Source organism: Macrotis lagotis, chromosome 1 (assembly GCF_037893015.1).
Source record: "Macrotis lagotis isolate mMagLag1 chromosome 1, bilby.v1.9.chrom.fasta, whole genome shotgun sequence".
Classification (NCBI taxonomy): Eukaryota; Metazoa; Chordata; class Mammalia; order Peramelemorphia; family Peramelidae; genus Macrotis; species Macrotis lagotis.
The window spans coordinates 793,951,290-794,083,407 of record NC_133658.1 but is presented as its reverse complement, the minus strand read 5'-3'; the positions used below and the strand labels follow the sequence as shown (position 1 = coordinate 794,083,407).

The 132,118-nt window shown below is 38.6% G+C and overlaps 1 long non-coding RNA gene across 1 annotated transcript; it reads right to left on the bottom strand.

The window, feature by feature from the left end:
- Positions 1 to 46,444: 46,444 nt before the first annotated feature.
- LOC141488468 (uncharacterized) lies at positions 46,445 to 107,788 on the bottom strand. The gene is made up of 3 exons (XR_012468699.1): positions 107,669 to 107,788; positions 104,844 to 104,970; positions 46,445 to 46,518 (listed from the first exon to the last, which is right to left on the bottom strand). It is a non-coding gene; the product is annotated as an uncharacterized LOC141488468 (long non-coding RNA).
- Positions 107,789 to 132,118: the final 24,330 nt, after the last annotated feature.

Sequence of the window (132,118 nt, the reverse complement as noted above, 5' to 3'; positions counted from 1 at the left end):
TGTTAGGGAACTTTATACAGACATCCACTGGGAACTCTTGATATAGCTACCAGAATTAAAGCAATTAGTCCTTGTTGACTTACCTTAATGATAATTTCATCCTTCAACAAGTGAAGGAACCAATGAGGGAAATTTTTATTCTGGATCTGATTCTCAAGTTTTCCCAGAATAGTTAGGCCACTGAGTCTCCTTGCCATGAACAAACTGTTTCTGGCTTGAAAATTATGTTAGCCTTATGAAAAAAATTACCATTCTATCTTAGAACTTCTGATAGAGAAGAGTATAACAAGAATATAGTTTTATATACACCCTAGTTTTAGAGAGATTAAATTTCAAGTGATTCAGAAAGAGTTATGAAGCTAAGGACTAAAATTCTAGAGAAATAATCATCAGCCCAAGGAATAAGAAGCACCTAAGAATGACACTGTGAAAACACAAAGGAGAACAATGATAATATAGTTAAAAAAAAAAGGTTGAAATTGTCTAAGGATTCTGATATGGATACAGATGGACAATATCAATTATGAGAGACAGAGAGAGAGACATATAGAGACAGACAGACAGATGGACAGAGATAGAGAGAAAGAAACAGACAGAGAGTCAGAGAGAGAGACAGAGACAGAGAGACAGAGAGAGAGGAGGAGGGGGTGGAGAGAGAGAGAAAGAGTGAGAGAGAAAAGAGTGGAAGTAATGGAAACAGAATAGAAAACTCTTGGAAAAATAGTGTCAGTGCAGAAATTCAGAATGAGCTAAAGCTGCTGAGGAAAAGTTCAGGATAATGAAACGTTAAAATTCTACTGGGAGAATAGGAAGGTCAAATAAAGGATAAAGCCCTGCTTGGGGTGGATGAAATGAAGGCAGAGAATAACAGCAAAACATAGCTGCATGATTCTTATTATATTTCTATTTTCTTTTCAAAGGAGTATGCCTTTTGTACTATGAAGTATAGAAAAATATGACTATTAGGTAGATGATAACTAAAATAAGTAAAGAGATAATAGGAAAGCAGGTAACTTAACTTGAGGTCAGAAAATCAAATCCAAAAGAGCTCTATCTTCAGGAACAGAAAACTGTAGAATGTAATTAATTGTTTAGCCATTGTCATTGTTATTTGAATCTGCACTAAAGTCAGAAGAATGAATTTTCAAACTCCTCTCCAAAGACAAGCTTGATCATTATAATTAAGCATTATTAATTTTCATTTCTTTTTTTCCTTTCTATTTACAGTGTTGTTCTGATTGTGTATTTGTTTCCTATTTGTTTTTGCCTCATGCTGCATCAATTCATAAATTTTTTCCATGCTTCTCTAAATTCTTTATAGTCATAATTTCTTTAAGTAGAATAGTATTTCATTACATATATGTGTCACAATTTATCTAGCCATCTCTAATCTATGAATGATTATGAAAGAGCTTTTTTTACTTCATTTTTTAAATTACAATTTTAATTTAGGCCATTTAACATTAAGAGAAAAAAATGCAGCCCTTACACTGACCATTTATTATCCTTGTATTTCACTGTATAACTAATCCAACTTCTTTTACACTCCAATGATATGATTTATTCTAGTATTTGCATATAAATATGTTGGAAATTATTGGATATAAGGAATTGGAAATAGGTTATGTGTTATTTATGCATGCATTTTTTCTTGGTTTGGGGGTCACCTGAAATTTGGATTCCATGGAGATTATGAGAGTCAATGATTCATAGCTATATAGTATCACTAGAAGAATATCTATGGCTTAAAAAATAAAGAGATGGCATTTTTTTCAGGGAGGAACTATGAAATTACCCAAATGCAATCTGATGTACTCTTCTATCAATTCTGAGTCAAATTCATTGTCCACTTGCTGGACTCGTTCATGATATATGTAGTGGTATGTCAGCTCTACAGGTTATTCATTCAGTTGCATATTATATTCTAAAATCTAGGGGATAAGTATTCTTTATCCACTTGCTTTTTCCTGTGTGGATAGTTAGAGTAGGTTGAACTCTTTTGAATGATTATGAATCTCACTCAGAGATCTCACTGGAACTTGATGCAATCATTAAACAGGTCTTCTGCAAGAAGACTATCTCCTCATAAAAAGAGTCCCTTTGGACTTACTTCACATTATACATTCTCCATAAATATAAATAGAATGTTAGTTCCTTGAGTACAAATATAATTTCCCTTTTTTGTTTCCGTATAAACAATCCTGGTGCAGTTAGATGGTGTAATGGATGGAGTGCTAACCCGGAGTCAGGAAAACCTGAGTTCAAATCCGTCCTCAGACACTTACTAGCTGTGAAACCATGGGCAAGTTACTTAACCCTGTTTGTCTCAATTTCCTCATCTGTAAAATAATCTGGGGGGAAAAAATAACAAGCATCTTTGCCAGCAATCCCAAATGGGGTCCCAAAGATACAACCAAAATGCTTCAAACTTGTCAAATTACCTGAAATATATAGGCCTTTATTTAATGGCAGTGTGAAACACTTTTGGTGAGCCTATATCTCCTTATTTCATGTCTCACTTAATATTAATGGTAAGACAATGAAGCAAGTATGATACATTTACATGAGATCAACACATGCATGTCTGCTGTGGAAAATGATTTGTGAAAGCCTACCAATTCCCTTCCCATATTTGTTGATAATGACAATATTGAAATATTGATAATACTTCATACTATCAAGATATTCTTAATACAGGTCTAAATTATTCCCATAACTATTCTTGAGAGGTTGAAATTAGGCCTATGGTTCAGTAGTTTTTGAGATATTCTTATAGGAATAATAATAATAGCTGTTCTTCAATTTTAAAGACCACATCAAATTAATAGTGGCATGACTTATACATTTTATTTATTATCATGAGGGGTATGTTGTGCAATGACATCTTTTTAGTTGCCTTTACCAGAACCATTTCATCCATGGCATGATTTGATAGGAAACAGAACTTTTGATGATGGTTTAGATGCTTCAAGAATCCTTGGCCTTTGAGTATGATATTTTCTACCGCATCAGTGACGCACTTCACTGCTCCAACAAAGCCAGGCAAAGCACCAGGATGTAATATCTGGTGACAAAATATCGACTCATAGAACATCTGAGGCACCATAATATTTCAGGTTTCAACAACACATTTAATCTAGATCTGTCCCTCTTTACAGCTTCTTTTTGAGTGTTATCTTTCTGTATATTGTAAGCTCCTTGAAGGTGGGAACTGTCTTTATTGTAATCCCTGCACACCCGGTACATAATGAACACTTTGTGTTTATTGAATTGGCCTGATTATAATTGTTCTTTGTTATGAAACATCATGGACCCTATCACATATAGACTCACTCACATACCTCAATTCAAGTATATATTACAATTTAATACCTCAAATTCAAGACTTTTTGAGAAGCGGGCAACATCAACTTAAAATTGCAGATCATGAATTTCTACTGAAATGTTCCTTTTCCTAGGTCAGCCAGAAGACAAACTAATTCCAAGCAAAATGCTTTACTTAAATAGTAATGAAGAAAATAAGTAACAAAAAGGACTCTTTCACCCAACATGAGGAAACTCTCCCACAGGTTAACATACTACCAATAAGAGATGGGGATACATATAGGAAACACACAAGGTCAGAGAACTCATATGGCATATAAATAGGCAGTCAAGGCAACTCATCTCTCTTTTGAAATACCTCTCCAACTCTGATGAAGCTACTTATGCTCCAAAGAGCTGATGATATCCTCTGATGAGATCTTCAGGTTTCAGGCTACTTTCTCCAGTGACTTTCTCTTTTCTGCTCTCTGTTGAGCCATAGATATAGTTACTAAGGATTTCATTCCTTTTAGAACATAACCTTAAAGATCAATTTTAGCCACTTCATGATTCCTGACCCTCATCCATTTGTACCTAGCCAAAATCCTGAGTCTTATTTAAGTCTGTCTTTTGGGTTGATTTTTCTCTGTCACTATGCAGGTGCTCTCATTTTTTAGTTATGGACAGAAAAATCCTTTGATCTCCCTTCATACCCTTGGGTACTAACTTAGGCCCCTTCAAGTCATCACAAGAACTTCACTGAATAAAACTATAAATGAGCCACGTGAAATTTGGTGAAAAGATTCCTTTCAATCTCTATCATTCCTCTGGTCTCTAGGCTAGGCCAAACTAATCATCTTAGGACCAAGACCAAAGAAGCTTAATAAAACTTAGTTTCTCTCATTCCCAAATAACCACAATGCTGCATTGTTGAGCTAATGACCTTTGTCCTACCTTCAGAAATCAAATTTATGTATTTCTATACTTCTGCTTCCCTGTACAACACATCAGGAACTGTAATGTTAGCATCAAAATATAATGGCTTTACTGTCATTTATAGAGAAGATAATTATAGAAATCTTGAAAGATCTTTCCAATTTTTCACTATTTTCTGCCTTCCAATTTCATCCTTTCAGGGTTGCCTATATTAATTTGCTCACTCACATCAAGCTTTATTTTTATAAACTCATTTTTTTCCAACCATTGCTTCTCATTTCTATGAGGTGATATCTTTCTTATCCTCCTCCATAGAGTTTTGCAGATCATAAAATGGTATTGCCCTTGGCTATCATGTCTCTGCTTGATAAGAAGATCAGGTGTTTGCTGGTTCAGGGGGTCTTCCTTTTCACTGGAGCAATCATATTCTCTCAGTTAAACTTGCAAAGGAAATTATGATAATCTGTGTGGAGGTCTTTTCCTTTATCCATTTCTTTCTTCTTTTGTCACAATAGCATGCTTAACTACGTTAGGCTGGAGCTACTTGTATTGTGGGCCAGATATTAATTTCATTTTTGTTCCTCTAATTTGGTCTTGATTTTGATCTTTGCCCTAACAAATTGATAGTCTCTTTACACAGCAACTTCCCATGTTGATGACCAGTAATTTTCTGTCTGTTAATATACAACCAATTATATGTAGTATTATTTAGGGCTTTCCAGGTTCTATGTTTCATTTTGAAGAAAGTATTTGTGATATGAATGAGGTCCCTGTGTAGTTTGCAGATCTATGAGAGCTTTCATTTCTTAAACCTAAGTTATATTTTCCAATGTATTTTCGCTGACCTCCCTAAGCTCACTTTTGCATTATCTAAATATAAAAACATACATGGGATTCTTCATAGAATTTATTTTGTCACCCTCTGCAAACAATCTACAATTACCTTTAGGATGAACCATCCTTCTGTGTTACTACAACTTCTAGTTCTGTGACTCAGTTTCCCCAGTAATATGTTAACTAGTTAATCATTTAACAAAAAAAATTTTATTTGACGTACCAGGAGTTGTTAGTGATTATAGAGAACCTAAAGATTGTGTGATTCGTAGTACTCTTTTTCCTCTTTTCTACCCTTTTACCACCATGACTACTGAAGTGGCAAAATGTATCCTAGGACCAAAGGCTACTTTGAATTTTCATTTCCTTGATCCTTGTATTGCCATAGCCAAAGAATTTAACCTTTAGTGACTAGACTCCTAATAATGGGTTTCACTGTCTTCAGTTAATCAGAAACATTGTGCTTTGGGGTCTATAACAGAGTCTTTCCAATAAGTTAGAAGTCAACAGATATCATACTCCACTGGTATAGTCTTTGTGATCTCAGGCTCACCTTCATACCAAAATTGTACATCAGAATGGGACTTCTGTGGAAGAATTAAATCAGATTAGACAAAAATAAGTTCCCTGAGGGAAGGCACCTTTATTATTTTTGCTCTTTTTTGATTCTCTAGTACTTATTAACACAGTGCTTGGAACACAGTAGGTGCTTAATAAATGTTTATTGATTGGGTGACTGAACAACCTAATATGCATCAGACTCTATGCTAGATGCCAAGGGAGATTCAAAGATAAATAAAATCTTGCTTGCCCTCAAGGAAGTTATAATCAATTGGAGGAGTTAATATAGGTACACAATTGTTCTAATACAAAAGACATACTAAGAACACAAGAAATTTTTTAAAAATTCTATGTTAATTTCAAGAAAAGGAACCTCACTTCTAGCTGAATGAATCAGAGAAGACTTTAAGGAAAAGGCACTAATGTGTACAGATAGATAAAGGACTATTGCCTCCAAAGGTCTCTAGGACAGTTCCTTTAAAAAAGACTTCCCTGGCTTTTGCCACTTTCTTGGGTAATTTTTTTTCTGCCAAAAAATAGAGGCAAAGAATGGAGGGAGGGAAGAGAAATGGTTTCTCCTTGAAAGATTATTTCATTTCTTCCCTTGATTTGCAGTTCTCCTCCCCACAGTGTCCATTTCAGTACAACACATGCTTTGTCAGCTTTTTAAAAGGCACAGCCTATTTTTACTACACGGAGAGGGAATCTTGGGTACAAACTGTATGAACTTTACATTAGGTAGACATACACAGTCTCATGTTTCTCAGATAACATTAGAGCTAAAACATTTTGATCAGTTTTGGCCTCTCATCATTTCAACCCTCCCAGGGAGGATGGCTCCTCATGTCATCTGAGCCTTCCTTCATCCTACTGCCATTCCTGGTCCAAGGCCGAGCTATTTCTCTCAGTTCCCATTTGTCCCTGAAAAAGCAGGGTTCTCTTCTATTTGACTTCAGGTCAACATGACTGTCCTTGTGGCCAACTGAACCTCAACTCATCAGTATCACCTGGATGCTGCTCACAGAAATTTCCTGAGTTAGTCTCTTCTGTTACTCACACACAGTTTGCTTCTAGCCTTTCATGGCTGAGTTCTTCCATCCATGCTTTTAATATGTTTCTCCTGAGTGGATTACTCTAGCCCCTTGGATTTTGATTAGCCTATTATGGGTTCTCTTGCAGACTATTATCTTCTTCTCTAAAAGCCTTTCTACTTTTCTTCACATTCCTGCCCTTTAGCATCACCTTGAGGATTCCAGTCTCCCAACTTGCATCTCTATACCTCTCTTTGAGAATCATCTGCCCATGCTCTCCTTTTTGTGCCATTGTCTCTTTTTAAATAGTATTAGCTTAAAACAATAGCTTATCTATAATTCAATTACAATTCAGTTCCTCTGGTCTCATCCAATCTGGTGGAAGTAGAATGATTCCTCATGAATCCTAACAAATACACATCCCTATTTTTTTTTAATTTAAAGAATGGAAGAGAGGAAGACAATCACATATGACAAAGAAAAAGCAAAATATAGATACAGAACTGAAAGGCTAAATGTCAATTAACCTCAAATACACATTATCTTTGAATATACTTTGGGGGAAAAGTACATTTACTTTGTGGAAATTGGGAAAGGAAAGAGACTTGGGAATTTTTACTCCATTTATATAGCTTTAATTATAAATTTATATATACATTTTGTGCATATATTCATTTATAATTTTTTTTCATTTATATAGTTCTAAAGCTTACAAAGCACTTTACATATTTATCTCCATTGTGTTTATTACACTGGATTGGATTGTACTAGATTGCCCTGGACTGAAAGAAGGAATTTATTACAACAGATAACAATAGTTATTCAGTTAATAGAGCTGGACTTAAAGAGTCAAGAGTATGAATCATATCTCAGATATTTATTTAGCTGTGTGACCTCAGGCAAGTCATTTAATGCCTCTGGGCCTCAGTTTCTTCTCAAAAAAATGAAGAAGTTGGATTTAGTGACTTCTAAGGTCCTTCCAGGTTAATTCTATGATCCTAATGAAAGGGGGAGGCCATTCTGCAAATAAGTAAATGGTGTGAGCAAAGATAATAGAATTGTGTAATCTCACAACAATTCTCTAAGGTACTGTACATAGTATTATTTCCATTTTACAGATGATAACACTCCCAAAAGCTAATTATCTTCCCATTGTTATCCAGCTACCTTAAGTCAGTGTTGGGGTTTCAATGCAGTCCTTCATAAGGCTAAGGCCCGAACTGCACTCTGGCAGAAGCTGACACTCTAGTCTACCCTCTGATACAAAAGAGGTTAAAACACAGGAAATCATTAGAGAATAATTAAGTGTGGAACTAAATGGTAAATTGTGGATCTCTCCCCCTTACCTAGACTCACAAAAACAAAATTTCTTTTGACTCTTTCCATCCCCTGGTATCTAACATTTAAATGTTTGCCCAGGCTTGCAATTTGGCTTCCGTGATATCTCTTGTCCAGGGCAGTGAATATTGCAGGTGATGAACTGAATTGAATCAAATTGAGTTGAATGACTCACTGTAAGTAGAATAGAAGAGGAAAATAGCATGAGACTTTGTGGGTTGATTCAATTCCCCCATAGAAAGTTTCATGGGGGAATTGAATAAAATGGGAGATAAGCCTTAGAGGACAATCTAAGCATGGGAAAGCTATGAGTAAAATCTCAGAGATGAAAATGACCATGGAATGTGTGGGACTGGAAGAAAGAAGACCTACTTGTTTAGAACAGAGGGTGAATGCTGGAAATATTAAAGTAAGTTAAACAGGTAAGGTGTGGCCAGATTGAAGAGGGAATTCAAGGGGATGCTAAACTGAGAAGTGTAAAATGAGGAACCATTGCAGATTTTGGAGCAGGGATGAGATGATGATAGTAATGTTTCCATAATTATCTTCTGCAGGTATGCAAAATCTCTTGGGGAGAGTAGGAAGGAGAGGAAGCAGGAAGAATAGTTAAGAGACTAAATTATTAATCTGCATATCCAGGAGTAAAGTTCTAGTCTAGGGTAGTCATAGAAAGAAGAGAAAGGGGAGAATTTGTGAAGCTTCTTGAAGAAAGAAATCACATGAATGAGTAAGGAAAGAGTCCAAGGTGATTCCCAGGTTTCTAACTGAAGTCCCTAATAGGAACATGAAGCCATTAAGAGAAATGAGATAACCAACTTTGGTGAGAAGATAATGAGATTGGTCTTAGATATATTGAGTTTTCCATCAGGGTAGGTCTTAAAGGTAGAGAACAGAATTACCTAGAGAAGAGGTTGTGCATAGGGATCAGTGAGTATTACAGGGATATGGCAGGCATAGTTGGGGATATCAAAGGTAAGCATGGAAAGAGAGGGTAAAGGAAGAATCCCATGTGGCTGGGGACCCAGGAGCCTGGGAAAATAAGCATTCCTCTCTTTTCTGTAGATCAATCTGGTCAGCTGGAACTCACTAGGGAAGCCTCCCCTTTCCTCCTGCCAACTTCCCCTTTCCACCTGGCACCAAAGGGTCTAGCCTCAAAGTCCCAGTTATGAAAGCTGTGCCAGTATGCTAATTGCTGTGCCTGACCTCCCCCTTAGATAACAAGGGAATTGCTCCCCCTAATTAGCCTAGCCATCCACAGACCAGCAAAGCCAAATGTTTATTATTACTGTAAATTCTGACATATGCTGCAGAAAGATGTTGGATAAATAAGACTTCAGAGGCATGGACTGTTTAAATAATGAATACCCACTGGTGTGGGTGATTGGAGGTGTGTGGAGGGGGCCCACAATAGGGAGAGAACAAGAGAGATATTAGCTATGCAGGATTTCCAGGGCAAGATGTGGTAGGAGAAAAGCAGAACTGGTCATTCTGTGGGATGGTAGAGGGGAGGAGTGACCAGAACACAAAGGATGTTGGGGTGACCTGAGTCTGCCTACTGGAATCTCGCTTACTCTGAACTCCTTTCTGCTCTCCATTCCCTTAAAACAAAAGAATCCTGTGGGATAATATCAAGTGAGTTTGTGGAGGCTTTGTCTAATACCCTCATTTTATGGATGAAGAAACTGAGGATATTAGTATGATTGGATAATTTGCCTAAATATACACAGGTAAAAAGCAGCACAATTTAGATTTGAATCCTGATCCAGTCACTATATCAGACTCTACCCTTTTCTTTCTTTCTTTCTTTCTTCCTTCCTTCCTTCTTCCCTCCTTCTTTTCTTCTTTCTTTCTTCCTTTCTCTTTCTTTTTCTTTCTTTGCTCTCTTTTTCTCTCTCTCCTCTCTCTTTTCTTTCCTTTCTTTCTCTCCTCTTTCTTTTTTTCCTTTTTACTTTCTTTCCTTCCTTCCTTTCCTTTTTTTTTGGTGGCATTTGGGTTAAGCAACTTACCCAGGATCACACAGTTAGTGAGTATCAGAGGTCACATTTGAACTCAGCTCTTTCTAACTCTATTCACTACACCACCTAGCTGTCTGCTTTTCAACAGCTGCTTTTCTCATCGAGTTTTTATAGCATTCCTAAGACATTTTGATAAGATGGGAAAATTCTTCTTCTCTTTCTTCCTTCCTAGGTTTCCCTTATTCATTGTACATGCTATGAAATAGGATTGCCACCCTCATTAGGAAGGTCACCATGTGAGAGGCAGGGGAAGCTCCAAACAAAAGGCTGGGTATACTGAGAGCTTACTAAGTCCCAAGTCTGATGGCAGATTGACTGTCCAAGCCCTCCCAAGGGTCCCTTTGGAGGAAGGCCTAGTAATACAAAGCTGGCATCCTAGAGGGACTAGGAGACCCACTGTATACCCCAAAAATGTCTCCCTGAGGCTTGGCTGGAGGTAGAACTGAAGATATTACCCCAGTAGAACTCAGAGGATGAAGTTTCCTTAGGATTAGAGATGATTGGCCATATCAGCAGTGAAGCTGATAAGCAAGCCCATTAAGAATCTCATTTTCTTAGAGACATCATTACTGTCCCAGTGGACTTTGCAGAGGGAAGTTCTTTATCCCTCCTCTCCCTGGTAGCTCATCCTTTCCTCATCCTTTTCTCATGCAGATCTCCTGCTGCTAGGCTTTTTTGCCTTATTACTCTCCTGGCTCATCATAGCTGGTTTTAGACCATTCCCTTGTCTACTCAGATTCTAGACCTTAGGATCTTCTAGTCCAACTACCTCATTTTATAGATGAGATAAATGACAGGTGAAATAACTTGCTCACCTTCAAACCAGGCCTCAAACTCCAGATGTGGAGTAGTTTCTACTAATGAAATTATAACATCATTTGGACTAATGGCTTGTATCCAGCCTTACAAACCCCTGGCTTCCCCATGTGGTTCTAGGGCATCTCTAGCATCCCTACCTGTATATAACAACTCTTGCCTCCCCTCAAACCCTCCCAACGCATACAGATCAAGTGTCTAGGCTTAAGAGCTTAGCATAGACCCTCTGGCATCCTCAGATCTCAGGCTGAATCATTCCACTCCAACCCCTCCTTGCTGGAGCACCAGCTCCCTTGAAATTTTTATTTCATTATTTCCCTCCACCCCCTTCTCATTCTGAGGAACTTTCAAATGTCATTCTTTCTTTAGTTTTTCACCTCCGAGGAGGGTTCCTTTTCTTTGCCTGTGCTCCCTCGGGCAGACTCTATCGGTGAAAGGTTTTTTTATTTTTTTTTCTTTCTTCCAAGCACGGTGACCTTTTCCTCTTCTCCGTAGGACAAAGCTGGGCCTGGCATGTTCCTAACGGGAATTGGCTCCAAAAGTGCCAGTAATTGCTCCGTCCTTATTATTGAAACCTTCGGAGCTGGCCTTACCGACCATGCCCCTCCTCCCTTCCCTTCACCCTTCTCTTAGGCCCTGCTTGGAATTGGGCGCAGATGGGTTGCTAACGAGGCGACCAATTAATAGCCACTTAATAACAAAGAAAGGACGGTAGGGGCGGAGGATGTTTTTCCCCAGGCCTGAATCAGCCCACTTTGTTTTCCTTCTTGGGAATCTGGCCCCCATAGTGGAGTCCCTGATGGCTCTGCCTTTTATGCCTGGCTCACCCTGGTTGGTTCACAGGATTCTGCCAGACCCAACTTGGGCTTCAGGAAAGTTGGAGTCTACAGAATAGAGAAAAGAAGAACGTGTGTGTTTACGTGTGTGTGTGTGTGTGTGTGTGTGTGTGTGTGTGTGTGTGTGTGTGTGTGTGTGTGTGTTTGAGGGGTGGGGGCTTGACAAGAGCCTAAGGTGGCTTTCTCCCCAGGAAACTTTAAAGCAAAAAAGACCCAGCTAAATGGCATAGCATATAAAGCATTGGATTTGGAATTAGCAAAACCTGAGATTGAATCCTGCCTCAGATACTTAGCTGTGTATCCTTAAATAGATTACTACTGAAGCTTTTTCCTATGCCTTTGTTTCTCATTTGCCAAATGAGGGAATTGGATTTGAGATTCTTTAAGGTCCCTTTCTTTAGACACTTAGAAACAGTGTGACCCTGGATAAGTCATTCAACCCTCTTTGTCTCAGTTTCCTCATCTGTAAAATGAACTAGAAAAGGAAATGAAAAAAATACTCCAGTATTTTTGCTAAGATTATCTCAAGTGGATTCACAAAGAGTCAGGATGGCTAAAAACAACTAAAGTTCTCTTTCTAGCTGATTCTGTTCTACATAGGAGACCTCAAAAGCAGTTGGGTGGCACAGTAGATAGAACACCAGCCCCAGAGTCAGGAAGACCTGAGTTCAAATTCCACCTCAGACAATTAACACTTACTAGTTGTATGACCTTGGATAAGTCAATTAACCCTGATTGCCTTGTTTCCAGTGCTATCTCCAGTCATCTTGATTCATATCTAGCCACTGGACCCAAATGACTCCAGAACAGAAAGTGAGGCTGGTGACTTAGCACAGCACCCCTTACTTAAATCCAATTCATTTGCTTTTCAAGCATCACCTCCCTGATGTAATGAATGAAAGGCAAACATCTTCATCTGATCTAAAGCCAGTCCCTTCACTATTCTAGCCTCAGTTTCCTTATCTGGAAAATGGGGGTAGAGGGTGGGGAAGAAGATGGTGATGATGGATGATTTCTAAGTTCTTTTTCAACTATCAATTCTTTGATCCCTATCTTGAAGGACTTGACTTGTGGGACCAAAATCTAACTCAGAAGTCAGAGAAGGGATAAGATGGGCTCTGGAGGGCCCAAACTGGGAAAGTTTACCATACTAGAAGCACCCTAAGAGATCATTCTATGACACTTTCTTTCTACACTATGCTAATTTAGCTCTTTAATAGCAATTGGAATGTTTGATGGCTGTTATCTATTCAGCTAGACTATAAGATCATGGAGGGCAGAGATATTGTTTTGGGTGCTTCTTAAAGCCCAGTACTATGGGTACTCCACATGTACTTCAGTAAACAATTCCATTTCACTGCCATTTGTAAAGTACCTTCTGTGGGCAAAGCACTGGATCAGATTTTGGAACTCCCTCTTCTCACTGCCTCTCTGACTCTAACTCTGTCACTGTTCTCTCTCTCTGCCTCTCTCTCTCTCTCTCTCTCTCTCTCTCTCTCTCTCTCCCTCTCTCTCACACACATACTCTCTCCCATTCACTCTGCAAAATTTACAAAAGTAAAACACAAAAATCACTTTTTCTCAAAGAATTTATATTCTACTTGCTAATTAACAAAAGGGGTTGTCATACAGCATGCAGATAATAGGATCACAGGATTTGGAGCAGGAAGGAGATTTAAGGACTCTTAGCTTCTTATTTTTCAGAAGAAGAAACAGAGGTCCTGAGAGGTGAAAGGCATGTATAAGATCACCAGGTCTTCCTCACTCCACATCCTGCATGTTTTCTATCTTGTCCCAAATGCTGTGAAAGGTCATATTATCCTTTCCCTATGCTCTTTCTCCCTGCTGCCCCTCTCCAAGTTGTTTGTGTAGCTTGAGATTCCAGTGGTATCGAGAAGGGGACTATCTTTCTCCACCTTTCACCCCCTTGATAAGAGGACAGATTAAAAAAACCAATGAAGTTGCTAAGGTAGTCAGGCTTAGAGGCTAGGTTCTCTAAACTGCCATTCCAAGGCCACTCAACTCAGGTGGGCAGAACCCGAAAGAAGCTTGTGTCTCGCCTCATTTCACCAGGTGTGATTTCCAATGAGACACTGCTCCACTGGGGACTAATGACACAGGGAGAGCTGAACAGGAAGGTTGTCAGCCTATCATTATTGCCTGGAAATGGTTTTTTGCTAGGGACTCCCACTTCCACCACCTCATACCCACCTGGCATTTTAGGAAGCCTGGAGCCTCAGTTTGGGAAGGAGCCCAAAGGGTCTCATTCCCAGCCTTACTCTACTCCTCAGGTCATGTTCAGTCTTGTGGAAAGGTTGGAGTTTCCCTCTGAAGTCTGGGATTTCCCTCTTGGAGGCAAGAAGAAAGAACAAAACACAGGAAGGGAATGCTCGGGGGTCATGGGGAGTAGTAGCAGGAGGTCTCTCACCCTCCAGGGCTTATGGAAGAGAAAGAGCAGCAGTGACAGAGGTTTACTCAACCTTTGAAGACTTCACTATGTTTGGACAGAAGTGTGTGAATAATATTCATTTAGATTGGCGTCTGAGCACACTGCTGAAAGGAAAATGCCATTTTGTCACAGGCATGATGAAGAGAAAGCAGCCCAGGGAGACAGGGGCTGAATATCTTGGGAAAACTGTTAGATAGTGGTTGCTTCTGTTCATTTTCCTCTCACTTCAACTTTGTAATTTGACCATCCTGTCTCAGAGTTGGTGCCTGGTGTGCCTGCTCCTCTGGAATGTAGACAGAATAAAACCAATCCTTGACCAGGACCTGAGATCCAATTCTTTCCCTGTCACTGACTTGCTGGGTGTCCTTGCATAAGTCACAACATGGTGGAATAGAAAAACACTAGATTTATAATTATTTTTAACTTATTTTAAAATTTTATTTATTTTATTCTGAACTTAAGAAATAAAACAAGCATTTCCATAATAGACCAGAATAAAAAAAGATTGCAAATGAAACTGCATATCTATTATGTATAACTTGCTATACCTTTAAAATATATAATAGATATAATTTTTTCCTCTTTTTTCTTCCCTTCCTCCCCATTAGAGATGGCTACCATTAGACATAAATTTGTATGTATGTATGTATATACATATACATATACATTCAAAATCATTCTAAGCATATATATATATATATATACATATATATATATATATATATATTAATTCATTCTATACATAGTTCCACTTATCAGTTCTTCCTCTGGTTGCAGATTTAAAGGATCTTGATTTAATCCTAAATCTGCTACTTAACTATCTATGTAACCTTAATAAATTCTATTTGAAGGAATGGGAAAAAGAAATTGTACCCCGGATGAATGACTGAGTCACCTATGAACTATGATCATGTAGGGATGAGTACCATGTTTTACCTGTGCAGGGTATATTTGTCTATAAAGATTTGCCTAAGACTTGGCTTGCAGAGAGGATTTAATAAGTAACTCTAGAGTCTCCTCTGCCTACCCATCTCCAAGGAAAACTTTGATTTCTTGCCAGCAGGGGAAGCATGAAGTTGCAGCTAGAGACTGACCACTCTGCTGTTAAATTATGTCTATCCCTTAAATATTGCTAATCTAGGAAAGATGGCTTCTAGGTTTAAATTGAGCTCCTCATTGTTAACCCTTAATAGAAAAGTAATCTACCAAGTTATATTTCGAACCCTTGGCTCCTTTACCACCAAATTACAATTCTACAATGAACATACATAACAAATAGCAAATAAACCTATTTCTCTCAGTCAATAGCAAGTGGAAATCAGAGAATGCATATAGACGAGAATAGATCAGAAAATACACAGAATGAAAAAGCTCTCCTTCTGGCATTGAAATAATTCAACTCAATAGAAGGGGAGTGGGAGATTGTGTGTGTGTGTGTGTGTGTGTGTGTGTGTGTGTGTGTGAGAGAGAGAGAGAGAGAGAGAGAGAGAGAGAGAGAGAGAGAGAGAAGGAAGTCCCAAATCTCACTCAGAAGGGAAAATTCTTAATGTCTTTAGAGTAGTAAGTTGGTGAGAGGGACATAACTAAGATGCTAACTCGACAGGTCAGCTTCTTCCTAGAATTATTCTATACCATCAGGGAACCTTTTCTTTTGAAACTGAAAGCCAGAAGATCTGGATCTCTCTCTCCCCACATACTCTTGACAATTCTACCCTTAATCAGATATTGAAGAATCAGTCTTCATCAATAAGGAGAGTCTTCTAAGTCACAATCATAACATGATGGAACTAAATGCTCATGCCCCTGTTTAAAAATACTCTTAACCTACTAGACATTTCTGAACCTATTAAAGAGGCTCCTACTATACAACATTGGTTCTTAAACTGGAGTCTCTGAGCTTGCTTTTTTTTATTTTTATATATATTGATGACTGCATTTTTAATATAACTGGTTTTCTTTATAATTCCATGTATTGTAATTTATACATCTGAAACCATCATTCTGAGTAGGGGTTCATAGACTTCATGAAATTTCCAAAGAGGATTGATTATAATACAAAAAAATAAGATTAAGAACCCCTATTTAAGAACAGCTAGGGGGCAGCTAGGTGGCATAGTGGATAAAGCACCGGCCTTGGAGTCAAGAGTACCTGGGTTCAAATCCGGTCTCAGACACTTAATAATTACCTAGCTGTGTGGCCTTGAGCAAGCCACTTAACCCCATTTGCCTTGCAAAAAAAAAAAACCTAAAAAAAAAGAACGGCTAGGAGGCAGAGCCAAGATGACTGCAGGAGAAGAGCCTTTCTTGGGTGCTCTCTCTAAAATATTTCAAACATCTTAAAATTAGGACTCTAACTAAATTTTTGAGAGACAGAACCCACAGAAAGATCCAGTGAGGCAATTCTCCAGCCCAAGGTAATCTGGAAAATAGTGAAAAAAACTCTGTTCCATGGGATTGGAGGAGTGGCTTCACCAGAGCCAAGGAAGTTCAGCCTCCCAAAACCAGTCCCAGGATGCCTGGGAGCAGTGGCTCCTGACAGAAGAAGCAGTTTCCTGACCTGCACCCCAGGGAGCACCAAACACAACTTGTAAGATCAACAAGGAGACCTCTACCAGAGCAAGCACAAAGCCTAGACCCTCAGCACGGTCGCAGCATTCAGCACAGTCACTCCAGGAAATGAAGAAGGCCAATGGAGTCGCCCAGCAGGAGCTTCCAGGCAGCTGCGCCCTGAGTGTTCAGCCCACAGAAGGTAAGGGAGTGGAGAGAGACTGCCGAGGTCTGTCCTCTGTCCTTGGAATAGGACTCTGGGACTCTGACCACATTCAGATCCTGGTCACAGTCTAGGCCCCATATAAAGCAGGGACCCTCCCCGCTAAGCCTGGTGGCAAAGGGGTAAGTTTGTGGTCATTCAAAGACCAGGAGAGTAGTCAGAGCCTCACACACTAAGGTCCTTGTGGGAGTGTCCCAATAATACTCAAAAGCTCAGGAAGCTCCCCCAAACTAGGCATAGGCTGGGGAAATGAGTAAACAGAGAAAAAAAGGAACCTGACCATAGACAATTACTTTGGTCCAATGGAGGACCTGAAGATGAGAAAATCTAAATTTCTGCATCTAAAGACTCCAAGAAATATAGAAGTTGGGCTCAGGCAATGACAAAGCTCAAAAAAGATTTTGAAAATCAAGTAAGGGAGATAGAAGAAAAATTGGGAAAAGATATGAGAGAGATGCAGGAAAAGCATGAAAACGAAGTCAGCAGCTTAGTCAAGGAGATCAAAAAAAATGCTGAAGAAAATAACATGTTAAAAACCAGCTTAGGTCAAATGGATAAAACAGTTCAAAAAGTTATTGAGGAGAAGAATGCTTTAAAAAGCAGAATTAGTCAGATAGAAAAGGAGATTGGAAAGCTCTCTGAGGAAAATAAATCCTTCAGATGTAGAATGGAGCTAAAGGAAGCTGATGATTTTACAAGGAAGCAAGACACAATAGTTCAACACCAAAAGAATGAAAAATTAGAAGAAACTGTGAAATATCTCATTGAAAAAAAACAACTGATCTGGAAAACAGATTCAAGAAAGATTATTTTAAAATTATTGGGCTACCTGAAAGTCATGATCAGGAAAAGAGTCTTGACCTCATTTTTAAAGAATTCCTACAGGAAAATTGCCCTGATATCCTAGAAGCAGAAGGTAAAAATAGAAATTGAGAGAATCCACTGATCTCCCCTGGAAAGAGATCAAAAAAAAAAAACAACCCTCAGGAATATTATAGCCAAGTTCCAGAACTCCCAAGTCAAAGAGAAAACATTACAAGCAGCTAGAAGGACACAATTCAAATATTGTGGAGCTGCACTCAGGATCACACAGGACTTAGCAGCAACTACATTAAGGGCTTGTAGGGCTTGGAATATAATATTCCAGAAGGCAAAAAGGGCTTGGAATGCAACCGAGAATCAACTACCCAGCAAAACTGAACATCCTCTTCCAGGGGAAAAGATGGACTTTCAATGAACAAGGGAATTTCAAATGTTCCTGTTGAAACAACCAGAGCTGAACAGAAAGCTTGACCTTCAAATACAGGACTCAGGTGAAGCATAGAGAATGGAGAAGGAGAAGGGTAAGTTATGAGGGACTTAATGATGATGAACTGCATGTATTCCTTCATGGAAAGATGGTACTGATAATACTCATATGAACCTTCTCATTTAATAGAGCAGGTAGAAAGAGCTTTTACAGATGAAGCACAGGAGAGAGTTAAATTTGAAGATATAGTGTAAAAATGGAGTCAGTGGGTGAAAGGGAAATGTACTGGGAGTAAGAGAAAGGAGAGGTAGACTAGGCTAAGATAATTCATATAAAATATATTTCATGTAGCTTTTGTGATGATATGGAAGGGGGGAAGGCAAGGAGCAATGAGGGAACCTTCATTCTCATCAGAAATGGCTCAGAGAGGAAACAGCACACACCCTCAATAGGGTATAGACATCTAGAGGAAAAAGGAGAGAAGGGGGATGGGGGGTTCTTTTTACTTTTTTGCATGGTGCTGGGATTGGGTGGCCTGTCCAGGCTCATGGGGCCAGGTGATTGCTGGGTCTCTGGGGTGGGATGTGGGCTTGGGGTCTCTTGGTCCCAGGGCTGGTGCTCTGTCTGCTTCACCATTCAGCTGCCCCACAGTACATTTTTGAAGAGGGACAAAGTGAAATGAAAGAGAAAATGTAATAGATGTTTTGAGGAGAAATGGATGGAGGGAGTTACAATCAGCAACAGCAACTGTGGAAAAATATAGAAGTAACTTCTATGATTGACTTATGATAAAGAACATGATCCACCCGAGACAGAGTTGATGGTATCAGAACACAGACTGAAACACATCTTTTTCTCTTTCTTTTACTTTATTTCTCATGAGGTTTTATTTTTATGGGGTAGGGATATTATGTTTACCCTTAAAACAAGAATATTTTAGTAATGTGTAAATAAAAAAATAAATAAAATCTTAAAAAAAATCAGCTAGGTGGCACAGTGGATAGAGTATCAGCCCTGGAGTCAGGAGACTCTGAGTTCAAATCCAGTCTCAGACAGTTCATAATTACCTAGCTGTATGACCCTGGGCAAGTCATTTAATTCCCCATTGCCTTGCAAACCTCCCCTAAATAAAGAACCCCTATTTATCAAACTATATGATGGATAATATGAAATAGTAGATAGAGCAGAGAATTAACAGTCCTGGGTTCAAATTCTCCATTATACCCTTAATTAGCTATGTGATCCTGTACAAATTAGTTTCCTTATGTGCAAAATAAAAAGTTGTACCCAGTGACTTCAAAGTCCCTCCCCCACCTCGAAATTCATAGTTCTATGATTCTCTTAAATGCCCTGTATGCTCCTCATAGACCAGAATGTGCAGCCAATACCATCTTTACCCACTCAATCAATCAAAATGCCCAAAAGTCTCAAGGCAAATACAATTATCTCTTCCACATGCTTAGGATTAGGGGCATAGCACTTCCACCATCTGGAAAATCCACATAAAATTGTTTGGCCCTCACCTCCTAGAAGAAGTTTGAATTTTGATAGCATTAATAGATAAATATGTTGATATTATACATTACTACTTGTATATTTTATGCATTTCTGATTTTCTAAACTTTTTTCTGTATTGTCTGGTGACTTAGCAAATCATCTGCAGGTTCTATAAAACTCCCCCGAAATTTCTATTTAACTTCTTATGCCAACCCATCATCTACTGAAGCCATGATGGAGAAAGTTGTGATGTGGAAGGGATAACTGTAGTTCTTGAAGGCAGAGGGGGGACACTAATATCTTCTAAGTTGAGCCCCTCTCTTGGATATAAAATCAGAGACTGAGCTGTATGCTGTGCTTCTCTGTTTAAAGATGTGGACCCATATATCAACAGCCAACTACACATAACAAAGAGATGTGCCTGCTGGGAACTCAAGCTCAAGATGCCTAGGGACTAAAGGCAACTTTTGATCCTACTGAAATAGGTCAATCATTTCATTTACCCCAGCAATATCTGCCCATATCCCTGGAAAAAACAAGTATACCAAAGTGTTAATGTTGTGTTCTCCTGTTGTTAGCAGCTTAGACCTTGAAGTTTGGAGGCACCTCTACCCCCTTTCACCTTGGCAAAGCTGGGCATATGGCATTTTCCTCTCAGGGGTGTGTACACAGATGTCAACCTGTTTCCCATATGCTGCAAGCTGGCCTCTCGTCACTCTAAAGCAACATTGGTTCTCTCTGCTCCTTCATTTCTTCATCTGTAAAATGAAGGGGGTGGATTTGATGACCTTTAAGATCTCATCTAGTCTAAACTCTATGATTTTATCCTATGACTGTGATGTTACCCATTTATGACATGCCCTTTTCCTGCCGCACAGGGCTGGTGAGACAGGGATTCAAAGACTTTGAGCTCTCTTCAGTAAAGGCTGCCTATCTATCAGGGATTCAGACTAACACTGTTCTCCTGTTAGCAGGAGTTGGCATCTTGCTGCCACATTGTGGTATGGCAAGTGGATAGTGAGCTAACCTCAGGATCACAAACACCAGAGTTCAAAACCCACTCCTGTCAGTCAGTCAACAAACATAGATGGTGGGGATTCTTTAGTTGCCACTCCTTAGCAGTAAGTAAAAGGAAAAAATGGGATCAATAGCATTGGGGTTTAATTTCTATAACAGGTCCCAGGGACCATAGAAAGATTTTGAAATCATCTAGCCTCTCCCAATTTAGGCCCAGTGAGAGGATGTCCCTAACTAAATTCTTGACTGCCAAGATCATGGAGAAAAAAAAATATCTTCAGATAATAAGACAAAAAATTGCCAAGAAACCAGATCACCGAATAGAATTCCCAGGAGTTCAGGTTTGTCCTTCCCCTTCCTTCCTTTCTCCCTTCCTCTCTCTCTCTCTCCAATTTTCCTTCCCTCCATCTCCTTCCTTCCTTCCTTCCTTCCTTCCTTCCTTCCTTCCTTCCTTCCTCACTCCCTCCTCCCTCCCTTCCTATCTCCCTATTTGCTTCTTTCTTTTTTCCTTTCTCTCTCTTTTCCTCCCTTCCTTGCTCTCACTCCTTCCTTCCTGCCTCCCTCTCTCTCTTCCTTCCCCTTCCTCTCCCCTTTTTCCTTCCCTTCCTCTCATTTCTTCCTTTCTTTTTTCTTCCTCCTTTCCTCCCTCCCTTTCTTTCTTCTTTCCTTCCTTCTTACCTTCCTTCCTACCTCCCTATCTCCCTTCTTGCCTTTCTTCTTTCCTGCTTTCTCTCTCCCTCCTCTCTTATTCTTCCCTCCCTCCCTCTCTTCCTTCCTTTCTCCCTCCCTCTCTTCCTTCTTTCCTCCCTTTCTCTCTTCCTTCTTTCCTTCCTCCCTCCTTCTCCCTCCCATCCTTCCTTCCTCTCTCCCTTTCAATCTTCCGACCTCCATTCCTTCTCTACCTCTTCCCTTCTCTTCCTCCTCCCTTCTTCCCTCCTTCCCTCCTTCTCTCTTTTCCTCCTTCCTTACTTCCCTCTCTCCTTCCATTCCTTCCTTCCTCCTTCCTTCTCTTCTTCTCTCTCCTTCCTTTTTTCATTCCCCATCTCCCTCCCTCCCTCCTTCCTGCCTGCCTGTGTGTTTGCTTTTTTTCCTTGTCTTCCTTCTTCCTCCAGCAAATGGGAATAGCAGGTCACATGTATTTCAGAATGATAGAATGTCATAAATAGGAAGAATCTTAGATATCTACTTTAACCCTTATTTTCCAGAGGAAAAGACAAAAATCCAAAGACTTAAAGTGCTTAAGATCACACAAGTTTATATCAGAGGAGTCAAGATTTGAACCAGGTCCTCTAACTATGAAGCACTTTTCTCACAACAATATTATAAGGTGGTTGTGCAAGTCTAACCCCATCTTACAGATGAATTGACTGAGAAACAGAAAAGTGAAGGGACTCTCCCCCCAGTCAAATGTGTGCTGAGTATCATTACTGGATTTGAAACTTCAATATAAAGGCTTTTGTATTTTCTGGAATACAGTTTGTCTCAAAAAGCATAGAAAGTGCAGGTTGGCCCAAAGGTTTGCTCCTCCATCCTGGCCCTATTATCCTTTGAGAAAATCTGATATCTTTACCTAACACACAACTTACATTTGGGATATATCTCCAAGGAAGCTGATTCCTAAGAGTTTGCCTAGTTTTCTAGTTATTTTAGCCAAAGTGGAATAAGCCCCTGGGGGCTGCATGGCTTCCTTCACCCATTACCCCCAGTGTGATAACTTAATTATCAGAACATATTGCGGCCTCTCCCTCTTTCCCCTTGCCTTTTCTCCCCCTTCTGCCCACTGCTCTTCCTCTCTTCCTTCAAAAGGGCTGGCAGAAATTGTCAGGGAGTTGATCAGATTTATTCAATTTGGATTTAACAGACCTGGGACTTCTATTTCTCCTTCAGGTTCATAAGGTTTTTGATTCCATTTACAGGTTTATTCATTTATCAGATATTCGTTTCAATTCACTTTAAACATCAAGAGCAGAGAGATGAGTTCAGGGGAGACGTGGATCATTTCTAACGCACATTCATTGAGAGCCACGTGGTTCCCAGCAGCAAGGCTGGGCTGGGGAGAATGTTAAAGGGATAGAACACTGAGAAAATGCAAATATGACTAGACTAAGGGGCTGCTTTACTGGTGGGGTGAGCAAAGGTCAATTTTGGGGGGGGCACTCATGGGAAGCCCCTGTCTAAGGGTCATTGCCATTTCCTAACTAGAGAAGACTGTTTTTCTTGCTCATGAGTATACCTGCAATGAATATCCTTTTGGCTAAAATAGGACTAATAAGTGAGAAACTCTGGACTTTACTGATCTAACAACCCTGAGGAAAGAAATTTCTTTTATTCTTTTCCTATCGTAACATCTGATATTGTCAGAAAAACAAAAGCATCTTGGTCTTGGAATGGACTTCCACAACCACCTAGATGCAAGGTCATCTCAACCCTCTTGCCTTTAGTGTTCTCCCCCACTGACCTTCCTTCCTCCTATCTCAGATATTGTTCCTAGTCCATTTAAGGTAGTCCAATGGACCCCTACACTGTTCTAACTATCATATTGCCCTCCCATTTCTTAGGACACCAGAGTCACCATTCTCTGAAAAGTGACCTTCAAGTCTATCTTCAGCCTTCTCTTCTAGAAGAAAAATGATCCCAATTCCTTTCCCCATCTAAGGAGATCTCCCTTTATAAATCAAAGCAATCATTGTTTCAATAGATAAGGAAGCTAAAAGGAGTTATCCAAAGTCACAAGTCACTAAATGACAGTGGACCAAGTCAGTCTCATAGATCAAGAGCTGAAAGAAACCACAGTGGTCATCTAGCCCAAAGACCTTATTTTTTGCCAACAAGAAAATTTCCCAAGAAAGTAAAATGACTTGCTCAAGGTCACAAAGACAGTAAATAGTAGAGATGGGATCTGCACACAGGCTCTTTGATTCTCCCCTCTGTACCATGCTTCAGGACCAGAACCAAAATCCAAACTGATGTCCTCTGACCCCAGATTCTCTTCCTGCTCTCTTCAGTGTTCCTCTTTGCTTTCTCTTATTGTATGTCCCCCAACTGAACAATGCTCACTGATGATGTAGTATGTGATCTGATCAGGAAAAAATCTGAGATCTTCCCACAATTTCACCCCAAACTTTGCCATATTCTTCATCCTACACTTTGGTTCTGAGAAATACTGGGTGACATTCATAATCATTCTCATTGGTGTCAGGATCAGGTGTCTGGTGTCAGCAAGCAGGCATCAGAAATTTATCAGGAGAAAAGATTTCTCAGGAAGACCTCACCCTGTCCCAGAGCATCCTTGTTTCAGAACAGGTCATGGAACCTGGGTGAATACAAATTGTGGGGGTAACTGGGGGCCAGATCCCTGCTAAGCTGTCTTAGAGGCTCCATTATCATTCTAGCTCCTCTGCCAGCTGTTGGCGGGCTGTCGATTTTTACCTTACATGGAAGGGGGGGCCTGAGGCTTGGGGAAGCTCAGATTTTTTGACAAGGTGACATGAACAGAGAGACAATAGCTACATCACTTTCCCCACTAATCTCAACTCTCACTCTCTCTGTTCTCTCTCTCTCTCTCTCTCTCTCTCTCTCTCTCTCTCTCTCTCTCTCTCTCTCTCTCTCCAGCTCTCCCTCTCTCCTATATTCTTTCTTTCTCTTTCATTCTGTTGCTTTTTCCTCCCTCCCTTCCTTCCTTCCTTGCTTCCTTCTCTCTTTCCTCCCTCCCTTTCTTCTTGGTCTTTCTCTTTCTGTCTCTTTCTTTCTGCTTCTGTTAGTCTGTCTCCACCTCCCTCTTTCCACCTCCTTCCCCAACCTAATGTGTTTTCCCCTAGAAGAGGAAATCAGTTAGGCCCTCTATCCCACCTCATATTACTTAGAGAAACTTAAATAACTCTTAGAATATACAGCAATATCCTATGCTCAGGTGACAAAACTGAGAAAAGTCAACACTGTCCCTTGCAACATCTCTCCTAACATCTTCTTTAACCATGCCAAGTTTTGATTTACTTATCTAGAAAGCCAAGGTTAAAACTCCCTCTCAATCCTCCCTGTCTATCTTTGAGCTGAGGAAGGAAGAGGGATGGAAAGAGTTGCTGTCTTGAGTGTAATGACCTCCTGGAAAGAACATGGATCAAAGGTCACCAAACATAAGAGCTCCAAAGAACCCTGTGACTCCACCCTCTCACTCCATAGATGAAAAAATTGAGATCCTGACTTTTTTCCCCCTCAGATCTTTTAGGGTAGTCTCTCCTGTTCAGCAAGACCTTCACAGAAACAGTATATATGAAACACTAATAGCTGCCCAAGTGTAATGAACCTACTATGAAATAAGAGAGCAATAACAAACACTTTCCAGCTATCCCTTCAATAACTCCTACCCAGGAAATGAAAAGAGGATTGAAGTCCAGATATATCTTGTGTTTTCATCCAGTTCCACTGAGGACAAAAGAAGAAGAAATACAGCAAAACAAGAGGAGGTTAGACCTTAGGAAGAATTTCTCATGTGACTCCAACTGCAATGTGTAAAGTATAGTAAAAAGAGTGTCAGGAATTCTGGATCTATCACAAACTATCTTACTTTGGACAATTAATTTAACTTCTCTGGGTTTCAGCTTCTTCATCTGAAAAAAAATAGATATAATACCTATGAGAGTCATAGATTTAGAGGTAAGTAACTTCAGGGGCCATCTGTTACAACTCTTACATTTCAGATGAGGAAACTGAGGTCTAGGGAAGTTAAGTAACTTATTCAATGATATACAGGTAGGAGGAAGCAGAGATGAGATTCAAACCCCCCTTCCCAAGTTCCATGTACTTGATTGGGTCAAGTAATTGAAAATAAAGTCCTTCCAAAAGTATGTGATTCTGCGATCATAGAAGTTATTATTATTGTTTAATTAATTAATGCTTAATTAATTATGTCTGACTCTTCATGAACACATTTAGGACTTTCTTGCCAAAGATACTGCAGTAGTTTTTCTTTGCCTTCTCATTTGACAAATAAGGAAACTGAGGCAAACTGGGGCTCCTAGCTCGTAAGTATCTGAGGCTGGATTTGAACAAAGGAAGATAAGTCTTCCTGACCTCAAACTCAGTTCTATCTATCCACTGTGACACCTGTCATAGAAGTTATTAATATCTAATTGACTACTGAGAGAGATAGACAGGATGCCTAGGGATTTTCAAGAGCAAGAGATACACATTCCAGGGACCCCATTCGCTAGACCTAGGTAAAGCGGGGGAAAGGCCAGTCTGGAGATAAGAAAATGGATAGATTGACTTGTGGAAAATAGCAGTATCCTAGGAGACTATCACTTTTAAAAAAAGTGAGATTAGTTGTTTTGTTGATGATGACAACTATATATAACAATGGATAAAGTACTGAACTTAAAGACAGAAAGGTCTGCGTTCAAATCATTCAACAAATACTCATTAGTTGTATGACTCTGGGCAAGTCAGTCAACTTCTCCAAGTCTCACCTTCTTCATCTGCAAAATGGTGATGATAATAACACTTAACTTGTTTTTGTTGTTTGTCCTGCATTTTTGAAGAGCTCCAATGGCAACACAGATGATGTCTTGACTTTCCTCTGGACTGGATTTAAGTGAATTTAAATTGCACTAAATCATCAGCCTCACTTTCTCTTCCTGAGTCATCCAAGTCCAATGGCAAGACAAAAGTCAAGACAACTGGTGATAGCACAAGACAAAGTGGTTGACCTTGGCATTTTCCATGTCTGCCCAAGTTCTAAGTGCACCACAGAACGTGCTTCAGTCACATTGGAACAAATAATTCTCATCCACCTATTCTGAGGTAGACTCTGTCTACTTATATTAGTGGGTTGTTGTGAGGAGCATATGAAGGAAGATAATATGGGTAAAGTGCTTTGCAAACCTTCAAATGCTATTTGAATGTTAGTTATTATCATTATTATTATTATTATTATTAAAGAAAGTTCAAATTCCTAAATGATGAAGTCACACTCCTATGTTTTCTTGAGAGAAAATTTCCTCAGGGTTCCCTTGATGAAGAGTCCTGTACCCTCTTTGGGAGTCACATTTCCCCTGTTCTGTACAGTGAAATTTTCAGATGGAGACTAAGGATCAGATAGAGGTTTGAAAAAAACTCTTGTGCAGAGGCCCATAGTCTCCCTCTTGGGCAGGAGGTACATACTCTAAAATGTCTAGTTACTTGGGTGCCTTTATATATGCACTAACTCAGAGAGAAATACCCTTGAACTATGACTAGATGAGCAACAGAATGTTCCCACTCCTGAAAGAGTTCTTGACTATCAGTCAAGTTATCTGACTCTAGGTTTTACCAGTCTTCAGTAACTGAATTGGAAACTTTGGGCAAATTGCATAACCCCTCTGGGATTCAGTTTCCTCATCTATAAAATGAGAAGTTTAGACTAGAGAATCTCTAAGATTCCTTCCAAATCTAGAATGTTATGATTCTATCAGTCCTGATGTACCACCATCATGGATTCCTTCCTTAGGATGAAATAATACTTTATTTTCCTATTCTCTTTTTGGATAATAAAAGTATTCTCATGGGAAGGGTACACATGACAGTATCTGAGGAAACCCTGGTGCAGTATAAACATCCTGAGTGAGACATTAAGAGAGAAAAAGAAGAACAAGAACAAGAATGAGGGTATGGCTAGGTGGCTTAGTGGATAAAGCACTGGCCTTGGAGTCAGGAGTACCTGAGTTCAAATCCAGTTTCAGACAGCTAATAATTATCTAGCTGTGTGGCCTTGGGCAAACCACTTAACCCCATTTGCCTTGCAAAAACCTAAAAAAACAAGAACAAGAATGAGAACAAAAACAAGAAGCGGAAGAAAAAGGAGAAGGAGAAAGAGGAGGGGGAAAAAGGAGAGGAGGAGGAGGAGGAAGAAGAGGAAGAAGAAGGAGGAGGAGAAGGGGAGAAGAAGAAAAAGAAAGAAGGAGAAAGAGGAGGAAGAGGAGGAGGAGGAGGAAGAGGAGGAGGAGGAGAAAACCATATTTAGGTCAGAGACAGGTTTTAATGACAACAATATCACCACATTTCTGACTCTGTACTAGCTTTAAGTAGATGTGTGGCCCCTGAGAAACCTGTCCACAAGGCTGCAGGAGTTGAGTAGAATATAAAGTATTTCATCAAAAAAAAGCCTGCAAACTCTGAACATGTCATTCTCTCTAATCCATCTCAACCTACTTAACTGTATTTAGTAGGAGGAGAAGAGTAGACAGAGGTTTAACTTGAAGATTGGGAAGTTATGCCAGGATATTATTAGCAATGTCATTAGAAGTCTATATTGCTATAGATTCTATAGCACTTTCTAGTGAAATACCCCCCCATAACAATCCTATGAGATATGATATTTAGTGAACATAGCACTATCCCCATTTTACAGAGAGGTTAAATAAAATAGTTTGATTCATATAGCTGGTAAATTCAAATGTCATAATCTGAACTGAGTCTAGAGACCCCCAAGTTCAATATATTTTCTACTATATCAAATGGCCCTTCACTGTCCCTCCCTCCCCTTCTGAAAGAGCAATAAAGTTTAGAGTGGAGGAAGGGAAATCCAGTTTCAGGGGAAACCTTATAGGGAAGGGACCCCCAGGGCAGGGTCAGTTCCAAGGAACCAAGCCATTGGAGTGCCTGGCTCCGGCTATCAGACACTGTCACAGCGGGGCACTGCAAATGACTTTATAGTTATTGTTCCTCAAATTGGACACCCCCTTGGAGCTCCCATAATATGAGATGAAACAGCCTGCAGGAGGCTGCAGGGAAATGGAACACTGATGGAGGGGACTTTTTTATTTTTTTCCCCTGTAGGAGAAATGTGCCAGACACCACTCCCCCTGCCTCCTCCTCATCTCTCCCCCTTCCCCACCTTCCCTAATCTCCAGTTCTGTCTCAGATTTTACAAGTGTTGTTATTTAGAAAGGTTCAGGAGGACTCAGGAATTGAAATAAACCACCGCCCCCCAAACATCTGCCCCTATAATTAAAGAGGGAGGATCTTGCATTTTTAAGGGGGAAGGTAATGGGGAATTTGGGGTGTTTGTGACTAGGTGGGTATGTGTATATTATTACATTTATTTAACAAGCATGAACTAGGATCTTATGATGTGCAAGGTATTGCTCCGGGACATATCTATCTGTATCTGTATAAGTGCCTGTCTGCATGTATGTTAAATATGTCCATTATCTCCTTTCTGTTATATATAGTTTTTTATGCATCATCTGGATTGAACTCATTCAAGCATGGTTGTTCATGTGTGTATCCTGTGTCTGCATTTATGCATGTCAATCTGTGTGGATCCCTGTAAATATTGCATACCTATATGATCACAGAGATATTTATCAGGAGCCATCTATGTTCAAGGTGCTGTCCTAAAACAGGTAAGTGTTTGCATGTATATGCAAGTTTTATGCATTTGTGCCAGCAGTCCATGTGGGTAGCATGGGCATATGTGTGTAGATGTATTGTTTGTAGGTATTATGCAAGCTACTATTTGTATATGTGTCTGTATATTGTTATATACCCAAGTATATTGTTATATATGCAAGTCATAACATAACATGTAAGTTATACATGCACATGCTACATGTGTGCCTGTGTGTGTGTGTGTGTGTGTGTGTGTGTATGCACAGAAAAGAGAGCAAGTCTTCCCAGGGCAGTCTGGGCTCAGCCTCGCATCTCTATACTTTACTATTTCAGCATGGCCAAAACCTGATCATCTCTACCAGCTGGAGCTATAATTTGCTGTCACTTGGCATCCCAGAGCTCCCATGCAAGTGTGGGGATCCATCAGAGGAGAGGTGTCTTGAAAAGGGATGGAGAGAGCAGGAAATGGAGACAGTGTAGGGTAACAGCAGAGCAAACAAACCAGAACCTTTCAGACAAGGAGAGATGGAGTAACACAAGGTAAGTGAGTAAGTAGTGGGAGGGCTGGCTCTGAAAGGAGGCTAGCCCCTGGGAAAAGGGAGTCAAGGAACAAGAAAGCAGAAGCTCTTCCCCACAGCTCTGCAGGGATGAACAAGATATTTCTATTACATTCTGAGCAATGCAGGAGCCCACCCCACTTTACATTTCATAAAACAGTTAACCTTTTAGAAAAGTTCTCCAGGGCCGGGGTGGGCGGAGGGATTCCTTAGAGTAAATGTCTGGATTTGACTGTGCTGAGCTTCAAATTCATAGTCTCATTAATTCATGGTCCTCACAGAGCTCCTGTGAAGAGTACATATTAGGAAGTGGAGGGGGAAAGAACCTAATAGAAATGGGAGAATGAGGTCCCAAATCTAGACAAATATGATATAATGTTAGTAAAGGCATAGGGAAACAGGAGTTTTCAGACATTTAGGCACCACCTCCTTCTCAGGATCATAGACTGAGGTCCAACCTCAGTCTGGGAAGCTGGTGCTAGTGAGTGGATGAATAAGTAGAAAACAGTCCATTATTAATGCCATTCAGTGAATGACCCCTGTGTACAGAATCGTTTATGATTTATCGTAGAGTCATAAAAGGCCAGGAATGGAAGTGATAATAAAAGGTCATCTCATTTATCGCCCTGTATCCTGGCAGATCCACACCTAAATAATACAACATTTGATAATCACCCTGTCTTGGAAAGCTGCCCCCAGAAAAAGGAGGGAGCAATGAGTCTTTCTGTCACCTATCCATCAATGCCAGGAAGTTCTTATAATTTCTCATGATTTGTGATTGTGATTGCAAAGGAAAACATCAATTTACTGTTTATGATTTAATACTAATGGAATAGCAGAAATGTACAAAGTGTAAAGCACCAGGATATATTTGCCATCCTTTCCATTTTCACTTAATTCAGGTCTAGGTGCATGACCTTCTTTTCCAAGTTGTCTGTATAATTTTATTTAGAACAATATACAAATTTAAGAAAATGGGGGGACTGTATCTGAGATTTCATTGATATAGAGAGTAACTGATGAATAAACTCCTCTTAGCAATGTGGGTCAGCATTATATACACATAATTCACATATATACATATGTGTGTATGAATACACATACACATAAAACATATACACACACACACACACACTTACATAGTAATAGAGAATAGAGAAGTATCTGATATACCAAGGGTCTAAGTGATTTGTCCAAAGTCAAAGTCATTTCTCACACTGAGGTCTTCTTGACTCAGAAGTCAGTTCTCCATCCTCTATCCTTCATTGTCTCTCAGTATCAAAAGGAAGAAGAATAGGCATTAGGGTTAAAGTCAAGCAAAACCAAACAAGAAAAATGATGAGACCCTCATATAGACAACTGTAGGTTGTTACATAGCCTTATATAAACTAAGTACCCAATAAATCTATATTGAAGAAATGAAATGACTAGGTTTCTTATTGATTATCAAGAATGGTTACCCATATGCATATCTGCCATGGTTATGTTAAAAATAATGAGACAGAAAAACGGACTGGGTGACTTTTGAAGTTTCCTTTGAATATAGTGATATTTTAGGAGGTCTTGAGGAAGCAAGTCCCATGGTAAATTGACATAGTGGAAGACGGTTGCCTCTGAAGTCATTGTTTCTTGTTCAAATCTTAGCTTTCCTATCTGTGATTTTGATCAAATCCTTTTTCTTTTCTAGGTTTTACTGATCTCATTTTAAAATGAGGGACTTGAATTCAATAATCCCTAAAAGCCATTCAAGCTCTAGATCTGGGATCTCCAACAAATTCTCATAAAGGGAAGAAACATAACTAATGGCTATTGGGTCTGTGGAAAGACCTTTTATGAGACATTAAAACCTGATTCTGGCCTCTGCAATGCTTTAATAAGGTCATTCTAACCTTAGACAAGTCACTTACCCTCTTCTCATCTCAGTTTCCTCATCTGTAAAAACAAGTCAGTAGACTGGATAATTTCTAAGATCTCTTCTAGTTCTGTTATCCCATGATTCTAGGAACTTCTCTGCTGACATCACATCTCTGAACACCTGCCTACCTTTCCACGTTGGGAGCAGAATGCTTTGTCAATGGGGAATTGACATAGAGATACACAAGGAAGGGGCTGTCGTTATCCCGACCCTTCAGAAAGAGGTTGAAGTGAACCAAGATTCCAGATCCCAAGACGACTGACTCCAATGACAATCGATGACATCTCCCGGAAACAGAATGGGGAGGGAGAGGGAGGTTGCTCTAAATCACGTGCGGATTACAGTCGTTCTGTTTGCCTTTTCCGCTGCAGATCCGATGATTTAAATTAGGTCTCGATTCTTGTTTAAATTATAGTTTACTGTTCTGCACCCCGCTCAGAAGTGAATTACCTTAAGCAGCGGTATTAATAACATGGTTATAATTAAGCCTCATTACTGCAGGCAGTTTGCTGAAACAAATTGCTTCTTCATTATTATTATAGCACCTTTGGTAAAAAGACATTTCCCCAGAATGCGACCTTGATGCTTTATATAGTAAAAGGGGAGATGTGATAGAGATGTAAGGATGAATTAGCATCTTTTGCCTTCTCTATCCGGCTCATTAAAAGGAAAAGAACGCAAGTCAAAACCAAGCAGCCTTGATGGCAATTTTAATCTGTACGAAATGGATAATGAATAGGTTTGAACTTTCTGCGACATTTTTGTAATGGTGTTTTATTTATATGATGCTACTATTCGAATAAATAAATAAATAAAGAACTATACAGGAGAGACAAGCAAAGCCAGGGAGGTTCCCACAGACAACCAATAGTTCCGAAACCTCGTCTTGTTATCATCAATTGGTTTGAGAATTTCCGGCTCAGAGCCAGTTACACTGGAGATCCATCTGTTTATTCTAATTCTGCTATCATACCTGGGCCTTCAGGACTAAAGAAAGAGAGCATAGAAGGTAAAAGAAATGACCTAGAAATGGAACATATCAAGTTAAAAATGTGTGTAAAACGCTATGAGTCTATTCAGCCCTGTAAACACATATGGTTTTTTTTTTGAGCCTTTGGTCATACTTCTGGTGCCTGCTTTGACCTTGTCCCCCATTTTTCCACTCCCATCCATGCTCCTTAACAAACAGGCTGAGAAACTTGGTCTGGAGAGGAAAAGAGAGCAGAGGTGGAGCCGAAGGCCATTGTCTTGGTCATTTCCTGTTCTAATTCTTAATTACTCTTTATGACCATAATTAAGACTCTTAAAACTAATTTTGTTTGGTAATTTACTTTTCTTTTTATTAGATGTGGAGATTAAACTGTGCTTTTCCTATTGTGCTAGCATTTTCCTAGAAAGAGGGAAATCTGGGGACACACACAAAGCATCCCTCCCAGTGGCAGGAGACCTATGGGAGTACTGTTGTATGCTGAGTCCCATTTCTCCTATGAGATGACCTGGGATTCTCACTGGCGAAGGGAGTCCTAGCCGGGCCCCTCACTGTCTCCCTCTTTTCCATTTTGTACCTCACTCCTGACAGGGGCTAATCCATCTCTCCTGACTTTATCTCCAGCTAGAGACACACAAACCAGGGCAGGCAGCAGTGCCATAAAGACTCTCTTTATTGGCATGCCATGTTTCTGTCACACACGCTGCCCCCAACAGAAAACGCTGGCATAATCAGTGGAATAAATCCTCCTCCATGAGCGTGCATCACATTCACGAGGGCACATGTCCTGTGAGTTCAGGGGTAGATAGGCCTTCCTTGCCCTCATCCACAAGACAAACATCGACCAGCTACAATTAGTTAACTCTGTACTTGTCCCCTTTGCCCACTACAAGATCTAAGGACAATAAGTAATCTTAATGCAGTTTATCCTATTGCAAGAAGACTTTTGGGACAGCATATATAGCCCTTTAAGCAAAGAACTTTATTTATAGCATCAAAGTCAAATCATGTTATCTATTCCCTAGACAGCAAGGCCAGAGACAGTGAATCCCGAAGAAAATTCAAGATGATTGCTGACGACCTGGTAGCCTCAAACCCTTTCAGGTTCCCTGATTTTCCTCCAACTCTTCTCTTTGATTTTTCTTTCTTTCTACAGGAAAGCAGCATCTGTATTGCATAAAGGGCAATTGCTCAGCCTTAAGGAAGCCCTGGGAAAGGTCAGTCACCTAGCCAAGAATTTTTTCATCACTCAAAAAATCTCCTAGGAATTACTGGACCTATTTGAACAGGCCTCCAGACCCTGACCCCTAGATCCCTCTGAAATTCTGATGCCCTGGTCAGGCCAGCACCCTAATAAGAATGAAGTATATGCATAGCTCAATGACCAAGGAAAATGTTGGCCTCTGGTCATTCACCTGGCATATATTGATGCTCAGCAAGGGTCAGTGCCACAGTATATGGAATGGAATTTCCTAGGTGCCTCACAGTTCAGCCATAAAGTACAGAATCTATATGTGTGGAGTAGAGTCTACTTAGTAAAGTTGTAAACTAGAGAAACTTTATACTTAGGAAACAGAAATCACCAAATCTGGGTCTATTTTGCCCTATTCTTTGAAATGTGGGTTCTTCTTATTTACAGTACCTAAAAAGCCAGGCACATTCCAGTTCTTCTCAGTAGCCAGGTTTGTATTTTTATCATTCACAAATTTGTCCTAACCTTTTTTGAATCCACTTATATTTCCTAGCCAGTACCACCTCCTGGGGTAATGAGTTCCATAAGCTTATTGCCTGCTGTGTGAAGGGATATTTCCTTTTATTAGTCCCAAACTAACTTTGTTCATATTTCAAAAGCCCCTTTCTCCCACCTCTGTCAAGTGTTTCAAGATTCTACATCATTCATAGATATAATATATGAAAGAGAGAGAGAGATGAAGGAGAGAGATAAGGGATAGATAGATAGGTGGATGATGGATGGATGAATAGACAAAGACAGATAAGGTAGATGAGGTAGATACATAGACAAATATATGGATAGTTGAATGGATAGATAGCTAAATGAAACAGAGAGACAGATATAAGGTAGATATTAGATAGATAAGGTAAATATATAGGCAGATAGATGATAGACAGACATAGATAAGATTATGATGATGTTTGTCCTTCATTCTCAAAGAAGACCATAATATCAGGGAAGTGATGCCATGACAAGCACATGAATGAGATTTGAGTAAGGGAGTGCTGTGCTAAGTCACCAGTCTCTCCTCTAGAGCCATCTAGAAAGAGGGAAATCTGGGTACACACACAAAGCATCCCTCCCCGTGGCAGGAGACCTATGGGAGCACTGTTGCATGCTGAGTCCCATTTCTCCTATGAGATGACCTGGGATTCTCATTGGAGGAGGGAGTCCTAACCGGGCCCCTCACTGTCTTCCTGGTCCAGTGGACAGATATGAATTGGAATGACTGGAGATGGTCCTGGATATGAGGTAATCAGGGTTAAGTGACTTACCCAAGGTTTCATTGTTAGTCAGTGACAAGTGTCTGAGGCTGAACTCAACCTCCCATCCTCCTGACTCCATCTATTGAGCAACCCAGATGCCATAAAATAGATAGATGAAGTAGATAGATAGATGATAGATAGAAAGATGAGGTAGACAAAGAGACAGATAGAGATCTCCCACCTCTAAATAGTCTCATTGATCTATTCTAGACATCTATATCCATTAAATCCTTCTTAAAGAATAGACAAGAGTACCTATATGTGGAGGGTAGACACTACTAGTAAAGTTGTAACAGTCTCTTTTGCTGGGAGCAAAAACAGTTGGACGGAGGATGGTGGTAGCACAGAAGATGATTGTGTGACTCTGAATGAGTTACTTATCCCTGCCTGTCTCAGTTTCCTCTGTGAGGTGGAAAAGGAAATGGTAAAAACAACTCCATTATCTTTGCCAAAGAAAATCCCTAAATGGGGACACAGGGAGTCAGATACAACTGAAATAACCAAACAACAAGAAAAAGAGAAGGAGTTAGTACACTAAGGCAAAGCCCTGGATATCCTGTCCTAGTTATAGATTAGTGACAAGATCTAGACTTGAGTAGTACTTTTGTAACTAATGGTCATGTCTCTGTCTCCATTAAGCCAGCCGTAAAAACAGAACTGATTAAGCAGTGGCTAAGAAACCTTGCGTTAGTCCGTCTGAATCCAGAATACAATTCTGGACTAGCAGAAGGACTTTTGTGAAAGGGAGGATATTATCCATCTCACCTCCATCCGCTTCAACCCCTTGTTCCCCACCACCAATGTGTTAGGCACTTTGCTAAGTCCTTTACAAATGTATTGTTATTTAGGTCATTTCAGTTGCAACCCCATTTGGGAAAGATACTGAAGTGGTTTGCCATTTACTTCTCCATCTCATTTTACATATGAGGAAACTGAGGCAAATAGGTTAAGTGACTTGCTCAGGATCACACAGCTAGTTAGAGTCTGAGGCTGAATCAGGTCTTCCTGGTTCCCAACCCAGAGCTCTCTTCACTGTTAGCTATCTACCTTTATATTCTAGTATAAAGGAACATAGATTTAAGATCTAGAAAGGATTTGAGGCCATCTGGTCCAAACTACTCATTTCATGGAAAAGGAAAATAAGAGTCAGAAAGATCTTGTCCAAAGTCACATAAAATAAGTGACCTTACTGAGATTTGAACCCAAATTCTCTGACTTCGTGTGAAATACTCCTTCTACAGAACCAAACTGCTTTATAATCTGGCAAGACTATTATAGGCTGCTCCTCCTCACACACATCCACTTCCCATCTCTAAGTCTTTGTGCTGGCTGTCCCCTCAGGACCAGAATTTTCTCTTACCTTCCCTCTCCCTGGCTTCCATCAAGATTTAGCTAAAGTTCTACCTGGTCCCACCAGCTGCTAGAGTCTTCCTCTCTAAGGTAACTTTCCATCTGTTCTATATTGTACCTTTAAGGTACTTACTTATACTAAATTAAGTTTATATTAACTTACTTATATCAAATTATATTAAGTATATAATTAAATCATTAAGAATAGGGACTGTTTTCACTTTTTCTTTATGTTCCAGCATTTTGCAGTGTCTGTCACATAGCAAGTGTTTAACAAATGATTATTTGTGCAAAACTAGTGCAACCAAGATTAGAAGGAAAGTAAAAAACTGGGAAACAGTTTTCTAGTCAGTATTTCTGATTAAGGCCTCATTTCTAAAATATATAGATAAATGAGTCAAATTCATAAGAATATAAGTCATTACCCAATAGATCAAAGGTCAAAGGATAAGAATAGGCAGCTTTCAGATGAAGAAATTAAACTATAATCAAATGAAAAAAGCTCTAAATCCTATTGATTAGAGAAATGCAAATTAAAATAACTCTTTAGTACTACCTCACACATCAAACTGGCTAATATAACAGAAAAGGAAAATGATGTGGAAAACTGTAACCCTAATGCATTGATGCTGGAGTTGTAAACTGATCCAACTATTCCGGAAAACAATTTGGAACTATGCTCAAAAGGCTATAGAATCCTGTATACCCTTTGGTACAGCTATACTCCTACTATGTTTGTATCCCAAAGAGATAATAAAAAAGAGGGAAGGAGACACATATATAAAAATATTTACAGCAACTCTTTTTGTAGATGCAAAGAATTTAAATTTGAGGGGATGCCATCAGTTAGGTAATGCCTGGACATGTTATAGTATATAAACATGATGAAATACTATTGTTCTATTAGAAATGATGACCAAGTGGGACTTCAGAAAATCCTGAAAAGACTTAGATGAAGTGAGGCTATATGAAGTGAACAAAACCAGCAGAACATTGTATACATTACCAGCAACATTGTATGATGATCAACCATGAAAAAAATAGCTTTTCTCAGGAATACAGCAGCCAGAACTAATTCTGAAAGACCCATGATAAAAAATGCCTAGCACTCTATCCAAAGTGTCACCTTGCTTCCCTCTTATACTTGTACAGTTTCTCTGTACACTCAAGTGTACAAATCTACATTTATGCATATTAAATTTTATCTTAATCCATTCCATCTAACATACTAGCCCATTGAGATCTTTTGGGATTCTGATTCCAACATCAATACATCAACTCCCCTAGTCTGGTATCATTTGTATATTTGGGGGGGGGGGTCCAGGGAGAACAATTGATCAATTTATTTCTCCCTGACTCAAATGGATCATAGAGGGGTTGTGTAACCCCCTGTGTCAATAGATTGAACAAATTGCTAAGAAGGCGTTTTCCTTTTTAATCCTATTCAGAGATATGAGGTTCTTCTTTGTTGGAATGTGGAAGGTAGTCTGTCATTGGTTATCAAAAGACTGATTATAGCCTACAAGCCTTAAAAAGTCCATGTGGCATTAGAATCAAGGCAGGATCAATTTGTGGGTTGTAATTCCTGTCAGGGTAAAGAAGATCTCACCTTTAGGGAGAGGACTGTTCATTGCTTTGCCTATTCTAAAGGGCATGAGACAGAGGGAATTATTTTTCCATTCATATTTGCCCTGGTGCTTTATATCAGTTACATAACTAATAGGAGACATCATATCCATCAGGCAATAGAAACAGTCAGAATACAGTGACTACAATGTACCTAGGCTACAGAAAGACAGCCAACCATTGAATCAAGAGATAATAAAACTTGGTAGTTGATGGTTGTACTACACAATCCAGTTGAATGACTCCCCAAGCAGAGATATTACAGTTGGGAGAAAGATCAAGGGGGAATCACTTTGAGAAGAGAAATGTCAAAGTGGTCTTTGAGTGATGGAGGTAAGAGTTACCTAGACATGTGTGCTCAGTGTAAATGTTAAGTCTTTCCACTGATGCTTAGTGACAGTGTGCCCCAACCAAAATGACCAGAAAGGACAATGAAGAATGTTGGAAGAGATATGGAAAATCTGGGACACTAATGCATTGTTGGTAGAGCTGTAAACTGATTCAACCTTTCTGGAGAGCAATTAGGAATTATGCCCAAAGGGCAATAAAAATGTGCATACCCTTTGATCCAGAAATACCACTACTGAGTCTATACACTGAAGAGATCAAGAAAAAGGGTAAAAACATCACTTGCACAAAGATATTCATAACAATTCGGTTTGAGGTGAAAAAGAATTGGAAATTGAGGGGATGTCCATCAATTGGGGAATGGCTAAATAGAACATTATTGTTCTATTAGAAACCAGAAGGGATGTGATTTTAGGAAAACTTGGAAAAATTTTCATGAATTGATCCTGAGCGAGATGAGCAGAACCAAAAGAACACTGTACAACCTAGCAACAACATGGGATGATGATCAACTTTAATGGATTTGCTCATTCTATCAGTTCAATAGCCAGGGATAATTTTAGGATATCTAAGATGAAGAATACCATCTGTATCCAGAGAAAGAACTGTGGAGTTTAAACAAAGACCAAAGATTATTACCTTCAATTTTTTAAAGACGTTATCTTATGTACTGCATAATTTTGCTATGTCTAATATTTTATTTCTTCCTCAAGGATATGCATTTTCTCCCAACACATTCAATTTTGATCAGTGCATAGCATGGGATCAATGTACAGATTATCAGATTGCTTTCTGTGGAGGAGGATGGAAGGAAGAGTGGGGGGTGGGGAAATTGTAAAATTCAAAACCTTGCAAGAAGAATGATTGGTAGAAACTACTATTGTATATAATTGGAAAACAAAATATTTATATAATAAGAAAAAATAAGGCATAGAGGGACTGTGACTTGCAATTAAAAAAAAGTGCGCTCCAGGTTAATGGGGGAGATGCTTAGAAACTAATCTTTTAACTGTGTCATCTTTAAAAAAAAAAGCTTTTGCTTCCTGTGAAGTGTGTCTACTGGCTGACTGTGAAAGGTGAGAACACCAGTAGGGGTCTGTAGGCTGTAGTTTTAGAAGTAAAGCTCTAAAAAATACCTAAAATCTAAGGAAGTTGCTACCTCACTGGGGACCCAATTTCCCACTGCCAGTACAATGTGGATGAGAGAGATGCGCCATGTATTTTTCATAAGTATACTATCTATTTTTCTATTCAAGTCAGTAGCAAAAGCATTCATTAAGTTGCACAGGGCCAAGCTCAGAATTCTGGAGCATGTCATTCAGGATGTCCTTCCAACTGAAATCAACCCATTAATAACTATTTTTTGGACTAGGGATAGTTTTGAATGGTTCATATATCATACACTCCCAACTCCATTCCTCCTCCATTGTTGAATTATTGCTTATTTTCTAAGTCCAAATCAAATGCCATTTCTTCAGGGAATCCTCTTTGCTTTCCTCTGTCAATAGCAACATTTTCCTTCTCAAACCACACATAGAACTTTGTTTTGCAGTTCTTTAATGAACTTAATTATGTAATATTTTATACAATCAATAATTATATATATAAAATCATAATAACTATATAATATATACTATAATATTGTTATTCTCCTAAACAGTAAACTCTATGAAAGAATCAAGTCTTATATAAACTTGCTGTCTCCCTTAGTACTTGGCATAACTTAGAAACTGAGCACAGAAAGGATGTAATAAACATCCAATTTAACTGAATTGAATTTTTCCTAATATCTCTCTAAAGCTAGGCTGACCTTTTTAACCACAGCAACATATAGGGCCCACATTGTTAGGGAGATAGACTCCCTGCTTCCAGATGTCCTTCCTCATCCTCTCCAGCAGAGTGTAGACCCTACTACTCACTGAGAAGTACCTCTCATCTCACCCCTCAAGCCCTACTAACAGGACATTTTGATTTCTGGAAGGCAGTCATTGTGTATTTGCTACAGGGCCCAGGTGGCCTTTGAGGTAAAAAGCCACCAAGCCAAGGGCTGAACTTTCCCCAGACCCTTCAGCCTCTTGTCATTTCATTTCTTCCTGAAGAAGCCCATTGTCAGTTTTCTGAATGACTGAGCTTAGCTGGCAATTAAATCACTGTCTCCAAAGGTTACCAGGGAGAAGATGCTTCTCTCCATTGTTCAATGGAGAGAGAGGTCACACTGAGTTATACCTAACCTTTCCCCAGGGAGGTTAACCCCTTGAGGCTTGGGCAGGGCACAGTAATGGGCCTCTCCTTTCCTTATAGACCTAATAAAGTAAGTCACTGATTATTAATGTCTAGACATATGATCAATCAGAAGTAGGGAATCTGTTCCAGAGACATCAAGGTCAAAAACAAGGATATTTGGGATTAGAGATGGGGTGGATCAAGGAAATTGGAGTCGACTTTTGTTTAGCCACTGATTGTCCAAATGAAGGACAATCCTGTGCAATTCTCTACCTGAGAAGCAGTAAATCAAATCTTGAACTTGAGTCTTATTCCATATTTGGGATGTCTCCTAGAATTACTTCATCTACTACCATCCCAGGGCAGTTATGAGCTCATCCTGGGCTCTGGGTTGTTTGGTGCTGTCATAAGTTTGGATTGGTTTTTTTTTTCCTGGTTTGTTTTGTTTTAATTATTAGATTCATCCCAGAGATTCATGATACCCTGATACTCAAAGCATTAAAATAAGCCACATTTAATTTGTACTAAATGGCACTAAATTGTCAACCCTGAACAAGTAACAATTTATATTCAAGGGCACAAGGATAGTTACAAGTTAGAAGATCTCCTCTTAAAATAACCATCTCTCCTCACATCCCAGACCTCAGCTTTTCTCAATAGCAGCAGGGGGAAAACCATGCAGTGGTTTTCTTTTCAGCTCTTCATATTAAATTTTCAGGTGTTTCAGATAATCACCTTGAGGGACTGGTTGAAAATAACCTTTCTGCTCTCTAAGACAATCAGCTAAGGAAGTGCTTATCAATGGTGCCGCCTCCTTTTAAAGATAATCACTAAATGGGACTGACCACTTTCATTCTAGAATTATGAGATTGCTCTTCTCAGTAAGAACCCAGATGGAGATATTTGTTAAAATATTTATTTTCATTATCCTAACTTTTCTAATTCAATAATGGTATTTCATACACACAAATGTATGTAATTTTCCTTTTGTTTAAGTGACACCTCCATAGCTGAGCAATTTAAGAGTGAGCTATGTCCCTCGCTCATCTCACTCACAGCAAGAAAAAAATAAAAATACCTGTGGTTTCTTGGTTTGTCTTAGTAAAGAGATCTTTCTTTGCTTTCTGTTAAACTAGTATAAATCTGAAGTAGAAGGGGAAAAAAAGCAAACTGATAATTCCTCTTGTTTAGAGACATATCTTACGGGCAGGAACAAATGGAGCTCTATCCCCTGCTAAATATTATACTAAATGAATTTTTGTATACCCCTTTGAATATACTTTATTATTTGCTCTACTTCAGCCTGAACTATGTTAATATATGAATAAGACTACATAAATACATAAGTGTTTCTTTGTACTCTCGTCAGAAATATTCAAGTGACTCGGTGGTGAACTTGGATTTCTAAGAATGATTTGGTCTCCACTCGCTTCTTGTTTGATAAAAGTTATGAGCCAATATATCAAATATCCTCTAAAAAGTCTCCCTCTCACTCCTCCCTACTTGAATTTCAGATAGAGATTGCTTTTCTCTCTTTCAGATCAGGAACAAGAATTGCTATAAAGTAAATTTTACTTTATAGCCTCTGATTCTGGAGTTCCATGTTGAAAGCTAATGGGACCCTCATAGTCTTCATGAGAAAGCAAGACTCCTCTCTGTACTACTGGAAGAACCACAGTCCCATCCTGAAACTTTTATGAATGTCAAAGACCTACCTCTCAACTGTTTGTACTTACAATAGTAGTGATCAATACTGGACTAAAGCCCAGGACCATCTTGGAGCTCATTTTTTATCAACTAGGTGCTTGCCCATTTAAGGCCAAAAACTAGACAACTACACATCCAAATTTAATCCTAATACATTTGATTTCATATAAATAAGTTTTCCACATGGGTTATTTTTTTCATTTTCTATTGTGTCTACTGACTTATTACAAAAAGTATTCACTTTTAGAGCTTTTGACACTGAATGATGGAATAGACCAGAAAGTCTCCTCCTCTTCCCCCTTTAACATCAATTTTGATCCTACTGCCTAAACTCATAGCTTAAAGAGACATATAAATTTATTCCATCCCTATGCTATTACTCTCAGTCATCATATGATCCTAAAAGGTGGGTAGCATGATTAAATTTTGGATACCCACCCCCATCATGTATTTGACAAACTCTAACCTCCTACTCTTCCCTATATTTCAATAGCAAATATGTGTTGTTCAGTCATTTTCAGTAGGGTTTGACTCTTTGTGATCACATTTGGGGTTTTCTTGACAGAGATATTTGAGTGGTTTGTCATTTCCTTCACCAGCTCATTTGACAGATGAGAGAACTGAGGCCAATGGGGGTTAGTTACTTGCCCAAGATCACCTAGCTAGTGTCTGAGGTCAGATTTGAATTCAGGAAGATGGTGTACTAAGGGGAAAAAAATCTCTTCTCCTTACTAACTTTCCCTCTTCTCTTCTTCTCATAGAAAAACCCCTTTGGGTTTCCCTACATTCTGCAATTTTGTTTCAGACTCTGATGAAAAGGTATGTGACTCCTTGCTAATTCCCTCTCTCCTTACCACAATCTCTTCTTATCTATTGGATCTTAAGGACAAATTTGCCCAAGTTTTTCACATCTTTAAAAATCTTTCATTTAGTCCTATCATCCCCTCGAGCTATCATCAGACAGCTCTTCAATTTTTTTTTTCTGGTCAGATTCCTAAGAGAAAACAATAATCTCTTTATATCCCCTTCCTTACTTCCCATTCACTTCTCAACACCTTGCAATTTGATTTCTATCCCAAATCCTAAACTGTTCTTTCAAAGGTTAACAATTGCTAAATTCCAAGACCTTTTCTAATTTCTCTTCTTTCCTTAGCTCTGCAGCTTTGGATAGTGTGACCACCACCCTCTCTTGGTTTCCATGATGATGCACTGATGCATTTTCCATCTTCTTCTAATCTTTATTAGTTCTCTCTCTCTCTTTCTCTCTCTCTCTCTCTCTCTCTCTCTCTCTCTCTCTCTCTCCTTTGCTGGACTTACCATACATTTTCCACCCACTTACTGCTATTCCCCAAGATTCTGTCATGGGCTCTCTATTGTTTACTATCAACAACTATGGGGGCAAGGATATATGCAAAGGACTCAAAAAATTTCTATTTGTTGCTATAGTTCAGTTTTATCTTACTTTTTTGTGATCCCATTTGGGATTATCTTGGCAGAAATACTAGAGTGATTGGCTATTTCTTTCTCCAGTTCATTTTACAGATGATAAAATTGAGGCAAACAGGGTTAAATGACTTGTCATTGGTTACTTAGCTACTTACTTGTCTGTATGTGTATGTTTGAGGTCAGACTTGTACTCACAACGATGAATCTATTGACTTCAGAATCAGGTTTCTATCTACTGTTATCCCTTCCTGCCCATAAAGAATCTACATAATCTACCTTCTGAATTACTTTCCTGTGTTGTCAACTACCTAATGAACTTATCCACTTTGATGTCCCATAGATGTCTCAAGCTCATTATGTCCAAAATATAAATTATTCTTCTCCCATCTCCTAATTCTATCTTCCTCCAGTCTTCCCTATTTCTGTTAAAGATACCACTATTGTTACAGTTATATAGATACAGAACCTTGTTAAGCAAAATGTAAGTATCTTGAGAGCAGATAGTTTTCTATTTTTCTATTTTTTTGTATTCTTAAATACTGCTTCCAGTACATATTTATCCTGTGAATGTGGACAAGGAATTTAACCTCTCAGTGTTCCCAGGGAACTCTCTAAGATAAGAAATTACCAAGAACACTGATGCCTGTTTGCAGAGATGGAAAAAAATTCCTCACCAAAATTCCTTACACAGATGAAATATTGGGTTTTATAAATGATGATGATGATGATGATGATGATGATGATGATGATGATGATGATGATGATAGCATCCAAATTGCTGTCTGGAATTCACGGCAGTCCTAACACTGTTTTCTTTACAGCTTTATTTAATGTTAGCACCCTACATAAATTTGTGACTCCAACCAGAGGGCCAGGAAATGCCTTTGATATTCATCCCAAACTTTCTTGGCTTCAAAGAAACAAAAAAATATTGATATTGACATATTGAATTTCTACAACTTTTAATGCTTTTTTTCCTTTAAATTATCCTCATTTCCCTTTCCTTATAATAAAAAAGAGGGATATAAGTTCAACAAAATTACCAACATGTCAACTAATTCTGAAATTATATACAGTGTACTACTCCAATAGTTCCACTTCCACTCATCTCTGCAAAGTAGGGAAAGAGCTGAAGGTCCAGGCTTCATTTTCAGGGGTAATTTTGTTTATTATAGTTTTATAACATTCAATTTCAGGGATTTACTGCAGTCCTGATGCGATCCTGCTTATTCCTAATGCATCAGTTCAGGTAAAATGTCTCTGTTTTCATATTCACCTGATCCTCTATAGAAGTTCTTTCCCACTGGTTCCATGAACTCACCAGGATCTCCTCCTTCCAACAATGCAAACTAAGTATCATTGAATTTTTCTTTTAGCTTAACATTTGTCTGCATGTGTTTTCTCTCCCAATAAAAATGTAAGTATTTTGAGAATAGATATGGTTTTACCCCTGAAACAGACAGCCTAATTAGAGTTTAAAACAAAAGAGGGGAAATTCTACTTTTTTTTCTTCTAGTGGATCCCTGAAAATTAAGGGAACTGGTCTAGACGAAGAATTCTATCTAGTGTATCCTTGGACAGATACAAAAGTTTGAAAATTATACTAGATAAAACCCCCATCGTTCAACATTTCTGGTTGGCTTGAAAGATCAGTTGCTGCTACTACCCTCTGAATTCCAAAAGGTAATGGAATAGATTTTCTAGTGCTATTGCTTATGAGCCCCAACTGCTATGCTCCCATTAAATATCAGTCAGTGACCTCCATTGGCTTTTAGCAAAAGTTATTTGCTAAAATGGAATAGTAAGAACAACTGACACAAAATATTTTCTAAAACTAGGGCTCATTCTCATTTTCAACATAAACATCCCTGAGGGAAAGGGGCTCAAACTTTAAGTACCAAGGTCATGAAAAATATGTGGAAAGAACACATATGGCAAATAGATAACTCATAATCTCTCATTACTGGAAATCTTTATCTCCTTTCAGTGAGTGTAATTCTCAACTGAGCTCCCAGAATCAGTGCCCCTGTGAGGTGCAAGATATGAGGTCCATACTTCCCTTCATCACAAAAGGTCATGATCCCTGAGGATCACTGTCCCCACAGGTATGACTGGAGACATTCTACTATTGGGGCAACCAGGTGGCATTGGATTTAGGAAGACTCATCATACTGTGTTTAAATTCAGTTTCAGATGTTTCCTAGCTGAATGACCCTGGGGAAGTTAGTTAACCTTATTTGGCTCAATGACTTCTATAAAATGACCTGAAGAAGGAAATGGCAAATGTCTCTAGTATCTGCTAAGAAACCTCCAAATGGGGTCATGGGGATTCAGACACCACTGAAATGACTCTACAACAACATTCTTCTTATTGTTGCTGTTATTATTGTTATTATAGTAATCATCATCACGCTATTTTCCAGGTGCAGTCTGTGTCACCAAATCCACCTTGCCCACTTCCATTTGTTCAAATCTTACTTACCTTCCAAGGGCCTGGGTAAATTCCATTTCATTCATAAAATGATGATTTTCCATCCTCTGATCTTGCATTTCATTTTATTAAGCATTAAGTATGATATATTCTGCATGAGAGTAATTTGTATAAGTTGCAAGAGGGCAAAGACTTTATTGTAGTCATGCTTGTATTCTGAAGCTAACACAGCTCTGGTTGAGAGTAGAAGCTTTACTCTGCATTAGTTTCTATCAATCTTTCCATGCTTATCAAATTGAATTGAATTGGTAGTGATTGAGTATCCTAGGGTGCTGGTCATTCAAGTTGTTCTGTTGATGCTCTAGATGAAAGAGCAGCATATTGGGAGGTGGGGTTGAGGGGAGACATCCTGGAGGACAAAAGGAGAAAGGAAACCAACTGTGTTATGTATCTCCTGCCCAATCCCTAGCCAACAATAATTTAACTATTGCAACTTATTCCTCAGAGCACAGGATGAATTCACCAAAACAGCAAATATTCAAAGACAAGGTAATTCAAGTAGAGTCCAGGTTCCATGAGGTAAAGTTGGTTGTCTGAGAATTATCAATTTCATAATAGGTTATATATGAGAATCCTAAAATAGTCAACATTTCCACATAATGCTAGACATTATTAGGAACCTACCTGAGGAAGCACTTCACCAAATCTAAAGCTTTATACACATCTATTGCCATTGCATCACCATCCTTGAGACTTCCAATTGCTAAATCTATTCTAGATCCTAAATGAAATCTTTGACCTTTTTGAATATCTAAGGTATGCCTCCCTTGCCCTTACCATCATATATGTGGACTCTCTGAGAGGATAGAATAAGATGCTGTTTAAATGACAGTTTTTCAAGGACACTGATTAAATTTAATTTAGTAAAAATGCAGGAAATGCCCTCTAAGTTTCAGGCAATGTGCTGAGTGATAGAGATACAAAAATATCAATGATAGCATTGCTGATATGGAAGAACTCAGTACTCTTCTTATTTAGCTCGACTGTCAAAAACAATTATTAATTATCTAAATCCAAGTAACTCTGCTTAGAGAGAAACAACCAAGAGGGTAGAGATCTGTCTTGCTTTCAAAAACTACCCAAAACATTTTCTTCTTAAAATGTAGAGTTCAAAAGAAAAAAAAGATAAAATTTCATGATGAAGTAAAACAGAGATAAATATTTGGAACTTAAGAGTTTTTCTGTTTACCAAATAAAACTATACTGTTGGGAACTGGCAGAGTTGGGAACAGTACCAAATAGTACTATAAAAATGTTAGTGTTGGGAGGTACGCCAGTGGAACTGTCTTCCTGGAAAACCAAGGTCTAGTTCACCATTTAACAAAAATGAATAGTCAACTCATTTGATTAACAAAGGGACATTTCTTCTTTAATATTTCTTATTTTAAACCTTCTTTGCAAAGCAGGGAATCTTAACATGGGGTGTGTGTGTGTGTGTGTGTGTGTGTGTGTGTGTGTGTGTGTGTGTGTATGTGGGTGTGGGTGGGTGTGTGTGGGTGTGTCCTGAATTCCTCAGAGTAATATTTTTAAATGGGCACTGCATGGAATGTAGTGTCAGGAGGATCTGAGTTCAAATTTGATGTCAGAGAAGTTATATGATTTTGGGTTCATCATTTAACCTCTGGTTAAATCTATAAAATGGGGATAATAACTGCACATTTCTCTCAAGGTTACTGGGAGGATCAAATAAGATAATAATTATAAAGGGCTTACCTCAGTGTCTGGCACATAGTCTGCATTATATAAATGTCTGCTATTATTATTATTACTATGATCAATTATTAAATCAATCACATAATACACATAAGGTTATGAAGGAAACCAATTATTCTTAAATATAATATTTTTTAAAGAAATAGGTTCTAAAACCACAAGTTAAGACTACCTGGCAAAGGTGTATGCCAGAGGCATCTGTAATCCAAAGTTCTGAGGCACTACCCTAATTTTAAATTAAACAAAGACTTGCACTCAGTTTGGTAATCATTTAAAAAAATCAGAAATTTCTTTGATAGTCAAGTACATTTCCCCCAAAACAAACAGATGCACTACACACACATACCGTTTGATTTCTCTTTTTATTATAAGAATAGATTGATTAGAAGGAAACAAAGAATTTTAGATCAGGACATTTTTGAATACTTTCCTAATATTCCTAAAAAGAAAAAAAAGAAGGGAGATTTAATGTGCTTTCACACTGATCTCATGAGATTATTGGAGAGGAAACAATATGCATATACCTAAGTTAATTCAAAATTATTCAAATATACAAAGCATTATCTTGAAGTGAGGCAGCACTAATAACTAGGAGATAGGAAATTCTTCCTGTATAAGGTGACCCTTGAGTCAGGTATTGAAGAGAAGCTTTTTAAGTTTGTCCAACTCTTGGTAACCCCATTTTGTGGTTTCTTGGCAAAGACACTAGAGTGGTTTTCCATTTCCTTTTCCAGTTCATTTTAAAGATTAGAAAAGTGAGGAAAACAGGATAAAAAATGACTTTCCAGAGTCATACAGCTAGAAAGTATCTGAGGCCATATTTGAACTCAAGTCTTCCTAACTCCAGGTCCAGTGCTCTGTCTATTGAGTCATCTATCTATCCCCCAAAAGAGAAGCTAGGGATACCCAAACTTTTAAAAATAATTTTCATTTATTTAAGGCAATGGGGTTAAGAGTGATGTACCCAAGGTCACACAGCTAGGTAATTATTAAGCGTATGAGGCCCAATTTGAACGCAGATCCTCCTGACTCCAGGACCAGTGACACACTATCTGCTGCACCATTTAGCTGCCCCCATACCCAAACTTAAGCACAAACTTTAAAGTGTTATAATTTGGAAAGACAAGTTCAAGTCATACTGTGAAGAAATGCTATGTAAAGGATTTTGTACTTTAGCTTATGCTTCATTCGAGAAGGAATATGGAGTCATTGAAACTTCCTTGAGGGAAGAGAGTGGGGAGAGTAACATAATCAGAACTGCACATTAAGCAGATCAATTTTGGTAGATGTTCAGAGAATGAATTGACAAGAAGAGAGATAGGAAAAGCAAGGAGATGATTTAGGAAGCTATATCAATAGTACAGGTGTAAAGAGAAGAGCAGAGAGAAGAACAAAGATTTGAGAAGTGTCACTGAAATGACAGTACCCAGGAGCAGCTGGGTGACACAGTGGATAGACTAACCCTGGAGTCAGAGGGCACTTGAATTCAAATCAGGTCTCAGATATTAACTAGCTATGGGACCCTGAGAAAATCATTTAACCCCAATTTCTTCCAAAAAGAAAAAAGTAGGACTTTTGGGTAACTGTTGATATGGGAATAGGGTTAGAAGATACATTTTATAAAAACTGCTTGGGGAACTGGAAATAGTCTGGCAGAAATTAGGTTTAGACCAAAATCTCATATCCTAAACCAAAAATAAGCTCCAAATAATAAATGTCTTCTATATATAAAAGAGAAAATAATAAAATTAAAGAAGTAAGGCAGAATTTTCCTTTGAGATCTATGGATAGGGGAAAAGTTCATGAACAAACAAGTGCTAGAGAAAATCACAGAAGATAAAAGACAATTTTGATTACATATTGATTTTTGCATAAAAATTTTAAGTGTAGCAAAAAATAGAAAGTAAACAGGCAAGAAGACAAAAATTTTGCAAAAAGTTTCTTTGACAAATACTTCATGTCTAAGATTTATAAGGAATTCACTAAAATTTATAAGAATAAGAATCATTCCCCAATTGACAAATGGTCAAGGATATGAACAGCATTTTCAGAAAAAGGAATATAAGCTTTCATTAGCCATATGAAAAAAATGCTTCAAATCATTAATAATTAGAGAATTGCAAATTAAGGCAATTTTGAAGATCTACCTTACATGTATAATATTAGCAAATGTTTTTTAAAGATTTTATTTATTTTGAATTTTACAAGTTTTCCCCATTCTTGCTTCCCTCCCCCCACTCCCACAGAAGGTAGTCTGTTAGTCTTTACATTGTTTCCATGGTATACATCGATCTAAGGTGAATGTGATGAGAGAGAAAACAAATCCTTTAGGAAGAAACATGAAGTATAAGAGAAAGCAAAATTACATAATAAGATAACATTCTATTGATTTTTTAAATTAAAAATAATGTCTTTGGTCTTTGTTCAAACTCCACAATTCTTTCTCTGGATACAGATGGTATTCTCCATCTCAGATACCCCCAAATTGTGCCTGATTGTTGCACTGATGGAATGAGCAGGTCCATTAAGGTTGACCATCACCCTCATGTTGCTGTTAGGGTGTACAATGTTGTTCTGGTTCTGCTCATTTCACTCAGCATCATTTCATGCAAGTCCTTCCAGGCTTCCCCACAGTTTGTTAAGCCATTCCCCAATTGAGGGATATTCACTTAATTTCCAATTTTTTGCCACCACAAACAGGGCTGCTATGAATATTTTGTACAAGTGATGTTTTTACCCTTTTTCATGATCTCTTAAGGGTATAGACCCAGTAGTGGTGTTGCTGGATCAAAAGGTATGCACATTTTTTTGCCCTTTGGCATAATTCCAAATTGCTCTCCAGAAAGACTGGATGAGTTACAGCTCCACCAACAATGTACCAGTGTCCCAGATTTTCCACATCCCTTCCAACACTGATCATTGTCCTTTTTGCTCATATTGACCAGTCTGAGAGGTGTGAGATGGTTCTTCAGAGATGCTTTAATTTGCACTTCTCTAATAAATAGTGATTTAGAGTAGCAAACTTTTTTAAAAAGGAAATGATTCATAAGGGAGGGACTGTTGGAAGACATTTAATTTAATATTACTATATTTGCTGCTGGTGGAGCTATGAATAGATCAGCTAATCTGGAAAGCAATATGGAGCTATATCTATAAAGTTATCAAACTACCATTTATCCCAGAAATAACCTATTAGGTATAAACATCAAAGTTATCAAAGAATGATGAAAAGGACCACTATGTACAAAAACAATTTATAGCTATTCTTTTTGGTGACAAAAAAAATGAAATCTAAAGGGGAAATCAATCAATTAAGAAATGGCTGAACAAATTTTGATAAGTAAATATGGTTGAAAACTATTTCTGTGAAAATACTACTGAAAGAGACTATTTCTTCTTTTATTTTTCATTTAACCACTCATTCATTTATTTGTTTACTTATTTGTTTTTGGAAAGGGAGCATCAGTGGAGTGAGCAGAACCAGAAGAGAAATTCATACAGTAATAGCAATGTTATAAGGACAAACAGCTTAGAAAGACAACTCTAAACAATGAAATAACCATCCATGATGCCAGAGTACCAATGATTATTCCCCAAAGCAAAATTTAAAGAAAAGAAAGATGAAAAAGAGGCTCAATACAGAGCACTTAATAAAGGAACTTCTGGTGGGGTGATGGAGTGAAGAACTGACTTCATTCTATCTACTTTTCTCATTACTTAAAAAGAGAAAATATATTACATAAAGTGATAAACTCTACAGCAATAAGAAATTAAAGGAAATAATTCCTCACAAGGAAATAACACACACACACACACACACACACACACACACACACATATATACATACACACACAGGCCTTCTTTATGTGTGGACAGTATTTAAGAACTGGGATATCTTCAGCAGCTATTTAATCTAGTACACACTAAGAATTCCCAATATAACATTCTAGACAAATAATTGTCTGACCTCTACTTAAAGACTTCCAAGGAGAGGAAAACCATGAACTCCCTGAGGAGTTCGTTCCACTTTTTATAATGGTTAAGAAGCTTTTCTTATCAAGCTCAAATAGTCCTCTTTGCAGCTTCTACCCATGGTCCACGTTTCTTCTGACTAGAGTCAAACAGAATAAATCTATTCCCTTTTCCAATAACAATTCCTTATATACTTGAGGAATTTATCATGTACTTGCTCAGGTTTCTTTTCTCCAAGATAAACATACCCATTTCTTTCAACCAATCTTCATATGCCATTAACTCAAGGCCCTTTGCCATCTTGGTTGCCCTCCTCTGGATATTTTCCAGATTTTGAATATACTCCTTAAATTGGGGTATCCAGAATAGAACATAATGCTCTAGCAAGATCTGACAAGAGCAGAATACAGTGTGATTATCATCTCTCTATTCCTGGGAGCTGTGTTCCTCTTAATGGAGCCTAAGATTGCATTAGCTTATTTTGGCTGTCACATCATGCTACTGATTCATATTGAGCTTGAAATCCACTAAAACCTCCAGATTCTTTTCACCGTCACTGCTGTCTATCCATTACTCCTTTATCTTATATTTGTGGAGTCATTTTTTGTAGCCAACTGTAAGATTTCACATTTATTTTTATTGAATTTCATTGTGTTAGATTCAGCTCAATGCTCTAGCCTTTCAAAATCCTTTTGGATCTTCACTCTGTCATTCCATGTATTATCTATGCCCAAGCTTTGTGTCATCTGCAAATATGGTGAGCATGTATATCCTCTATGTCTTTATCTAAAACATTGATAAAAATTTCAAACAGCAGAGGGTAAAAGTGGATTTACCTGGGGCCCTTCATTGGAGAATTCCTGCCACATTAATACTGAGTCATTAACAACTACTGTTTGAGTCTGCATAATATAAGTTGTTCTAAATCCATTTCATCCATATCTCTTCTTCTTCTCCACAACAATAGTATGAGATACTTTATCAAAAGCTTTGCTGAAATCTTCATAAAATATATTCACAGAATTCCCTTCATCAACTATTTAAGTAATACTCCCAAAAGAGGAACTGAGATTATTTGGGCATGAACTGTTCTTGATGAAGCCATGCTGACTCTGTAATCAATATTTTCCTTTCTAGACATTTGCCAGTCATACTTTTAATGATCCTTTCAAGAATTTCCTCAAGGTTAGCAGTCAAATTCACTGACCCATAATTTGTAGGCTTTCCTCTTATCTATTTTTTTTTGAAGATCAGGAAAATATTTCCCTTTTCTACACTTGTGGCACCTCTCTTGTTTTCCATGATCTTTTAAATATCTCTACAATGACTCTACAATCACAGCTGCCATTCTTTTAGTACCTGAGGATATAGTTCATGCAAGCCTAGTGGGGATTCATAAAGGGCAGCTAAGTACTACTATTTCTTTACTTAGGCTTGGATATCAACTCCCTGTGGATCATTTTTGCTCTATCATTTTCTGTTCATAGGCAGAATTGGCAGGAAAAAAAGAAGCAAAAGAGGAATTAATAAGAATTAAACCCTCTCTTTAGTGTAAGTCATTAGCATCTCAACCACCCAAAACAAAGGTCTTAACCCCTATTTGATCCTTCTTTTTCTTCCAACAAAACTTTAAAAGACTCTTTTCTTATATTTAGCTTCCCACAAAGGCTTAAAAAGCCTCAAGGTCTTCTATGCTTTGGCAATCTTAACACTATTTTTTATGACTATGACACAATTTTATATCCTTCATCTGGATAGAAATATATATGTATTGCCCCTATTTCTATCTCCAGCATATTTCTTTTTAAAAATCTAAGTTAGGGGGCCGGCTAGGTGGTGAAGTGGATGGAGTGCTGGCCCTGGAGGCAGGAGTACCTGAGTTCAAATCCGGCCTCAGACACTTAATAATTACCTAGTTGTGTTGCCTTGGGCAAGCCACTTAATCCCATTGCCTTGCAAAAACTAAAAAAAAAAATCTAAGTTAATTGATGACTTTCCTGTGCAACCACATTGCACATTATGAAAATCTTGATACCTCACTGCTATGGTGCCTTTCCTGGTCTCTTAAGAGGTTAGGCACTGGCCTAACTCAGTATTTATTCCTAACTTTTATTGGGAGAGAGAATATAGTCAGAATTTTGATAGCATGAATAGAAAAGAGACATAATAATAATTTAGAACTGATACAACATTATTTAGAGGAAAAGTGAATGGACTGCTGATAAGAAAACTGAGAAAGAGTTGGAGTATAAGTACAATACTCGATCAGATATGTCGCAATGATACTGACGAAAAGAAAAAAGAAAAGAAACCACCTTTAACAAAGATAAGATATAACAAAGATTTCCAAGGAGCAAAGTGTAGAGATTCAAAATCCTGAATGAAAGAAATATCATGGCCAGAATTTCTTGCCCCCAAGAAATAATAATGGGGAAAAAAGCAAGAACCTCCAAAATCATTCAGGAAAGAAATTAGAGAATTTAAAGAAGAGATAAAGTGGAAAATAGGATAGAAATCAGACTTCTCGGAGAAGAAATATGACAAGAAAAAGACATGGGTAAGGGACCTTGGAAATAGAATAAACATAGTGATTCTACAGCAATACACACACACACACACACACACACACAAACACACAAACACTCTTCCACAACAACACACTGAATTAAAAAATTTAAAAGATTGAAAAACATACTTCAGGAAGAATACCATCTGTAGACTAATATAATACACAGATTACTAACAAATGGAAATCCCAAATTTAAATCACCAGTATTTTAATGTTGAGGTTTATAACTCCAATATCTAGTAAAAATATAGCAAGCAGAGGAAAAAAGTCCTTCACTTATCATGGAAACAAAATTTTGAATCACTCAAGAATCTATCTCATTTATGAATAATTATTAAAAAACTGAAAACTTCAGTTGTTACAAAACTCAAAGAAGATTAGTATTCTCCATCAAAATAACATTTTCTGCAGGACTCAAACAAGTAATTAATGATAAAAGATGGACATTCAACAAAGGGATGAATTTGAATTATTTCTGTAATAGAAAACCAGAGGCTACCAGTGAATTTAACATGTAAACACTTCAAACAAGAGAACAAGAAAATTAAATAAGTACACTTAACAGGAAAAGACTAAATGATAGAATTAATACTCTCATGTTTTATCTAGAGTTAGATAAGGCAATAGCTTAAAAAATCTTTACATTGAGAATTCAATGAAAAGAAAAAAGTTAGCATATGGGGTAAAGGATCTAAAGGGGTTAAAAATCAGGAGAGAGGGAAGAAAATTGGATTAATGCTTCTTGTATTAAACCCATGTTGCCTCATAAGTGAATCAATATTTTTGAAAGTGGGGTAGGAAAGAGGGAAGTTACTCATGTGGGGAAAGAAGATAAAGGAATAATATACATACTGACTACTACCTTGAAAATTAAAGACACTAAAACTCATACAAATTTTGATTAAATTCAGTGCTCAATCTTGGTTCCAATGAACAGAGATGAATTATTTCACCTTTCTTGATAAAGAGTTGGGTATCATAAGTACAGAATATAGAATATTCTAACCAGACAAACCTCGTCATTGTGTCTACTGACTTCACTTAGGTAGTCATCTTAATTTCAAGGGGAGTTTCTTGCCAAATAGTAAATGTGATTTAAAAACTAAAAGACATTAATTTTAATTTTTAAATTAATACAATAAAAAAGATGGGTTTAGAGACACATGTAGAAAAAGGGAATGGGGGAGCAGGAGGGCAGTAATGAATAACCCAATAGAGACTTATCTGTGATCCAACTGGTAGGAAAGAATAATGTTATAGTAACCTGGGAAGGAAAAATTATGGGGAGGGGGTGGAGAGCAAAAAAAGGAACATCAGAGCAAAGGATGTCAGGATCTGAAGAGATATAGACATATTTTAAGGTACAATAGGAAACTGAGGGATATTAGAATGGATAGCCTCAATCTGCTCAGTAAAGTGGATGGGGGTCATCTGCTGAAGAGAGGGGTAGAGTGAGGTTGAAGATAACATTGAGATCTTAATGCAATAGGAAGTCTGAAATAGTTGCTAAGAAAGTGTGAGACTGACTCCTTTGGAAAGAGTAAATACTATAAATAATCATTGCTTATGTATATATATATATATATATATATATATATATATATATATAATATTTACAAAGTACTTCACACACATATCTTATCTTTCTTTGATTCCTGCAACAATTGTGTTAGTAGGTAATATTATCATCCTCATTTAACATGTGAGACTTAAAAAGGAGATATGAGTTGCCTAGGATCATTACAGCTAATAAGTGTCTGAAGAAAGATTTGAACCCATCTTCAGTCTTCCACTTTATCCATTATGCTTCCAGATTGCTATTCACTAGAAAACAAGTATTTGTAATGAATCTAGTTAGTATAGTACTGTGGGGAGTAGGGGTAGAGGATGTGAATGGTGAGGAATATCTAGGGGTTCAGAATTAAACAAGGCATAAACACTGAAAAAAGGCAAGGGATTCAAAGGGGGAAGATAAGGTTTTTATTGAACTGTTCAAGAATGAAAAGGATACCATCCAATATGGTATTCTCCAGCAGATTGACTCAACTATCATCCCCATTCTCTCTATTATTTTTATACTTTCCCTATCTGCTGGCTCTTTTTTGATATCTATAAATATCTCATCTTCAACAAAGCTCTTATTTGATCATTTCATAGCTCTCCTTTAGCTATTATCCTACATCTCTCCTCCCCTTCTTGGATAAACTCCTTGAGAAAGCTGCTTACATGAGTTGCTTTCTCTTCTCTCTTTTCAAAAATGTTTGCAGCTGATCTTCTGACTTCATCATTTAACTGACAAATATAAGACCTTTTCTTAATGAAAATCTAGATAATTTCATCTTTCTTCACCTTTCTGCAACCTTTAGCACTGTCAGTCACTTTCCTCCTTACATATTCTCTTCTGTCTAGATTTTCATGCTCCTGCTCTCTCCTGGTTCTCTGATCAGTTTGATCACTGCTCGGTCGATTTTGCTGGTTCTTTCTACATGCCATACCCATTAATCATAAATGTTCCCCCCAGGGTTCTGTGCTGGGTCTTCTTTTCCCTCTATAATATCTCACTTGGTTATTTCTGCAGCTTTTATGGGTTCAATTATCTATCATCTCCATTCTGATGATTCTCAGAGTCATATATCTAGCACTAGTCTTTCTTCTGAGCCCCAGTTCCACATCACTGATTGCCTTTTTTGACATCCCAAACTGGATGTCCATAGGCACCTCAAATGCAACATGTTCAAAGCAAAACTCAAGGGGTCAGCTGGGTGGTACAGTGGATAGAGTGCTGGCCCTGGAGTCAGCAGGACCTGAGTTCAAATCTGACCCCAGACACTTAATAATTACCTAGCTGTGTGATCTTGGGCAAGTCACTTAATCCCACTGCCTTGTAAAAATAAAAAACAAAAATTTTAAATGAACTCATCAAATCCAAAGCCTTCTTTCTAAATCTCCTTATTATTATCAATGATGCTACCATTCTGCTTATTACCCAAAATCAAACCCCGTCACCCTCTGTTCACCCCATATATTCAATATGTTCTTTGAAGATTAGCATATTTACCTTTGCAACATCTCCTACATGCAATCCCCTTTCTCTATTCACATAGTCATTCCACTAATTCAGAACAGCATCACCTCTTCTCTGGACTATTAAATAACCTTCTAATTAGCCTTCTTGCCTCAAGTCTCTTCCCACTCCAATCCATCCACCAAAATGATTTCCTAAAGTGTAGGTCTTCTAATGTCATTTCACTAGTCAATAAACTCCATTGGATACCTCCAAAATCAAATATAAACTTCACTGTTGAATAGTTAAAACTCTTCCCATGCTTGCCTGTTCTTGCTTGGATGATCTTCTTATCCTTTATTGCCCTCTGTGCACTCTATGATCTAGTACACTGACCATTTGCTTATTCTTAAACACAGTACTCTATCTCCTGTGCTAACACAGGGGCATACTCTTAAATTTAGGATGTAGATTTATTAGGGAATTTAGAGATCAGCTAGTCCATGTACTTGTTATTGCTATTGAGTCATTTCACTTCTGTCCTGCTCTCCATGATACCATTTGTGGTTTTCTTGGCAAAGATATAGGAGTGGTTTGCCATTTCCTTCTCTGGCTCATGTGATACATGAGGAAACTGAGGCAGAGTTAAGTAATTTGGTCAGAGCAACACACTAGTAAGAATCTGAGACCAGGAAACTCTTAGGTCAGGGTCATCGATCCACTGTACCATTTAGCTGCCCTAATTTTATTCGTTTTTAAAAATATTTTTATTTATTTAAGGCAATGGTGTTGAGTGACTTTCCCAAGGTCTCACAGGCAATTATTAAGAGTCTGAGGTTGGATTTCAACTCAGGTCCTTCTGACTCCAGGGCCAGTACTCTATCCACTGTGCCACCCCTAATTTTATTCTTAAAATTATTGATGACTTTCATTTTTTTATGTAGCTGTCATTTCAAGACATAACTTTCTACTAACTTCTATACTATCTATCAGTGAACTTCTCTTTGTGAAAAAGTAACAAAGTAACACTAATAGGGATCCTTGTCCCCTAATGACGGAAACATTTCATACTCATAGACACTCACCTCTCCAAAGAATGGAGAAAGATGAACCTAATCCTTCATTTTACAGGTGAGGAAATTATAAGTCAGAGATTAGAAATGACTTGTAGAATTCTACAAAGGTATCAGAAGTAAGTTAAGATTCTTCTTATTTCAACCTTCTTCTTTCCCAAGCAATTCCAGTTTAGTGTTCATTCTGGGAAAATGAATTAAAAAAATTCTCAAGAGGCTATAGGACCTGGCCACCCTTCTCCAAAAAGCCTAGAGGAGATGACTGATTCTCTCCCCCTAATTCCTGTGTAATTAGTTCCCCTCCCAAGGAATAGTGAGAATGGAGCAGGCTAAAGGAAAAATCCCCTTAAAGTGGAACAATTGGTTTCCTGACAGTCTTGGGTTTCCTGTGTCCCCATTTGCATAGGTAATTGACAGCTTGTTAGCAGCTCATTAAGAAATGTAGGACTTTTTGTGCCCAACAAAATGGGGAACAAATCCCTCGGAGGAGGAGGGGGAGTTGAGCCAGAATTCTGATTTAGAAAGCATAGAGACTGCAAACACAGCTACTCCACAGAGTTTTCGTACTTTGCTGGACCCAGTCTTGAGTAGGACACCCACAATCCATGCTGAAAAGAAAGTATGGTGGGAATAAAGGGGCTGAAATAACAATCCTTGAGGAATTAAATTTAGGGCTGAACCAAAGAGAGCTGTTTAGGAGCTGAAAGTGGGTTGCATTATATTGCCCATAATGAGTAGGCATAAGTGCCAAGGAATTGGGTGGTCACAGAGAGAGGTGATCTGGTCATGTGTGGAAAGTGAGTGATAACAGAGGCATAGTTGTTCCATTAATCATGGAATAGACCTTAAGAAAAGCTTCTGATGCATTAAAGGGTCCTGCATGAAAGATTTGCATAAGGATGATATCAGTTGAGAAATTTGCTGAATGATTACATTCTGCCCATATTTGGGGGTACCCACATTTTTATAGCATGGACCCAACTGAAATAGAAATATTGAATCATCCCCTCAATTCCAGCTTCTGCTCGTGAGATCCTATGGTGTTTAATATCCATACCACTCAATTGACCCTTTAGGGTCATTCAACAAATTATATATATATATATATATATATATATATATATATATATATATATATATATTTCATGCCTTCCATGTATAAAACACTGACTTAGGCTTGTGCGTAGGGTGAAGGTTGAGAAACACAAAGATAAATATAAAATGAAACACAGTCTTACAGATTATTCTATGCCCTGGGAGGAAATTTATAGGAAATTTATATATATAATATATATATATATATATAATATATATATATAAACTGAGGGCCAGAGAGAACAAGTAACTTACTCCCATTATGGCAAAGTTAAAAGAATAACCCAGATATCCTTTTTCCTTGTCTGAGACCTTTTCCTATAAACTTGCTATTCCTAATTGAAATTAATATATAAAAGTGTTATGACTATCTAGGCTTTCTAACCCTCAGATAGTAACTCTATGTAGTTCAACTGATGAAAAAAGGAAGCATAAAGGGGATACAGAGAGAAGGGGAACTACTTTTCAAAGTTCACTGGTTTTAAGAAGTAAGGAAGATGTGGAAAAATAGGGACTCTAATAGATTGTTGGTGGAATTGTGAACTGGAGAACACTTTGAAACTATGCTCAAAAGGCTACTAAACTATGCATACTCTTTGACCACTACTAGGTCTATGAGGTACTTCTAGGTCTGTATCCCAAAGGGATCAAAGGAAAAAAGAAAAGGACCTATATGCATAACATTTATATAAGTTTTCGTGGTGGCAAAGCATTAGAAACTGAAAGGGATGCCCATAAATTGGGGAATGGTTAAACAAACTGTGTCTTATGATAGCAATGGAATATTATTGTAATATAAGCAATGATAAGCAGGATAGGTTTCAGAAAAAAACCTGGGAAGACTATACGAACTGAAACAAGGTGAAGTGAGTAGAACCAAGAGAACAATGTACACAATAACAGCAACATTGTAACAATGATCAAACTGTAAAAGACTTAGCTACTCTCTTATTAATACAGTAATCCAAGACAATCCCAAAGGACTCAGGATGGAAAATGAAAACTGATAAACCCTGAGAGCAAATATAATATAACTTTTTTTCACAAATTTATTATTCTTACTTTTTAAAACTTTAGCAACAAAACTAATATGGAAACACATGTGCTTACCTCCTCAAAGGATGGGGAAGGGGCTAAAAGGAAGGAGAGAATTTGGAACTCAAAAATTTTTGATGAATGTTATAAATAAATATATTTATATAAATAAATTTATAATGCTATAAATAAATATTTTTTTAAAAAGAAGTAAGGAATTTTGGTAATAAAAGTTTGGGGATACAATATAAATTTGTCATAGACCAATATTTGGAAAATGATTCACCATAACACACTACTATCTATCCTGCCTTTGAAGAATTTATGATCTAGTAGGGAAAAGAAGACAAGTTTATTACATAAAAAAGCAGCTACTCAGGAAAAAGTGCCATGTAATGTGTGTCTTTTGTCTTTCTTTAGAGCACCTGGAACTGTTCAGAGTCCATATGTATGATAAACTGATGCTGAATTAAAATGGATTGTAAGCTCCTAGAGGGTAGAAGTGAATTTAAATTTATTTTTATATCTCTGTCAGTATCCAGAGAAGTGTGAAAAAAATTTAATAAATGAATGAATTAAATGTCAGCTGGCTAGTTGAACATTCATTCATTAAATAGAATGCCCAGCATCACTCAGTATAGGTTGATAGTGACTGTCTCTTGGGTGGCATGAAGAACACCTGGGTATCTTAACAAGATTCTCCAAGCCAGTGATTGCCTTTGGACCCTCTCCCTGACACTCTGTCAGAAGGACAGGTGTTGATGGTAGGACAGTCAGGGCCATAACCCTGGTGGTTGAATCCAGCCTGGAACTGTCATTTCTTCTGGCCTGGATCCAACAGGACCTGTCAGCACCTCACTGACTGGTTGCTAGCTATGAGACATTTGAAGAAGTTCAGCGACTTGCCTCAAATTCCACCCTTGGCATGTTCAGGCAGGTTGCCAGGGAATGAATCAGTGACCTGCCTCCATGACCTGAAGCAAAGACTTCTACTGTCATGTTTTGGCTTTGTATCATCTACAAAGGCCAGGGAATCCTGAGCTGCTCTGATTCAGCAGTTTGTCCTTAAAGAAGTTCAATGTTGAAAAGAGAATATTGGCTTGGGAATCAATAGACCTGGGTTTTCACTCTTGCCTAACCATTAACCAGCACCATGACCTGGAGTCAGTCATTTTACTTCCTTATCTCTTGTCCTAGTTTTTTCATCTACAAAATGAAGAGGTTACACCAGACAATCTCTAAGATTCAGCTATCTGAATCTATGTGGCTATTCTTCTAAGATATCCATATTCTTGAACATCTATACTAGCTCCTAACCACCCCCCATCACACACTTCTTCCTATTATCTACAAGTCTCTCCCCATTGTAAATCAAACTTCTTCCTCTCTTGTTGCCCCAGAGTTGGGAAGATGTCACTGCTGATCCTACTGTTAGTCCCACCCACAGTTGTTTGAAAGTCACTGTCATGGCGGATTGAGGCAGAGAAATTGAGAAGAGGAAGGAACAGTCCCTCTCACTCTGCCTGCCAGTTCTGGTGAATAGAGAGCAGCAGTTTTAAGTTTCTTTGTCTTCCTTATCAGCATGAGCAGCCAACATGCCATAGCAACTACAGGCTTGAAAGTGGGGTGTGAGGGAGGTAGGGGAGGAGAGAGAAGCAGCTCTCTACCACTGGGAAATTGGAAAAAGAAACAGGAACATCCTCAATAGACAGCCCCAAACTAATGTGCCTGCCACCAACCAGATAATATTTTCCTTAGTTCTGGCTCCACCCTTACATCACTGGTCCTTTCCTGTTATCAAGGTCCAACCCGGGTCTCAAGGTCCTCCACCCCTATCACACTAAGATATCTAGTAGAAATAATTGGTGGCATTTCACAGTTAGATCTGAACCTTCCCATGATGATTAAGGGACTGAAAAGGAGTGGAATACTGAGGCAGGGAAGTTTTATTCTTCCAATCCATATCAGCTGTCCTTACCTCCCTTTTCTGGATCTAGAAATGAAGAAAGGGTCTAGTGGAGCCAAAGATGGAGCTAAATACTTTGTCACTCTCCAATCCTCCAGGGCAGTAACACAGTGTCAAGACTGATTCTTATCTTATCATTCATTGTGACCACATCATTGTGGCTTCCCTTGTATTACAATTAACCCCTAAATGGTTTCATTGAGACCTAGAAAGAACTTTTAAAAAATCACCTAGTCCTACTCTTCATTTTATAGATGAGAAAATTGAGGCTAAGAGGGGGACTGCCATACCCAAGATCTCATAATATATAGATGGCAGAGGGGTCATAAGTAGAAGGGGGAACTAGAATACAGTTTTTCAGATTCCTAGCATAACATTATTTCCACCACACCACCTATTCTTCCCAATTTTTATGGCAATAAATTCAATGACAGTCCAAGCCTTGGAGGGTGTCAAATTAAGAATCACATATGAGGTATTTAATAAATATTTGTTGAATGAATAGGTGACCAAGTGAATGAAACTATGTCATGCATCACATGTTCAACATATAGTGAAATTCAGTTCAATGTAATTCAATTCAACTCAATAAGCACCTAATAGGCATATACTCCAGGCTTTATGCTAAGCACTAGTTTTGACGGCAAAAACAAAACTGTTCCTACTTTTGAGGAGCAAGAATATGTACACAGATAAACAAATAACAAAGAATAAAAGTAATTGGGAAGAGGCACTATCAATTTGGGGGGAAAAAGATTTCTTATAAGACATTAGGAGATTATACATAAACTGAGACTTGAGCAATATTCCATGAATATCTGGTGAGAAAGGAGAACGCTGCAAGTATGGAGGATAGTTCATATAAAGATAGGTGGTGAGAGTTCAATGTGTGACCAATGCATGGGTTTCCCAATGTGTGGGAACAAGTAGGCCAATTGAACTTCTAACACAAAGGATATGATGAAGAATAATGTGAACTCAATCTAGAAAGATTGAATCATATTGAAAAAAACTTTAAATGCCAGACAAAAGAATTTATATTTTGTCCTTGGGCCAAAGAGCTGATGCTTTCTGAGCAAGGTGATGACATGGCCAAACCTGTGCTTTGGAAATATCAATTGGGTAATGTTTTAAAGGATATGAGGAGAGGGAGGAGGCTAGTGGCAGGATTACCAAAAATGAGACTATTGCAATAGTTAAAATGAAAGCTGAAGGGCCCCAAACTTAGGTGGCTGTGGTATGAAGCAGAGGGTATATATATGATAAATCTTATGGAGATGGAATTAAAAATAATCATTAATAACTTAGCAAATAACTGAATATGGGATGTAAGAGTATAGAATTGAGAATGACTCCTAAATATCAAAGTTGAGCAACTATAAGAATGTCACAGGATGACAGAAATTAGGTCTAGATATACATTTATACTACCACATAGCACTAAATTCCAAGTGGTTATGTGATTTGAATTTTAAAAATCATATCATTCAAATATTAGGAGATGACCATATCATGAGGTTTTCATAGTTAGACCTTTGAGCATGTCCTTAACCAAAATGCTTAACCATTTTCTTTCCCCAAAATGTGATATAGGTGATTGTGTAAAATAAAATAAGTCATTTCAATTATCTGAATTTATAAAAAAATTTTCATGAGAAAAATTAATATAAATAGGAAAAAATAAGCAATTGAGTTGAAAAAAAATTTATATCAACTATATCTAATAAAATTCTCATGGCCAAAATACACATGTGTGTGTGTACGGACACACACACACACACACACACACACACACACACACACATATATATATGTGTATATATATATATATATATATACATATAAAGGTATATATAAAATCAAAAGCCATTCCTTAATGGATACGTGATCAAAAGATAGAAATAATTCTCAAAAGAATAATTGCAAACTATTATCAACCATATGAAAAAATCTCTAAAATTTTACTTCATACTCAGGAAATAAGCAAAAGCAAGGAATAATCAATGTTGGAGGGATTATAAAAAGACATACACTAATACATTGTGGGTAGAATTGATCCAATCATTCCAGAAAGCAATTTGTAATTATGTGAATAAAGAGATTAAAATATTCATCCTCTTTGACAAAGATATTTTACTTCTAGACAAATTCTCCCCAATAGTTCAGTTCACATATACCAAAATATTTACAAAAACTACTTTTTAATAGTAGCAAAGAATAGGAACATAGCAAAAGATCATCAATTAGAGAATGGTGAGTCAAACAATAGAATATTAATATATGGCAAGAAATAATGAATACAGAGAAGTATGAAAAGATACATGTGAAGTTTTATAAAGTGATGTAAGCAAAACCAGGAGCACAATGTACACAGTGACTTCAACAATGCAAATGGGAAAAAATAACAAAAGAATAAAAAGTGAATTCTGTGTAATGATGATGATCAAATTAGTCCCCAAAAGAAGAAATATAAAAAGCCCCCTCCACCCATTTCTCTGTAGAAATAGGGGAATATGGGTTTGAATTAATACTTGTAATCAAACTGTTTTGATATTCTGTTGGTTAGTTTTGCTAAAATTTTTCATCTCTTTTTATTTTTTTATAACATACGGGAGAGAGAATAAACCACACCCCAGCTGGTGGTGACCAATCCTAAAGGTGTGAGAAATATTTTTAATATGACCAATAGGCTAAATTGCAAAGGGTCAATAACTAATGGATTCAGCACAGCATATAAGAGACTATGAAGAAGAAAAAGCTATTCTGCTGGAATCCCCATGCCTAACATAGTGCCTGAAACATAAGAACATAATAAGTGCTTATTGAATTGCCCCTGGGTTTCTGATGGAAGATTCATCATACTTGGCCCTGGATCAATCTCAGTATGATACTGCTAAAACCTGTCTTCATGTCTTGTTACCAGGTCTATACCAGAAAAAGAGAGACAGATAGACAGACAGACAAGTAAGAAGGCAGACAAATAGAAACACATATGTTCACATATACATATATGAAAAATATATTATATATGTTTTATATATAATTATTTTTTCCTTGATGTATTCTTGGCATCCAGAAAAATTGGCAACATTTGTAGAGAAAGAGGTAAAATAATGAGTATTGAGAAATAGAGAACACCATTAAACTTCAGGCTGCTTAGGGTTTAAGTTATTAGTCAGGGAGTTAAGCCATGAGTACAAACTAATACAAGATCCTTTCCCCAAGATCCCTAAGCAGAAGTCCTTTTCCACTGAGGAAGCTATGGTTTTTGGCAGGGTCCCAGTATGGTGTCTTCCCAGGGTCCTCTTAGAATGCAAATTTCCTGGGTCAAGGTCCTTACATTAAACTTCAATAGTCAATTATACTTCCAATGTAAATGACTTTATCAACTACTTTTCCTGAAAGAAGGTTTCAGTGAGGAAGGAAACTGGAGAGAGAAGGACTTGACAGAGAAAGGGAAAAGGGAAAAGGCTATTAAGGACATTAAGTTGGACATTAGGGCTTAGCCAGGTTTTTGAAAGACAAATCACATAATTTATATTTCTGCTCAGGATACAGGATCCTGGTCTCAGCTTTTAAATTTTAGACCCATCAGATCTCTAATTTGGAGAGTCACATATCCTACCCTTCAGATGAAAAGATCCTACCAGAAGCCTTAGGCATTGAAGACTACCCCAAACATTGCCCCATGTCTTGCTTAAAAAGGCTTTCATTTCTCTGGCAATTCATTTGTTAGGTTGCACCCCAGAAGCTGCGTGGCTCCTGGGGCAAACCACTCCTTGTTCCACCCCAGATGCCAGAATTTCACCCCCATCCTCTGCTTTTGTTAGACCACAGACATTTGGGCAAACACCCACTGCTCCCCAGGCAGGGGATGGCCAATTTGCATAACTTAATTAAATTCCTGGTCCTCCTATTCCAAGGAGCCAGCCTATGAAGGATGCTGAGCACATGATCTTAAGGCACATCAACGTGGATGATGAAAGAGCCTATTTCGGTTAAGCAAATTATGAGGAGGCGGGCGATGTCCTCACTCTAATAATTCCCCGTGAATTATTTATATGGAAACTGCAATTACATCAGGCAAAACAGTGTTGTGTGCATAAAGCTCACTTAATTACCCAACCACCTGTTAGGGGCACAAGGACCTTTACTAGCCACTCAATTTTCTCCAATAGGTCCCACTGAGAGAAAACAGGGGGACCTGAGGGGAGGGAAAGGGGGAGAGGGAAACCATAGTTCAAGTATTTTGGAGACTCCCTCATCAAAAACACTGATGTCAACATGAAATCTCTGCCTATCCCTAATCCATCTGGTCAGTCCTGGTCTGGTTGGGCTCATGATACCTCAGAGGAACACAATGCTCTAGTATATAAAGTGAATAAGAGGAAGAAAGGAGAAGGAAGGAAAGAATGAAAGGAGGAAAAGGAAAAGAAGGGAGAGAGAGGGAGAGGGAGAGGGAGAGGGAGAGGGAGAGAGAGGGAGAGAGAGAGAGAGAGAGAGAGAGAGAGAGAGAGAGAGAGAGAGAAGAGAAAGAAGAAGAAATTTCTTCACATATACATATGCACACATGAACCCTTTTAACCAACACAAACGAGACTCTTCTCATCAGTGGCTGGTTGTTTAACGGGGAAATGTGGGTTGTCATGGAAACCATTCTGCCACATAGTATTTCTACCCCGTGCCAAGGGAAAAGGAATTGGTGTGTGATTGGGGAATGGGAAGGGGGAGGGGAAGTTATTTGGGAATTCACATGTTGCAGCAGCAGGTCTTACATACACATAAAGCCAGACCTAGGTTCCTTATTTGCTCCAGGATTTCATGTCATCCTCAGGGTCATGGCATCATTTTGTTGAATGATGCACCTGGCACAGATTCTTCAAGGGTGTGGAAAGGGGTGTGGAAAGGTGCAGTCAGGGAATTTTCTTTATAACTAATAGTAACCTCTCACACTCTTGGCATTTAATAAATGTTTGTTGATTGACTGGTTGGTTGTGATCCCTGAGGTTTGGATTCTAATTTTACCTGTGCCACTTAGAAGATATATGACCTTGATCAAGTAACTTAACCAATTTCCTCACCTTTAAAATGAGGATAATCTTAACCTGCCTCACAAGAGGTGGTCTACCTATATAAAATTAGTTAAATCACCTAACTCTGTGATATATGGTAAAAAGAGAACTGAATTTAGATTCAGATGACCTGAGATCAAAGTAGGAAAAAAGAAAATGGAGAATAAAATGGGCCAACCATTCTAGAATCTTTTCTAGGAAAGCCCAAATGGGGTCATTAAGAGTTGGTCATAATGGAAAACAATTCAATAACAATAAGATCTGTGTTCAAAGTTTAGTTACTTAATTTATAGGGCCTTGGGACTTTGTTTAATTTCTCTGGGCTTTCATTTACTCTTCTGGAAAATGAAAGAATTGAGTTAGATGGTTTCTAAGATTCCTTCCATTTCTAAATTTATGATCCTGTCATCCTATGAACCTCTTTGAACCTCAGTTTCTTCATCTGTAGAATGAAGGGATTGGACTAGAAGATCTTAGCTCTAAGGCCCCTTCCACCTTCAAGTCTATGACTCTATGAAATATAACATATATAAATGCTTAGGTAAATGATCAATTCACTTTACAAAAGCTCAAGGATAAGGAAGAAGAAGAGAGCTGTTATTGGTATACTGCCCAGGGTCAACTAAGTTTGGTATGCAGCTCAGTCTGGGTCCACTCTACTGTTTCAGATTTCCGATCATCCTAATACATATGGTCCTACAACCAACACAATGGGAATAAAACCACATCAAAAGTTTGTGTATATCATTATCTATTGGTTCAAACAGAAAGTTCAAATCAAACAGAAAATATTCTTGACATGAGTGAGATGAGCAAGACAAACAGAGGACACACAGGCTGGTCCCTCTTGTCTTCTTGGTCTCCTCTCCTGAATGAACAGAAGACAGTTCAAAGGAGAGAGGTCTGGGGATGAGACAGCAGGTTTCCTTGAGACCTCATCTCTGCTATGTTCTATCTTCATCCAGCCTGGGACCAGCTGTTTAATAGAGAAGAAATGGAGTGTTTTTTCTCCTTTAAAGATTTACCATGTATAAATGTATGAGAATATTAAAGGCAACAATTAACTTTATTGGAAACCTTATATTCTCCAGCCTCATTAGAACTGCCAACAAGATCTATTATTAGTATTACTATGCAGATACTGTAATAAAAAGGGTATTTAAAGTGGATAGTTTGGCAATGAAATAAAATAGCTTTTCTCTCTCTTTCTTTTCCTTTTTAAGATATATGTGTGTATCTGAGATGGTCCAGAGCAAGGCAAAAGCCCCCTTGGGACCAGCTGGCTTGAAGAGCTCATAAAATTTTCCTTTGACATCATCACAGTCTTTTAGAACTTACAGAGCCCCCTAGAGTCCATTCTCTTTATCCCCCTGCCTCTGTGTAGTAGTGAGTATGACTCCCTTCACAATGCCTTTCTAACAGAGAAGGAAATTCATAAGAAATGAACTTACTGTCTCCTAGCCCCAGAAGGACCAGAATTTAAGAATATATGGAAGAACCAAGCTGCATCTATTTTATTTCAAAGCAAAATTATAATATCTGTTTTTTTATCTGTATTTATGTCACATTTGTAAAAATAGAAAATATTCATTGTCAGATATAGTTCCTTTTCAAATGTTTGTTGAAAGTTAAATATTGATTATTCTAAGTTATCTTTTTTTTATTCTAAGTTATCCTTTCTCAGTGTCAGTCTACTTCTTAATTGGAAATGTATTTAGGTATTTAGGACTTTCATCTCATAATGGCATGATGGAAAAAAAGCAATGTATTCAGGGTTAGAGAACCTGGATTCTTAATCTGCCTCTGTTGCTCCTTGTTATGTTGCTATTCCATTGTATCAGACTCTTCATGGCTCCTTTAGGTTTTTTGGTTAGGTTTTTTTTTGACAAAGATACTGGAATATCTTTGACCATTTCCTTTTCCAAATTATTTTACAGATGAGGAAACTGAGGCAAGCAGAGTTAAGTGATTTGCCCAGAATCACATAGCTAGTAAGTGTCTAAGGCCAAACTTGAGGAGTCTTCCTGACTCCAGGCTCCATTATCTTTCCACTGTACCACCTAGTCCATTTAACTTGTCTGGTTCTTGATTTCCTTTTATGAAAAGTGATAGTCTCTGAGTTTCCTTCCATCTCTAGGCCTAGAATTCAATGAAACAACAGAGACCCCTGCCCCTCCATATTACTTTTAATCTGTATATACAAATTCAGACAGTCTTGGAGATGCCTCCTACCCAAAGCCATTGAAGTTAATGTGAAGTCTGAGCAGAAGAACCCATTAGTCCTGTCTCTCTGTATCTCTGGTCTCATTGACCATAGTTAGGCACAAAACTCTGAGTTATGCCCATAACATTGATTTGGATTGTTTAAGTTTAAAACTGTGACCCTTGAATGGTAAATAAATTGTGGTACATTAATAAAAAGAAATAATATATAATTCTATCAAGTGTGACAAGTTTTAGGAATTAAAAGAAATTGTGAAAGATGTTTATGAAATAACATAGTCCTCCAAAAAGAAGAACCAGAAAAATGCAGACATCTCAATGAAGTCCATATAAAATGAAAAATAAATGAGGATAAATAGACAAAGAATCCTGGTGAGGATTCAGAGAGAATGAGTGAAAGCATGTTTTTAGGATACTTTATGTGCTGAAACTAATTAATTTAAATGTAAATAGTTACCAGGCAAATTTAGTTGATTGCATTGCTACTCTATAGTATTTGTTTTTAATAAAAACACATTATTTAAAAATGTTTCTTTTCCCCATTTCCCTCACAGCTAAATATGACCTGGGGTTAAGGAGAAGGAAGTGAAGTTGGGGAAAGGAGGAACAGAGAAGTCTTAACCACCAATCCTCCCCAAAGGCAGACCTTGGTAGAAAAGTACTGTAGTAATGCAATTCAGCTCAATTCAATCACATTTCTTAAGTTCTTTCCACGAGAGAAGCAATATGGCGTAAAGGATTGAACAATGACTGTACTTGGAGGCAAGATGATGTGGGTTCAAATTCTACCTCAAGTGCTTAATAACTATGTTAGGTGCTCTATTAGGTTCTGGGAATTCAAAGACAAAAAGGAAATAAATAGCATGTGCCCTCAGGAAGGTTATATTTCTCTGCAAGTACACTGAAAATTAAGTACAAAATTAATGCATTGTAATAAGGATTGTTATTGTTATTTGACCATTTTTCAGTCATATACTGAAATGGTTTGCCATGTCTTTCTTCAGTTCATTTTACAGAAGAAGAAACTGAGACAATAGGGTTCAGTGACTTTCCCAGGGTCATCTAGCTAGTAAATGAGGCTAGATTTGAACTGAGGAAGGTCGATCATCATAGACCTTTCCTTTAGGATAGCACTTTGATAGCTACGTGAACAGAGCATAGACTGAAGAACAAAGTTGACAATAGGGAGATTAGGTAAGAAGTCTAGTCTTAAAGCCTAGGCAAGAGATGATGGGGCCTGAATTCTTTATCACATTCTCTTGGTTGTTTTTAGTTTCTCCTATTATAAACAGAATGGACATTGTCTCTTGTCCCATCTCACTCTCCTCCTATCCAATTTCCTCTGGTCCTATGCTACCTCCTGCCCCTCAGGATAAACTCCCTCCATTGTTAATAATACAAAATAAATAAAACCCCAATCCAGTAATGTAGAGTGCCACCCAGTGGAGAATAGATGAGAGCAGGGAAGAAAGAAAAGAGAGGGGTAACATCACCTGAGCCATATATGGCAGTGATGGTTTTGAAAAAGATGGATAACTGAGACTGATAGAATCATAGATCTAGAGAGAAAAGTGTCCTTAGAGGTCATTTAGCAAACGCCTCATTTTACCAATGAGAAAACTGGGGAAACTGAGGAAACCTTGAATAAATGAATAACCAACATTCAAACTCAAACCACAATCTGACTTCCAGCCCAGTATTCTTTTCCATTTAAACCATGATGTCTCACAGGACAGAGTGGAGGTCGGCATCCTTACACAGAGAATTCTTCCAGCAAGAAGGGTCTTGTTAGCGGACTGAACTCCATTCTTCTCTGTATATACTCGTTTGTCAATGTTCACATGTGTATTAATGTATGTGCCCCCAGGTGGCCCTAAGATGCCTCATTAGGAGCTGTTAAGTGGACAAACAATTTGCATAACTTAATTAAAATGGCCTGGCCACCTTGAAGGGGTGGGAGGGGCAGGAAGGCAAGTGAGAAAAGGAACCTAACCAAACCCGCAGCAGCAATAACAGCACCAGTTCTCCTCCTTCAGGAGCGAGGTTAATGATGTTTAAATGAGCGTTGGAGAATTAAGGTTCCACTTGGGGATGGATGTAGGCAGAGGGGTTGCAGGACTCCCCTAAAGTCACTTCTGTTCGGTTTGTCGCAGTTTCCTCCACAGTGAAATGGAGATAATAACAGCATCTACCTTTTGGGACTGTCATGAGATAATATTCGTAAAGTGCTGACAGAACAATGTTAATACAATTATTGACAAAATGAGAGAAAAATGTTCTTTCCAAATGTAATGTTACTTGCCACTCCCTTAATGATCAGAATGTCGGAATTAATATCACTGTCAGAATTTCAACAATGTCTTTATATCCCTGTTCCCAAGGTATTATCTCTATAAGGTAGAGTCGAACCGCATCCTATCCCCTACCCTGAATATTATTTTGTAAAGGAACCTAGTTCAGCTTTCTACATCCTTGCCCCCTTCCTTTGGTATTTATAACATGAAAGGCAAAACAGCCAGAATATAGTGGATTTTCCTTGTCCCAATTGCCACCGGCAACTGAGGTCTCATGACCAGGTCTTGCTACTTCATACTACCTCTTCCCTCTCCTAAAAATATAAAGAACCCTTTCATGGGTCTCTTGGTTGGAAAATCCATGGTGTTCTCAAGGGACATCCCCCAGGGTGGCAAGTTTGCTATCCCATTATCTCAATCAAAGATGCTTTTAAATCAACTTGATTTATTTTAGGACTTTGACAGTGCTTAGACTGGCACATGATTGATGCTTATTCTCTTCCCTAAAGGCTGAAAAGTAACATTCTTCGTGAGGTGGTGGATTGGCAGTAACCTGGCTGACTTCAAGAGGGCAACACCTGGGTCTTTCTAATCCTAAATGGAAGTCATTTGCTCACCTTTCCCCTTCAGTGCCAAAGATACTCTTTAATGGTTATATGTGAGTGACTCTACAGTCACTCTGGCTAGGTTCCTAATTTGAAACTGCTCCTCCATCCCAGAACAGGACAAGGACAAAGACAACTGTAGTGTTTTTCTTGCCTATATCTATACTATAAAATGAGTTATTCCTGAGCACAGCTGCCAAGGGAACGGATACCTATACTTCTATGTGGGATTATTCTATCCCATCACCCACACTCCAGGGATCACAGAGAAACCCTAGGTATCTCATTTTCACCTAAAACAAAAGTCTTTCTATTTGACAGTATTGTATTAAGCATGTATGCTTTTTAAAAATGACAACATGATCTGTATTACTGAGGTTTACAATCTAGTTGGGGAGACAAGCAGACATGCAGAAAGAGAAAGTGATTTAAGAACATCCATGATTCTCCTAAGACCTAGCCTGGCATAGTAGAGAAAAAAAGTCTTGGAGTCTGGGTTCAAGTCTTACTTCCTGTCATTTGTAAGTTGTTAGATCATGGACAAGTCACTTGGCTTCTCTCTTCACCTAAGCCACTTGCTAATATTCTAAATAACCAGAATCAGTAAGATATTGAAAGGGTTTCCACAATGGGATTTCAATCCACAAATGAAATCATTGGTCAATCAGTATACTGTACTCTCCCCATGCTACCTTCCATTCAAAAAGAAAAACATAAAAATTAAAAAGAGTCATGTATCATTAAGGTAGCACAATACAAAGAACAATTATAGAGGGAGAAGACATCCTTCAAAATCCCAGCTCTGCCACTTACCAGTTCAGAACTCTGAACTTCAGTTTATTTCTAGACTGAGAATCACAATGGCATTAGCTATGTCTTAGGGTTGTTATGAAGGATTAAATGGAATGACGTATTTAAAATGCTTTATGACCATAAAAGCTTAGTCAAATGTGAGTTCTTGCAGTTTCACAATAATAGGTGTCAAAAAGAGAAAAGGGGGTAGTTGATTAAAGAAAATTTGGGTGGATTCAGCAAAAGGACTTCAAAATTCCTTAGCTGAAGGCATTTAGTTTAGGAAAACAAAACATAGAAAGATGAAATGTTTAACTTGAAAGATCACTGGGCCTAGATTCAGGAAGATCTGAGTTCATCATCCAGTCTCAGCTACTCAGTTGTGTGACCCTGAGCAAATCACTAAATCTGTTTGCTACAATTTCCTCATCTGTAAAATGGGTATTATGATAGAACCTATCTCCCAGGGTGGTTTGAAGATCAAATAAGATAATGTTTGTGTCTAACACATAGGAAACACTATATAAATGATAGCTATTATTACTTAATGCAATCACTCATTTTTCATTTTACATATAGGGAAACTGAGGCTCAAGGATATAGGCATAATTTCTTCAAATAAATTTTCAGACCTAGTTAATGAGATTAAAATTCAACCAAACCTCTCAGTTCTTCTGTCTTTACTTCCTAAAGGAAATAAGAGGATCTCCTGTGTGGGCTGCAAAAGTAGAGCTCCACCCTAGTCCAGAAGACTTGTTCACATTGATTGTGAAGCTGTTTAATATTTACATGCATGTAATTAGAAAACAAACAAATAAAATATTCTATCTAAAGATTTACACTATGAAGGTCATTTGGGGGCAGAAGTTTTTTACCATTCCCAATATACAAATCACAAGTATGCAACTGAAACGAAGACTTTTGCTCCATAATACTTAGCATCATCCTTTTGTCTCTGTACCTTTTTCTTTTCATTCCCAGGGTGCTGCTATTTCCTACTCCTGGACCCAGTTCTTAGGCCTGCCAGGTTGCTTTTTTGGCTAAAATCTATGTATGACCTCAGTTACAGGTTAAAACAACACTCTCTGTAGTCAATTGTACCCTAAGCTGGTTGGTTTCTTCCTCTTGTGTTCCAGTCAAAACCTCCTAAATTTCTTCCCTACAACCAGCTCCAGTCCTAACAAGTCCCTCCCCTAGTTCCCTCTTTTTAATCTTTTCCCCATCATCGGGTTTTTAAGTAGGCTCACATTTCTGTGAGCCCTCAGGCTCACCAGGCGCCAATTTGTCTTTCCTTTTTGTTCTCATTCCCCTACCCAAATAAGGATTAACAATGACAAAGCAACCGTGTTTGTATTCAATCTGCTCTGGTTTCAGCCAAATGGGGTTATTGCTTAAAACCTCAGCAGAAGCCACTGTGCAGTGATGTCATTGATTTCATTGATCACCAAATCCCTCTTTAGAATTGTTCCAAAAGAGAGCCTAGACCTAAATTCAGCTATCCCCCTGAACATTGTGATCTTGGGAGAAGAACTTGTGTGTGGTAGGGAAGTGGACTTGGAGGCAAAAAGACACAGCTCAAGAGGGAGCTAGATGGCATAAATCCTGAAGTCAGAAGAATCGGAGTTCAAATTTGACCTCACTTACTAACTGTGTGTCCCTGAGCAGGTCACTTAACCTCAAAAAAAAGCTCAAATCCTGCTTCAGTAGTGGGAATCCTCAGTTTCCTCAGCCACTAACTAGCAGTGCATGCAAGTGATTTAACCTTTTTAACCCTAAAATTGTAAAAATCCTTAAAAACATAGGGTTACAATAAAATGACAGAAAATATAGGTTAGAGGTTTAAAGCTTTATTCTGTAATATCTTACTTCTAAACCTAAAGATGGAGAGTAATTCAGAAAACTGACAACCCCTTTGATTGGGAAAGGGTTGATTTTTATACAGAAACAGAGAATAGGGAAAATCATTAATCTCCTTTATGGTCTAACCATGAAAGTTGTACAATATTATATCTCTGCCCAAAACTGCTCCTCAAAGACTATCATCCTTATACAATACTATCTGATCTCTTGTCTCTTCCTAGCAGGGCACTTCTCCCAGAATCCTGATCGTTGTCCTCCTGAGTTTCTAATTAACATAGGAAGAGATACCCAGGAGTCTTAATTTCTGACTAGTTTGGCAAGGTGACTGATATGAAGATTGAGTCTTCTTGAAAGAAATCGATCTTTCACCAGAATTACAATTTTGAGAATTTATTATACTTTGACTCCTTTCTCAGTTTCAGTTTCCTCAGCTACTGTGTGTGCAAGTAATTTAACCTTTCTCAGCCTCAGTTTCCTCATTTGTAAAATGAGGCAGCTGCACTCTAAGGTTTCTTCCAGTTACTTCCATAATTCTAAGTATTCACTTCAGATGGGGTATGCCCATTTCGTCCAACCCTCAGCACCACTATCCCTAGCCCAGCCTAGGGTGAATAGAAGGTGACGGCAGGATGTGGAGTGCAGAAGAGAAATCAAAAGCCAATTGGTTGAAAACAAAAGTCCCTGGTGCTCAATGGGAAACTCCCTGCTAACATATTCCATCCTCATCTGGCAGAGTCTAGTAATAAAGTCCGAATGTTCCTGTTCCATAGCCCAGCCTGCGGTGAGCTAGGCCCCTGGCCCCACTGGGGAGGGCCTGGGGTCAGGGGAGGAAATGGTACTTCCTTGTCTGGATCCACAAACATTTGGTGAACAGCAGTAGCGGAGCCTGTGTCCTTGCATCCTACAGAGCAGTAAGCAGTGGTGGGGATGTCTAGGGACCAAGACTGACTCTATGCTTATCATCATAAAAAGGAATCTGTTTAATCTGCGGTTTTAAATTTTAAATGACTCCACCAGAGACACGTTGCTCCTGGCCGCTATCATCTCCAGACCCAAAACTCAGCTCCATTCAAATTTCACTTCAGTGTTGACTGCCCCCCTGGAGGCTGAAACCATTGCAATGAGCCGTTGGCTGTTTTTATTTTATTTTTTCACTATCTGTATAAACGAGTCCCTCTGAACTATGAAACCTTGATCCCAAAGACCTGCTACCAGCTGAGGGTACCCCCTCTCTCTAGTAGGCAGCTGCCCCAACCTCAAGAACTGTGACTCGGGATTCCTGGTGTAAAACTGCCCAACCTTCTTCTTTTAACCCTAAACTTTTACTAGATGCCTGTCAAACTCAGAACCCCTGAATTCTGTCACCATTCCATGAACCCCACAAGACTCAAATACACAACCAGCCCTCACCAGCTCATTTTCTTCTTCTTCCTATCAGATTCCTAGAGGTCCTAAGATAGTAGAACCTCCTTGTAACATTTTTTTCCAGAAATCATCTTCCCTGCTGCTTTCATCTTCCTGCCTAGTTACAGATCTTCCTTTAATTCCTTATGAAAAAAAAATTTTAACTATCAGTATGTTCCCTTCTGAAAATGAGAAGGAACTAAATTCAAAAAATATTTATGAACCATTTACTATGTACGAGGCATTTTATTTGGAAGGTTAATGATGGTGATGGTGGTGATGGTAGTAGTAATAGTGATGATGATTTTTTAAGTTGCAAAGCTTTTAAGTATTATTTTTAATTATCTCTTTTGAGTCCCTAAAACAACGGTGTTGGACACAGATATTATAAGTATTTGTCCCTATTTTTTTTTAGGTTTTCGCAAGGCAAACAGGGTTAAGTGGCTTGCCCAAGGCCACACAGCTAGGTAATTATTAAGTGTCTGAGACCAGATTTGAACCCAGGTACTCCTGACTCCAAGGCCGGTGCTTTATCCACTAGGCCACCTAGCCGCCTCTATTTGTCCCTATTTTAAAGAAAAGTAAACTAAGGCTCAAAGCTAGGTGTCTGAGTGGATACAGTGCCAGTCAAAGTCAGGAAGATTCATTTTTCTGAGTTCAAATCTGTCTTCAGACATTGGTAAATGTGACACTAGGCAAGTCATTTATTCTTGTTTGCCTCAGTTTCTTCACCTGTCAAATGAGCTGGAGGGGAAAATGGCAAACCACTCTAGTATCTTTGCCAAGAAAACCCCAAATGGGGTCACAGAAATAAGATATGATTGAAATGACTGAACAACAACAAAAAAAAAAACAGACTCAGAGAGGTTTCTAAGGTTAAAAAAATAATAAAAAGCATGATCTCATTCACCAATAGTCAACTACAACAGATTTAATTATCATCTCTATTCTCAAATCTACCTCTCTTAGCCCAATCTCTTTGCTGACTATAATCTTGCATCCCAAACTGCCTTTCAGACATCTCGATCTGAATGTCCAATATACATCTTAAACTCAATATATCCAGGACAGAACTCATTATCTTCCCCCCTAAATCCTCCTCACCTCCTTGTTTATCGATTAATTGATTTAGAGCCTGGTAGGAAGATAAGATATGTACCCACCAAAATTATGACATAAAATAGAATACCATAAAAGTGCATAGGTGATCTCTAAAGAACCTCTCAGAAAAAAAGCATCACTAGGATTCTACAATTCTGTGCTGGGAACAGGGAATAGGACTGGCATCTGCATTATTGGCTAACACCCTTTACTTATTGTTGTGATTCAGGATTTGATTTGGCCTCTCCTATATGTACATAATAATGCCATATTCTAGGCCTCTCTTTTCTATTTAAAATTTGGTACCTTCCTCTCTGACTTGAAAATGAGGTATTTCACAACCACTTTGGATTGGGAAAGAATTTAAAATCAACAATTTGTTGCCTAATGTTTATATAGTGCTTTTAGCTTTTCAGAGCATTTTTAAATCCCCAATTACATTTGACCCTGGCAATAGTCCATATTGTATAAATGAGCAGGAACTAGCCTGCTCTCCTTGTTTTACAGATAGGGAAATTGAGACCTAGAGTATTTGAAGTGACTTTATCCAAGGTCAAGCTGATAAAACAGACAGAGCTGTCACCTGGCTAGTATTTGACCTGCTTGACTGATGAGCCCAGCTTCTTCTTACTAAAGTAATTCATCTTCTAATCATTATTGCTATTGTAATTTAGTTTGGGCCTAGGTAAAATGCATCTATGTTCCTGCCTGTTTCACTGGTCCCCATTGCATTGGGCTCTGAATCCCTCTTGTCTGGATTTGCATTTTTGACCCACTTTAGGATGCTTCCAAGGACATGACCACTCCCTTTGCTACTCTAGTCCAAAGTCACATCCTCTTCCTCTCAAGGAGCTGGGAGGCTGGCTGAGAGGTTTTGATCTCAAAGCTGACATGCCCAAAAGTTTTGCCTAGGTAGGAATAGGTTTTACTATAGGGCGGATACCCTCTCCCTCCAGGAGTAGGGACAGTTTTCTAGCTGCTGGGACTGAGTGAAGGCCTCACAGGTCCCCAGCTGTACATTGATGGCAGCAGGTGAGCATCCCACAGTGAGATGGATGGGGGAAGGTAGGAGGCAGACACTGCCTCTGGGGCCAGCCAACTGAGGACACCATGCGGCCCTACTGCCCAAGGAGAGCTCAAACTGTGCTGCTACTTCGTTAGCACCAGGCGGCAACCTTGCTAATTGCCAAACCCAAACCCAAGATTTGCATTTTTATGAAACACTCATGCAGGAGGCAAATCTTTTTCCCTTTAAAAAAAAAAATTAAGAAGGATGGGGGGAAAAGAAACCATACCAGTACATACTAATTCAATCTAATCTTAGCCATTTCAGTTTCCATAAGAAAATGCTTTCATAAAGCTACAAAGCTAACATCCATAACTCTCTGGTTTCCCCAGACAGGATACCTCTGCATTAAGTTTTCCATTTATCTTCAGAGATGGCAAATCATCCATTTATAATGGGATCTAATAAAGCGGATGCCCATTGCCTTTCTGACTGTTGGAATGGTCTCTGGATCAAGGGATGCTAGTTTTTCTAGAGATGCTGTTTCTTCTCAAATATTTCACTAAATTACCAAGTGTCTTCCTATATGTAGAAATGCATATGTGCATACATGAATGAGGTAGCCCAGGTTTTTATACAGGGCTTGGTTGAAAAAGAGTGAGGAAGGATGGAGGAATACTTCTGGTCTGATTTTAACAGCTCACTCCTAAGTGGAGAAGAGGAACTTTCTCTCCTTTTTTTTTCTGAGAAACCTACTGTTAAGAAAATTTGCCTCTGGTAGGTCAGTTCTCTACTCTTAAACTCGGGAATTTTTGAAATCAAGATTACCCAGGAGGTAACCCTCCAAGACTGGAAAAGTCCATTCTTAGGCTAAGTAGTCTCTAACCTGCCCTCAAGAAAGGAAGCAGGAAGATAGTCAAGAATGAAAGATCCAAAAACTCCTTCTCAATCCACCTGGGCAAGTATGGGCCATGTGTTTCTCTTGCAAATCATTATCTCTCAAACTCTCCCCCACCCCATAACCAGGCTACTGTCGAGGCCTTTACAAACTCTATCCTTCATCCTCCTCTCCTCTGACACAGCCACCAACACTCTGGTGCAGGCCCTCATCACCTCATGCATGGACTAGCTCTGCTTGGCATTCAGTCCTTCATAATCTAACCCCCTTTTACCTTTCTATTCTTTTTACACTTTACTCCCTTTCACCTATTCTTTGGTACAGTGACATTGGTCTCCTTTGTCCTTCCATGAACAAGACACTCCATCTCTCAGTTCTAGTCATTTTCTCTTCTGACTCCCCTGTCTGGAAAACTCACCTTCCTCCTCCCTGACTTCTGGCTTCCCTGGCTTCCTTTGAGTTCCAACTAAAATTCCACAGTCTAAAGCAAGCTTTCATTAAACCCTCTTAATTCCAATTTTAATATTTTTCATTTATTTTATAACTTACGTTGGCACATATTGGTTTAAATGTTGCCCCCCCCTTAAAATGCAAGCTCTTTGAGGCTATAGATTGTCTTTTGATTCTTTTTTGTATGTTAAGGATACATAGTAGGAATTTAATAAATGTTTATTGAATTTAATTGAAATCTGCTTCTGAAGTATCCAGAAAAGGAGAATCTCCCCCCAAGCTCTATCACAGCCCTACGCCTTGCTCTACTCCCATTTGGAAGTTCAAAGGGGAGAAAAAGCTCAAGGAAAGACAAAATCCATATTCAGTAAACTCATCAAGTTGATTGAAGGAAACATGAGGTTGATCAGGGACTCTCCTGATCACACAGAGACTGCCCCCATCATACACACACACACACACACACACACACACACACACACACACACACATTCTCATTTGTCACAGGAATGACAGTTTAGAGCCTTGGAGTGTAAGGGGGGAACCTGGAAAATATGGGGTACAATTTTCAAAGTTTTCCTATTTTAATATGTATATAAATATATGTGTATATGTGTGTGTATATGCTTATATACCTAATTTAAACCATATGTATGTACATATTCATATCCACTGTAACAGAATACAGTACTTATATAAATTCTCACACCTATGACAAGATAGGTACTGTGTATATCCATATCTATAGGTATATATAAATATAATCAGTATACATATATAGCCATATATATATGTGTGTTTGTGCACATGAAAATAACTATATAAAACCAAACTATAACATGTGTGAATGTATATGAATAGACATTCATGTATAGACACGTGTCCATATATACACATGTGTGAATATATGAAGGTACCAGAATTAAGAAGGATTGGGGAAGACTTTTAGTTTTTGTATACATACATAAGTTTGAGTATGTGTAGGTGTGTGTATATATATATACATATATATGTATATATAGATGTATCTCTCTCTCTCTCTCTCTCTCTATATATATATATATATATATATATATATATATATACACATTCCTATATTCTTCCAAATCTCAACAAACATCCTAGCTTCTAAGGGAATACTCTCCAAATCCTCTTAATCCTATTGCCTTCCCTCTAACAATTATCTTCCATTTATTCTCTACATAGTTTTACATATATTGGTTGAATAGTCTCTCCCTTTAGGATGTAGGCTTCTTGAGGGCAGGAACTGTCTTCCTATTATTTTTGTATTCCCAGCATAGTGTCTGGCACCTAGTAAGTATTTATTAAGTGATAGATGTGTTATGCATTTGTATGTACACACACATATATATATATATATATAATATGTGCACAGGTTCACACATGGATATATTAATAAGCATGCATACATATTCATATGCATGTATGTTTTTATACACATGATGTCATAGATCTGACCTCTTCCTACCCTAAAACACTTGGTTACTTCCAATAGAGTTGCCTCAAGCTTTGTTGCTGAGAATCTAAAAGAATGGAATCTCTTGCTTTTTCATTTGAATACAAAACATCCTTCTCCCAAAATAGACATCATTACAAGAAATATTCTTAACTCATCTCTGGGAGGTTCTGTGGTATAGTGGGATGTGGGGGAGAGGAATTACTAGCTTTGGAGTAAAAAGACCTGGGTTCAAATTCCAGATCTACAGCTTACTACCTGTATGACCTTGGGTAAGTCCTTTCCTCCCAGGGCTTCAGTTTTCTCAAATATAAAATGTGAGGGTTGAAATAGATAGCCTTTAGGGGTAGCTAGGTGGCACAGTGGATAGAGCACCGACCCTGGAGTCAGGAGTACCTGGGTTCAAATCCAGTCTCAGACATTTAATAATTACCTAGCTGTGTGGCCTTGGGCAAGCCACTTAACCCCATTGCCTTGCAAAAACAAACAAACCAAAAAAAGAAATAGATAACTTTTAATGATACTTTCAGCTGGAGAACTATGATACTCTGACATGAAGTTCTGGATTTGTCCCTATGGAACTTCAAAACTTTAGATGTCCAACAATAGCCCCTCAGAAAATAGAGTTGGAAGGGATCTTAAAGATCAGGTGATCCTACTTTCTGTATCTCACTGAAATCCTTCTACAGCAACCTTGGAAGATGGTCATTCAGTTTTAGTATGAACATTGTTGCCGCTAGAAAATTCTTTATTCTGAAAAATCACTTCTGCCCTGGAATTCGAAAGGACCCTCCCTTTGATTGGATGGTTTCTCCATGAACCTCAATTTAAGGAGGGCAATCCAGCCAGCCAGATGGCTTCTTTCCATCATGCCATACCCCTTCATCAAAAACCTCCCTCCCCTCCTTTGGCTTCCTTCTATGTGTTGCCTTCCTTTATTAGAATGTAAACTCATTGAGGGCAGGAAGTACCCTTTTTTTGTATTTTTTGTATTTGTATTCCCAGCGATTTGCACATTGCTTGTTATTATAATAAGTGTAAAGTGAGTGTTTGTTGGGACTGCTAGATAGTACTGCAGATAGAGCACTGGGTTTGGAATCAGGAAGAATCATCTTCATGAGCTCAAATCTAGTCTCAGACACTTCCTAACTGTATGATCCTGGGAAAGTCAATTAATACAAGTCACTTAATGCCTCAGTTTTCTCTTCTGTAAAATGAGCTGGGGAAGCAAATGGCAAACCACTCCAGTGTCTTGCCAAGAAAACCCCAAATAGAGTCATAGGATTTGAGTACAACTCTCCAGCAACAATAAAAGTGCTAGTTAACTGTCTGTCTATTGGGCAACTTCAAATCATTAAAGTTATAAATTACATTGAGTCTTCTACTTCTGACAGTAAAGATATTGGCCCAGATTTTAGGGAGCTAAAAATTCCCCCATGTCTGCCATCATCCTCAGTTCTTGTTTTACACTCTTATAGTGGTGCTAGTTGGGTGACCCTGGACAAGTCACTTAACTTTTCTTGTTTCAGTTTCTTCATTTGTAAAATGAACTGGAGAAGGAAATGGCAAACTACTTCAGTATCTGGCCAAGAAAATCCCAAATGGGAGGTGGACATGATGGAATCAGCTCAACAGCAACTAGATATACATATATCCATATTGTGCTTTTCCTCACTGCCATGTACTCACATACTCGATTCAGGTAGCATATCCTTCACTTGGTTGACTTGTGAAAGAAAAGTAAGTAGGATTTGGGGGTCAGAATACTTAGGTTCAGTTCCTGAATTTGTTATTACCTGTATGACTATGGACAAGTAATTATTTACTTAACTATTTTGTGCTTCAGTTTCTTCATCTGTAAAATGAGGGAGGGCAATGGGAAGGAGAAATTGACTTCAGACAGCCCTTCCAGATCTAAAGTCCTATGAGCTCAAGCCTCTGGGGCTTCTAGATTTCTAGTCAAATTTTCTCCCTTCCCCCTCTGAAAAGGTGTAGAGTATAAGCTACTTCTTCTTCCAGGTCCCCAAACCAAAAGAGGACATACATCTTTCATTAGGTTATCAAACTTCCTCATTTGACAGATGAGGAGATGGATGATTCAGAACAGTGGACCAAGGTCCTACAAAGAGGGCATAGCCAACTCAGCATTAGAATCCCAGTATTCTGGCCCTCCTTTCTGTTCTCCATTCTACCACTCAAGGGCAACTCAGGGCCTCTCCTTGGATGTTGCTCGAAGCCACTGGTTTCCTCCACATTTGAATTTCATTTGAGAAGCCTTTGTGTGTGGAGTTGGGGGGGGGGGGGAGGATTAGCTTTTCCTCCTGAAATGTGCTCTGGATGGTGGGGAAAGGGAGGGTGGGAATCAGCAAAGCGAGTTAAGCTTCCTGACTCGAGCTGTGGGCTTAACGGTGCAGATTACAACAGCAGGTGATGAGCAACTTAGCTGCCGCTGTGGAGACTGTGAAAATCCTGTTACAGGGCAAGGGCGTTTGAGCTACAGCTCCAAATTTCAAAGAATGATTGAGTTGGAATGTAACAGGCTGATGGTAACCAGAGACCAAAGTTATTTGGCTTAAAAGAGAAAGCTTTGGGGAGAAAATGAGAAGGAAGAGACAGACTGGTGAGGAAGAGGATTCCAGAGGATGATGAAGACTAGTTCCTATCTCACCAGCATTATGCTCCCTATGAAGGAGTGTGCTCCTACCTGTCATGGTACTTCTTCCTCAGTCCTCTCCCTAGGAGTTCAAGTTCCATTTGTCGATGTATAGAACTCATATCCTCAACCAACCTGAAAGCTCCCTGAGAACCAAGACCAAGTCATAGGCTTCTTTCCATTTTCACCAGTCAGTCAACAAACATTTTTGAAATGATTAATGCATTCTAAGCACATGCTGAAGATACATAGACAAGTTAAAAAAAAAAAAAGAAGGTTCCTGCCCTCAAGAAACTCACATTCTTTAAGGGTAACAACTTGCAAATAACCATGCACATGTAAGATATATAGAGAGTGTCAATGGAAGGTTACCTCAGAGTAAAGGTACTAAAAAGAAGGAAGGGTGGGCAGGAAAGGTCCCCTCTGGAAGATGGGATTAGAACAGTCTTAAAGAATTTCAGGAGGTAAAGGGGAGGAGGGAGAGCATTCAAAGCATGAGGAATTGTGCTTTGCACATAGTAGATACTTAATATATAGGATTTTTTCATTTGGTTCTTTTCTTAAGTCTTCCCTGCTGAAACCACCCATCTCCTCCATATGGTTTTTCCAGAGTCAGAGGAAGGGAAGTAGAAAATTAGGAGCATAACCCCATCACAACTGTCAAATGATTAGGAATACCAGAGATAATTAAAAAATAAAACACAGAAGAAAGTGAGTCTTTATACTTTCCCTTGCAGTTTTTAGATCAGTATAATATTATAAGAGCTTCAGTGTGATGCTGGGCAAGTCACTTAACTCCAACTGCCTCAAAAAAAAAGATTTAGAAATTTGAATCCAACCCTCTGCTCCAAGCCAAATCTTCCCTATTCCTAGTAAAGAAATATCTGTAATCTCTCAATTAGAGTCAAGGCCTATAGGGTCTTGCCTTCTGTACTTGGGTTAATTAAGAATACAGTTGAAAGAGACCCTGGACTTATCCATCAGCCTGGGGGAAGCTAAGTGGCACAGTGGATAGAGCACCAGTCCCAGAGATAAGAAGACCTGAGTTCAAATCCAACCTCAGAGACTTGACAGTTACTAGCTGTGTGACTTTGGATAAATCACTAAACCACATTACCTTGCAAAAAAAAAAAAACACCAAGTAACAACAACCACAAAAGGTATCAACCAGTCAGTCAATAAGCATTAGGCAACTACTATGGGCCAGACTCTGGACATATAGATGAAAATGGAGAGTTCCTGGTCTCAAAGAACTTCTTTTTATGGTTTTCTAGCTGTGTGACCTTGGGCCCAACCCTCTGAGTGTTAACTTCTTTATCTATTAAACAGAACTAACCATTTTCAGACCTATTTCAAAAAAAATATTGAGAGAAATGAACTCTGCAACAATAACAGCAACAACAACAACAGAACTAGTTCCTATTTATATAGTGCTTTGTCAAATATTGTTTCACCTCGCTGAATCTGTTTTCTCATCTGTAAAATGAAGGGTTTGGATCAAATGATCTCTAAGGGTCTTTTAAGCTCTAAAATCTGAGTTATGCATGGTTCACTAAATACCTATGTGCTGAACACCATGAGAATGGGGCAGGGAAGCAAAACTATAAGTAGGTATTTTGCACCTGGGACAAGTACCATAAATTCTACTTGCCTGGGACAAAGGAGATCATTTGATGGGGAGAGGGAAGGACCAGTGGTGAAAGGCAACTGGAAGGGAGATTTTCCTATAAGAACATAGGGATGGGAAGGTGGAACAGAGAATAGGCTCATCCCAATCCATCATCCGGACACATCATATATTAACTAATTAGTCTTGCTAACTAGTGCTATTTTCTCTTGCTGAAGTACTGAACAGACTATTAGTAATCTCTAAATTTAGTGAAACATTGAAACAAAGCCCCATTTGCCCTGTCCTAGTTGTACTTATATCAGGAAAGAAGGGGGGGGAAAGGAAAAAGTCAAAGAGAAGAATCCCTTCAGGAGTCTGGGGAGCTCCCTCTAAGGAGTATGTTACAGAGGAGCTAAATAAAGATCCAGAAAGGTCAACCTGCATTTTCATAAGGGAAGATAGAGCCTCTCAGGACAATATGGAGATCAGTTTCTCCCCAGGCAAGCTTAACACAGCTTGTATTTCCTCATCTCACATAAACCATCTCCCTACCTCCTTCATGCCCTACTCCTCAGGGCTAAAGACTTAGAGGACCCAAAGCGGAAGCTTCTCTTTGGAAGGTAACAAAGGAGGACAAAATGCAAAACCCATCCAAAAATCCCCGTGTTTGCTGTTCAGAGTCTCAGAAGATCATGGAGTGGGAATGACTCCAAGCAAACAGAAACATTGAGCATTAGTTTTCCTATGCCCTTTGCAAAGAAACCAACATCCATAGCTATACCACTCCCCACTCTCTGAAAGATAGAAGTGATCACAAAGCACTGCACTATCCATGGATAGTCTTAACTTCCTCTCCCAAAAAAATATCAGTCTTCTCAGAGTTCAGGAGGCTTAGAGGGGTTAAGCTACCTGTCCAGGGTTATTAAAAAAAAGAGTAAGTGGCAGAAGTGAGAGGAAAGTCTTGACTTTCTCATAAGTACAAGGTGGGAGAGAGAGATGGTTAGATGATAATTCATCTGAACAAAGAACTGGGAGTTTTAATGGACTACAAGCTCTATAAAAGTCAATAGTGTAACAGGACAACCAAAAATATTAAATGCAAGAATAGACTGCATAGAGAGGCTTAGTGTTCAGGAATAGGGAATGGACAGTCTCCCAGCAGTCTGCCTTAGTCAGACCACACCTGGAATATTGTATTCATTTCTGGATTCCATAGTTTTGGAAAGTCATTGATAAGTTATAGAGCTATAGAAGAGGTCAACCAGGCTGGTAGGGGGTCCCAAGATCATACCATGTGAGGACTAGGTGTAGGAACCAGGGATGTTTAACTCGCAAAAAACCAAGATGATGAGAGGTATCATTTAGTATTTGAAAATTTGTCATATGGAAAAGGAACTGGTTTCATTTGGCTTGGTCCTAAATGTAGAACTAGGAACAAGGGGTAGAAATAGCTAAGATGCATATTTAATAGAGCTGTGTGAAGGGGAATTGATTAGCCCTGGGAGGTAAAAGGTTTCCCCTCTCTGAAGAGCTGCATGACTGTTGCAGGAAGGGCTCTTTTCCTAATATGGATTAGACTACATGGACCCTGAATTCTGAGATTGTTTAATTCTGTGAAGATGCTGAAGCCTTTCCACTGTATTTCTGAAACATTCAGCCATGATCCCTAAGTCTTTGTGAGTGTCTAACAGCCAAATATTGTGCACTTGCTTCCACATGTATACTTCTACTTCATCCTGTTGTTATGGGAGGAGTACTCATATAAGGGTACTCACTCACTAGTTACCTGTCTTTGGGGAAGCTTTACATCCTCTTTGAATTAGTTTCTTCATCTGTAAAATAAGAAGATTAGACCAAGTGACCAACAAACAGTCTTTTGACCTCTAATATATGACTCCCCTACTCCTTAATTACTTCTAGTTGGAGAGGAAGGAGTCCAAGATGCCTTCATTTTAACTGCTAAGTTGGGATGGGGGAGGAGAGGTGTTGCCTTCCTTCACTTTTCTCATACAATAGGACTCCTCCAATAGTCCCAGCAGGGGTGGGCAGACCCAGAGGTTCCTGCTTCCCCTGCCCACTGCCCATTAGCATCCATTAGGGTTCAGTGGTAGAGGAGAAGAGGAAAATGGAGGGATGGGGAGAGAAAAGCAAGAAGAGGAGGGGGCAGCATTACCTTGAAAAGGCCTGGCATTTATTAACTTTATGGTAATGATGGTGGCTGGCGCCATGCTCCCTCCCATATCCCTGTGTTTAGCTGGAGAAAGCTTTGACATTTCCCGATACCCTGGCTTCACTGCAAAGGGGGAGACCCAAGAGTGAGAGTAGGACCTGGGGTGGGGTGGGGGAAGCCAGGTTCAGATAGAGCAGATTTGCCTAGAGCTGGGCAGCCACTCAGCAGCATCAAGCCTTCCCCTCCCTTTCTCACTCTAGATAGAAAAACTACCATTTAATTAGAGATAGTAGGATTCAAGAATTCTAAGAGGGAGAGGGTAGCTGTTGGTCCACTCAAAGCTCCTTCCTGGAAGGAAGTGAAAGCAAAACCAGACATGTCTGTCACACCCACTAGAAGGCAGGCTGTGGACAAATGACACGTGGACTTGAAAAGCCTCTTCTCTCTGACCCTTTCAGACTCTATGGGATATCTCTAAGACCCATTTGTCTCATTTGCAAATAAGACAAAGAATCCTGAGGAGAATCCTGAGCTGCACATTCATTTTTAAGAATGTAGTGTGAGTTCTGCACAATCCTCCCTATTCCCACACCCTTGGGGCTCCCTTCTTCAGGAGATGGGGAGCTAGAAAGTTTCTGAGCATCATACCAGATTTGGACCAACCAACTTGAGGCAGCAAAATGTTGCAGGATTAGTGGATTTCATCTAAACCAAAGAGTTGTCCCTGGAGAGCTGGTCAGAAAGGACTTTGTCTTAGGTCTGGTTGATTTAAGTAAAGCAGGATGAAATAAAGAACAAAGAAAGCAGCATTAAAAGAGTCCTGGGTCTGGAATCAGAACACCTAAGCCTTGCCATGAACAACTCACTTTCCTTCTTTGGGTCTAGATAGGTAGGTAGGTAGATAGGTAGATGATGATGATAGCTAGATAGCTAGATAGCTAGATAGCTAGCTAGATAGATAGATAGATATAAAGATGGAAGGAAGGAAGGAAGGAACTAAGAAAGAAAGAAAGAAAGAAAGAAAGAAAGAAAGAAAAGAAAAGAAAGGGAGGAAGAGAGAGAGAAAGAAAAGAAAAGAAAGGGAGGAAGAGAGAGAGAAAGAAAGAAAGAAAGAAAGAAAGAAAGAAAGAAAGAAAGCAAGCTACTATGATGTGTGTTCAGGCAAATGCCTCACTATGGAGGGCCCAAACTACAGTTCCTGGGGTTAAGGTTTGCAGGGTAGATCACTGTTTTTCTTTAGATGGTGGACATAAAATTGACAGGCAACAGACGTAGAAGGCCTTACACTTGGAACCAAATCTAGAATTTTCACTGCAATAAACAATGAATGAACAATGCAGAGTAGGTCATCCTTGAAAATGATTGGGGTTAGTGCTGCCCCTAGAAAGCTATCTGAAAACCTAGTGATCTTAGTATAGTATTATCATTTCATTTAAAATGAGACCAAAAACCAAAATGAAAAAAAGTTGGCCAATTCTTCCTCCATCTTTCTCCAGTTTCTCTTTCTATTCCTTTCCTCTGTCCCCATCCCTCTGAGCCTCCTTTCCTAAATTATCTGAAACACTTTTCTTCTCTGTGTCTGGCTTTGCCTGGGCTCCCCTGGGAACAACCCAATTTTCTATTCTATGTTTTGTGTGTCTGCTGTTGTCTGACTTCCTTCTAATTGAAGGGCTTGTCAACAGGAGCCTCTTGCTGGAAAAGTGAACTGAGGGATTCTGCCCAGCTTGATGCATAGTGGGTGGCACCTATGAAGGCATCCAGGGCCAAGCAATTAAAACTCATAAGTCCTTGGGCATCCAGTCAATGTGGAAGGAAGCCCTAAAGGGACACTAACCATCTTGCTTCTGACAGACCTTTAAGACACCTTCAGAATTCAGGTGACATCAGAAGGACCATGCATCTTCTTTTTAAATAAATTCAGGAAGGCAAAGAAGGCCTTTTTAAGCTTCAGATCTGGGGAAATGCCATATTCTCACTTCATGGATGCCACAGCCCTGAAGCTTCTCCCCTGATTGGGAGTCAAGAGAAGAAGCTCAACCCCCAGGGTCCATCTCTCTAAAGCATACTTCTTGGACCCAGATGTCCCAGTTTCTGACCTGCCATCTCATTTTGGGAGCAGGTTCTAGACAAGACCCATTTCGCTTTGCAACAAGAAATCATTTTTAATTGGGCAATGGTGACACAGTGGAAGAGAGACCCGAGGAGACACAGAAGGACCCATGCCAGCAAGGAGGGACAGGATGCCAGCTCTCAGCTCCTTGTTTTAATTCCATGGCTCATCGGGGGGCCCTGTCCCGCCTGTGGGTTGGAGAAAGACAGGGCTACTTATCAGCAAAAGCAGATGCCCTCTGAGGGGCCTGGCTCATGCCCTTCTCTGGCTGGGGCATATTCCTGGCATGTCACAAAGCAGGGTGGGAAAATATCAGAGCCAGAGCCAGCGAGAGAGGTCTAGGCCTATTGGGGGAAGAAGGATCATGGATAGGAAAAGGGAAAAGACAGATCCCGAACCAAGAGACAAACACCTTTCATAGCCACCATTTTCTCAGAGACTCCAATATGAGTGGAGGTCCCTTTGTGGCATCAAGGAATGAGTAAAGAGATAGACCAGGAAAGCGAACAAAGGTAGGAATGGTTCTGGTGGGTATCCAGAGAAGGTTGGCTTGAGAATAAGAGACATAGACACACACACACACACACACACACACACACACACACACACCCCTACATCTCCAAAGAAGGCAGAGATGCTTTGGAAAATCAAGTCAGTCCAACTTTTTTAGTTTTATACAGATTTTACAAGTCTGCCTCCGAGATTTGCCCATCACTAAAAATTAAAGACATTACCACCTATACTTCTCCGCCCTCCAGTCCCTTCTTCTCTGCCTCCCCCGCCTCCCCACTCAACCATCTGCCCTGTCAACAGATGCAGTGGAATAGTCTACTCCACCAATAAGCCTCAAATCTGGTTTGCATTAGTTAAGCGAAAGGCACCCAGTCCCGAAGGTGGAAAAGGAATAGGAGAGGAGAAATTTCTATACATATATGGCCAAATAATAAAAAATAAATAAATCATCAGGTTGATTTTGGCTCCAGGAAACAGGCAGATCTGCACAAGATAAGATGCCAGGGCAGCTTAAAATAAGCAGAAGTTAATTCAAACCCAAACAAATCTACATTGAAAGCAGACACTTCCCACCACAGACCCACTTTAAAAGTGCTTTTGAATTTTCAATAGTACTGGAGAAAATATAGTATCTTTTACAAAGGCAGTGGGGAAAGTGGGCAGTCCAAGCAGGTATTGGAATCTTAGTATCATATGAAAACATGTAATGGAGGCTCCAATAAGGGCCCTGAGGTTCTTTCCCCTTTCCCCTAACCAATAGGCTCCCTATCCGTACTCTAGATACAAATGAGTGGTTCTAGCCTTCTAGTTAAGGCAACCTGGAATAGGGGAAAGAGCCCTGGATTTGTAAGGCAGAAAATGAATGTCCTAATATCACTTTTTACTTGTATGACCTTAGGAAATCATTTAACTCTCTGGACTTGAGTTTTTTTTTTTTGATTTATAAAAGCAGGATTGGGATGGGGGCTAGAGGGGGTAGTGTTGAACCATATGCCCTCTTAGAACTCTTCTAATTTCCTAATTTATATCTCTTATGAGTATCCCACTCCCCAGGGTCTTGTCTAAAATGTGTCTAAAGAAAAATGCATTCTTAAAAAGCTGTCCCTAGCTCCAAACTTGCTCCCAAAGTAAAAAATGTTGGATAGGGAGAAGGTGGGAATTGAATGATTGGAAGTCTAATATAATTATATTGCATTGCTATCTTATTATAGTTGCATTTCTCCTCTCCTAAGAGTTGTTTGGGTTAGCAGTGAGCACTGTTTCTGTGTCTCTTCAACCTCCTTCCCTTACCTGGGATTATTTCTGTTCTCAATAATTACATTAGATATAGAAAGCAGCTTTATGGCTCTAATAATTATACACACTTACAAAACAGATGGGCCTGCAGATCTGGAGGGGGGAGCTTTTATGGACTTGGAAATGAGAGGTTTTGTTGGTAGGAAATAGAGAGTTATTTCCAGGCTTTATAGCTTTGTTACTTGGTCTCTCTCTAAATCTTACTGATCATGCTTGGCTCATATTGCGTTCCAAGCATTTTACAAATATTAGCCAATCAATCCTCAGTGTAGCTGGAGAAATGCTTTTTTACCACCTGGTACAGGTAGAGAAGTAGGAAGCCAGCAGAAGGGAGAGTGACGCCACTTGTTAGAAATCCCAGAGGCAGTGCGGATTTCAGTATCTGGGTTCCAGCTCCTTGATCAGCCCTGTAATTGTGATGGAGCTGAAGAAACAATGAGCTAGATATAAGGCAGAAGACTAGGGCCTTCCTTGTACCTAGGCTACAGACCAGTATTGCTATCTTGGAAAGGTTACTTTGTTTTTGTTCATGCCATTTTTCTCATCCAGTAACTGAAGGGGTATTTATATACATTTGTGTATATATATAATAGTATATAAATAAATATGTATTTAAAATATACATTTATAAATTTGGATATATACATTTGTATAAATGTGTACAAATGTACATTTATAAATATGCCACTTATTTCTCCTGACAACCCTATGAAAAATGAAGGAAAGGGTTTATTATTATTATAACTGAAGCTTGAGTGAATAGATGAATTGTGCAGATACTCATAATTAGTGAGAAAAAGAATTAAGACTAGAAACCAGGGGACAGAGCCAAGATGGCGACAAGAGAGGATCCTCTCTCTCTCTCAGGTGCTCTCATAAAACTTACAAACTAAGGACTCTAACTAAATTTTCGAGAGACAGAACCCACAGAGGGACCCAGTGAGGCAGTTCTCCTACTCAAGGTAACCTGGAAAAGCTCCCCGAGGTTGGAGGGGCGGCTCACCAGGGGGGTAGCCCACCAAAGCAGAACTTCAAACTCCCAGAGGCAGCCCCAGAGCTTTGGGAGCCACGGGTCACAGCAGTGGGGGAGTTTCCTGACCTACGTCCCAGGAACACTGGGCACGACTCAGGGGAACAGCAGGGGACCTCTGCCAGAGCAAGCACGTGAATCCCAGCCCTCAAGGCACACAACGAGCAGTGTGGATGCAGCAGCCCAGATCCAGGAACCAGAAGCAGGCAGAGCCGGTAAGCAGGAGCCCCCAAGACATGAGCCCATTGAACCTAGGGAGGGAAGTGAAGAGAGACTTCTGAGCTCTGCCCCTAGAACAGGACAATGGGGTTCTGACCACATTCAGATCCTGATCACAGTCTAGGCCCCCCATAGAACAGCAGGGCCCCCCCACCTAAGCCCCATGGCAGAGGGGGGCCCTTATTGTCATTCACAGACCAGGAGGGAGGACAGAGCCTCACACACTGAGATCCTTGTGGGAGTGTCCCAAAAGCTCAAGAAGCACCCCAAAAATAGGCTTAGTCTGGGAAAATGAGCAAGCAGAGAAACAAGAGAAATACCATTGAGAAATATTTTGCCTGTGAGCCCAAGAAGGATCAAAACACTCAGTCTGAAGATGAGGAAGCACAAGCTCCTGCATCTAAAGACTCCAAGAAAAGCAGAAATTGGTCTCAGGCTATGACAGAGCTCAGAAAAGACTTTGAAAAACAAATAAGGGAGTTAGAAGAAAAACTTGGAAAAGAAATGAGAGAGATGCAGGGAAAACATGAAAATGAAGTCAGCAGCTTAGCCAAGGAAATCCAAAAAAATGCTGAAGAAAATAGCATGCTAAAAACCAGTTTAGGTCAAATGGATAAAACACTTCAAAAAGTTATTGAGGAGAAGAATGCTTCAAAAAGCAGAATTGGCCAGATGGAAAAAGAGATAAGAAAGCTCTCTGAGGAAAACAAATCCTTCAGACAAAGAATAGAACTCAGGGAGATTGATGAATTTATGAGAAATCAGGACTCAATACTTCAAAACCAAAAGAATGAAAAATTAGAAGAAAATGTGAAACATCTCATTGAAAAAACAACAGATCTGGAAAACAGATTTAGGAAAGATAATTTAAAAATTATTAGAATACCTGAAAGTCATGATCAGGAAAAGAGCCTTGACATCATTTTCAAAGAATTACTACAGGAAAATTGCCCAGATATCCTAGAAGCAGAGGGCAAAATAGAAATGGAGAGAATCCACAGATCCCCCCGAGAAAGAGATCCCAAAAAACCAACCCCCAAGAATATTATAGCCAAGTTCCAGAACTCCCAAGTCAAAGAGAAAATATTACAAGCAGCCAGAAGGACACAATCCAAATACTGTGGAGCTGCAGTCAGGATCACACGGGACTTAGAAGCAACTACATTAAAAGCTCGTAGGGCTGGGAATATAATGTACCAGAAGACAAAAGAGCTTAGAATGCAACCAAGAATCAACTACCCAGCAAAACTGAATGTCCTCTTCCAGGGAAAAAGATGGACTTTCAGTGAACCAGGGGAATTTCAAATGTTCCTGTTGGAATGGCCAGAGCTGAACAGAAGGTTTGATCTTCAAATACAGGACTCAGGTGAAGCATAAAGATTGGAGGAGAAGGGGAAAATATGACGGACTTAATGATGATGAACTACATGTATTTCTGTATAGAAAAATGGCACTGATAATACTCATTATTAACAGAACAGGTAGAAGGAGATTCTATAGATGAAGCACAGGAGAAAGCTGAATTTGAAGATAAAATATGGTGTAAAAATGGAGTCAATAGAAAAGGGGAAATATAATGGGAGAAAGAAAAAGGAGAGGGGGGAATAGGCCAAGATATTTCATATAAGATTTTTCTTTATTACAATGAGCTATTGCAATGATATGGAAGGGGGAAGGCAAGGGGGAATGAGGGAATCTTCACCCTCATCAGAAGTGGCTAGGAGAGGAAACAGCATATATACTCAATAGGGTATAGACATCTGGAGTAAGAAGGAGAAAGGGGGGACAGGGGGAAGGGGTGGGGATGTGAATGAAGGAGGAGAGGATGGAAATGGGGGGAGAGTGGTCAGATATAACACATTTTCTTTCTTACTTCTTGCAAGGGGCTGGGATTGGATGGCCTGTCCCGGACCATAGGGCCAGGTGGATGCTGGGCCAAAGGGGTGATATGGGGGCTCGGGGCCTCTTGGCCCCAGGGCCATGGATCTGTCTGTTGTGCCACTCAGCTACCCTACAGCAGAGTCAGAGTGAAAGGAGAGAGAGAAAATATAGTACATGGTAGTGGAGAAATGCAAAAGGAGGGAGTTGCGATCAGCAATGGCAACAGTGGAAAAATATGGAAGTAACCTTTGTGATGGACTCATCATAAAGAATGTGACCCACCCATGACAGAGCTGGTGGTGTTGGAACACAGACTGAATCACTTTTATTATTATTATTTTTGGGGGGGGGGTGCAGGGCAAATGGGGTTGGGTGGCCTGCCTGGGGCCACATAGCAGGGTGATCGTTGGGTATTTGAGGCCGGATTTGGACCTCGGTGCTCCTGGCTCAAGGGCTGGTGCTCTGTCTACCACCCAGATGCCCCTATTATTACTATTTTATTTTGGGTCTTTTTTTCTTTTTTTGGTTTTGCAAGGCAGTGGGGTTGGGGTGGCTTGCATGTCACACAACTGGATGATTGTTGGGTGTACAGGGCCAGATATGGGCTCTGGTGCTCCTGGCTTCAGGGCTGGTGCTCCATCCACTGTGCCACCTGGCCATACCTACAATTATTAGTATTATTTTTTTATTTTAATTTTAATTTTTTTTCTCTCCCCTTTATCGCTCAAGTGAGTCTATATTTTGGGGGGGGAGGGGGTATTTTGTTTACTCTTAAACAAGAACATTTTATTAATGTAGAAAAAATATTATTTGTACAAAATGAGAATAAATAAATATTAAATTAAAAAAAAAGACTAGAAACCAGATCTTCTGCCTTCAGTCCAAAAGATTCCTCAGGTTACCATCCGTCTTTAGAGTCTATTTTATTTCTCCCTTTTGTCCCAAAGGTTTCCCTCTTAGTCAAATGATAGAATGGCAGAGTTAAAAGTGTGTCTCTTTTTCTCCTTAAAGATATAGCCCTTCCTTAGGCATTTTGGGGTCACCCCCCATTCTCTCACTGTCAATGAGTGCTTCCTGGTCCTTGACCTAACTCTGTCCTTCTATTATGCCATTGATTACTGTGCCTTAAGTTAACTAAGGTATGAAATCAAAATATCCAGAAATTTGATGAAGCTTATTGAAATTTTTCCAATTTAATTTGGACCATTACTCCCTTCTGTCCAGATGGAGTAACCTTAGCTCTCTTCACTAATTAGAAACCACAGCCTTCCCGGCCTTCAAACACACCCATTCTTTAGGTTGCCAGGCCACCCTGTTGCATCTCTTTCATGCCCCTTTCCTCCTGGAGCTCCATTCTTTCCCTGCTAGTATCTGCTCACACATAAAAATTGATAATGCATAAATCTCTTTCAGAGAAGGGAGTGGGCTGACTTGTCCATAGGGAAGGCCAGGAAGACACAGGCAGGATGGATGGCTGGCGGGAGCTGTGCGGTTGGCTCTAATTAACGTATTGTTCTTGGGGCTCCAGGAGGATTATGGATGAGTTCCACAGAGCAGTCCACTTAACCTGGGCATTCTGGTTCCAATCTATTACTTTGTTGGCTGGCTTCCGCCTCCCTAATGGCCAGACTTGGAGAGAATGATAGTAGTAAATGAGAAAGGTAGATCTCCTTTCTGGAGAAAATAACCCCACAATTCCCCCCTAACCCACTTTCTCTGATTCTTTTGTTTCCAGTAAGCCAGACTTGCAGATAGGTACAGGTAGTTTACCAGCCCACCAAGATATATGCCATACTATTAAGTCTCATGCTCCCTTACTTGGAGGAAAATAATGTTCTTGTATAGTATTTCCATGCTTCAATTCCTAAAAAAAAGATTCTGTAAACTTACTGCCTCTATTAACTCTCCCCCCAATTGAATCTCAATCCTGTGAACCTTGGCTTTTGAATCCTATCTCTTGAATGAAATTGCCTTCTTGGAGATTGCCAACATTCTCTTAACTGCCAAATCTATTGACCTGACCTCTGTCATCTAGACTCCCACAACTTTCAACACTTTTGCCACCCTATCCTCTTAGATATGCCTCTTCCTATGCTTCTATGATACTTCTTACTCCTATCTTATTACTTTTTCTGCCTCTTTTATTAAATCACCATATCTTTTCCTTATTAAATATGAATAGAGTACCCAACATTTTTCTATTCTCTCTCTATGTGGTGACCTCATCTGCATCCATGGGCTTAATTATCATAATGTGACAAATAACCTTTCAATCTCTCTCTCTCTCTCTCTCTCTCTCTCTCTCTCTCTCTCTCTCTCTCTCTCCCTCTCCCCTTTCTTTTCTCTCTCAGTATACATAACCACACACATATATGTGTACATATAGGGTGTGTGTATGCCTATTCTATACTAGACATCTACATCTGTATGTAACAGTATATCAGATCCAAAGCATCCAACTCATTTATGCTTCACTGTAATCCCAACCCTTTTCCAAACTTCTCTGTCATCATTCAAATTACACAGGTTCAACATCTCCTTCCATTATCCTTCTACAATTCAATAATTTCCCAAATTTTGTTGATTCTATTTCCATCATATTTCTTACATATTTCCTCCTCTATCTTCTCAAAGAGCCATTATCCTCATTTCAATCCCCTATTGCCTCTCATCTGGACTATTGCAGTAGCTCAGTAATTGGTCTTTTTTGCTTCTAATCTCTTCTCCCTTTCCATATAGCTGTCACATTAATATTACTAAGACATAGATCTGATCGTGTCACTACCTTGCTCAACAATTTTCAATGATTCCCTATTCCTTCTAAAATATAATATAAACTCCCCAGTCTTTTACAACCTGACTCCCACCCACCATCTCAGATTCATTTCATATTACTCTTCTTCACTTACTCTATGTTCCAGGAAAACTGGCCTACTAGGTATTCTGAGAATATTCTATTAATATTCTATAATTCATCAAAAGGAGCAGGTGGTCTCCTTTGTGCTAAATGTACTCTCTCCATCTCTGCATCTTTACTCTTACTTTCTTCAAATTTTCACTTTGCCTCTACATTTATTTCTCGCCCTTTCTTTCTCATCATTCTCTCTCTCTCTCTCTCTCTCTCTCTCTCTCTCTCTCTCTCTCTCTCTCTCTCCCTCTCTCCCTCTTCTCTCTTTATTTCTTTCTTTATGGCTCTCTTCCAAAAAACAGAATAACCAAGAACTTTTTGACTTGCCTTAGTGAAAACTTTGTATAATCTTATCCTTCAAAAGATAGAGGAAATGACGAGGGGAAATTCTATTCTTGATCTGATTAGTACAAACAGGGAGAAACTGATTGCTGAAATAAAATTATGGTACCCCTGGGGGTAAAGTATGAAGTGATCTTCCTAGAATTCCTAGAATTTTTGAAAGAGAAGAAGAAATCTGGGCAGTCTGACATGCATATTAAATTGGGGGAAAATAGATTTCAAAAGGTTCAGAGAAAAGATAAATATGATTCCATAGATTAAAATCCAGTAGAAATGAGAAATGATGATCTTTTTCTCCTTCATTTTCAAAGAACATGACATAAGGGGAGATGATGTTATGACATACATATGAATTGGATTTGAGTGAGGGGACGCTGTACTAAGTCACCAGCCACACTTTCTCCTCCAGGGCCATGTGGGTTCAGTGGCCAGATATGAATCAGAACAATTGAAGATAGAAGCTAGAGGGCAGCTAGGTGACACAGTGGATGTAGCACTTCCCTGGAGTCAAGAAGACGGGAGTTCAAATTCAATCTCAGACAGTAGACTCGTACCAGCTGTGTGACCTAGGGCAAGTCACTTAAGCCTGATTGCCTTGAAATGAGAAATGCTCAAAAATAAAAAAAAAATATGAAGATAGATAGGAATGCAGTTCCAAAGATGAGGACAGATGGGATTTGTTGGAAGAGATTATGTGGAAACACAGAGAACTCACCAATCATCTCAGATTTAAAAAAAAAATAGTGTAGGAAAAGAAAGCAAGGCCAGGGGACAGATAATGACTATAGGTTGAATCCCACTAGCAGACATTTGCATCCCCAATGTTCATGGGGACAATTTGTGCCTGACCTGTGTGGTAGATTTTGAGAGCTCTTATTGATCTGGTCAACCGCAATCAAACATACTGCACACCCAACATTATGATGTGATTTTGGTCCTCTTCAAAAACAAAGGATAAACAACAAGAGTATGACCCAGTTTTGTAAAAATGTGTCAGGAATGCTATAAGACAAAATGAATGGATGTTGAAAGAGAAACTTAAGGACAGCATAAAAAAGGATTTTTTAAAAGCTATAATAGGAAAGATTATATGAAAGAAGGGATAGAGCCTTTGCTTCTTTCCCAGCCAAAGGTCTAACAAAATGATACTCAAGAAAAATAAGGAAACAACAAGGGATTTCATAATTGTTCTTAATGAATTAAAGTTACCTGGTCCAAACCAAATGTATCTTCAGTCTTGAGAAAATAGGGCAGATATGATTATAGATACACTGACAATGATATTTGAATGATCATAGAAAATGAGAACACTAGAGAAGGGTAAGTGTTGTCCAAATATAAAGAAAAGAGAAGAGAACAGGCTAATGAGCTTGAAATTAATTCTAGGAAAATTTAAGAATGGATCATTAAAGAGATAGCTGGTAAAAATTTAGAGTGTGGTGATCATGAAGAGACAGCATGACTTCATCAAGAACAAGTCATGCCAGACTAACTATATTATATGCATATATAGAGAGAGAGATATACCTATATATATATATATATATACATAAATATGTATATATATATATACATAAATATGTATATATATGAATTTGTAGTTTCATAAAGCATTTGAATAAGTACCCCCAGATGAACTTTGTAGAGAAGATGAAGAGATTAAAACTAGACAATAACTCAATTAGATGAATTCAAAAATTGTTGGATGACCCAACAGAGCAAAATTACTAAAGGTCCATTGTCAACTTGGCAGGAGATCTCTGGTGAAAGACCCCTGGGATCTGTCCTTGGCTCTGGTCTATTTGATAGTATTTGAGTTATTTGAATAAAGGTATAAATGATGGGCTCAGAAAATTTGAAAATGGGATAAAGTTGATAAAAATATTCAACACATTGGAAGACAAAGTTAAGATCCAGAAAGGTTTTTAAATGCTAGAATGAGGATTAATTGAATAAGATGAAATTCAATAAGGATCAATAGTCTTGTACTTGGATTCAAGAAATCAACTGAATAAGTCAAAAACTGTGGAAGAATAATTAGACCACAATTTGAAAAAGATCTGAGGGTTTTAGTATTTTTCAAGCTTAATGACATTGGACAAAACAAACACATACATACATACATACAATACAATCTTGAACTATATTAACAGAAGCATATTTTCCAAAAGTATTCTTTATTTATTTTTTTGCAAGGCAAATGAGGTTAAGTGGCTTGCCCAAGGCTACACAGCTAGGTAATTATTAAGTGTCTGAGACATGGATTTGAACCCAGGTATTCCTGACTCCAGGGCCAGTGCTTTATCCACTATGCCACCTAGCTGCCCCTTCCAAAAGTATTCTACCCTTGTTAGATCACTCTTGAGTCCTGGGTTCCATTCTACTTGACATGGTTAAGAAAGATATTGATGGCCTAACTTGGAAAGCATTCAGAAAAAGTCACTCAGAGTGGTTGAAGGACCTTTAGTTAGTATAATATGAGGATCTGTTGATAAGGCTTGGAATGTTTATCCTGAAGCAGAGATAATTCAGTGTTCTGTATATGGCAATTTTCAGATAGGTGACCTCCCTCTATACAATGCTGTTCATATATAAATATATAATATTATAATATTATATAATAATATAATATATCATATTATATTATAATATAATATATATACATATGGATGACTAAGAGATAAGGGATGACTAAGGATACTGACAGGGTAATGCTACAGATACAGTTTACTTGGATTTTAGCAAAGCATTTGAAAAAGTATTCCCATACAATCTTTGTGGAGAAAATGGAGAGATGAAGACTCTTTATTCACAAAAGTTAGTCATGTGAAAACAAGGTTTAAACTTTCTGTTTCGGAATCAGATGGGAGACCCAGAACCATTAGATAGAAAAAGAAAGGGAAGAAATGTAGGGAGAAGTGAAGGGAACACACCTTCATTAAGCACTCGTTTACTGTGCTAAGTAAACACTTATCTCTTTGGACTTCATAACAACACTGAGAGGTAGAGCTAGCATTCTCATTTTACAGTTGAGGAAACAATGGTAGACAGAGATTGAAAGTTAGAGGATACAATGGATATAGAGAACTGGCCTGGTCAGGAAGATTTATCTTCCTGAATTCAAATATGGCTTTAGACATTTGCTAGCTTTGTGAACCCATGGAATTTTCTTAACCCTGTTTGTCTCAGTTTCCTCGTCTGTAAATTGATCTGGAGAAGGAAATGGCAAACCACTGCAACATCTCTGTGAAAAACAAAGCAAAACCAAATGGGTTCCCAGAAAGTCAAATTCAACTGAAAAACAATATAACAACAATAATAACCACCTTAGTAAAGTATCTGAGACCAGATTTGAATTCATATGTTCCTGACTTTAGGCCCAGTCCACTATCTACTTAGGTATCTAGCTGCTTCAATGTAGGCCTCATAAGAGGAAAGAGATATATAGAGCTGCCCAAAGATGAAATGGTCTACCTCAGAAGTATATGTGCTCATCCCCTCAGTAGGAGGCTTCTTCAAGGGGAGGCTCAATGACAATTTGTGGGAGATATCACAGGGTTTTTTGACATGTTTGGACTAAACAGTTGACAACTGAGATCCCTTCCATCTCTGAAGTTATTTGATTCTGTATTGACCCTTACAATATATCAATTTTACCCATTATCAACTAGTCATCTAAGAAGATGAACAAAGTAGAGTCTATACTTTCTTTGTGGTATAGGGATAGAAAGCCAACCTCAGAAGCCAAAAAGACATGGCTTCAAGTCTATCCTCTGACACATAATGGCTATTGACCCTGATCAAGTAACCAAACTTCTCAGTGACCTAGGCTACTCTCTAATCCTTTAAACTGAAGAGAAGGTATCAACCACCAGATTTGCTCTTCTGGAAATTGCCTGTGCCATTGAAATCACAGATCTAATCTTTATCTCTGTCCTTATTATCTAAAACTCTAAATCTTCTTAATGTCAATTCATTTTAATCAGGAACTATATCTCAGTGGGGACAGAAAGTAGATCCTAAGTACTTTAGGATAAAAGTGCATTCTGATCTGGAACTTATATCCTGCTCAAATTCAAATTCAACAAACATTGAATAGCGATTGGGTAGAGACCACAGGGTCTAAATACAAAGTATAGAGGAAGTTAATGCATTTAGATAAACCATGAAACTTACCTTGATCTGTTTAATTGTAAATACTCACCTTTCTGTAGTGCTTTAAAGTATATACAGCACTTTACAAACTTGTATCTTACTTGAGCTTCTCCACAATCTTGTACCATAGTACTAGTATTTCTATTTAACAAGTGAAGAAACTGAGACTAGATGTTAAATGCCATCAAAGACAAGATACACTTAACATAATGAATAATGTATGATAGCTCTTAATAGAAATGACCTTGCTAAGAAATACAAGGATTCACTCTCCTTTGACCATTTGCTGCTGTGACCATTTAGCTCAGGTAATAGCAAAGGATGGTGGGAAGAACACGTGTCAAACCTTGCCAAAGTTTGCTTTCCTAAAATTTTATCTGAGAATAGATTCCATGACTTGCCCTCCTGCCCATGCTCCACCAATTTGATGTTATTAACATCTTGTCACTGAAGCGGATGAAACCACGTGGGCTCCAGATTGATCCTGCAAAAACCATTGACGCACTTGAGCCCAGGGGAAGCCAGACACATTTTTATCCATTTATATAGAGGAAAAACCACAGGGACACTGCCATTGGATCTTTAGTGCCATCTTTGAAAAGTAAAACAGCTGTCGGAAAGCCAGCCCCTGCTGATAAGAACATGCAGATGTGAACATGCAGATGTGTGAAGTAGATGGTGAGTCACCTGGAAAGCTACCAGAGCTGCATTTTTTAAAATACTGACTCTGCCAAAAGCATGGTCTGCTAGGTACTCAGGAAAGGAAGGGGAAACCATGGAGACTCCTTTGCTCTCTTCCAATTTGACCCTTCTTTAGGTCCCCTTATGAAGGATAGATCTGAGAGTTTGGATGTAAAGGATTAAGTAAATCTTAGATGTCTCCAACACAAATCTTTTGAGAAAAAATTTCTCAAAATGAGACCTTCAAAAATCCCTCTTATTTTGGACTTGGAGGAAGAGAGAGAAAGTAGGGAGAAAGACATCAGCAGATGGCCTCACAAATGAAAATATACCCATCAGGCTTACACTTGTACCCTGTCTAGTCTTCCCTTTAGACCTTCAGTTTAATGCCCTCATCCCCCTCCCCCCCCAAAAAAGCTTGTTGGAATAGTCAAGAATAGATTTGGTCCTATAGATTGAGGAATATCCAAACTAAGTATGGTACATCAATGTGACATTACTGCACCATTAAAAATAAATGATTCTTGTGAAGAATAGAGACCAAAAAAGACTATATGGATTGAAGTAAAGTGAGTTAAGTAGAACTACAAAAACAATATAAACAGTAACTACAAAAGTATCAATACACACACGTACACACACACACATATAATATGTATAGGTTGTTGTTAAGTTGTTTTGAGTTATATCCTATTTGTGATTCCATTTGGGTTTTTCTTGACAAAGTTATTGGAGTAGTTTGCAGTTTCCTTCTCCAGGTCATTTTACAGATGAAGAAACTGAGGCAAACAGGGTTAAGCACCTTGCTCAAGGTCACACAGGCAGTAAGTGTCTATATCCAGGCAAATGTGTTGATTAATTTTGCTGAATTGCCTTTTTTCTTTGCCATAAGAGATTGTAATGATAGAATGAGATGGAATGTTGGTAAATTAGGAAGATTTAAAAACAAAAGTTGTTAATAAATTTTATAAAGAAATTAATTGAAACAAAGGAAGGAGCATCCAACACCAAAATTCTTTAGGAGAGAAGAAAAATCTATTGGGCAGGTTTCTCTGGGAAATAGGCTAGAATTTATATACATTTGGAGAATGAAAGCTGCAGTTTTCACTGGACAAGGTATGAGTCTAGAGACCAGCAAAGACTCTTCAAGACAGTAGCAGACAATTGTTTTTAGCCCAAGAGTGTGGTGAAAGGAGGAGGGGGAAAAAGTCATACTCAATTCCCGCCCCAGCAGGGGGTCTGCAGGAGAAGATGTTCTCAGCATGCTGTGGCCCTGGGGTTAAGAACAGGACTCTTTGACACTAGGGGTTTGTACAGACACATGAATGAAAGAACATCAGAGAAGATGAAACCATACAAATTCTGGGTAATAGAAAGAGAGGAAAGAGATGTGCGTGTGGCCTGGGTCTCAGCTCAGAAAGGTCGATTCTGAGAAGATGCCGCCCAACTTTATATTACTTTTCAGAAAGCCAGTGAGCTGAAAAATAACTCTCTCACCTTTATATACGTATTTATATATTATTATTATTATTCTTCGTTTCTTCAAAGTTTCTTCTCATTGTCTTGGTTTCTGGGTTGTTCGTGTCTCCCAATCCTGATTTCATTTGGAGAATCAGCCTGGCACCTGGAGGGAGAAGAGATGGAGGGGGCTGGCCCTCTTCTGACAACACCCAAGCCATCTCAGCCTCCTAACTAACTCCCAGCAGCTGGTCTCTGGTCACTCCCAGTCCAGCTGACCATGGGACTGTGCAGGGAGGGAGGAAGGGAGGGAAAGAAAAGTCAAGTTCCCTCTCCAGAATGTATACAGACTGGAAGGCATGCAAAGGTAGGTTTTCCATTCCCCCCCACTTTAGTCTACAGAGGCAGAGATGGTAGAGGCAGCAGCACCAGGCAGCAGCAGCAGCAACTTCACCTTTTGCAGAGCTCAGCGAGCCGCAGATGTTGTTTGAACCAGGGAAAATGTCAGCCCCCATGAGGAGTCAAGCTTTAACTTAGAGTGAGCCCCTAGGAATCATGGCGGTGTATTCTGGGTATTGTTTTTTGGCCGCATTTGCATTTGCTCTTTTCAGTAACTGGGGACAGAGGGAGACCAGCTCGCCTTCTGTGCCCCTCCTAGAGGTTAGGACCAAAAAGAGGGAGAGGAAGGCACTGGCTGCTCCATGGTTGTGAGTGGGAACTCCAGGCCCCCAAACCATTTGCTGCATCCTTGAGAGTTTCTTCCTGGGTCTCTGGTTTGCTTTCTTGGATGCTCTGGGCAGGAAGAGTGAACAAATAAAATAACTAATTCCATTCAATCTCAATTGGCCCCACCCAGCATCCAATAGACCTCATGGTGTCTAGAGATAAATGGTGGAACATGAGAGTCTAATCTGCGTCTAGTTATAGGTGCTGTGTAGGCTGACTAAAATCACTCTACCTCTATTCTGGACAGGATACATTCAAGTAATAGGAGGTAGCTTCATTTCTCAGGACAGCTATACTTCAGATAAACTGAAGGAATCTCTGCTTCTTTAGTGATTGTTCCTAAGGTCAGAGTTTAAGGCCAGCTGGCATTAACACAGTCACCTATCCCCCAATATCCCTTAGCATAAACTTATATAATCTTACAATTAGAAATAACTTTAAGAGTTGAACTAGTTCTAGCCCTACATTTTAGAGATGAAGGAATTGACATCCAGAGAGAGCTGAGTGATGTGTTCTAAGTCACATAATTAATAATTTAATGACGAAGTCAATTCTAGGACTCTGGATTGTGCCTACCAGTATTCCTTCTGCCACAACCCATTTTAGCTAGGACAATGATTTGCAGAGTCCTTCATGAGCTCAGGTAAGAAAAGCCAAGTGTGGAAAAGCAAAGGTAGCAACCAGGGAAGCACCTTCTCAAAGGTGAACTAAAGAGGAGCACACACAGATACAGGTCTAGCCTCAAAAGACTTAATGTTGATGGCAACTGGAGTTGAGGAAGGTTTGTTGCCAATGAGTATAACTGGGTGAGAGACACTGAAATTACATTCTGGATACAAGTGGGATGCAAGGTAAGCTATCTTTGTTAAACAGCACTAGACTTGGCAAGGAAAGGGAAAGGACTGCATTCAGATAGCAGTTTTTTTATAGACATGTGGCTAAGCAAGATACTCCCTGATACTTGGAATCCAGCACATAGTTAAGAAATGCTTATTAACTGATGTTTAATCTTTAAAAGGGGGGTGAAACTTTGCATTACCTATCTCATATTTAGAAATAAAGCACTGAAAAAATGGCAGTTTTATTTAAATGTGAGCTATTTATTATTAATGATACTGTTTCTAATTTGTTACTTTATCCTTGTCATGAATTAAATATTCATTAAGTACCCCTACTGGATTCATAGACTTGCATGTTGGTCTTTGCCAAGTGATTTTCAGAAATATCCCTCCCCTCCAGCACCAGATCTCTGTTCCCAACCTTTATTCATCCCTGAGCAACAAAAGAAAGCTGAAAGTGGGATAGGAGGGGGCAGCTATGGAAAGTGTTGATGTCTTCAGGAAAGGCTAGTGTACATCCTAAGAAAAAGTTTTAACCCCAGTTGAAAGTCAGACAACTCCAGATAATGGGAGTCCAAGATCTGGACTCCCAAATAGTTAAATGGCCATATGATGTCATCTATTTGGAGGGTCCCATCCATAATCTTGTTTGCAACATTTTCATGCCTGCCCATTCTGTGTAACTCTCCTAGAAATCCATATCAACCAATGAATCAAAGATATTGCTTGCTAAATGTATTGTAATGGTCTTCAAATATACAATGAAGTGACTGTCAGCTTTCTATACCCACTAATTAGCCTCCAATTTAATCACATCTCCCTAATTCCTTGAGCAGTAGAGAAGAGTGTTGGGCAGAAGACTCATCTTCCTGAGTTCATATCTGGCCTCAGACACTCACTAGCTGTGTGACACGGGAAAAGTCATTTAACTATATATGCCTCAGTTTCCTCATCTGTAAAATAAACTGGTAAAAGAAATGGTGAATCAGTCAATTTATCTTTGTCAATGGGGTCATGAAGACTTGGACATGACTGAACACCAATAACAACTCTAATTTTCATTTGGAAAATTCCCCCTGAGTTCTAGAGAATTTCAGGACTTCATATACTTGGGGAACCTTCCATTTGGAATAAGTTTTCCCCCTCTTGTCATGTCCTACTTGTCTTCCCTCCTCTCTCTGCTTGCCATCATTCCTAAACCCTGTACTTGTCTATGAAGGAAGGATGTATAGATTGGGTCTGGCTACTCTCATATCAGCTTTCTCCAAAGGGGTGGGGGCAGGAGAAATTATCTCTTACCTTCTCCAGTGTCCAGAGAGAGAGAGGTTGATGCTGACATACAAGGGGTTATCCATTAGCCCAGCACTCAATAACTCTTGATCCTGATTTATTGGATCCGCTAATGTCTGAAAACTAGCCCTTTCCTTCTGTCAAGGGCAACAGGTCAGGACATCTGGAGTTACAGCTGTGGTGATGTGTGTGGGAGGAGGAGGGAGATGGACCCCACCCCATGCTCAGGACTGAACTCAAATGTCCAGATGTAACTGAAGCCTATAGGGAAATTCTAAACAATGACTTTCAGAGGTGCCCCAAAGCCCAGCTTCCTCCCAACTGGCACCTTTTCCTATACCAAGGAAACTTTCCCCTTCCCCAGTCTCAAATGCTCTCCCTAACCCCTATTTTCCTAACCCGTCGGGAAATGATCAAGCCCCAAGAATCCTTATGTGCTACTTTATATCGCAAATAATTGAACCAGACCCGTGTGGTCTCAGTGAGGGGTTTCATCCATATTCATGACTCTCGGTTCCTGTGGAAATGAACATGCCAGAGATTCCAGCACAACCACTGTAGCAAGAAATCTTAAGTAGTAATTCAGCATTTCTCCAGTGCCTGCTCCCTGGCTAGGGAGGAAGTGGATTTAGATATTGTCTAACAAGCCAGAGGCAGCTTCTACAATGGCACCTGCTTGCTCCCTTTCTCTTCTCTTCCCTTCCTTTCTCTTCTCCTCTCTCTTTTCTCTCTTCCATTCTTACCCTTTCTTAACCTCTATCTTCCTTCTAATCTCTTCTTCCTTCTCTTCCCTTATTCCTCCTCTTCCTTTCTCCTCTCTTTTCTATTTTCTTCCCTTCTCTCCTTTCTCTATTTTTCCTTTTTCTAACTCTCCCTCCCTTCCCTAGTTCCCCCTTTTTTCTTTTCTCCTTTCTTCCCTTTTTGATTTTTGATTTTCCTTTCTCCCTTTCCTTTCTTTCTCTGACTCTTTACCTTTCATTTTTCTCTCTTCTTGTTCTTTCTTTTCAATTTCCCCTCTTCTTTCTCTTCTCTCTTCCCTTTCCTTCTTCTCTTCTGTCTTTCTTCTCTACTTCTCCTCCTTTCTCCTACAACTACTCTCCTTTTTCCTTCTCTTTTCTCAATCTCTTCTCCTCTCTCTAGTCCCTCTTCTATTTCTCTTCTTTTGACTCCTTTGATCCCTTTCCTCTTCTCTTTCTTACATCTCCCTCTTCTTATCTCCTTTCTCTTTTCTTTTTTCTCCACTACTCCTGTCTCCATTCCCCTCCTTTCTTCTTTTTTACCTCCTTTTTTCTCATCTCTTCTTCTCTCTTCTTCCTTTCTCTTCTCTCCATCCCTCTTCTTTGTTATCTTTTCCACTCCATATCATTTCTCCCCTTTCCTCTCCCTCGCCCTCCTCTCTTCTTTAATTTCCAATTCAATTTCTCTCATTTTTAATCACTCTTTGTTTGTCTTTCTGTGTCTTTCTCTGTTTCTCTATCTCCATCTGTCTTTCTCTCCCTTTTTTCCCCCTCCCAGGCTTTCTTTAAAATTGTGAAAGTTAAATGTCTTCCAATTTCACTATCCCTGCCTCATTAGAATGGGGGGGGGGGGTAGAATGGGGTTGTTGGGGAAAATGGAAGCCTGTGTGGGGAGAGTGCATGTCTATGAATACCAAGCATGTTAATAGGTTAAAGTAAATCTGAAGTAACATTTGAAAGCAGAGAGATGAAAGCAGATCACAGGCCAAAGATCAAACAATCTAGAGCCACTTCTAAGCCTTTTACAGCTGGAGATTATTAGCATTTGAAAGTGAAGAGCATTAGAGGGAGAGAGAGGGGAAAAAAAGTTGGAAGGAATTTTTGTTGTGGAGATAAAAACTGAAATAAATGACAGTGGAAAGGGAGAACTAGAAGGAGGCTGACTTATTTTAAAAACCACATTAATACATTGAGGGAGGAAGGGGATACCTATCAATATATTTTTAGCTCTCAGACCAATATTTTAGCTTACTGATGTGGTTTGCTGGCCTTCTGGCTTTTCTCCTTCCTTGATCTTTGGGTTCCTCCATCTGGCAGTTTGCAAAATATTTCCATGCAGATTTAGAAGATGTTGGAAGCTCCCTTCCCTCCCCATAGGGGCCTGACTCATAGAAACAGATAGGGAGCCCTAAGACTAGTGGAGAAATCTGTATTTTAGGGTTAGTAGGGTAAGGAAAGTAGTGGCCTAAGTTTCTGGACACACTGCCTGGTGGCCTTTCCTAAGGCTGCCCCTACCTGTTCTGGAAAGAATATATATGGGTCTGTAAACATGTTTACATACCATATATATATATACATATATATATATGTGTGTATTTATATGTGTATATGTATATGTCATACATATTATGCATGCATATGTGTATTATCATAGTAGTGGAAAGAGCAATGGCAGAGAGCCAAGAGAACTGAATCCTGGATCCAGTCCTTGAGAAAGTCTATTTGCTTCTGTTTCTCCATAAGTAAAAGGAGGTCATTATTCTAGTTGACCTCTAAGGTCATTTTCACCTTTAACATCCTATAGGTTGAAGTCCATAATAGTATTACTTCTCTTCCTTGAAATGGTAAAGAAAATTGAAAGTAAAGGTAGAATTCATCTTTGCTCTAAGAAAAACAAAAAAGGAACCAGAGTAGAAGGCAGAATTATGGAGAGGTGGAAAAGGGGAAGCAGAACCATGCTTGTGTGGGTTGGACTTCCACATTTGGAAATGTTACGGGACAGGAGAGAGTGGCAGCCTCTTGGGTTCCCAGGGGCATTAAGAGACTTGGGGCAGGGGAATAGAATTCTCTTTTCTCAGCATCTGCTAGTCATGATTCATTTGGAAAGAGGTTTGAAAAGTCAGGAATGAGAGTGAAATGTGGCTCCTACCCCAAGAACCATGGAAGTAGGAAGCCACCAAATTCAGGGGGAGACCTGAGTGAGAGACAGCCAGGTCCCTCTGCCTGGCAGGTCCCTGATCTCAGTGACAGTGAATGGCACCAGGCAGAGATGCCCAGGGCTCTGGCATGCAGCAGGCAGCTGCCACTACCTGAGGTTTTTATGCTAATGTCACCTGTCAAGTCGTCAGAGCTCAGGGCAGCTGGACCTGACAGACAAGCATCTGGGTCCCCTGGGGCTTTGCTTCCCTTGAGCATCTCTGTAGTCTCTAGAGTCATCCAACAGGAGTGCACAGCTACTGTACACCAAGAGAGCTGGGAGGTATTCATGTGTGTCTATATGACTGGGGGTGGGGAGGTGTAGGTGTGTGCATACAGGTGTGAGTGTGCATATCCATGTGTTTGGAGAGCACAGGGTTGGTTAAACCTAATATAGCAACTACGTCTCCTGCCCATGTCACCTAACTACCTTTTATCTCCAAGTGCCTCACAAAGGGGGCAGCTCGAAATGCAGTGAGCTCTGGGTTGGAATCTCAAAAACTAAACCAGATAAACTATACAATTGGATTTTCTGTATGAGAAAGCAGCAGAATGCCAGTCATAGGAAACTCTTGGGTCACTTAGTATGCCCCAGAGTACAGGAGAGTGCTTCACCCTGAGGTTCCTATCATCCTAGAGGGGAGGTGGAATCTCACTATGGGTACCATGATTGATGAAAAGGACAGATACATCCAGATAAGTGTGTTTTCATGCACAGATTGTGCTCCCCCTCCCACCTGAATGCTTCCTTAACATTTAGGGAAAGGACAAGGAAGAGGAAATTCTGCCTATAATTGGTTTATGAATGATTCACTCAGCATTGTGCCTGCCCATACAATACAGACACATTTAATAGTCTCCTGGGAACTTTGGGACTCCCAGGCTATAACTCCCCGGCCCCCAGCCCCTCCTGCTTGACCCGATACCTTGTTTGGTGAATCTGATTTCATCTTGATCTCAAATTTGCCCTAAATGCTTCAACTGCAGTGTCTACTTTTGGAGGAGGAGGTGTATAGAGGGGGATGGTTGTTATGAATTATAACCCAGGTCTATTAGGAAGCGATGACTCCTCCACACAGCCCTTCCTAAATCATACCCAAGGAGCCTGTCACCAGGTGGAGGGTGGGCATGGAAGTGGGTAAGGAGGGGAATGAGTTGAGAGTTCTGCATTTAGGACTATCTCACTCATTTCCCTCTTGCTATCTGGGCCACTCATGCATCCTGAAATGTCATCTTCCCTCCTGTCTCTCCTGCTCATGAACATATACTCTACTATTTTCATCTGCTATAACAAATCAGAAAAAAACAGTAGAGATCTGGATTATTGGTATAAGGGGTAGAGCAACCCTATGCCTGGATAGGGAAATAATTCTGCTTTGCTGAGTATAAAGAATAGCAGAGAACCAGGATCTAGGCTTTATCCAATAGTACCTACCATTTGGAGTTGGTGGGTGTGTATATTGATACATGTGTATATATGGAAATGAGTGGAGGTGGAGGGACAGCTTAGACCACCCTTGAAATGCAGCAAACTCTGCCTTGGAATCTCAACAGCTAAACTAGAACAGATAAACTACACAATTGAATTTTTGGTATGTAAAGGCAGCAGAATAAAGGGAACAAAAATGAGAGGGAAAATAGTGAAGTGGAAAAGTGAGTCCTTCTGACTTTTGCATGAACAAAATAAATGCAACCAGAATACAAAAGAAAAGCATCAATTGAGAAAAAAAAATATATTGCATCGAATACTTCTGATAAGGGTCTAATATCCAAGATATACAGGGAACTATCATAAATATATGCAATTTATCATTCCCCAAATGAAGAAATGGTATACTAATCAATGGGCAATTAATTAGTTTTTGATTCTGAGAACTGATACTACAAATATTTTGGTGCATATGATACCTTTCTATCTTAGAATGGCCATACCCAGAGACCTCACTGCTAACAGGCACACTAATATGGCTGGTAGAGCTGGAATTAGTCTAGTGGGAAAACAATTTGGAATTATGATTATGATCTGGCTAAAGTGTCTATACCTTATATTTACACAGATATGCATAGAGTTGTTATTATTGTTCAGTCATTTCTTGTTTGTGTCCGACTTTTCATGACTCCATTTGGGATTCCCTTGGAAAAGATACTGGAGTGGTTTGAAATTTCCTTCTCCAGCTCATTTTACAAATGAGGAACTGAGGTAAACAGGGTTAAATGATTTTCCCAGGGTTGAACATATAGCAAGTATATGAGGTAAGACTCAAACTTAGGAGACTTTCTCTTCCTGACTCCAGATACAGTGGTCCATGAACTCTATACCACCTAACTTCTATGTTTATATGTGTATGTATATACATGTCTGTGTACATGTTAATGTATGTATGCACAGACATATACAGTAGTGAGATCTCTGAGTATGGGCATTCTAGTCAGTTTATAAGCTAAATTGATATAGTTATATGCATATATATATTATATTTGTATATCAAAGATAGAAAAGTATCACATACAAAATATTTGTAGTTGCATTTCTCAGAACCAGAAACTAATTAGTTGCCCATTGATTGGGGAATAGCAAACTATGGCATAGAAATTTAATATCTGAATTGTTAGAAATGTTGAACATAAAGAATTCATAGGGGGCGGCTAGGTGGCATAGTGGATAAAGCACCGGCCTTGGAGTCAGGAGTACCTGGGTTCAAATCCGGTCTCAGACACTTAATAATTACCTAGCTGTGTGGCCTTGGGCAAGCCACTTAACCCCATTTGCCTTGCCAAAAACCTAAAAAAAAAAAAAGAATTCATAGAAGCATAGGAAGGCATAAATGAACAATAAAGTCCAGTAAAGGGAAAGAGGAAAGTAGCATATACAATGAATCCAACAATGTAAATTGAAAAGGCAATAAAAAGATAAACTGAAAGATGGATGCTTTTAAGAAACTTAGTGGGGCAGCTAGGTGGCATAGTGGATAAAGTACCAGCCCTGGAGTCCCGAGTAATCCAGTCTCAGACACTTAATAATTACCTAGCTGTGTGGCCTTGGGCAAGCCACTTAACCATTTGCCTTGCAAAAAAAAAAACTAAAAAAAAAAAAGAATCAAACTTAGTTCTGGAGAAGAGTTAGGAGAATTTGTCTCCTTCCCTTTGTGGCGGATATGGGAGGTTATGGGAATAGAATAGGGTATATACTGTCAGATACAGTCAGCACATTGTTTAATTTTTCTTTTTCTTTATTTGCAATGGGAGTGAGGCATGAGGTAGAAAAAATGATTTTTGTTAAATGGAAAAAGTAAAATAAAATGTAAAATGGAATAAAAGAAAGTAGCTTAGAGAATTGAGAATTCTTAGTTAACTGAGAATTAAGTGATATGTCCAAGGTGCCAGTGGTAGAATTAGATCCAAATCTTACAAGTTTCCATGCCAGCATGCTATCCACTATTCCTTTTGCTTCTGCCATTGCATTACTTATTTTTCAAATGTAGCTCCCTAACTCCCCTTGATCTATTAAATTCCTGTTAATCCCTTAAAAATCAAGTGTTCTCCCATTTGGCAATGTCATTTCCCCAATCTTCTTGATGCCATTCAATCATCTCAGTCATGTCTGATTCTTCATGACTCCATTTGGGGTTTCTTGGCAACAAAGGAGTGGTTTATCATTTCCTTCCAGCGCATTTTACAGATGAGGAAACAAAGGCAAAAGGTGGCTGATCTGACCAATATGAGCTCACAATGCCCTACCACAAATAGCCCACAAATAGAGGAGATGTCTCTATATTTGTACATCTCACATTTGAGCTACTTCAATTCTGCTATGTTCATAGAATACAGTGCCTTCTTTGATGCAGGTACACCAGGTTGGCCAGTCTTGTATCAGTGTCTCCCATGTCACACAATCAATTTCAAAGTTCTTCAGAGAGATTTCGATGGAGTTCTTGTATTGTTTCTTCTAATCACCATCTGAGCTCTTTCCTTGTATGAATTCTCCATAAAATAGTGCTTCAGACAAGCATATATTTGGCATTTGAACAACATGACCAGCCCATTAGAGTTATATTCTCTGCAGTAGAATCAGAATGTTTGGTAGTCTAGTTCAAGAAAGACCCTCAGTGTCTGGTATCTTCTCCTGACAGGTGATCTTCAGAATCTTGCTAAGACAATTCAAACAGAAGTCATTTAGTGTCCTAGCATGGTGCTAGCTAGATATACTGTACAGGCTTCTCAAACAAAGAACAATGAGGTCAGCATAGCACAAAGACAATTTAATTTGGTAGTCAGTCTTATACCTCTTCTCTCCTACACTTTCCTTTGGAGACTCACAAATACTGAGTTAGCTCTTGAAATGTATATGTCAATCACATTATTACTATGTACTCCCTGGAAAGTACATTTATCCACAATATTCAAAACTTATTCATTTGTTGTATTCAATGGTTCTACATTAGATGATGTAGTGTTGACTGATGGAGTACCTGGATTTTCTTGGTGTTAATTGTTAGACCAAAATTAGCACAAGCAACAGAAAATCCATCATACTTTGTTGTATCTCAGCTTTAGAGGCTGCATTGAATGCACAATCATCTAGGAACCAAAAAATCATGTACCAACTCTCCCTCCACTTTAGTCTTGGCTTGATAGCCTTTTCAAATTAAATAATTTACCATCACTAAAGAAACTGATCTTCATTCTGTGTTCATATTTATTGAAGGCATGTGACAACAAGGATGAAAATATTTTAAAAAGCATGGGAATGGGGGTGGCTAGGTGGCACAGTGGATAAAGCACCAGCCCTGGAGTCAGGAGTACCTGGGTTCAAATCCGGTCTCAGACACTTAATAATTACCTAGCTGTGTGGCCTTGGACAAGCCACTTAGCTCCATTTGCCTTGCAAAAAAACAAAAACAAAAAACAAAAAAAAAGCATGGGAACAAGCACATGACCTTGCTTCACTCCACTGGTGACTGACTGGAAAAGTATGAGAGTATTGACCATTATTCAGAAGCTGGGCAAGTATGCTGTAAGGAAATGATGTACAATACTGCTGATCTTCTCTGAGAAACCAAATTTTGACATAAATTTCTAAAAGCCCTCATAACTGTGGTACAATGTAGAAGGTGTTAGTTAGACTTGGGATCACAAAGAACTGAGTTCAAATCCTGATGCAAATGCTTAATAACTGTGTGACTCCTAACAAGTCATTTAATCTCTCATTCCCAGATTCTATAAATGGGAATAATAACAGCACCAACTTCATAGGGTTATTGTTAGTATCAAATATAATTATATATTATATACTTTGAAAACCAAAAAGTGATATATAAATACTAGAATTATAATTATTAGTGATCAAAACTTTCTTTTTCTAAGAACACTAAAGCCATCCTTTTAATAATATGTACTGGAATTTTGCCAGAAATTAAAATCAAACTTACCATACAATAGTTTGAAAAATCTGGCCTTATTCCATTTATTGAAAATAAAGCTTTGACCAGCTCCAATACTATAACATCTTTGCTGTTTTACACAATTATTAAAAAATCACAAGGGGTAAACCAGAAATCATAACAATCATGCCCACAAGGTTCTTTTTTTTAGGGTTTTGCAAGGCAAATGGGGTTAAGTGGCTTGCCCAAGGCCACACAGCTAGGTAATTATTAAGTGTCTGAGATCGGATTTGAACCCAGGTTGCTCCTGACTCCAAGGCCAGTCCTTTATCCACTACACCACCTAACTGCCCCTGCCCACAGGTTCTTACAATGCTCTCAGGTGTTCCTTTATCCAAGCTTTGTGACTTGAATCCTTTGAGTCTAGCTAGATGCTCTCTTATTGATATGACATTTTATGTTTAAGTTCCCAATGAATCTTTTTTGCTCTTTTTTCCTAGGCTGGAGGTCATTCTTCTTGGTGGAGTTCAACAGAAGCCATCTAGGAATGGAGTGATTTTGCCTTCTCTTCAACATTCAACAAACATTTGACATTTATTGAGCATCTACAAAGTTCTAAGTATTTTGCTAGGCATTCTCATTCACCATAAGCAATGAGCCATCCATTACTTGAGTACAGCTCTCCCCTCACCCTACCTAAAAAGCTTTTTTTGTTTCTTTTAGCATTAGTTGCCACTCTCAGCTCACTTAATTCCAGCACTACAGTCATCATTCTTACTAGATCTTGCCACTTCTTTGTATTCATGTCTAGTTTCTTGTACTTGTTTCCATTTTCTGTACATTCCTTTTAAAAATCTAAGTTAGGGAATGCGTCCCCTGTGCTGTCTTATATTCTTTTTAAACAACTCTTCCTTTTCTTTTTCTTCAAAATAATTTCTATTTTTGTTTTCAAAATTTAATTCTTGAGTGCTTCCCATCTCTTGGGTTTAATTCTTTTAAAGAATCTTAGGACATGGTACCCTACCTATCTATTCTTTCAAATTCATTCTCCCCAAATCTATGATGTATATCAGTCTATGCTTACTTTCTTCTTCTCATCTATCTCATATTTTTAAATGTGATTGCTCCTTCCCAAGGTTCTTAACATTTTTACTTTAGAAACTATTCCTACTTGTTACTCAGTAAAAGGTCTATGGTTCTTATCATATTTTCTCCCTTGGAAGCACAACAAAGCAAGTCAAGAATGTTTATTATTTTTCCTTTAACAGAAAGGTTTCTATTCTTATTCTACTATTCCATTCTATTCTTCTTTTACCTTCCTATAATAGTCTGGTGAATATGAAGTCCATCATTGCTCTATACTTTCATCTTATAATATACTCTCCTCACAACATTGCTTTCATTTCTCCCTCTGTTATTTCTCAGGCAAATATTCTTCATCATACTTACTACTCCCTACAGTCCTTTTCGAATAAGGTAAACCCAACTATTTTCATCCATCAGTCCTGAGTCATATCACAACACGTCTCAGTAATTGTCATCATTTATTAAGTGCTTACTATGATAATGAAGTTGGATCTGCCTCAGTCTCAAGGGTTTTCCTGAGCTGTGGAGAAATATAACCACCATCTGAAATGGAGTGTTATAATTATTCTTCTTATAGCACAATTGAACCACATGATTTCTAGCTTTAAAGGACCTTAGAAATTATCTAATCTAACTCTCTCATTTTATAAATGAGACTCTGGTAAAGTGACTTGACCAAGGATACACAAGTAGCTAAGTTACAGAGCTGAGATTTGGATCTAAATCTTACATTTCTACTCTTTTAAATGTAAGTTCATTTTAGTCTTTGTATCTCCAGCATTTAGCACAGTGGCTGGTACGCAGTTGGTGCTTAATAAATACTTGTCAATTGCATGAATAAATGCAATGATATTTTGATGATATCTTAATTTCTCTTCTTATATATTATTTGTGGTTCTTGAAGTCAAGAAGACCCATATTTGAATCCTACTCCTGATACTTCCTACTTCTTTAACCATAGGCAAGTCATCTAACCTCTCTGAAATTCAATTTCCTCATTTGTAAAATGGGCATGATGGTACATACAGTACTTCTGTCACTGGGCTGGTAGCGATCAAATGTGATGATGTTTGTATAGCACCTTACAAGCCTTAAAGCCTTATATAAATTTCAGTTATTACTTCTGCATTCCTTCCCATACCATGTGGGCTTCTCTCTGTGACATCTGGCTTAGTATATGTTTGTTTTCTCATCCCTCCTCCATTTTCAGTTTAAAGCCCTCTTGAAGATCTCCAAGTCTCTAGGCAAATGCAAACTTCTCAGCCCTCATTTGACATATCCTAACCATGGTCAAGAGCTCCTTATGCTGAATCTGAAGCCCTGCAATGGAAATCCAAATTATGTTCTTGGGAATCCTCATTTTTTTTAGGTTTTTGCAAGGCAATCGAGTTAAGTGATTTGCCCAAGGCCACACACAGCTAGGCAATTATTAAGTGCCTGAAGTCAGATTTGAACTCAGGTCCTCCTGACTCCAGGGTCAGTGCTCTATTCATTGCACCACCTAGCTACACCTCAGGATTCTCATTTTAACTGACTCTTAACTTCCCCCCACTTTTCCTCCTCACTCACACTAACACTGCTCAGATAATAAATATATTTGTGTCTTTCATCTGTCTACTAACTTATAATTCTATGAAGGCAGTAATCACGTCATATCTAAGATTTGTACCTAGCACAGTAAATTGCATACAATAGGCACTTCATAAATGTTTTTAAAAGAAAGTATATAGAGTATATAAACTATTGTATACTAAAGCTATGAAATATTTCTTTTAGCTATTCCTAGGCCATTTATCATTTCATTTACAGCCAAATAAATGTGTCTACCTCCACTTCTATTTTTCCATTAGTTTTTAAAGTCACTTCAATCTTCTCTTTTTCCCTCAATCTTATATATTCAAAAACATCCTCTATCCCACTCTCACTATAGTTGTCAGATCTAGTAATATTGTGGTTAAGTATGTCCTGTTCTTCATTTATATTTGTTGTGATTTTTCTGTCATTTCATTCATGTCAAACTCTCTGTGACCCCATTTGGAGGTTTCTTGGCAAAGATACTGGGGTGGTTTGCCATTTCCTTCTCCAACTCATTTTACAGATAAAGAAACTGAGGAAAACAAAGTGAAGTGAGTTTCCCAGGGTTACACAGATAGCAAGTATCTGAGGTCAGATTTGAACTCAAGAAGTTGAATCTTCTATTATTCTATTATTCTATCCACTGTGCTACCTAGCTGCCCTTTTTATGTATAAGATCACCTTTAACCCAACAAATTATTTTTGAATACCTCAATACTACTGAATAGATTGTCATATTCAGTCTTTAAAATCAGTTTCCTCATACAATTTCTGTCTCTACCCAATGAGACCACTGACAGGCTGGATAGAACAAGGACAAATTGTTTTTAATCTAATCAGGAGACCAGGAAGGGTGAGTTGCACCAGTCAGTTAATGTTAGAAATCTAGAAAATATCTCTGCCTCTGTGCTGTTGGTTTTGATATGGTTAGTTAGCTCTTGCTCTTTTGTTATCAAAGAAGACCAAAATGACATCACAAAGTTGGAGACAAGTTAAAGTGTATCCTGTCTACATGTGTCTGATCAGAAGAGATAGGGATGCTCTACCTCAGGCTGGTCACATGTGGTCCATAGGAACACCTGGGGTGTTTTCTCTGAACTTAAGTATGTCATGTTTCCTTTGAGTAACTTCAATTCTGCCTTAGTCACAGAGTGCAGCACCCTTTCTGTTGAGAGCACTTCATGCTGATTGATCCTGTACCAGTGATTTCCATGACTTATAATTAATGCTGAAGTCCTTAAGAGAGACTTTCAGGTATTGCTTCTTTTGACTCCTCCTGTGAGCACTTGCCCTGTGTGAGTTTTCCATAAACACAGTCTTTTTGGAAAGCATATCTTTGGTCCATCATAGTTGCATTCTGTAGTAACAGTTGAACACCTGGCAATTTAGCTTAAGAAAAGACCTCAGTGTCTGGTATCTTCTCCTGCCCTATGATTCTCAAATCTTCCTAAGACAATTTAAATGAAAGCAATACAGTTTCACACATAAAACAAAGAAGTCAGCACAACAACTCTTTAGTCCTTCAGTTTGATAGTAGTCTATTACCTCTTTTCTCTCCTACACTTTCTTTCAGAGCCTCCCAAATACTGAGCTAGCTCTGGCAATGTGTGTGTCAACCTCATTATCAATGTGTACCTTCCTGGAAAGGACATTGCCAGGATAGGTGAACTAGTCCACAATACTCAAAACTTCATTTGCTATAATCAGTGGTTCCACATATGGATGGTGTGGTGCTGGCTGATAGAACACCTGTGTTTTCTTGGTGTTAATTGTTGAGCCAAAATTAGCACAAGCAGCAGAGAATCGATCCATGTTTTGTTGCATCTCAGCTTCAGAGGCTGCATTTAGGGCACAATCATCTGCAAATAGAAGATCATGCAACAATACTCCCTCCACTTTGGTCTTGGCTTGTAGTCTTTTCAAGTTGAAGAATTGACCACCAATGCTGGTAGCTGACCTTGATTCCATGTTCATCCCTCAGTGAAGACATTTGATAGCATGGCTGAAAACAGGATAAAAATCATGGGAGCAAGGAGACATCCTTGTTTTTCTCCACTGATGAGAGGAAAAGCAGGAAGGTATTGATGACTATCCAGGCCCAAGGCAAGCAGGCTGTCATGAAACTGATATATATAGTACTGATGAACTTCTCCAAACAACCAAATTTTGACATAATTTTTCCATAAACCTTCACAACTGATGGTATCAAGACCTTGGTCAGATCTACAATGTTGTATTCAGATCTCTGTTCTGCTCCTGGCATTTTTCTGGAGTTTTCAGGCAGCAAACACCATATCAACTATTCCACAACCCTTTCTGAAGCAGGGAGGTGACCATCTTCTACATGAAGGATTCACCTATTAAGGAGGTCTCTGACAAGAATCTTGCCAGCAATGACTAAAAGAAAAATATTCCTGTAATATTCACAGGGTGATCTATTCCCTTTACCTTTATAGAGATGGACAATGGAGGCATCCTTGAATCCTTGGGAGATAACTACTTCATATCATATAATCTAGGAATGTTCAGTCATTTTGGAATATGCAATGGACAGGAGCCTAATGGCACACAAAACCTCTTGTTCAGTTGGAACTTCAGGAAGAGACATATTAATTTCAACTTGAGGTAAATAGTCAGTGGCTTCTGCATTGATTGATGACCATCTGTTATGAACACTATGGAAGTGTTCAGCCTATCTATGATCATGTCCTTTTCATTAATCAATGTGGCTCCATCAGCACTGAAAAGTTGAAATACACCATAGGTCTTTGGCCTATAAATGGCCTTCAGGGCATCAAAAAAGAACTTTCATTTGTTACTGTCTGAATAACATTGAATTTCATCTGCCTTCTTACTGAACCAAGAGTCCTGCATCTCTCTAAACTTCACTTTTGATGGAATTAAATGCTGCCTTCTTAGAAATGCATGAACTATCCTGCTGGTTAACCCTGTGGAGTTCTCATTTTTTCATTTAGCAGCTTTTTTATTCCCCATCATTTTCATCAAACCAGTCTTGGTGTTTGTGAGTGTTTTGATACAGATAAGCAACTACAGTGCTGTACACCAGTGTCTGAAAGCTCCCCCACTTTTTTCTGCTCCTCTGTTGTCAACTGTGTGTTGACTCAGTTTTCCCTCCAAATTAGCAAAAAACTGTTCCTACTCAAAGAGACACTCTGATCTCTTGACATTAATTCTTAATTTATTTTGTCTAGCAGCCACCACTTAGATTGAATATGAATATTTAGCTTAGAGAGGATGAGTCTGTGATCAGTCCAGCACTCTGCCCACACATCGTCTTTTTTTCACTCTCACATCCTCAATCTCTCTCTCTCTCTCTCTCTCTCTCTCTCTCTCTCTCTCTCTCTCTCTCTCTCTCTCTCTCTTTCACATAATCACATGGTTTATTATACACCAATATTTGCTGTGAATGTGTATCTAGGAAGTTTTATTGCATTTAGATAAATGGAAGATGAAAAGATCATGAGATGCACAAGTCTTCAGTAGTAAGTTCATAGCATCACTCCTCTGATAATGTATGTATGTATGTATGTGTGTGTGTCTTCTTCAAAAATGAAAGACAAATATCATCAGTAAGTGACCATTGCTGTTGCTGTTTCCAATTCCATTCCTCTCAAGGACCCCCTGACTTGTCTGACAATCCGCCGCTACTCTAGTATTAAAGTCACCCAAAATTATAAGTTTGTCCTCTTTTGGTACATTGATGATAGGGATTTTCAGGTATCCATAATTTTTTTTATTTCATCAGGGTTTGTTATGCTGGGATCACAGGTACTGATGATAGTAGTATGGCATTTTCCTACAAGTGGCAATCACATTGTCATGAGTTGGTCATTCTCTCCTTTTGGTATTCATTCACATTTGTTGACTAGATTAGTTTTGACTACAAAATCTACCCCAGTTTCACAGCACTCCCCTTTATTGGAGCCATTCTAGAAAAATGTGTATCCAGTTCTGAGTTCAGTAAGCTGGTTTTCATTTACCAGTCTTGTTTCAGTCAGGGCTGCTATTTGGATATGATGCCTGCTGAGTTCTCTTGCAACAAGAGATATTTGTCTTTCAGGTCTATTGGAGCTTGTGTTGTCTATGAATGTAAATACATGCCGTATTCCAGTGGTGAGTGGGATCTTCTTTGAAGAAGATTTTATAGATATTTGTTAGGGACTGTTGTGTGTGGGAATACTGTAAATTATTATCACCTTGTGCCTTTGAGCATCAGAACCTTGTTTTACTAAGTGCCATGGGAGTGGGAGTGGATTAGGGTCTGGGAAGGATATTTAAGCACTTGTATTCTGGTGAATAAATGGAGCACTTAGAGATCTTGTATTCCTTGTTTTCCTTGTCTCCTGCCCCGCAATGTTTGCCTGGAGAAGATTGAGGGAGTCCAGAAGTGGGACTCAACAGATAGTTTTGTGTTTTGTCAGCAGGGTGGGATCCCTGCCTGCAGTGGTAATCAGGCCAGGGTTGGGTAGGCAGGCAGTTTTTAGGGCAACTTTGCTAAGACCTTTCCTCATACCAAGAGGTGAGCAAAATGATCCTTCAAAAGAGCTGCTCAGTAGACCAAGAGGTTGCTGAATCCTACTGCTGCTTTCAGTGGGGAAATGACCCTATGACCTAGGCTGCCTTTGTACAGGGTTGTGAAAAGAGCTCCCAGTGTATCCACATCTGCTGCTTCATCACTTGCCTGTTATCACATGACTTTGAGATAAGAATGTTAAAGTAATATTCGTGATATCTATTGATTAATGCATAAATTGGATTTAAGTGAGGCAGAGTTGCATGAAGTCTGTGACCTCACTCTCTCTTCCAAAATTATCATGGTCCCTTGGTAAGAGACAGTCAAGATAATTGGTGATGGCTAGATACAGTAGATGATCTTGATGTCTTAATGTCTAACTAAGCTCTAAGCTCTATACAGCACCTGCTTCAACCACATTCATGGCCATTAGAACACATTGTTCTCATCCATCCATTTCACCCATGGAAGACTTCACATACTTGGTATAGCTATGCTCCCCAGACTCTCCAGGTTTGAGGCCTCCTCATCTAGGTTTAGCCTACCTTCCAAAATGGTTTATCTGGGGGGTGGCTAGGTGGTACAGTGGATAGAGCACTGGCCCTGAAGTCAGGAGTACCTGAGTTCAAATCCGACCTCAGACACTTAAGAATTACCTAGCTGTGTGGCCTTGGGCAAGCCACTTAACCCCATTTCCCTTGCAAAAAAAAAAAATTAGACTTGTAAAATGGTTTACCTGGGAGTGGTTCTTGTACAAGCCACAATTTCTTGGAGTTTCAAATAAGAGTTAGGTGGCTCAGGTGAAAATAAAAGGTAGAAAATAGTCCTGAAAAGGATTCAGTACCTCACACCAGAGGTGCTAATCTTCCTTGTGCATACCCTCACAATTATATTTTGAATATTAATTTAAATTTAGGGCATAATTTAAAGTAAACTTCTATTGATATAGTCAGATTTTCTATTACCTTCAGACCCCAAGGTATCCCTTCCAAATCTTCCACCCAAAGAACCATTTCTAATAACAAACAACAACTAAAAAAACAAGAAAAAGAGTTTAGCAAAGTCAACCGATATGTTAGATGTATCCCACATACCCAAAGTACCCCATTTCTGCTAAAAAGAATGCCTTCTCATCTTTATTCTTTAAGGCCTAGTTTGATCTTTATAATCTTTTTAAAAATAAATTTTTATTGATATTTTGTTTCTTATATCACTATAATATCCAATGTACTCCCTCTCTTCCAGTGACAGAGAACCATAGGACAAATAGTTATAATTTAGAGAAAGAGAAAAAGGTAGTAAAAGCTAATAAATATATTGAAAAAGTCCAAAAGTGTGTGTAATTTGTAACATCTGTGGACCTCCCACCTCCACAAAGAAGTAGGTTGAGAGTGTATGCTTGTATCTCTTCATTTGAGTCCCACTTGACTTTTATGATTCTGTTACATTTATTATGAAATTTTTTGAATTTTTGGTATGTAATTGTTCTTTCTATTTACATTATTGTAATTACCAGAAATACCTATTTCTTTGTATAATATGTATGTGTGAATGTATTATTTATGTATGTACACATTCATTTTCTTGACTGTTTACTTCACTCTCATCAGTTCATATAGGTCTTTCCATGTCACTATCTATCACATACATCATTTTTAGAGCACAGCAATATTCCATTACATTCATATATGACAATTTGTTTGACCATTCCACAATTGATGAGCATCTACTTTGTTTTTAATTCTTATCTATCACAAAATATGTAGCTGCAATATTTTAAAGATATGAGGAAATTTTTTTCTTATTACTAATGATTTCTTTGAGACATAAACTAAATAATGAGGTCTCTGGTTCAAAGAGTATGGATATTTTAGTTTAGGATTATTTGCATAATTCCAGATTGCTTTCCATAATGATTGCACCATATCATGATTTAACTGACAATGTGTTATTATTATTAGTATGCCTATCTTTCCACAATCCATCCAACATTAACTATACTTTTTAGTCATTTTTTTGCCAATTTGCAAAGTGTTAGATGAAATCTCAGAGTTGTTTTGATTTGAATTTCTCTTATGAGGAATTTTGGAACATTTTTTCATGTGGTGGTGAATCCTTGGCTGTTCTTTTGAGAACTATTTGTTCGTGCCCTTTGACCATTTGCTATTAGATATATAGATTAGATAGACATTTCATCTCCATATGCATATATATACACATATACATATATATACATGTGAATGTTAATGTGCTTATGTATATACATATGTATATATAGACATAAACAAGTATGAATTGCTTGATTTCTTGAATATCAAATCCTTATCACATAAATTTGATACAAATATTCTTTTTTTCCAATTCAACCACATCCTTTTTTATTCTTGATGCATTAATGTTGTCTGTGCATAAGTTTTTCATTTTCAAGTAATCAAAGTTATCTATTTTACCTTTTGTAAATGTTTTTATCTCCTGCTATTTGGTTAAGATCCATAGCTTTAAGAGGATGATCTGTTTCTCTTCTATTTTTTAATAGTATGATCTTTTATATTATGATCACCTATCCATTTTGGGTCTGTTGTAAATTATGGTATAAGATGTTGGCCTAAGCTAATATATTCCAGACAGCTTTCCAGTTTTCCCAGCAATAATTTTAGGGAGTTTCTCCCCAAATAATTTGTGTTTTCTACTTTGTCAAATGCTGAGTTATTGAATTCTGTTGTTTTTGAATCTCTCTTATCTAGTCTACTTCATTGATTTTTCTCACTATTCTTTAATACTAAATTTTTTTATAAATATTGCTTTATAATATAGTTTGAGGCATGAAAGTACTATTCTCTATTTATCCTGATTGCATTTTATCATTTCACTTGATTTTCTAGATCTTTTACTTTTACAAATGTTTTATTATTATTATTTTATCAATCTCTATAGTATTCCCTTGGTAGCTTGACAAAGTATTAAAAATGTAACTTAATTTTAGCAGCATTGTATTTTTATTATATTGGTAAAGCCTAGCCATGAGCACTGGATATTCTTCTAGTTATTTAAGTTCTTTATTTCTTTAATACTTATAATTGAATTTATATATATATATATCCATATATATGTATGTATGTATATATATATATATATATATATATATATATATATATATATATATATATATATATATCCTGGATGCTTGGGAAGGTGAATCTTCAGATATTTTATGCATTTTGGTGGTTATTTGAAATGGTATAAAATAGGAATATTATATTACATTCATATATTAGAACTTGCTTCCTCATTTACCAAACAAAAAACATCTATTTAGCTTCCAGTTCTTTGCTATTACCAAAAAATACATCTATAAATATTTTGTCATGGGATAGGATTTTTAAAAACTGAATTCCTTAGAGAATGACCATCAATGAGATCTCTTTAACAAAGATCATGGACATTTTCATCATTTTCTTTGAATCGATTTTCACAATGTTTAGTTCAACCAGTACTATTTATTACCTACTACAAGAAGTGCCCTATGCTAGGTACTACGTATACCAAGCCAAAAATAAAAGAACCAAAAGACCCTTACAATTCTGCTGGGAAAATATAACATCCATGCATACATGCAAATATTACATATATACAAGGACAATTTGAAAATAACATTAGGAGTTCAGGAAAGATCCCAAAAGGGAGTGTGCCTAAGCTGTTCATTGAAGGAAATTAGGAATTCTATTAGGCAAAGGTAAAGAGGGAGAGCATTCAAGATGTGGGGAAGCACCTGTCCTGAGAGAGAGGCAAGGCATGAACTGCAAAGTACAAGGAATAACTAATAAGAAAATTTGATTGGAATGGAAAGTGTAATGAGATGTAATATGAAATGAGTGGAAAGGTAAATGGGAATCAGATGATAGAAGGCTTTGAATGCCAGAATGAGAATTTTTATTTTATCCCTGAGGCAATAAGGAAACGGAAGATTTTTCAATAGAGGAATGACATAGTCAGTTCTATGTATTAGAAATTTAAATTTATCAGCTATGTGGGGGCTGAACTGGAGAAGATAGATGCCCCACTTTTAGACTTCTCTTATAAATACTAAATATTTGATAAAAACAAAGGGATCTGGGAAAAGAAAAGAAGGGCAAAAGTTTAAAGGTTTGGGGGAGATATTCTCTTGGTAAGAAACATCTAAGGGTAAAAAAGAAGGATATGGTAAATTTTAAAGGCATTGGACCTTCTGAAACCAGAATTTGTGAGACTGGTAGAATTAAGGAAGTATCCTCTAGGACTTGATCTAGCCAGGTTATGCAACTATCCCCAATGTGAGCCTAGAATGCAGCAAAGCTTGATGTTTCTCTATTGAGGCAATCATACAGGGTATAGAGGTTTGTATAATCAAAGCTATAGTTTTTCCAGTAGCAATGTATGGTTGTGAGAGTTGAACTATAAGGACAGGGAGGGCCACAGAATTGACACTTTCAAATGGTAGTGCTAGAGAAGACTTTTGCATGTTGACATCAAGATCAAAGCAGTCTATATTTAAAGAAATTAATTTAGACTAAGATCAAATACTAAAGTTGAAGTTTAAACATTTAGGTCACATGATAAGAGGATGGAACTCATTGGAAAAGACTGATGTTGAAAAAGACTGAAGTCAGGAAAAAAGATGGCAGAAGATGGGATGGATAGTGTCATAGAAACAATGAACATGAACTTGGACAGACTTTGAGAGACAGTGAATGATAGAAGGGTTTGGCATGCTATGGTTAGGGGGTCATGCTATAGTCATGGGGTCATGAAAAGTTGGACATGATTAAATAACTCGCCAACAACAGCTCTGGAGATGGAATACTTCCCATGTCCATCTTCCTATACCAAATTGGATTTGAATGACACTTGATAAACCAAAAAGTGTTAACGCATCTTGCCTCTAGCCTTGTGTCACCAAGGTTCTTATTTCAATGTTGCAAAGCATTGCAAGAAAACAACACAAAAGTATGCAGACCTGATCCATTGCACACTTTTGCTATCTAGCTGTAGAGAAACAGCTTTATAGTTCTGTTGAAAAACTTTTTAATTTTCTCTTTGGTAAGTAGAAACCTCATAACTGAAATAGGGTTATGATTTCTTTTAAAGAATTTAAAGATTGATGAGGACAGTGATTTCATCAGTTTAGGGAAAGTTAAAGGTCAAAAAAACTCTCAGTAATGAAGGTTGGTACTTTTTTATAACTTATAGTCTTATATAAGTTCTAGATGTTAAATGCCTTACCTAAGGTCACACAGTCAGTCAGTGTCAGAGGCTAGATTTAAACCTAGCCTTGAGCCTGACTTATTACCCACTATACTAATATTTCCAGGCATTTAAGAGTTATAGACTTTTGTATTAATTTAGTCAATTAAAGCATTCTATAGAATTGTGAAATGTTATCTGATTGGGAATGGGGTAGAATAAGAAGATTTTTCTTTTTATTTTTTTTTTCTTTAAAAAGAAAAATTGTGTCCTTCTGAGACTATACCCCACTATCTCTTCCTTTACTTTAATCTCTCCAGAAGAAGTGGCCCTTCTTCTTGCCAAAGCTGATCTTGGCATCTTCCCCTTTCACACACTCTAGCATATTGCACCCACTGCCATCTTCTTTCTGTCTAATCCTTAATCTCTTCCTACTTACTGGTCCAAATATAGTCAAATCTCCCTTTTTCTTAAAAAAAAAAACATTCACTAGGTCCTACCATCATTCCCATTAGCTTTTATCCTGTGTCTCTCCTCTCCAAAATTCTTTGAGGAAACTGGACACACTGGGTGTCTGCACTTCTCCTTTCAATCTCTTCTAAACCTTTGCAATCTGGTTTCTGACCCTATCCTTCATTCAGTCAAAATTGTCCCTTTAAAGTAAATAATGATCTATTAATTGTCAAATTTAATGATATTTTCCCTCAGTCCTCATTCTTCTTGACTTCTCTATAGCATTTGACTCTGTAGACCACTTTCTTTCCTTGAATCCTCTCTCTTTTCTGGATTTTCACGACACTGCTTTCCCTTGCTTCTGTCTGACCATTCCTCAATATCTTTTGTTGGATATTCAGCCATATCAGATCACTAACTGTGGATATATCCCAAAGTTCTGTCCTGGGTACCTTTTTCTCAATCCTGTCCCTATTTTCTGATCTCATCAACTCCCCTGGGCACAATTATCATCTCTGTGCAGATGACTTTCAGATCCATATATCCACCCCAGTCTCTCTCTTGAGATTCCATCAACTACCTACTGGGCATTACAAATTGTATATACCGGGGGCATCTTAAAGTTAATAGATATAAAAACAGAATATATTATCTTTCCCTATTACTATCCAAGACACCAGCCTCCTTCCACGTTCACAACTTTTTGTCATATTCAATTCCTCCCTTCCTCTCAACTTACTTAATCAATCAGTTGCTGAATCTTGTTGTTTATGTCTCTCCAACATCTGTCATGAGTCCTTTTTTTTCCAGTCACATAGGAACGATCTTTCCTCTCACCTGGACAACTGCAATAGCCTCCTAATTGGTCTAACTGACTCACATCTCTCCCCTCCAATTCATCTTCCACAAAGCTACCATAGTGATTTTTCCAAAGTACAGGTCTGACCCTGTTTCACCCCTATTCAACCAACTCTGGTGGTTCCCTATTCACTCTAGAGTCTACTATAAACTCTTTGGTTTGGCTTTTAAAACTCCTCACAACCTGGTCCTCTTTTCGCTTTCTTTTCTATTTATATATTATTTCCTTCCACTCATTCTGCATTCCCATCATACTGGCCTACTTATAGCTCCTTATACAAGCACTCATCTTCCATCTCCACAGATTTGCAGGGGCTGTCTCCATACCTGAAATTCTCTTGCTTAGCACCTCTACCTTTTAGAATCCCTAGCTTCCTTCAAAACTTAGATTAAGTTCAACCTCACACAAGATGCCTTTTCCACTTTCCCCTTTCCCCTCCAGATACTAATGTCTTCCCCTCTTAACTTGTTCAGTCATTTTCAATCAATTCCATCTCTTTGGACCCCATTTGGAATTTTCCTGGCAAAGGGACTGGAATGGTTTACCATTTCCTTCTTCAGCTCATTGAACAGATGAAGAAACTGAGGCAAACAAGGTTAAGTGTCTTGCCCAGCATCTGAGACCATATTTGAACTCAGATTTTCCTGCCTCTAAGCCCTGGCATTCTATTCACTCTGCCTTCCTAGATTACTTTGTATCTACTCTGTATTATGGAATTTATCTATTGATATACATGCTAACTCCCCCAGTAGAATGTAAGCTTCCTGAGGATAGGAATTATTTTTGCTTGTTCTTTGTATCCTCAATACTTGATAGTGCCGGTGCCTAATAAAAGTTTATTAATTTTTGATTGATTTCCCTTCCTTTGAACACATTCCAGTTTGTCAATGTGCTTCCTGAAATGTGTCCCCAAGAAGTGCTGTTAATGTGGTCTGACCAGGGTAGAGTACATTATGACTACACTCTCCCTTGATATAGATGCCATCCTGTTCTTAAGGCAAGATAAGGTTGCATTTATTTTTATTTCAGTTGAAGGTGGGGTGGGGCCACACTGTTGAGCCATTTTGGATTTGAAGTCTAAAAACTACCAGATTTCATTCACAGAAATACTTGTATAGTCACACTTATCTCTCTACCTGTAATACAGCAATTGATTTTTTTAATCTAAGTGCCAGATTTTATATTTCTCCCTCTTCAATTTCATCTTGTTAAGTTGTTACCTTTTAAGATTCCTTTCAATCATTAATTCTTCCTCCCAGTCTTAGATTACCTGCAAATTTGATGCATGTGCCATCTCTATATCATCTCCATTCAGATCAGTGATAAAAACGTTGAATAGTACTAGGTCAATAATAGATCCCTAGGATACTTCACTAGAGACCTGTCATGCTCATATTAACTTTTATATGGCTAGAGTTTGGTTCCAATAACACCTGACTCATCTTTGCTAGTTCAAATCTGGCTTCAAACTCTTACTAGCTATGTGCTTTGGGGTATGTCACATAACCCTGTTTGCCTTGTTTCCTCATCTGTCAAATGAGTTGGAGAAGAAAATGGCAAACCATTCCAGTGTCTTTGCCATGAAAACCCTGAATAGGGTAATGAAGTCAGACATGACTGAAAATGACTGAACAATAACAAGTATAATCTAGCCCACATCTTTTCCTCTTATTTGAAAAGATTTTATAAGAATTTTTGTGAAATTTTTCATTGAATTACTATTATATTAAATTCATAACATCTTCTCATGTTCCAGTCAAAAAAGGGAAATAAAGTTATTCTGCTATATTGGGTCATGAGATTGGCTAAACAGGAAAACTATAACATCAGGGAGGTTTTGCCACAGTATACAAGAGAATTGAATTTCAATGAGGGAGGGCAAAGTCACTGGCCTCACTTTATCCTCTAAAACCATCTCAGGCCAGGGGTCAGATATGAATCAGACCAACTGGAGATGGTCCCAGACTCACTGGGAGGCACTAGCCTTTTTAAGGTCTTTCATAGGTCTCAGTGCATCCATTCAGTAATTAAGGCTAGGCTTTTGTTGTTGTCATGTCATCATCTCCATTCTCTCTCTCTCTCTCTCTCTCTCTCTCTCTCTCTCTCTCTCTCTCTCTCTCTCTCTCTCTCTCATCATTTTAATGATGTTTCCCCAAGAAGTGAAAACAAATTCCTTAGCCTATAGTTTGCAACTTCTTCCCTTTTTTGAAAATTAGGACATTTGTTTCTCTCCAGTTCTGAGTCACCTCTCCATCTGCCACAATTTTTCAAGGATCACTGACAGTAGATCAGCAATCACATCCACCAATCTTTTTAGTATTCTAGATGTAATGTAGCTTGGCCCAGTAACTTGAACTCACTGAGGGCAGCTAAGTGGTCCCTTATGATCACCTCACTTATCTTGCATTTTGAAATATT